This window comes from Desmodus rotundus, chromosome 8, assembly GCF_022682495.2.
Source record: "Desmodus rotundus isolate HL8 chromosome 8, HLdesRot8A.1, whole genome shotgun sequence".
NCBI lineage: Eukaryota > Metazoa > Chordata > Mammalia > Chiroptera > Phyllostomidae > Desmodus > Desmodus rotundus.
In genome coordinates, this window is record NC_071394.1 from 122,950,773 (window position 1) to 123,094,951 (window position 144,179).

Below are 144,179 nucleotides of genomic sequence, written 5' to 3' on the forward strand. Positions count from 1 at the left end.
TTAGTCCTCACAAAATCCCAAGGTGTGAAAAGGTTAGATTAGGAAGTTGTGCCTTAGTAACTAGCTCCAAGAGCACAGTGGTGAATAAGGGAGGTGAGTTTTGAGAGAAGGCTTTGCCCGGCTGGAGGAGTGTCGTGCAGCTCACCATGAGGGCGAGCACACTCACACTAGAGGAGGTTCACTGTGTCCCTTGAAAAGCATACACATACAGCCCGGCCTCCTGTTCCCATGCCTCTGAAAGTGATCGGAGCCTGGTTCTGCATCACAGCTCCTGAGGGTCTTCTTGCTCTAACGTGTCTCCTGAAGCAGTCATTAAGTCCTAGTTAAACTGAGCAGGAAAGGAAGGGAAATATTTTATTTTTTTAATTAACTGGATTATTCATGAGCACAAGCTATTTTTGCTGTAAGGACTCATTGTTTTAAAGAATTGCAAAGAGTAAGAGGTTTTGAACAAAGACGCTCTTTCATCGAGAAGGTGATGGATGTCGGTAACGTATCCTGCAGAAGAAAAGCTCTTTAACTCAGAAAACTTAGACAAGCAATGGGAGACATCTATCTTCCAAAAAAAATTAGGTCCACATATCTTGGGTCAGAATATGTATATGCTTTGTGTGCTTGTATATTATGAAAACTGTCATTTTTCCTTTTCCAACAATACTGAACACACAAATCCCGAGTCCTGAGTCCGTCTTCATTATTAAAGGCCTGTACACTGGTTGAAAAGGGCTCTGTGCAAACTTCTGACAAAAGGCACCATCCCTTAAAAAGCCCTCCGATCCTTTTCTAATGCGGGTAAGGGAGAAACTCAGTTCATCCCATCACAGGACCCAGAAAGATTCGGGGACAGAGTGGAGCAATCCGAGATTCTGGGGAGAAAGGCCCTACACGGGGCATCTAACTTGCATGAGGTCAATGTCTTTACCACCCACTGACAAGGCTGACTGCGCGCTTCCTCTGTGCATCACGGTGCCGCATTGGGAGCCGTGAGAAATGAAAGAACGTGAGTTTGTTCATAGGGAGCTCAAGGTCTCATTGGAGCCACGACATACTTGCTTGAAAAAAATAGCCCAAAACTGCCAGCAGAGAGAAGCAGCGTTCATGCCCAGCACTTCAGAGATACCCAGGGACTCTCAGAAGTGGCTGGTCTTGGAACCTTGATGGAGTAGTAGGAATCCGACGGGGCTTTTTAAGAAAGGGGTGGCTTCCATTAAGTTGCAGTAGAAAGAGTATTCCATTGTGTAGAACTGCTTAATTTGTTTTCTAATGAGATTCACAATAAAAATACCTCGACATTCATAAGTTAAGAAGAGAAAGAACAATGAGATCTAGAAGGTGCAGTGAACGAGGCCACTCTCGAAATGCAGTTTAAGTTAACACAACCTTTTTTGCAGCTCATTGGCAATGAGCCCTAGGAGCCACTTAACATTTTTATTTTATTCTACTTCTGGTAATATACACAGAAATAATATGAAATCTGAAAATCCGCACTTTGTTTATCACAGTATTGTTTACATTAGTGATACATTAGAGATCGCTTGACAATTGGGAGTGCTTAAGTAAATTTTGGTACAAACACTTCAGGGACCAGGATGCTATTTTTGTAATACAACTCACAAATAAATGTGAAAAATAAACATGGAAAAATGCTTTTGTTGTAATTGACAAGCATCAGTATATATATTTATATATAACTATATCCACACACACATACATACTAGTGTACATATATGTATATATTTGCATACATATATACACATGTATATATACATATATATTCCCAGATTTATTGTGATATAATTGACATATAACATTGCATAAGTTTAAGGCTTACAATGTGATGATTTGATACATTAATACATTTATATATTTATTATTACATCTGCCAAAGAACATAAATATGAACAATAAAATAGCATTTACAGGGGAAAATAGACACCAAAAAATATCAACAAACCAACCACAAACAAGGGAAGGATTTAGCCCCATTACATCAATAAAGTGACAAAACGGAGACCCAACCTGGGTCCCGAATAGGATGCAATGGAGGAAAAGACAGTGAGATTGCATGCTGCCCATGAACAGACTACCACGATGTGAGCTTTTCTCAGGAAGCTAAACCACGTGCATTCCAGTCCAGAATTTTAGCATGAGCCACTTTCTCCATTGAATTCGTAATCAACAGGGAAGGCTTCCATTTACTATAACGAACGGTACCAAGCAAGATTTTCTTTTGCCTCTGACTGTTTGGCTAACTTTTCTCCAATGAGCCATTTGATTTCAAAGCATTTGCAGTTTTCCCAGCTGGCTCTTAGGTCGTCTGGACTTGGTGTCCTGCCTTTTGAACTTCGATTGTGCTGCCTCTTCTCTCATCCCTAGACAGCTAGTGTTTTCCTTGGTTCTGTTTGAATGGCAGTCTGCTCCAGTTCCTGGGCTACACACCACAGTTGAAAGAGTTTGTCAGAGCTTCAGCCCGTCCACCTGTTGAGATCCGGGTGTTCGACTTCACTGCTGGCGTGGCCCGGTGTCTGATTTTTCCTGGACTGAGATCCCGCAGCTTTTAAATGTCATCACTATTTTCCCTGCCGCTGTGTTCAACCGTAGCACATGGAGGGACCTTCTGCCTTAATCTCACTTCTGATCCTTCAAAACACAGCTTCTTTCAAAGCCTTTTCATTCTATTTTCCAAATATACATATTAGCGAGAATTAATTTGTAGCACTTTAATTACTATTTAAAGAAATAGAGAGTTTTTTAACATTTTTTCTTTTCTTCACATAGTTTTATTTATTAATTTTTAGGCAGAGAGGAATGGAGAAAGAGAGGGAGAGAAACATCGATGTGTGAGAGATACATCAATTGGTTGCCTCCCGCACGCCCGCAACTGGGAACCCGGCCTGCAACCCAGGCACATGACCTGACTGGGATTTGAACCGGCAACCTTCCAGTTCACAGGCCAGTGCTCAATCCACTAAGCCACACCAGCTAGGGTGAGATGTTAATAAATATTTTAAATTGTGCATTCAAGGGTAATTGTTTTTATTTTATCCTGGGAGAGATTTTTTTTTTCCTGATTGCAAATCACTCATGTTCTGGTTTCTCTGCTGAGTCCAGGGTTGATGGTCCAACCCCACTCCTCCAGAAATCTTTCCAGTTGCCTTTCCCTTTGGGTGGGAATCTCTGTTCTATACTCCCAGGCATCCTCACACATATGTGGCATATGAATGAATAGCAGACAACACAGCCATAGTGATAATAGTAGATCTGCTGGGGGGGAAAAAAACCTATGAAACAAAATAACTATCATTATTTTTCCTATCACTGCCAGTAATTTATTGTGTTAAAAAAAGGACAATTATCATTCACTTTCATTTAAATGTCAGGGTTTTTTAATCATTTCCAGACTCTTCAGAAACTTCCTTATTATAGCAAATTGGGAAGAGGCACGTGGCAAGGATTTATGGGTATAAGGCTCAGCCTCTGGAGAATGAATATGTGCCTCGAAAACTGCACAAGACCATGAAAGCTACCTGGAGAAAGGGAAATCAGGAGGTGAGAAGGTGGGCCCAGCACACAGAAGAGGGCCATCCCTCAACACCAACACCTGTCTTATTTAAGGTGGGCTTTCAGGTATGTTATATCACTTAAGACCCTTAGTCCTACAAGTGGGATAGCATTGCTACCTCGGAGGAAAAATCAAGGATCAGAGACATGAGCGACTTTTCAAGGTCAAGTCTCCAGTGAGTGGCTGAGCTAGAATGTATTTTTGACTTAACAAATCTTTGTTAAACAAATCTTTTTTGCAATGCCGCACATTTAAGCACCTCAGATTTTATCCAAACCAGCACCAGAGTGCCTGCTTCCTGTGCTTCCCCCGTTCCCCCGAGGCCACCTGTCCTGTCAGCTGCAGGACAACCTCAGCCACAGCATTAACAGGACGCCCTTAGTGAGTTGTTGAGATTTCCAGAAAATGTTAAGAGAAAGTTGGGTATGCAATTTTACTGGTGAATAATGCAAATTATTTTCAAGTTAAATAAAAATGGATAAGTTAATGATGCATGTAATGCAATTAAATGTCCATACTTTTAAAAGACAAAGCAAACTCAAGGACACGTTGGGAGTTTAGAAGTTCATGTCAGGCTAAGCCCCCGAGAGCTTCCCTGAGAGCCCCTCCCCACCATCAGGGTTATTAAAGTTAAAAACTTTAAGAAATTGCTGATTGCTTAAAGAGTCTTTTTGTTATTGCAGAATAGATTCAATTTCTTTTTGCCAATCATGCTATCATTTCTTTGCAAGCAGAGACGAAGGAAGAGGTGAGGACCTAAGTGTTCCCTTGTGTACAGAAGCATCCAAATAAAAAGATGGTTTTACATATTCTGTGCTTCACATCACAGCCCCCTCCCGTTATTCTGTAATCTACTCACATGCCAATGTTTAACGTGGAAGTGAGCATCACTGCCTTCTAAAGTAGTTGGTTTGCTGTCAGTCACAAAGCAAGGACACAGTGTAATAGCAGGCCAATGGCAGGCTATCCCTTGAATGGAAGACTATTTAAAGAGTACGTCGTGTGTAAGAGCAACAGACCTTCAGCGGGGGGGGGGGAAATAGATGAAGGGTGGCCTAGAGTTTAGAGCTTAGCAAAAAAAAAAAAAGGCGGAACTTTGATTTTATTATACTTCTGAAATTTAGCATGACTCTCTAAGAGGATTGGAGTGCATTCAAAAGAGGCAGAGAGGGTTTAAAATTGACATCCAGTATTCTAAAATGATGTTGATTTGCTGTTGATCGAAGTCAACTCCTCAATCTGGCATGTAAGACCCTTTGCCTCATTTCTCCATGTTACATTATCAGCAGTAATTCTCGTTACTCTCAGTAATTTTCATTCCGAGGCTGCTGCCTGGTCTCTCAGGACATTAATATTTATGTGTTGTCGGTGCCCATACCATTGCTACTGGCATGAATTAGCAACTTAAGCACATCAAAAATAGATCCTTTCTTCCTATGGTGAGTATTATTGCCTTTGTGCTTGAAATTATAAATGGCAGCTTTAGTATAAGTGCTAAAATATTTCAGATACTGATGTCTGACAAAATCCTCATGCGAAAGTGAAACTAGGTTCCCAAGTGACTACGGTAAAAAAGAAATCCAAACCTCCGAAGTAGAGGAAGCATTTGTTCTGTTTGTTGATTTGATTTTTACTTACCTTCTATTTTATTTTAGAAAATCATGGACTTAAGAAATTAAATTGCTCTAAATGGCTGAAAGTAAAAAAGATACCTGTCTAATTAGTCTCGTTTTTTATACCAGAGTCCCACTGGCCAGAAGCAAAAATGTTCAATTCTGTTAGCTATTTCTATTTACATTGCTATTTCTAAAACTCTATTTACATTGCTGTTTGTGCAATTAGCCATTCAAATATTATTTATTGACTTATTACTATAGCGGATTAGAATTTAGCCTGAAAACATTCCTCTCCCCACCATCTTTGCTGTACATGGCAAATAGTACTAGAGTCAGAAGGGAAACTGACTCTTTCTGTCTTTCTATTTATTTTAGCCTTACATTGGAATAGTTTATCTGGGTAAAGGTTTCTAGGATGGAAATTATTTTTCTTCAGAATTTCGGGTGCATTGTCTTTTAGTTTTCCATACTACTGCCAAGAAGTCTGAAAACTTTTTATTGGTGATCTTTTGTAATTTACCTTTTGTTTTGCTTTGTTTGTTTTATCAATGAAGGCTTTACATGTTTGGACTTAGCTCATTCTGTTTTGAAATGTCATATTAACATGTCTTGGGGCGAAGCTTCCTTTTCTGTTCAATGTAGTAGGCAGGTCATGGGTCTTTTCAATCAGGAAATATGTAGTTATTTCTTTAACTCCTCCTCTATCTTTACCCTGTTCTGTCTAATAATTATACTATACTTTTTTCATCATCTGGATTGTTTTTATCAGTTTTGTTTCTCTTTCATCTTTGACTCCTTGCTTATGCTTCTAGAATTGCCCCAGTTTGATTTTGACAATTTCTATTATTTTTAATGTTCAAAGTTCAATAAACCAATAGCTCATTCTTTCTCTGATGCTCTTATAAAGATCATATATTTTTTTGTTTCATGGATGCAATATCCTCTCTTATTCCTTTGAGTGTATTAGAGAGAGTTTTTCTTGTCATCATCATCTTTACTGTCTTCTGCTCTCTTCGTGTTTTACGTTTCTTCTCAGTTCTTTTTTGATTGATTTATGTATTTGTTTAGCCTCTATCAAGTCAGAAGCTCTCTTATATGTCATGTGACTATGGTTGTTCTTGGATGTTCACATGTACTTTAAAAATGAGATACTAAATAGGTGATTTTAAGACTCTGCATGCCTAGCATGAATTCATCTATTGATGCAATTCATTGTAGAGCAATTGGGCTTTAAAAGGAAATATCAGTTTCTGTTGGTCTTTTTGTGCTGGGCCGGCCACCTCTACGAGAGAATCTTCTGACGTGCTGCCTGAAGTGCACCCTTGGCTGATCACAGTCTATGAAGACAGAAGGGAAGGTCAGGTCTTCACTCAGTGCCATCTCAGCCTTGTGTCTCACTCCCTTCTCCTCCGCTCCTAGTGGTCTTCAATCAGCAGACTCTCTTCATTTACCATCTCATTGTCCTGCTTTGAATGGGAGGTGAGAAGGTAGCGATGAATTGGCCATGTAGAGTGGGAGAGGACACTTGGAGATATAAGAACTCCATGTGTAAACTTTGAAGCAATCTCCCTGTTTCAGCTCCATGCACCACTTCCAACTTCTACAGCACCAGCTGCCTCTAAATTCTGAAACTTCATAAGGCTTCTCAGGTCAAATTCTCACCAGAAAGATCTTCCTCTGCAGACACTTAGTTTTTCTACTTAGCTTTCTCAGGTAGAGGGTCTCCATTCTCCCACCTGTATTCCGCCTCCCCAGACGGTGCTGAGCTCTCTAATGTACTCCTACTGCATTGCCTGTTACCTCTGCTCTCACTATTTGTATATTGTATTCGGTTTTGCATTGTATTATTTCAGTAGTTTATTTTACTTATAGATTTATTATTCTATTTTACTTTTAAATCAACTCTGAAATCCGCCAACAAGTTCAAATATTGAGCAAAATTTTAAATAAATAAGAAAACTGCCATAACCTAACCCACAAGCTCTGAACCACATCCCCACAATTCTGTGAAATGAAGGCGCCAACACATCTAATTCAAAGCTACATGATTTCAGCTCATTCTGGCAGTGAAACGCAGGCACAGCCTAGCCGACCCCAACCTGATTAACGCAGTAGAAGTACGGCACCATCATAACCATGTGAAACATGTACCGACTGCTTCGCGGCTGGCTTGCAATGGTAAGAAAGCGGATGTAAGAGGCTGGAGAAAGTGCAATCCCATGTTGCAGTGGACAACATTTCATAGATAGTAACCCGCAGTAACTCAGTATGGAGGTTGTGTGGGTAGTAAACTAAAAGCAATGGGGTGAATTAGGAAGGAATGAAAAGAAAGCTACGAACTGGTTAAAATAATTGGCTAGTTTGAAAGAGGAGAGGAGATAAATTGATTTCAGAAATTTGGACAATGTAGATTAGCATAGCTGACTGCATTTAGACTCGAAATGCAAAAGACAAAATCGAGCAAGTCCTCAGGCCCGTTAAAAATGAATCAGCTGGAATAGATCAAATTAAGGGTACGGCCTATGCTTCTAATATTAAAATATCTAAGTGAATTAAGATGCCTCAAAACAAAAATAAGAAGAAGGGTATAACCTTTCCAGAATAGCCCATCAGTTCCAAGCTAATCTAGTTTAAATCTAGAGAGATGTGAAAATTTAAAAAAAAAAAAAAAGGAAAGAGACACAAATTACATGAAAACTGTGTTCTCAAAGAAATCTCTGGCATGTGAAACTTGCTGGAATAAAATAGATAAGAAATCAATTACAGTTTTCAGAGAATTGTATTGTCCAATAAATCATGAGGCTGTACACAAAGGTGCTGTGACTCCTTGTGGGGTACCCACCCACAATAAGCAGAATGTGGGCGCAGAAAGCTGCAGGAAGAAAACTGTAAAACCTGTAACAGGGGTGTGTTCCCAAATGCCCACTCCAGAGATGGCCAAGGAGGAGAGGGGGTAAGGATGAGCCCTGCAGACTGGAGTGAACCAGGGACCACAAAGAACAGTGGACCAAGAAGCTCTTCCCAAGAAAAAAATTCAGGGCTAAAGCAAAGGAACATTCCCCACTCAGGGTTAAAGGAATTAATACCCAAAATATGTAACAAACTCATACAACTCAATAGCAAAGAAAAAAAACAAATAACTTTTTTAAAATGTTAAAAAGAATTAAATAGACACTTATACACATGGCCAACAGTGTATGAAAAGCTCAATATCACTGGTTATTAAGGAAATACAAATAAAAATCTCAATAAGATATCACCTCACACCTCACACCCAATAAGATACCACCTCACACCATGTCCTCTATTTAAAAAAAGAAAACCAGAGATACAAACGTTGGCGAGCATGTGGAAAGAACGGAAACTTTGTACACTATTCATAGGGATGCATATTGGTATAGGCCCCATGGAAAACAGTATGGAGGTTCCTGAAAAAAGAAACACAGAACTCCCTTATGATGCAACAAAGAACACACATATCCAAAAATATAGGTGTTCAAAGGAAATGAAATCAGGATCTTGGAGAGAAGTTTGCACTCCCGTTTTCATTTCAGCATTACTCATAGTAGGCAATATGAAAATGATCTAAATGTCCATTTACAGGTGAAAGGATGAAGGAGATATTATATATGTACATAATTATTCAGCTTTAGAAGTAAAGAAATCCTGAGATTTCTTATAACATAAATGATCTGGAGGACATCACGCTAAGAGAAATAAGCCAGACACAGAAAGACAAATATAGCATCATCGATTCATATGTGGAATCTTAAAAAAAGACAAAAGGCTGAACCCATAGCAACAGAGGAAAATGGTAGCAGGGGCTGACAGGTGGGGGGAGGGAAAGTGTTGGTCAGAGGGCACGAACTTGCAGTTACAGGATGAACGAGCCCTGGTGACCTCATGCCCAGCACGGTGACGACCACCAACGAGAATGTGTTGCACACTTGCTAAGAGGGCAGACCTCGAGGCTCTTGCGCGGGGGCACACACAAAAATGGTCGCTGTAGCTAACTGCACTGACTGTGGTAATCATTTCACAACGTATATCAAAACTTCACACACATAATTTTATATATATATATAAATACATATAATTTTTATTTGCCAGCCATATCTCAGCAAAGCTAGGGAAGGGGGAAGCTCATGACCCAGGAATTTCTGCAATGGAGTAAAGCAAAGTGGAAGGCTAGAAATTACTTTCCCAAGTTTTCTAGTCAGGGTTTGCTTTGGGTGCGCCTGGAGCCAGTGTGGGTAGAAAGAATACAAGGAGGCAGGTGGAGGCATTGGAAGGAGCTGGAGGAAGGAAATTGTTTTCTTGAATGTGAGAGGTATTATTGAATAAAAGAAGCCCAGTGGTAGGTGAGAAATCATATTCACAGCCAGGACAAGGCTGTAAATGGTCAGATAAGAGGCGGAGAGCGTAACTGAGACAGTAACATGCTCATGGGCAACATGTGGCTCACGTAACACGGAGAACGGGGGCGAGAGCACCTTACCTGTCTAGACACACTAACCTCAAACTCGTGATGCAGCTGTAGGCGCAAAATAGCCTCAAGAAAGGAGGGGGTGAGTTATTTGGGAGATATCAGAATTTCCCTTAACTTTATATCAAACATTTGGAATATTTACATTTAAAAATATTTTCCTCAAAATGCACTGTGAGAATCAAATATAGCAGAGAGAGTGCTAATTACTCCTAGCCCTGTCCTACAGAGAGATTCTGGGATCCTCACACAAAAACGAACTCTGACTGATTACATGGCTACATACCTTGTTCTCCATATGAATACAAACCCGTCTTTGTGATGGATGATGATGATTTTCAAAAATCAGTCATTCGACTCGGGACGTTCCTGTCAGTATGCAATGAACAGTTTCATCTACTTAGTACTTCACACTCATAGCCCTCTGGAGAGCAAACCTTTATTTACACTAACTATTTTAGTATACAATATCTACAATATATTAATCACGTAAAATTAGTAAAAAACACAGGCCGTCAGGTATGATTTCAGGCCCTACGTCATGGAGGCGTGATGCTCACACGGTAGTTTTCGGTGTTGCTTCAGGCATCCAGGTGCTATGACAACCAAGTCCCATCAGCGGTGTGTCACTGGCTGGCGTGCCTCTGTGTCATCTGACGTGGGAAAGCCACGAGCTGGCTGGGCTTCTCTTCCTAAGCGAGGCCAAGGAGAATGACAAAAGATCACAAACTTCCACTGTAAAAAAGTTTTCTTCGTGGACATGATTTAGCGGTATTACTTTGACATACAAATATACAAAGTACCACTCAGCCTGACAGGAAGTGCATTTCTCAGATGCGCCACATTGGGGGATGACACTGTCCTCGTAACGTTTCTACTTTTGAGAAAACAGGTTCGTTTAAGGCAGCCCTTCCTTCCACGGGGAATAAACTGAAGTCCACGGAGCTGTTACTGGCCTAAGGCCACAAAGTCACAGAAATAGAATTTAACTCTTTTGTTTGCAGTCCAATGCATTTTACTCCCAATTACATAGCCTCCTAGTGCAATTGTAGAGAAAATTCACTTAATTCCATCGATTCATTGTCTCTCCAGAAAATGGGGAAAAGCAAGCAAACTCAACTGCTACTGAGCTGTTGCCAAACAATTTGTTACTAAGAAAAAAAGGAAAATTTGATTTCGTCTCGCAGCATCCACTCTTCTGAGCCTTTGTATTGCATTTATTGAAATCTTAGCGTTCGTCTCAGAGTAATAAACACATTCCCTTTCATCTCTCTCTCCTTCGAGTTACTCCTGGTAATAAAAGGCTGAGCACTGAAAGCGGCTAAATTTAAAACCAACACAGAAGGAATTTTTTCAGGCAAACAGGTTCAGTTTATGAGCCAGAAAAGATATTTCTTTTCCAATTTGAACCAGATCTGTACTGAGACTATTCAAACTCATTTCTGTTACAGAGCTGAGGGGGAAAAAAAGTTTTCTTGTTGCTTTTCCTGAAGTTCAAAATTGAATTCTCTAAGTGAAAGGGTAAAAAAAAATTTCAATAAAACCTCTAAAATTGCTGGCAACCTGTTTTGCTTTACTGTAGGTGAAACCTGTAAAACCCCATTCCCTTCGGTGTCTCCTACCCTCTTGTCTCGGGACCACCACAAAGCAAACGGCCTTCATTTTCAGGTGCAGTAAGTGGACGAAAGACTCCGCCTTTGCAAAGGGTCACAGGTTTCCTTCCCCTGATGATGACTCGGGCACTTGCTGGAGTGCACTTACTTGTGCACAACAGGAGATGGAGCTCTTCACTAACACGAACGCACCGGGCCTCGGTGTTTTAGATCACTCTCTCGTCTGTGTCCCACAAAATTCAGATTCCCAGCACTCAGGGCCGCTGCGATTTCCCATGGTTATCAGTTATTTATGACGGGAAGTATCCAGTTCGGGGACTCAAAGCCCTTCCAGACTCAGGATCTACTACTCAAAATGATGAGAACCTGAAGCAGCTGAGTCTCAGGGGCTGTGAGATTCTGGGAAGGACAGGGCTTATTCCCCCAAAAGGAAGCAAATCCCAAATGACAGGGCAGGCTGCAGGCCACGTCTGCCTGGAGGTTATGGAGTTCCTGTGTGTGTGTGTGTGTGTGTGTGTGTGTGTGTGTACCTGGTAAAGGAAGGTCTCAGCCCTCCTTTCCTGTGCTCAATGAAGAGTTAATCTCACAGAAAATCTAGCACCGGAAGCTGAAGGCCCTTCACCCCGTCAGACTGCCCCACCCACACCCCTCCTACGTGGAAATAACGATACTGCCCTGGAGTCTTCCATTCTAATTTACCGACTCTGGGACGACCACATATGTTCTCTTCCCCCCACTTACCTCTTCTAAATACGGCCCTTTCCAACCAGTATTCCTGTTTCTCCTTGCTTTGTCCTAGATAGATGTTCTCCCATTCCCTTCCCTTTTGATTATTTGCAAATGGTAAGAAATACTTTTGGAAATGAAAACCCATCACAATTCATGGAAAGGAAGACAGAGAGCAGAATTCAGACACTACTCTTTCCGACTAGATACTAGAGGGACAAAAATTCGTTTCCACTGCTGAATGAGCGAGCTTGCTGGACTTCTGTTCCTCTACTCAGCCCATCAGGAATTGCTGAAATTAACCACCCATAGGTTGGAGGGTTATTCTCCTTAGGAACCACCTCCGCATCATCTTAACTGAAGCCTTTACAGTTCAAGGTGGATATTTGGGAGGTTCCCATGGGACACAGCACTGTGGTTATAGGGGGCCCTGGAGATGGCATTTATTAGCTCAGTCTCTATGTTTTACTCCCAGTGTGCTCACTCACTGATGAAGGAGCAGCCACAGCACACTAGTGAGGTTGTAAATGGGGGTGAGGGATGCAGCTCAGACCCTGTGCACGGCTTCTGGCCTTAGTTTTCTCAAATGCTAGTGAACCCCAGGTAGAGGGGTCAACCGTGTTTCTAGCCCTACATCCTCCAAGGAACAGTGCCCACCTACCACTAAGTTTGTGAGACCATGAAGCCGTCTTCTTTTTGCAGCCTCCAGGGGGGGCAGCGTGCTTTTTTCCTTTTCTTCTGGGTTACAGGGGCTCCCACAGGAGAGTTTTCTCTGCGTCCTGCTGAAACAATAAAACTAGGGGAAATGGCTCAATAGCTCCTCTATTCAGAAGCACCTAAAGTAACGGGGGCGGGGCGCCATTACTTTTAACCAAGACGAATTCCATGGAACACACTGCACCAGATATGGGGCATATACTTTCATGAAAGTACTCAGGAGGTAGATTATACAATCGAAACAGGGCTACAAGCTGACAGTGAAGCAGAGGCTACAGATACGTGGGCACGACACATGGGTGTACACAGGGCAGCGTGGCAAGGGAGGAGTGCTGGTGGTCCGGGTCAACAGAGGTCAGAGGGGATTCCAAAATGGGGGTTTAACTTGAATTTTTTATTTTTGGTTTCATGTCTAATTTTTATTCTGAAATGTAAAGCTCTTCTGAATTAAAGTACAGTTGACATACAAGGTTATATTAGTTTCAGGTGCAGAACATAGTGAGATTTCACATTTATGCACCTTACAAAGTGATCGCCACAAAAAGTCCACTATCCATCTGTCATGATACGAAGTTATTGTGATATTAACAGTCCTTACATTGTCCTTTACATCCCCATGACTACTTACATTGCACCTCCTAATCCCCTTAGCCTTTTTGTCCATACCCGTTTAACTTGAATTTTCAAGGGTGGAGAGGAGACCCTCGGACTGACAAGAGAGAAAGGAGAAACCCTAAGCAGACACGAGTGGAAGGCGTGTTGCAGACAGAGGCGGCAACAGAGAGGAAGCACAGAGCTTTGAAAGGAGCACTAAGGAGCAGGAGCTTGGTGCTGGTGGGGTGAGGAATACCTCTGAGGGTGGGGACGTCACAGAGGAGGGTTCTGGAGCGGGCCTGTTTTTGCTACACAGTGCTCACCCCAATCCTGTAATTGATAGCGACCTCATGAATGGGAGGCCTCCTCCCCAAATTTCTCCTAATGTGCGGAGAGGACAGAAGACAGCAGTGTCCTGGAGCTTTCTTGAGCACCCAAGATGCTTGGGGTCGCGAGGATAACATTTGAATTGGCGTTTTAAAGGGGAGCTCACGTGGCTGGGGCATATATTTTCAGAAAAGTGTTCCACATGTTTTCTAATTGTGGTGAATTTGTTACGGAAAGTTCTGCTTCATTAGATTCTGGGAATGATACAACAGATTTGATTTGGGATGAGCCAAAAATCAGAGTTTCTTTCATTGAACAACATGACGGGGTTTTCTGAAATTAATAATGCAGAGTACTCATTACGGATGTGCGTAACATAGCATTGGCCTATGAATGAGGTCATCAGTAATGACTTACAGGTGACATCCTAGTAGGCCGGTTGATAAGCACGCCCCTAATGGAGACTTGGCCAGTTAGGTTCAGGTTGGTGGCATTCACTGGTTCTATCAGAAAACAGCAATAACCACAACAAGGGTAAGATTGTATCTTGGTTTCAGTTCATTTAATTTATGTGGGGGAAAAAAAAAGAAAACAACAGTAAGTGGTGAACCTAAAAAGAAGCTTCAAAAGTCCTTCAATGGAGTAAATTTTAACATTATGCTCTTGAATCCCATTGAGATGTGCGGTATTTTCTGTTTAATCCTGACAAAAACAATGCTTACATTGTGTGACTCATTTAGAACTTAGAAGAAAAAAATGAGGTACCTTTTCTGAAAACATTTGTGCTCCTTTTTATATAAGGTAATCTATAGTTACTTCTTGTTTACATCAGCTGCAAAAAAAAACCCCATTTATTATTAAACACATCTAAATTAGCTTGGTGTTCCCTATACTTATGTTCTAGTATTGTACTTTTAGTAATTCTATTTAAACTTTAACAATATGACTGTGTAAGTATTTCTGTTAAAACTGAGTTTAAGATACTATTTTCTACTTTCTCTTTTTCTTAGAGGCAGTGATATTTTTGATCACTTCTAATGTAAGTATAGTCTGAAAGTTACTAGGAAAGCTACAGTCATTTCCACAGGAAGAATCAGTCCCATGGTTTCCCTTACCCATATAAACGCAGGGCTACGGGGCGCATATTGCTGGGGGAGTGATTTGTAAAGGACAGAGGGATGCCATGAAACTTCTTGGGCTTCCATCGAGGCTGCCATACAGCCAGATCCGCCATGAATAAGAAAGAAGATTAATTGGAAGCGCTTTCTGAAAGCAAAAATACCAATGGTATATGCAGTGAGAATAATAGCCCTTTGAAAGGAGTTTGGGGGCCTGGAAATTGATCAAGTCCAAGAATTTCATCTGATGTATGAGAAAATCGAAGTACCAGGGGGTTAAATGCCATTCCCAGTGTCACTCAGAGAGTCCACAGCCGAGCCAGAACTGGACTGCAGGAGAACATGGGTTTTTCGGTTTGTTTCTTTGCTTGTTTTGGGGTTTTGTTTTCAAATATCACCAATTACTGACCAAGCATTGGGGAATTCTGAAATAACAAAAATGTAAGGATTAACATAGCATTGGTTAGCTTCGGTCAACATCACATCCTGATTCATTTACATTGACACTAATCAGCACCAGAATGAGAATAAAAGTGGAGGTGCACTTCTTCAGTCTTGAAAATACGCTGCTCTGTAACTGAAGAGCATTCAGTCCTGCCTCTCTCCTCGCCTCACCAGGCCTGGCTAAGAAAGGCAGCGCCTACCAGCCCGAGTGCAGTCTACCCCGCTGTGTGCTCCAAAGTTAAAATGGAATGGAGAGGAGTCCGTGACTTACTAGGAATCGTAGTCCTCAATAAAAAGAAATTTTATAAAAATATTTGATCACTTAAGCCAAGAGCCTTGATCGATCCATATAGGCCAACATTATAACCTCCCATCTTTTCTAAGAAATATTTAAAAATTTCAGAAGAAAATAACTTCATGCCAAAGTGCTCCATGCTATTATTCATGATATTGAAAAATTAACAAGAATGAAAAACAAACTAAGTATTTCTAAGATACGGTAATTTGATAGAGTATTAGGCAAACAATAAAATTTATGTAACACAAAAAAATGAAATGTTCTTTGCTAAAAGTCAGAGAACAAAATAAAACAAATTAGTAAATGCTGCTTCTCTGAGTAACAAAGACTATAAAATTAAATTTGCTTCCAATTATTTTTGTAGGTCCCAATTTTTCTACGTAGAATAAACTTTATTTTATAATCCAGAATTTGCTCACTGAAAAAGTAGATGAAAGGAAACGATAGAGGCTTTTAAAGGAGACGGTGCAGAGCCGTGTGAAGAAGAAATATATGTGCAGTTATAAAAATGCTGTGCTTTTAATTTTACAGAGCCAGAGGACCTAGCTCGAAGCCATTTAAGCTCTCAGTACTACTGCTACTTGTGGAGTCTGCTCTCATTTTTAATTCATGGAGAAAATTGCATTTTTATGACTGTCAACTTCTCATTTTCTTTCTGCCACTTCACCCCTTCTATCGTCTTCCTGTTTTCCTCCGACTACATTTCTCCTAGGATTTTGAAACAAATTCTAACTGAAGTTTGGTTATAAACTCAAGGCGGTTGGACATTCCATTTTGAAAAGATTAAATATGGCTCTAGGAAGCCATTTATTCTGATCAAAATGATAAAAATGCAATAAAACCTTCCTCCCATTTGTTTTGAATTACATGATAGATCTGTTGGTTCTTATTTACGTCTAATAAAAAAGAAACCCCAGGAAACCAATTTCCTTCACCAAGATTATGTTTAGGTAATTAATATATCCAGATATCCAAAACTTATAATCCAACTCTTACAGATAATGTGCAACTGTCTTTATTTTCCATATTCCAAAGACTGTTCCTACTTCAGCCTAGCAGTAAAAATTCCACAGTATCTGTTTCTTGCGTCTGCAAAATAAATTACCCCCTCATTTTCTAAATTAAAAGCACAGAGAATTTGGTTAAGCCCGTCCTCTATCTGCCAGAATTCCGGACTTCATTTCATGCTTACAGTCACTCATTCTGAGTCAGGTAGTCCATTTCCCTGGGATTGTTTATATGTCTCCATTTTGTTCAGGTTACTAAATTTTCTTACACTGACGACCTAACTCTGCAAGGGAATGAATAGAGGTGTCAGTTTGATCCAGCTTCTTGAGTCCACAATAGAATTCCTAGAAGCTTTTTTTCCTCTCTTAGCATTTTTTACAAGTCACACAAATTCCCTGGTGAACTAAAGTGGCTGGGAATTGGATGTGATAGTGGTAGCTCCCTCCTTAGCATCCAAGAAATAGTTGCTTGTTTTAGGTCTACTGTTTTCCTTTTGAATGGCTCATTTTTCCTGTCCCAACTACCAGTGACATTACAAGGCTACATGTCTTCTTGCCCCTTTGTCTGTTCAATCTACCTTGTAAACAAGCATCACCCGACTCGGGCTGTTTTCTTATGAGAATTCTGATGCAAGGATGCGGTTCCTCTCTGAACCTATCACCTGACTGCTTCCCTTACCTTCGTCACTTTTCAACACCTCTCTAAAGTTGACAGTATCCTACTTGCCAGGACCAGGGCATAAATGGCTGTGATTTACCTTTCTAACCTTTGAACCTTTACCCTTTCTTTGTCTCTCCCAGATTAATCTCTCCCCCACTCCCTCCGATTTCCCTCTTGTCCTGGGAATTGTGAGTTATTGCATTGTGCGTACATGGCATCTTGATTCTTCTTCGTTCTTTTCACTTAATTTTTTACTTTCAAAGTGGGCCCAGTATAGTGGATTTTGACAATAGCCCCAGGAATTACGGAGTAGAAGAAATTTATCCTATTTCTCAGTTGCATTAACTGAGATTCCAGTGTGCAACCCAGGTTTCTGAATCAGGTACCATGGCCCTTCAGATGCTTGAGCAAGGCCAGTCATTAGGAAAATGGCAAAAATGCCAGAGTCAAGGAACTGATTGATTTCTATTCCTGCTCAGCATTAAAGTATGAACCTACTTTAGTACTACAACACATTATCTCTCTGTGACGTAGTTTTCTCACCTGTACAGTGAGGTTAATGCAAACACCTACACCATGTAGGAAGAACTGTTGAGCTCATATACATAAAACATTCAGAACTGTGGCTGGCACACTCCGTGCTACCTATTATTATTATATCCAAGTAAAAATAAAATCACGTCTTCCTTCTCAACATATATTCATTTACTGGTATGTTTTATGTCTTTAGCTATGCTATTATTTAAGTCTCATAAATCACTAAACTTAATCACCCATAACTTACTCATTTACACTTCATCTACCAATAAGATTTGTTGTCTTTTCTTTAAAACAACTTAACATCCATCCCCTTCTCTGTACCCCCACTGCCACTGTGTCAAATTAATAAATTTACATTACTATTGCTTTGAGAAATGTGAAGCCTTATGGGAGAAGGCTTACGATTCAATGGATATTAAATGGTAGTTTCACCCATAGACACACCACATACACCACCCACATTCAGAACAGCACTCCCCTGGGAAGCAGGAGAAAGCTGGACTGTGCTCAGAATGATCCATAGTGTCCATTCTCATGAAATCTAGATTTATTCCAGTCCAGGAACCGTGATGAGGCTCATCAATCTGTTCCATTACGCCTTACTCCATCAATGTCAGAAGAAATGGCGTGTCCATCAGGAGTGGCTCAATTATGTGCTGGTAACAAAACCCCCAAATCTTGGAGCCTTCTAAAACAAGGTTTTATTTCTTATTTCTTCTAGAAATTCACCATGGGTTGGTCACAGGTTTAACTCCAGACTATTCTTTTAATTTTCTTTAATACGCACTGGAGGATATACTTTTATTGATTTTAGATCAAAAGAAGGGGGAAAGAGAGAGAGAGAGAGAGAGAGAAACATCAATGTGAGAGAGGAACATCGATCAGTTGACTCCCCTACGCACGTCCAGGCTATTCTTAGTTAGGTACCTGAGCTAAGAGAGGTTCCTCCACTGAGAAAGTTGCAGATCACGGTGGAAGGAGGAAAACGCACTGGAACAGCTTTCACTGGCAATTAAACAATCCAGCCCACAAGTAACACTGTTCCATGCCTGACTGTAACCCATTGGCCAGAACTTTCACAATATCCCAAGAAACGCCAAGAGGGTAGAAATGCCATATCCGCCCATGTTATCGAAAGCAGAGACATGAACATTAGCCACCCCCACCACATTATTTAAGTGGGAAAATCTTGGCCCTGGAATGAGACATATTTCATCAGGTCGTGTCCCAAAATGAGGTTTACGTATAAACCCTTTGGATGAATGATGTGCAAATAGACCAGGATGAGAAATAGTCTCATAAAACTCACTAAAGAATCAGGTGAAAAATTTCTAAAGTCAGATCCATTTGATTCTCAGGAGGTGTTCTTTATCAGTCCATAGTGTTTTCAAGCAACATGTCCAGGCAGCCGCATGGACGGCAAGTATGTGAGAACCATCGGTGTACCACTATCTCAGTTGTCCCTTCCACTGTGTGTGACCTAGAAATCCACACTGCTTACCTGTGGTGTGGTACCACTTCTCTGTTAGGCTAAAAGAGTTACAGGCCTGACTTTTTCTACAATTTGTAATTACATGTTATTATAAACAACTACTATTACAAAAATCCCTGTTGTATTTTTATCGACCCTTCCTCACTCTTCCTTCAGTTTGAGCAACAAACCCCTAAACATCTTCTTCCTGCTGGTCTCTCCTCCAGGCTTCCCTCAGTATTGCCTCTGGTGTTATCTTTCTAAAACACAGCTGTAGTCTTATAACCTCCAAGCTAAATAACTTTCCATAATTCCCCATAAGCTTGAGGAAATCTTAATAAATTGTCCACTCGTCTCTCTCTCTCCACCTTCATAGTTCTGCCACCCACATGTAAATTCTACAGACAGAGGAGACCTATTATTCAACTTTTTCTTTCTCTGGTCTGTGATCCTGCTATGTGCTTTTGGTGGGCAATAGTATAAAGTTATTGTTATTTTAAGTTTCTAAGGTTGGAGTAGTTTCATGGACCACAATAGTACCTGGGGAACAAAGCACAGAATCAACCAAATCTCATTACTAGATCCCCTCACTTATATATTGGGAATATTAGTAATGTCTATTTCATAAGACTTTGTAAAATTTAAATGCCGTATACAGGGTTGGCAAAAGTAGGTTTACAGTTGTGAGGCCATGAAACACAGTTAGTTTATTCTTGGATTATGACTATTAGCTATCGTATGATTTTACATATGAACAACTGTAAACCTACTTTTGCCCCACTCTGAATATGAGACAAGCTGGCTGCGGCCTGGCACATAAAAGGTGCTTTGCCAACGTTAGATACCTTTTCCTCTTCCGCATTTTCCATTGCCTCAGATTAGTATTTATCATACCCTGTCACCACTTTCTAAATTAAGAAGAGCTATTTTATAGAGTACATATTTGAGAGCAGAGGTTCTATGAAAACATCGGCAGAAACTTAAAGACTCTTTCCTCCACTTTATCTGTTTACTAAGGTTTTGACATGATCGACAGTATGTCATTAACTTTAAAAAGCCAGCGGTAAACAGTGAAACACCATAGACCTCATCAACGCCACGTACTAAGGGCAGATAAACTTGCTGAACTCGAGATTTGGCCTTTGTTTACCTATGATATTTTTGCCATAATCAGCAATGAGTTTTTTGTTGTGATAACATATAATTTCAAACAATTCACATAAAGAAGGCCATGTACTGAAGAGTGCTTGTATTCAATAATTTTAAACAATGCTAACTGAAAGCAGGCATTATGGAGGACTTTACAAGATAATGTACGAGTATGTTTCTATAAGCCTTTCCTCCTAGTGTAGTTTGGTTTTTACATAACCATTCTGCTTTAGCACTTTCATATAACCATTCCGCAATAGTCTTTGTTCTAACTAATCTATTCATTATACTTTTTCAATTACACGCCTTTTTTGTTCTTTATGTAATGCATAATTGTGAAGACTGAAATTCTTAATTTGTTTTTCCACAGCATGATTTGTTGATGGGTAAAAATACAGAAATAAAACAAGTGACATGGGTAAATTCAAGAGAATTTGATGATTGAATGTGGAGAGAGGTTTTGGAGTGAAAGAAGATGCTGATTCCCAGGATCTAATTGGCCAAATAATTTGATGTCTTTGTTTTCTTTTCTTTAATATATTTTTTAAAGATTTTACTTGTTTTTAGAGAGAGGGGTAGGGAGAGAGAAAGAGAGGGAGAGAAACATCAATGTGTGGTTGCTTCTCATGCGCCTCCAACTAGACATCTGGCCTACAAACCAGGCATGCGCCCTGACTGAGTATTGAACCAGTGACCCCTTGGTTTGCAGGCTGGCACTCAATCCACAGAGCTACACTAGCCGGGGCCAATATCTTTGTTCTCTGATGAAAGAACCGATGACTGGCCTTGTTAAGGAAAGTGTGAGTCTGTGATAACAAGTGCCAGTGTTTCAGAGGTGGGTTATGTTATAAAGACCTTGCTTTGCATACGGAATAAAGGGGAAATTTAGGAAGAAGATAATAAGAGAGTAATTTGAAACCAAAAATGTTTATTTTTAATTAACAGAGTTGATAATAATGAAATTTCAACAGCAAAAAGTCCAAGAGAGGCAGGGTCACCAATGCCGGAGAGAAACTGTCAGGGCTTTAGGGATGCTCATGTGAAGTTCTGCGGTCCAACAGCAGGACCGCTCCATTTCACATCCTGTGATGACCTCTGTGATACGGCAACTTGGCTCAGCTAGAGTCCCCAGTTATTCGACTAAACACTAACCTAGGTGTTGCTGTGCACAATCATGCAGAGATAAAGTTCCTAATCAGTTAACCCAATAAGTAAGGTATACAGATGCTCCTTGACTTACAATGGACTTACATCCTGAGAAACCCATCATAACTTGAAAATATGAACGTGCTCACAATATCCAAACAATGCTGGCAACACAGTACACTGCAGAGCATCAGTTCTTTACTTCGTGATTGTGCGCCTGTCTGGGAGCTGTGGCTGAGTGCCAGGACCCAGCATCAATGAGAGAGTATCATACAGAATATCATCGCTGGCCCGGGAAAAGATCAACATTCAGAGTACAGCTTCTATTGAGTGCCTATTGCTTTCATACCATCAAAAGTTGAAAATTTGTAGGTCAAACTATTATAAGCGAAGGACTATCTGTACTATCCTGGATAATATGAGTGGGCCTGAGTGAATCAGTTGGAAGGCCTTAAAATGAGACTGGTCCTTCTCCACGGCACAGAAGGAATTCTACCTGTCGACAACAGCTTTGGGCCATGGAGTTCCACCCTATTTGAAATCTTACTTTCTTGACTATGTCTGTGGACAACAGCTTTGGTTTGGCCGGGGGGACTCACTTGGTCAGATCGCACGCTCACATAAACCAATTCCTTGTCTTAAGTATATAAATATATACTATGTATTATATAATTATGTTGTATCTAATTATGTAATGCATATGATTTGCAGACACATGACACACATACATGATACATATCGTACCAGTTCTGCTTCTCTGGTTGCACCTGACTGACATATATTCCCTCGAGTTCCTTGGTCCCCTTCATTTCCATCTTACTCTCATGGTGAAACCGAAATTCTAGTTTAATCCGACACTCAATAAATGTTATGACTTCATAAATCTAGAGCCTAAAAGATACCTGATGAGAAAGCTACGTAATCGGTGAGAGGTAACAAATAATAAAACAACACAGCTATTGGAGACCTACATATACTTTGTAAGCACAACTCAATCATTAAGGTTCTCTTCATATTGGAGAACTTAAAGTTACCTAAAACCATATTTATGGAATATTATTATGGGTGATTGATTATAAGGCTTAAAAATGTTTAGAAAAAAACAAAATTAAAATATTTAGAATTCCCCAAATTATCTTTCAGACAAGCTACTAGGTCTCCCTGGGCAGTGGCACCTCTGCTTGATTTATTCTCCCCCTTCACAATCACAGAAATCCACCTATTGGGCTCCGAGGAATAGCTTATCTAGTGGCCTTCCTCAGTCACTATTTAGAAGGCGAAGTAACATAAAATAATATATACAAAGGATCTGCATTTCTCTTTAATGAGAGAAGTTTAATCAGTCTTAATCAAGATGCTAAAATCATTCATGTTAATGTATGAATAACTGATAATGGGATCAGCATAAATCCAAATAAACGAATCTCTAAAGAGAGAATTTCAGAAATCAGCAATTAAGTCAACGTGTGGATGGATGAATAATGTGCAAAAAATTTTGCGGGTAGCAGAATGCCTCTCCACCCAGGAAATAATTATTAAGTCCGGTGAAAGTGAAGGCAGATATAAAATGATGTGAGACATATATATTCAAAGCCCCAGGCCCCTTCTCTGTTGACAATCCTACTTTCTCTTTTTCTACCCTGACTTATGATGAATGGTGCTTCTTTAGTGCAACCAGGCTGTGCTGACAGTGTTATACTGCTCTCCTGGGATCCTGAAGCAGCAGCTTTTGAATGCCCCCACCTTGCTCCTCATCCTTCGCCCTCAGTTTCCGAAACTGAGTCAGTCTTTACTCACGGAGCTCAGCCACGGCCCTGGCTTGTGTCCTGGCTTCAAATAACCTAGAAACCCAAGAACTCTACAAGCATGTCCTGAATTACTTGCCAAGACAAAGCACTTACAGTAAAATCTAGCTTTATCTAAATGATGCACAAGATTAGCCTGTTAGGAATTAATCCTCTATTGCTTAAACTTTATAAAACTTGAGACAACCAGCAAGCCTTTAAGTAGCTCAATTATGATGCAGCAAAAATGTGGCTGAAGTAACTTTCTTCCTTCAACCACTTTGTTCATTTGCCTACTCATGTGCTCTATTTAAGCCAGATTTTGCTTAATCTGTTTAATTCTCCCCTCTTTGTTGAACTAAAAATATGTCAGACTAGGCCCAGTAATTAGTATTCATTATGCTAAAGATATTGAAATGAACAAATCCTGTATAGAATATTTATATATACTTCACAAATTCATGTGCAAAGAGATTTTATTCTGATAGAGAACATTCTTGACTGTTTCAACCATTAAAAACCCACTCAAATATATTAAACTTTTCCATGAAATTTACAAAAAAATGGAGACACCTCACCACTTCCGGTTGGTTTTGTCAGTTTCACAAGCAAATGCACTGAGTATTGACTCATGATGAGAAGAAGAGATTCTGCACTCGAGAGCCCCCAGAGCACTGTGCATGGAGTCGCAGAACCATCAGGCTGGGAGAGGGCAACCTGGGTTCCCATCTTTGTTCTGTTTGAGGGGGAGGGAAATCAGAGAGCTTACCTTGCTTCCAGTTTTCTCTTCTACAAGACGAGGAGGTTTGAGAAATTAAGCTATGGGATTCTTTCCAGGTCTAACATTTCATGACATATGATTGAAAATTCACTAAAATAGAAAGAAAGAAAAAAAACCATGCTGCAAAAACAGTGACTTATCCAGCATTTTCCACACTCATAAATTATGTTCAGGGAACACTCCGAATATTGAGATGGATGTACTTCTCAATGTATTTCGGGCTCCTAATCCTTCCCAGGGAAAATGACTGCTCCATCATACATTATGTACTCAAAGAGGGAGCAAATGAAGCCTCTAAAATTGTCTCTGTCACACATAATAGAAATAACTGATTCCCTAGATGATGAAATCTCCTCTCTAGTTATTAAAACACTGCTCGATGCTATTTTTGATCTTTCAAAGTAATTGACACCTTTAATGTTCTTTCTTTAAAATAAAATTATAATACAACCATGTTTTAAAATAGATCAAATTGCATTGATGAAAAAAAAGACAAAAGTTCAAAAAATTTTTTAAAAATGTACAACTTATTGAAACTACTAGGCAAAAATGGTGTGACTTGAATGAACTCAATGAGGAAGCCAAGCATAAATATATTCTTCTTTTAGTTCATCTCAAGCAAAACAAAAAATGCTTCAAAGGTAAAAGATAGCTTCAGGTTTCAGCTCCAACAGGTAAAGAGCTTGGAAATCATTACTCTCATCCTTCAAACAAGAAAAAAAAATCCGGAAAATAATTCACTTTCGTCAGACCCATCAAAGAAGTGAAGTCACAGGACAAAGCATGACCCTGAAAACTAGAAAGGCAAAAGCAGAGAATCTCGGCTGAAACAGAGAAATCATGGCCAAATTTCAGCTTAAGTACCTCAAAAAAGCCCGAGCCATAAACTGGTAGGAAAGCTTAGATGGGATTTCCACACATTGCTGGAGGTTGAATGCGTGGGATCAAGAGTGAAAACTCCAGGGAACCTAGTCTTCATGGAGACCCCACACTTTCATGCATGTGCTTCCAGGGGCACTGCCCCCGCCTCACAATAAAGAGTTGAGAACAATCTCCTGGCGTTTCTGGCAAAAGTAAAAGTTACTGGTGCAGGTGGACACAGGTAACCAGGTTCTTAGTGATCGCACACAATGAATTGAACCGAACACATAGAGTTTATAACAGAAAGAGAGAGAACAGATTTATTAAGCCATAGCACACTCCACAGAATATGGGAGTGGGGCAACTCTGAGCAGAGATTAACCCTCAGTGGCTGGAGGGATTCTATTCTTATAGGTTGGATATGTCCTGGCTAGTTTCGACGGGCTTTTATTGTGCATGTACAAGTCGTTACATTACTTTTAAGCTACTGCACATGCGGTCTCCCATGATTTTCTTTGAGTGGCCACCGGGGGAGGGAGTCCCACAATGCTGATTTATTGCAACGCAATCATAATGAAGCAGGGGTCATGTAGCATCTTCTGCTCAGGTGCAGTCATCAGTCACCATGATTCAGCGCTTTTCCAGAAAGCTGGGACAACCGGTCTTAGAACAGGGTCTCTGTCCTGTATGGATGTCCTTTGTCTGAGCCAGGGGGCGACTCTGGAGATTTTCTCACTCCTGAGGAACCAGTCTTAGAACAGGGTTTCTGCTCTGTATCCATGTCCTTTGTCTTAGTCCTGGGGCACCACCAGAGTCTCCTCCCTCCTAACTACTTCCTGCCTCTTTGCCACTTTGAAATTTGCAGAGAGCATTTTCTGTAACAAAGGTCTACTCTCCAAGAGAAAAATCTTCACCAGATCCTTATCTGAAGTGTGTGTGTGGCGGGGGCGGGGGGGGCGGCGGGGGGAAGCGATTATCCAGCTCCAGTGGCCAAGAGTCTTTCCATCTCACTTAGGGTATTAAAGAAAGCTGAAACCCACCTGTGAAGCTCACAGTCCAGGGACACAGCTCTACTAGAAGATTGAGATTTGAATATAAGATTATAGAATAAATTCCACCTGTTTTATGTTAAAAACACATCAACAGGACTGAATAGATAAAAGTGGACCACAGCTGAAAGAGCTGCAAAACACAGATTTTATGTAAGGAGCTATTAGGGGAACCCAAAACAACAGAGGAGACAGAAACAAGGACACTACAGGAACCTGAAGCTTCCAGAGGCAACAGTTCCAGCAAACATTAAACATGGCAACAAGTAGCCTATCACACCTATTTACCTCATTTTCTATTACCCAGTACATTAATACTTCTAACTCCAAATGTGCTAGTGGTTCCCCACACTAACCAATTCTCTGACACCAACCAGGTTTCAGTTCTGACACTATCTACCTGGAGTTTGCACCTGATTCCCCAAGTTAGGGGCTCGGTTTCACAAGGCCCTCCCCACTTCAGATGCCAATCACAAGTTCAGGTTGTTACGAGTACTTCTGACCAACCGGTTATAAATCCGAGTCCCCTCAACCCCTTCCTTGGATTTGATAACTTGCTAGAATGGCTCAGGGAGACGCATTTACTGATTTATTATACAAGAATACAACTCAGGAACACCCAGATGGAAGAGATTCACAGGGCGAGGTATGGAGGCAGAGGCAAAGAGCTTCCATGCTCTCTCCAGGTAGGCCACTTTCCAGTCCCTTGTAGTCACCATCCCAGAAGCTCTTCAAACCCCATAGTTTTATGGAGGCTTCATCACCTTGGCATGATCTTCTGCCCCCTGCCCCTTCCTTGAAGACGAAGACTAAGATTGAAAGTTCAAAGCATCTGAAGTTAGCGTGGTCTTTCTGGTACCTAGCCCCCATCCTGAAACAATCCAAGAGCTCAACAGTTTCCTCATTAGAACAAAAGGCTCTCCTATCACTCAGGAAGTTCCAAGGGACATAGGAGCTCTGAGTCAGGAACTGGGGTCAAAGGCAAATATTAGGGGGGGAAATCAATACTCTTAGCATTTTCATTGCTTAGGAAGTTACAGAGGTTTTAGGTGGTTTGGCCAGGGCCGGGAGCCAAGATGAGGACCAATTATGTATTTATTATAAGTCACAATATCAAAATCAAGTTGAATTTTTGACAAAAAATGTTAAAAGGCAAAAAAAACTCAAAAAAAAACCCCAAGACCCCAGTCTGAAGAAATAAAGCAAGCTTTAGAACTAGAATCAGACATTACACAGATTTTGGAATTATCATATAGGGATATATAATCACTATGATTAATATACTAAGAACTTTAATGGAAAAAAAGTATACAATATGCAAGAATAGATGGGTGACATACTAGCGAAATGAAAACACTATAAAACACTCACAAAGAAATGCTAGCAATCAAAAACACTGTAACAAATTAAGAAGACCTTTGATGGGTTCATCTACAAACTAGACACAATCAAAGCAGGAATCAAAGATCTTGAAGATATGTCAATAGAAAATTCCCACACTAAACTGTAAAGAGAAATGAGTTATTTAAATCAGCAACGAAAACAAGCACCTCACCAGAACACACAGGAAATGTAGGGCAGCCCCGGCTGTGTGGCTCAGTTGTGTGGAGAGTCGCCCCGCCCACCGTAAAGGCTGCAAGTTTGATTCCCAGTCAGGGCGCACACTTAGGTTGTGGGTTTGATACCCGGTCAGGAGGAAACAAATTGATGTTTCTTTCTCACATCAATGTTTCTCTTTCTCTCTCTCTCTCTCTCTCTCTCTCTCTCTCTCGCTCTAAGATCAGCGAACATATCCTCAGGTGAGGATTAAAAAAATTTATTTTTAAACTGTGGGGCAATATCAAAAGATGTAACATATGCCTAATTGGAATATCAGAAGAAGAAGAAAAGAAACAAAAAAGATGTATTTGAAATAATAATAATAGTCAACATTTTCCAAAATGAGTGACAGACACCCAAATATAAATCCAGGAGGCTCAGAAACACCTAGCAGAAAAGACACAGAGAATTCCACTTATAGGCATATTATATTAAAATGGCAAGAAAAAGAAAAGCCTTAGAGCGTTGTGCAGTTCTCAGAAAAGTTTGGTAAATACGATGGTGACCTTGAGCCAAAGTCACCTGTCACAGGAGTCCCATGTCTTCCAGGAACAGGTTGCCTTTGTATCCCTGTCACGCTCAGTCTTTGGCTAAGAGCAGACCATGAAATGAGTGGCTTCCAGGTGACACAGGGATGAATTCCCAGACAAAGCAGCTGAGGTGACGGGTCAGTTACGTTCCCTGAAGCTAGAAACCTGGGAGGCCTGTTATCATGGCTGCCATACTCTGTCACAGTTGAAGTGTTAAACTGACTAAGAACGTACAATTCTAAAAATGTGGATAAATTATTCCTCGCAACATGCAAAGGAAAAAGATCACCAAACGAGAGAAAGCTATCTGCACCACACAGCTTCCGCCATACGTCTACCTACTGAGAGGCGAGTGCACCCACGCGTCCCGTGAGGGACATGTAACACCCACCATAGACCATAGTCTTCTCAGACACACACGTACCATTTACAAACACTGGCCATGTGTTAGTCCATAAATTAATCCACGGCACATTTGAAAGGACATATTATACAGATCACATTCTCTGGCGCCAGTACAAGTCAATTGGTAGTTAATAACTAGAGGATAAAATTTAAGAAGAATAGTTAAAACTTAAAGGCTCCTAAAGAACTCATGGGACAAAGAAGAAATTGTAAAGGAAACAAAGGCGAAGGTGTGAAGAAAACCAGGAAGTCTGTCACCAGAGAGTAGACGGGCTCTCCTCAAGCTCAGATAACTGAGATTCCCTACCTCCTGCTTTCGTTTTGCAGGCCCCAGCGTCCCCCGTTCTGCAGGGTCCCCGAGGACAGGCGGAGCCCATGTGTGAGAGTAGGGACAGGTGCACCTTCCCTGAGCAGATCGCACAGGACCTAGGTGTGGTGGACAAATCACTCTCTCTAGGATTCAAACCCCTACAACGCCTGGGGTCAAATCCTAACACCACGGCCCATATTTGGTGAATGAGGACAAATGATTAGAACGCATTGGGTCTCAACTTCCTCATTTGTAAATGGATTAATAACAGCTGTATCACTGCAATGCTGTTAGGCCAAAATTAGGGCCTTTCTGTGATAAGCAATATTAAGGAAACAATACTTGGTTTATTTAACGTATGATTTTCTTTCCCCACATTTGAATTCTCACTATTTGTCTATCAGGCTAGGTCCTTATTGACGTGTTCAGCTCAGCCTTGTACTGCAAGCTCATCTCAAGTTTAAAAAAGCTCTTGAGATTAGCTTGGTGACCCAGCCAACATTCATGCCCTAATTTCTCCTAATTCTCACTTAGCTGCGGGAGAAAGGTCTCAGCTTCATTATCTCTACCATCAAAAGATGTGGTTGTACAACGATAGAAATCGGAAACATAAACACTGAACAGATGGATGAACAAATGCTTTCTAAAAGTGTATTTGTAAGTGGGAACTGTGAGTGGATGTCATTAAGACTTTTCTCTCCACCTGACTGAAATTCAATTTTGAAGGTTCATACTCTTTGATCAAAACCCTCTTTAGTTCTTTCATACTTGGATAGCATAGGCAAATAGAATATATTGAGTGGTTTTCAAAGAGGAAATTCATTTTTTATGAACAGGTTGCTTGATATCAGCTCTCAAAAGTGCCTGAAGTTAGTGAAAACGCAGAGTGAGCCCCATTCTCTCAGCAACAGGACCTTATACAAATTCCTTTTTATTTGATTCTATGAGATTCCCGTGTGCACTGGGCTCTTAAGTACACTGGTTTAGATCAGAGTTTCTCGACCATGACGCTGTTGATGTTTGGGCCAGATAATTCTTTGCTGTGGGGAGGGGGCCTATGCATGGTAGGATGTTTAACAGCATCCCTGGCCCCTAACCTAGATGCCAGTAGCAGCCCTCCCCGTGACCCCCTTGTGACAGCCAAAAAATGTTTCCAGATGTTGCCAAATATCCCACGGAGGGCGACACTGACAGCTAAGGAGCACTTGTTTAGATTGATCCTCACCACGAGAGACATGCCACCTTCCTCAGAAGTTAAAGAGAAGTGAATGATGTACCATTAGCTCTGAAATCTGCCTACTGTTGAAATTGACGAGTGTTTAAGTTGTTACCTAAGCCTCGTCAGGAAACTCCCAGTCTAAACTGGCAAGTCCACCCTCTTCTGCTCAATTATCACAATGGGAATACTTAGTCTCTGACAGGAAGGCCCTGACTACGGATTGTACCGGTTCTGCACACTGCGTGCATGTATGTGACTGCGTGTGACACAGATGAAGGTTTGCATATCGTAATTTATATTCCTGAGCTCTGTACTACTGAGTTTTATTATGTCATCTGTCAAAAAATGGTCTAAAATTTCCCACTCTGATTATGTTCCTAAAAATAATTTCACGCAATGTTGTTCAACCCATCAGTAATCCAGAAAATTACAATGTTTTGCCTTGTGTACTACGTAATCCGAAAATAGTATTATGATATAATGGTATTTTTACATTTTGTTCACATACCTCTCCTTATACCTTCAATTTTTACCTTACTATTACACCCTGTTTTCGGTCTGTTTATAATGCTCAAGATATAATTCAATTTTTTGACCCACTAAGAGCCTGCCATTTAATAAGAAAGATTTACTTACTTACATGTGTTAGAATAGATACATTTTGCTTTACTTTGGTCATCTTTTTCCATTCAAGGAGTTTCTGAATTCTGACTGTTTTAGTGGGGAATTGATATACTTTCCTCTTATCATCTCTGTTTCAGAAGTTATAGTTTCTGTTTTTAATTCTACTAATAGTTATTCAAATCTTTCAATCAGTGTCTATCATTTTTTTCATTAGTTTAATTATCAGTTAATGAATTCTATTAAGCTTTGCATTACATATTTTGATTTTATAATGTTAGGTGCATATGGATTCAAAATTATAATGTATTTGTGGTGATTTTTTTCTTTTATGAATAAATGTCTCTCTCATGCTTAAAAATTCTTTCTACCTTAAAGACTTTGTCTCTATAGTTTTTGATTAGAAATGTTTTAACTGCTTGTCACTTCCAATTACTTTTCAGTATTTTTCCTTTAATTTTATGTGTATTAAGAAGTTGACTGTTTCAAAATTTACAATCTACGAGTCTTTAGCCTGTAATGGGAGAGTTTTATCCAGCTATATTTACTGCAAGTAGTTGTCCCTCCAAAAAGCTCTCCTCCCTTTGTCCAAGCCCTTTGCAATGTGAACGTGTGCCTTTTCCCATAAACAGAGAGAGAGAATCTATTTCCATACCCTTTCCTCTTGGTGGGTTTTGTGACTTTCTGCGCCCAACAGAATGCAGCGGGAGTGTTGGTGGGCCAGTTCAAAGCCTCAGTGGGCTTCAGTAGGCACGGCATGTTTTCACTCAATCTCCTGGAAATCTGACTCTGCCACCCGGCCAGAAGAGTCACCTGCCAGCCCTCCGCTTACTGCAGATGCGTGAACTGCACTGGCCCACCTGCAGCATCAGGAGCCCAATAATTGGTGTACTTTTTAAAAAATTTTATTATTTATTTTTAGAGAGAGGGAAAGGGAGGGAGAAAGAGAGGGAGAGAGACATCAATGTGTGATTGCCTCTTGTGCGCCCTCTACTGGGGACCTGGCCTGCAATCCTGGCATATGCCCTGGACTGGGAGTCGAACCGGCGACTCTTTGGTTCTCAGGCTGGCACTCAATCCACTAATAATTGGTGGTATTTTTAAGCCACTATTCTGAGGAAATGTTACACAACAATATCTACTTAACACACTGACATATTTGTAATGACTGATACAATGATATTTAAGGTTTTCTATCTGGCATTCTTTTATCTTTATCTTTATTTTTTTACTTCTTTTTCTCCTTCTATTTAATCGCTTTATTTTGTTTTACTTCTCTCATTTTCCTCTAGTGGTTTTGAAGTTGCAAATTGTATCTGTGTTATTCTTGTTACATTTACACTTTTAAAGTTCATTTATGATTTTTAAGTTCAAACCTAAAATTCCAAGTTATTCACACTTATTGTCCTTCCAAGCAACATAAGAACTTGATGCACTTTAACTGTGACCACTTCTCTTTTCACCATTTCTTCATCTTTTAGTTTCCTTTTCTTTGTAAAGGACCCCAGTTTAGTCATCCTGGCCATCATCATCATTAGCAGCAGTGGCAGCAGTCCAACGTTCTTTATATTTACCAGCGTGGTGACGGAGTTACTTGTTCTGTATTCTCCTATCGTGCTCCTTCCTTCTGAGCTCTATTTCTGAAACGAAAGGACACCTTACAGCAGCTCCTGTAGGGAGGCTCACAGGATGTTGCCCAGCCGTTGTAACGGGAGGAGAGAAATGGAAAATTCTATGTAAGTTCAACTTTCCACATAGCCAGAATTCCAATCCTAATGATTTTTTCCAATTTATCATCCATAAATAGCTCAGCATGGACCTCTAAAAAGTAAGGCCTCCTTCCGCTGTTGTTACTGTAACCTCAATTCTATGATCACACCCAGACTCAATGGTAAGTCCTTAATGCCATCAACTACCCAGTACTTAGGCAGTTGTAATTGTCTCACAAATGTCATTACCTTTTAGCTATTTTGAAAATCGGGATCCAAGTAGGATTCTGATATTGCAATTTGTTGCTCTTTTATATCTCTAAATATAAGTTTTCCACTTTTCCTAACACTTTGCCCTTGCAATTTATATTTGTGGAAAACACCATATAAATTAGTCATCAGTTTTATTTTTTAGCTTCCTTATGAATTTTCGCTTTTTTCCTGTTTTCAAAAAGAATTTACACAGGAATCACTGAAGGCTACGATCCAGCAACCACTGTTAAATTCAAAGCCTCCTTTTTGTAACACTATAGATTTGTCTACTTTTTAAAAGTAACACATGGTCAGGTTTTAAATCACTTAAACTGTTTCATTTTTAAATAAGCTTAGACAATACAGAAAGGTTGCAAAAATAGTGCAGAGTTCCCATGTATTCTTCACCCAGTTTCTCTAATGTTGTCACTATACATAGCCATAGTACGGTTATTAAAATCAGAAAAGGTATCATTGAAACAATTCTGTTAGCGAGACATCAAACCTTATGTGATTTTCACCAGTTTTCCACTAATATCACTTTCATGATCTTATCTAGGCTTAACAATGTTGTTATTTCCCTTTAGTATCCTTCAATTTATTGTTGTTGTTTTTTTAATAGGAAATGTCATTGTTTTCTTATGCCACTTACATTTTTTAGCATAAATAAAAATAAATAGATAAATAAAAAATAAATTTAGCATGTAACATTACGGAAGTTTAAGATGTATAGCACTTTTTATGATACATTTATTAATGCGAGAGCTGACGTGGCAATATCACATTACACAACTATGGTACAATATTATTTTCTATATTCATTGCACTGGGCATTGGATCTCTCTGGCTTATTTACTACAAGTTTGTGCCCTTAAACACCATCACTTTTATCCACCCTCATTTTCTGAGATCCATTTTACTCTCTTTTTTGCAGATTTAACTTTTCTAGATGCCACACTAAGTGATATCCACCAGTACTTGTCTGTCTCTGACTGAGTCTTCTCTTAGCATAACGAGCTCAAGGCCCATCCATGCAGTTGCAGGCAGGAGGAGACCCTTCTTTCACATGCCGAATGGGATCCCACTGCATATACACACATCCTCTTACCCCTTTACCCGTGGGTGGGCATGTGGGTCGCTCCCATGGCTTCACTGCTGTGAACAAAGCTGCGATAAACACGGGAGCACATGTGCCTGACCCAAACCCTGTCCTCATTTCCTTTGGACACACACCCAAGCATGGACTTGCTGGATCATATGCATCTATCTGTAATTTCTTGAGGACCCTCCATATCGTTTTCCTTACTATTGGGACCAATTTATGTTCCCACCAACAAAGTACAAGGATTCCCTTTTCACCACATCCTCAGCAACACCTGTTGTCTTTTGTCTTCTTGATGACATCCATTCTAACAAGTGTGAATATTAAGGAAAGTTTCTATGTGATAGTGTTGCAGAACAAAAGTATAAGTCATTCTTAATCATTTCTAATATTCTGGATAAAGGTAGAGTGATTCTTCCTAAATTTTATCAGCCAAGCATTTTACCTGCCTAATTCTAGATGTGAATCTTTTCACTAATTTTTCTAGTGCTTGATGAACCCTTTCATGCCAACATATTTTTATTCAATGGAGAAATTTTTTCAATTCTATTTGTGAATAATTTCGTGATTCTTGTGTGTGAGCCTCTTTTTCAGTAACCATTTTCCTACAGGTTGGATTTCTGCTATCACAGCTGCCAATTTCCATCATTAAGTCTCTCTGTCCTTTTTTTTCTGTGTTCTGTAAAAATCCCCCAATTTTGGCTTGCATGTCATTCATTCACTTTAAACTGATGTTCATTTAATTCTCTTTTAAGTTAAACTCAAGTTTAGAATAAAGCTCTTGCATTTTCCATTTTAAATAGTTTCCTCTATATTTAGCTCCATTTGCATTACAGACTAATCGGTCCCTGTAAAACTTTGTCTACTGCATGATGATTACACACTGGCTTAACATCTACTAACTTACATGATTGTCTCTGTAAGTGCAAAACGAGGATGTTTCGATTGTCCGCATTTTGCACAACAGCAGTCTGAGAAGCAGTGGGTAGGTAACTTGCTCAGAGTAACCCTGCTTGGGAGCACGAACTCGAGGGACACACTGAGTCAGTCCCACGTCAGAGACTGATCTCAGTATAATAACACTAAATTTCCAGACACTCTAAAATTCTCTCCTGGCTCTTAGAGTTTATCATTCTAGGTAAAATGCCCATGTCTTTAGAATCATGAGTCATGCCCAGTGTTCTGTTGTATTTTTTTAGATACATGTGGAATTTTAATACTTCACTGAGGACTTTTTCAGGCTTAATATTTGCAACACAGAGAAGGCATTCTCCGCCACTGGCTCCGTTCCCTGTCGGCTGGTTCCGAATGTACAGCACGTTTCTAGAACTAAAGAACACAGCGATTCATAGGACACATAACATGCCACTGTTTGGCTGTGTGAAGCTGAGGGGCCTTCTTCTACCCTCTTTTTTGTTTTTCTGCCACTCTAATGCAACAAGAAAAAATATGAAACACTGTAATCTCCCATGCACGCTACTTTGTATCTGGTTCCTGGAGATGGGCCGTCTCCCAACAAATGAGGAAGGCACACAGGAGGGGAGGGGAGGACAGAACGCTGCTGTTCTCTCAGCTTCCTGATCCACGCCAACCCTAAATTATAAACAAAGACAAGTCTGGAAGTATCTTCCCTATATTTTCATGTGAAGACAATTTAATACCAACTGGTTTTTTCCCTCAACATTCTAAACTTATGTTGACAATCTGTCTTCGTTTTTGCCACATTTGTTTTCATCAGTTCTGTGCCATCGGACTTTCAGAAATACTATAGCAAACATTATATGCCAGACACGAGTTAAAAATGCAATTTTATGACATTGCTCCACTTGTAAAATACAGGTTAGGAGAAGAAAAAGAAAGGTAGATGACAGTAGGCAGATGAAAGTAACCTCCATTTATATGTGAGCATACACTTTGGGTGCCTATGCTATGACTCTATACGTAGGAAATGAAAATGGATATGCAGATAAATAATATATATTTATGAAAATGAGCAGATGCACTTTTCTTTTTTCACAAATTGTTATCTTCCCATTGCTGGTCTCATTTGCAATGTATTTCTTTATATGGATGCTTTAAAAACAACTGCAGAGAAGCAGTCGAACCTCAAGGAACGAGAAGGCTGTAAATAAATTATTCTAGCTCTGAAGTTAGATAGGAAAGAGAAAGGTCATGTCAATTTTGAGGCAAGTTGAAATTAAAGCCTTAAAAACACTGTCTGTTGCAGGAAACGAAAAAGCAGCAGGACTACATTAAAGACTTAAAACAAGATATACCTTATAAAGGTCTGAATATTTCAAACAAACTGAAAATATTAGTGATGCATCAAGAAGTTATATACAGTCGGGATTTGATTTAATAAAGGCAATGATAGGGCGACAGGCACTACGGCAACAATTCCAAGGTGGAGAGCGGACCACCCTGCCCCTTACAGATGAGAACCTCAATCACATGGGAAGCATTTTTCCACCATGTACATTCACCGCCCCTTCCCACATCACCCCGCTCTTGCACAAAGTGCTGGTGGTTCCCGCCGAGCAGTGTGACGGCGACCCTTGGTGCCTCACCACAAGCCTCCTCCATCTCCCTCACTCTGGTGTCACCCTTCCAGTTTACAATGTCTCACCTGCTGTGCCCAATCTGTTACAATTTACATCATTTTTAAAACTTGGGACATTAAAATTTTTTTCTAGAAGTTTTGTTTATTTGAATCTAAGCTCTGTTAATTTAGTTAATAGTATGATATAAAAGTTAATTTCCTAGTTTTCATCATTGTACTCTGGTTATGCAAGATGTTAACCGTAGGGGAAGCCGGGTGAGGCAGGGATATGCAGGGACTCTAACTATACTTGCGACTTTTCTGTAAGTCTAAAGTTGGTTCAAAGTAAGAAGTATTTTTAATAGAGCAATATATCAAACTGGATAGCAATTTGGCACACATGATTAATGTTCTTTTAAAAGTGATAAAAATGTACTGACCCAAAGAAGACAGCGGGTGCTCAGTAGAAGTGTGAAATTCTTATTAATAACTCAATCCCATATGCAGGAGCCGTGCCTGGAGTGGAGGCCTATCATGTGATTTAGGAGCCTGAGCAAGCCTCAGCTAGTCACACACACAGTCTGCGCACAGGCGCGCTCGCACACGCATTCGTGCACACACACGGGTCCAGAGAGGACGGCAAGGTCCTTTTTAAAAGCTTCCACTTCGGGCATCAAATGACGGCTGTGGCTCTGGGACCCGCCGGGGCATCTGGGCCTCCACTCAGCTCATGAGGAGCGCCCCGCCGGCTCTGCAGACACTCAAGGCCCGGGCAAGGCTGACTTCTCCCGCCTCCTGCCACTCCGTGGGCCCTCGGAGAGAGAACCGGCTCATTTCTCTTAATCAGGAGCAGCGCCTTTCAAAAGAGCCTGACGGCACCAATTGATGAACTAAGTCAAGAGGGAGAAGCTAATCATGAAGGATGTGCCGGGTGCCTGTGTGTGCTATTTATAGAAACCTCAGCAGACAGGGAGAATACATTAGCATTATTCAGCTAAATCTACCCTGTGAGTCTTAATTCCTCTTAGTAGCAAATTCTCCCTAACTGCTCTTTATATTACGTTACAACCATCCATGCTGTATTTCTTTTACTTAAAATTGTTCCTTGAAAGAGGATTCCTTTTTCCTCCTCTAAAAAGCGTTGGTCTAGATTTCCACAGCGAGTCACGGGAGGAGGAGGAACTTCACACAAACGACACGGCGATAGAAGTCAAAGGTTCAGGGGAGTGTGTACCCGTTCCTCAGCAACGGGATCTCGTTACTTTTGCAACAATGTTACCTTGCAAAGGGCTGTCACAGAACACACTTGAACCACAGCCATTTGAAAAGGTAGATGCACAAAGGGAGATGGAGACTAAAAACATTAAGTCCATTATTTCAGGCCACATAAAGATTAAGTCTAAAAACTGTTAACGATAAAACCCAGACCCACCTTGTCTTGAATTATAGCAAATTAGTGGTGCCTTTCAATTCTCACTTCGTAAGACCTACGGCACAAAGCATTCTTGATTTAATCAGATATCCATCCTGTGCTTAAATTTCCATAATGATCGAATGAATTAATTAGAACAGTTTGTTTGCCTGGATCAGGGTGTGCACTGTGATTGGTGGACATGTTTCCAATGTCTTTTTGAAGCTATGGTTTCTTCTTCCATATTTTGTCTCCGTTTTTATTGTCGATGTATTTATTGAAGAAACCAGCTTGATGTCCTATAAAATGTACCAAGGTCAGCATTCTGCTTATTGCACAGCGGTGATGTTATGTAAAACCTTACTACTAAAGTGGTGCTTGGAGTTAGAATTTTCATTACAAGTGGATTTGAATATTTTTCGGAAGTGCTTCATTGGCGGTATCGTGTATTTTCATTAGGAGATTTTAGCACTTCTTTTGCCAGGATCCCTTGTCCACTATGGATTGCTAAATGTTGATACACTAATTCTGTTATTCTCTCTTCATTTATTAGCTGGATCACTTGTAAGGAGGTCCAGGACCCACTACCCTGAAATATGGCACCTTAGCACACTGAATATGGAGTACTGGCTTACTTGAGTTTAAGAGAAAGTGCCCAGTAGGAGGGTCACTCTGACCTCCTCCCCTCTCCCCCTTCTCTCCTGAAACAGGCCATAAATTCTGCATGTGAGAAGCGCCATCCCTAAAGAGGAAAGGAGCATCCTCGTCACTGAAGGCAAAGGGATGCCCAGAGGAATCCTAACAAACAGAACTTGCTTACGTTTTCCCCAGTTTTCTACACTGACCTCGTATGCTCTAACCCACCTTATTTCTACAGGTCTGCCCTCTCTTTTCACACCTAGCAAAAAAAAAAACCCACTCAGATCTGTTTCTCTGGGTCTTCATTTCCTTATGAAGGCTCCCGTGTGACGTAAAAGTTAACATTAAGTTAGTATGCATGTAAGAAATACAAAATGGATTCACAGTGACACGGTCGACTATGAACCAGAAGTAAAAAGATTCTCTTAACCACATGAATGCATCCCATACTCCCATCCTAGTGTGTGTGCTGTCCTGGTATGCAGATCGGGAAATGTGTGTGTGTGCCTGCTTACACGTATGTGTCTACATGTATTAAAATTTTCATACTGATATTTTCAACTCAAATTCAGAACTATAGCATTTTTTATTTAACTTCAGAGATTCACAGCTATCTTTTCTTGAGAATGTCAATCCCTATTTGCAACAAAGCAACTTTCATTATTCATTTTCTTTATTGAGTAACACATGCATACGGGTCTCAGAATAGCAATCCAACCTCAACACTGGCCATTGATTACTAAAAACAATTTATCTGCAGGTCTATTTTCCTACGGATTGAAGGGGTTCAGAATATTCCACTGTGCCATAAAAAATTATTTCTGAGCTGAAGGCATTTCAGGAATAAGCTTTTTTCTTGAACTCCCTTAACTGCCTAAAAGCGGATCTTCCCAAAAGAACTCAGTTGCTATAAGTGCTTTCCCTGGGAGCAAGCAGACACTGGAAACTACGAGTCAACACCTCACCCAACCAGACATTGTCACAAAGTATCATGTAGCTGATCTATTCTTCTAAGGGCCCACTTAGCTTTTCTTAAAAGTTACTTGTTTTCCCATAAATGACTTTTCTTCCCCTGCCCTTCCTCTATTAAGAAGTCATTTCATTTCCCATAAACACCCTTCTCTTTTCCTTCCCCTGTTAAGACAGTATGTAGGCCCCGAATTCTAACCACCTGGTTGAGTCACATTTTTGTAAACTCCCATATACAAGAGTTAATTTTTTTCTTTTGTCTTACTAATCTTTTATAAATTTAATTCACAGGTGAGAAATTGATGAGAAATTGTATCTCAGTGCAGTTTTCATTTGCGTTTCTTTTATTGAAAGTGAAATTAAACACCTTTTTATATAGTTCAGAGCCATTTGTAGTCCTTTGCGTGTATACAAATTATCTTTATATAACTCTAGCCCATGTTTCTTCAAGACTGTACATATTTTTATCTTTAATTTTGAAGCTCTACTTTTCAGTTGGTTGGCTACTCAGTTTAATATTTTTTATATTAAAAACAGTGTTTTGTGTAATTTGATGACAAAGATTCCCTGCTTGGCCAGGTTCCTCTGAACTTTTCAACTAGGCCTACTTTTGTGGTTCCTCTCTGCATTATCCAACTTTAGCAAAATCCTGCTAACTCATTTTAACCAGAACCCCCACTTTCATATCTGCTCACCCTTGATATTTACTATCAAATAGGGCTCCTCACCCTCCACCATCACCCAGGTGAAGTCTGATCACTCTGGCCTGCCTTCAGCAGGAATCCAGGTAAGCCAAAGTCCCCTTACTCCTGATGTTTTCTCTTAGTAATTTTCTTTTTCTTTTTCTTTCTTTATTTTTTATTGTTGTTCAGTTACAATTGTCTGCATTTTCTCCCCATCCCTCCACCCCATCCCAGCCAATCCCACCTCCCTCCCCCACGTCTACCCTCCCCCTTGATTTTGTCCTTGTGTCCTTTATAGTAGCTCCTGTAAACCCCTCTCCCCACTATCCCCTCCCCACTCCCCTCTGGCTATTGTTAGATTGTTCTTAATTTCAATGTCTCTGGTTATATTTTGTTTGCTTTTTTCTTTTGTTGATTATGTTCCAGTTAAAGGTGAGATCTCTTAGTAATTTTCTATCCATGGACCTCAACTCTACTCCTGGGCGATAAATTCTCACTGGCGCATGCTGTATTCAAAGTTGGCTCCAGTCTCTCCCCTGTACTGCAAGCCACCTACTGCCGTGACCCCCTGCAACAGGTCTGCCTCACCACCTTACCAAGGTCATGAGTACTTTCTTCTTTAACAGTCACAGAGATTCTTCTCATCTTGTCTTTTTTCCTTGCTTCTGCTACTTTCTGTCATGCAAAATTTTAATTTACTTTTGTGTAATCAAGTTTACCAATCTTTTCACCTAATGCTTCTGAATTTTGAGTCAATTAAGGAAGTGATAATATTTGTTTTTCAATATTGTTACTCAGTTACTCTAACAACACTAGTTAAAAAATCCATCATTTTGCCCACAAATGCTGCCTTTGATTTATACAAAATTTCCATAGGCCACGTGATCGATGTCTGGATATTCTGTTCTGCTCATTTACCCATGAGTCAAAGTTTTAGTATTGCACAAACTCAGATTTTACAAAATAGTTTAATACCTAATAGAACAATACTTCATACCCTGCTCATTTTTCTTTTTCAGGATTCTCTGGGTTTTCTTGTTGACTTTATGTATCAAATGAATTTTACAGTCAAACTGTCTAACTCCAATAATGAAAACAAAAGTCTGACGATATTTTTTGCATCACATTTCTAAGTCAAAATATAGAGAACAAACACATTGTGACACTGAATTTTCCTATTAAGGTAATGCTTTTTCTTCCTACATATTCAAGTTTAATTTTAGGATATACGTAAGTACTTTATAGTTTTCATTAGGGTTTAAAATTTGTTATTAAATTTAACTTCTCATAAATTGTGTTTCTAGCCATTTTATTATCTAAGTGATTTTTGTTTGCTTGTATATATTTGAAAATTTGATATGTTAATTTAAAAATCTGTTATTTTTTAAGATTATATTGATTTATTTTTAGACAGAGGGGAAGGGAAGGAGAAAGAGAGGAGAGAAACATCAATGTGTGGTTGCCTCTCATGTGCTCCCTACTGGGGACCTGGCCCAAAACCCAGGTGTGTGCCCTGACTGGGAATCAAACCAGTGACCCTTTGGTTCACAGGCCAGCACTCAATCCACTGAGCAACACCAGCCAGGGTTAAAAATCTGTTATTTTAAATTGTCTTATGTTTTAGTAGTCTATTTTAGTGCTTAATTTAATTAAATTGGTCCTTACTTTAAAAAATAAGTTTTAAATATTCCTTCTATTACTATATTTTGGAATAGTTTAAAAAACAATGAAATTATCTGATTTTTAGAATTCCACTGTGAATCTAGTTAGACTTAAAACAGAATGAGAGGTCCAAGACAGACATCCATGAATCCATTGTGAATTGATTTTCAGTAAGATGCTACGGAAATTCAATGTGGAAAGAATGGTATTTTCAGCTAATGGTACTTGGGTACTGGACGTCACATGCCACAGAATGAATCTGGATCCCTACCTCATAACATACATAAAAATTAACTAAAAATGGAGAACATACCAAAATGTAATTCCCAAAACTATAAAACTTTTAGAAGACAGAGTAGGAAAAATATTTATAAATCATATATCTGATAAGGGTCTTGTATCCTGAATATAGAAAGAAATTTTACAACTCAATAATAAGAGACAACCCAACTAAAGAATGAGCCACAGATCCAACCAGACATTCATCCGAAGAAGATGAGCAAACGGAGCAAAGAAGATGCTACATCTTTATCATCAATCAGGGAAGTACAAATCAAAACCACAATGAAACAATGCTTCATCCCCCCGGGATGGTGGGCTTGGCGAGGTTATGGAGAAATCAGAACCCTCACACCCTGCTGGTGTAAAATGATATAGGCACTGTGGAAAATAATCTGGAAGTTTCTCAAAGAGTTCAGCAGGATTACCCTTTGACAAGGTAATTTCACTAGAAGTGGACACCCAAGAGGACTGAAAACCTATGCCCACACAAGAGCTTGCACACAATGTTCATAGCAGCATTATTCACAATAGTCAACAGACAAAAATAATCCAGCGTAAAGCGACTGAAGAATATATAAGCGAAATGTGTCATAAACATACAAGGGAATATTCCTCATTCACAAAAAGGAATAAAGTACTGACACATGCTCCAACATGAAAAAACCAGTAAAACACTATGCTAAGTGAAAAAAGGCAGTCACAAATCAACATAAATGATATGATTCCATTCACATGAAACGTCCAGAATAGGGAAAATTAGAGCAACAAGAAGTAGATTAATGCTTTCTTAGGGCTGTGGGGGGAAGTGAGCTGGCAGATTATGGCTCGAGAATATGGAGTTTCCTTATGAGGTGATAAAAATGTACTGAAAATGGCTGTGGTGATTACATGTCTATTGATATACTAAAAACCACTGAGTTTTACACTTACATGAGTGAACTGAATGGTATGTGAATTATATCTCAATAGTGCTGTTACCTCAGCCCCCTAAAATTTATTTTCACGTTATCTATAGTTCAGACATTTTAATAATACACTTTCCCAAATGTTGCCATGTTATTTTGATTGAAATTTAACATATTTTTTACATGTTCCCATGTCTTACTTCATACTTCTGGATGCTTAGAATAGCTTGCTTTCTTTTTCTAATAATGAGCTGCCTAGGAACTTAGTTTGAGTTTTCTCAATCAAAGAGTTTTCTCTATCTGTGGCCCTTAGCTGTTTCTATATTGAAAATACCAAATTAGAGTAACTCAGAGAACTTTCACCTTTTTCTGATGAGACTCGGCCCTACATTTAATCAGTTTCTCTAGTGGATTAATAACCATTTCGCTTTGTAAACAAATCTTTTATTCCATCCAAAAGGTTTGAGGAAATTCCTTTTTTTTTACCCAAAGATGTCATTTACCTCAGGCAGATAAAGGCTATATCCATACATTTTACCAGGTTTTTAAGAAGCTACAAAATGCCCCTTTGGCATTTTCCCATTGAATGCATGTCTTGATCCTGTCTCAAGAAATCAAGGAACTTTCTGTTTTGCTTTTGAACATAGTAAAAAGTCATGAGGAAAAAACTAAGTAGATAAAAATTCACAGAAGAGTATGGTCTGATTAAAGACAGGGAGGTATTTATTGAGCTTCTGGCTCTTGCTTCATTCCCTCAAGCCCCTCTGTAATCAGAGAGCCCCTCGCTTCCCCGGTGCTTCCATTCTCTCCCTCAAAGGTTATCACATTCAGGCACTGAGGCGTAGGTAGTATGATAAGCTCTGCACACCCCTCTTTCTCAACAAGAGTTTTATGTAACTACAGGAAACCATAAAAATGTTTATTCCTACTTTGCTGGTGATGTGAAAAGTAGAAAATGTGTGTGGTCTCCGTACGTATTGTGAATTTGACCTGGGCTGTTTCGTCGAGGGCCTCAGGGAGGTCATCATAAAAGATGAATCATATTTAAGGTACACACACAGCTGCAGGTTTCTGCGTGAAAACAGAAATGCCTAATGATAGGGGGGGGTCAAGGTCTCCTTATGTATGATCTTCCACTAGTCCTGCTGTAGTAGCTTGAGAACCTAGGTCGTGGTGTTTGTAGGCATGAGTAGGAACGGGAAGGTTAAAGGTGGGCAGGGGAGAAACAGCCAGAGGACCTATCACTGCGGGCGCACATTCTGCAACCTTACCTTCCTTCCTTAACGTTTCCACTACCCTTGGTATAAGGCGTCTGTCCCCTAACCCAAAGCAGCCATGTTATTCCAGGAAAACATTCCTCTCTGGGGGTCTCCAAAAATTGTACCCCTCCTTTGACTATACTTTTAACCTACTGACATGCTCAGAATGGTTGTGGACAGAAATGGAGAGCAATAGGTAGCACACGATTGTTCACGTTCCAGAGAAAGTGCTAGAGGCATGGCCACTGACTACTCCAGAGCCGCGGTCGTGCTGTCTAGCTTAGAGAAGTGAGACTTTTGATATAAACTCCAACGTGTCCTGGATACATGTCAAGTCTTTACAGAACAAACTGTGGACATGTATGTCAACCATCCTTCTACAAGACAGGGCACAGGAGCTGGATGTAGAATCCCACAGAACCATATTAGGCCAAGTGCCAAATTTCTGTTAGGAGTACATAGTTTTTAAATCAGTGTTCCTCTATCAAAATCAATTCACAAAACCTAACATTCATGGATAGACCAAAGTACTGTAATACTATCCAGTACCTCTAAAAATAAAATAAAATAACATGAGATACCATAACAGAGAATAAAAATTTTATTCTAAAATAAGTTGAAATTCAGATCTGGTGGCAACCTTAGGAGTGGGTAGATGAGCAATCAGGTACCTGTTTTCACCTGATTTATACATCTTTGTGTGGATGGCATGCACTGCTCCTTAGGGAAACATTACAGAAAACCCTGAAAGCCTCCTACTTAAAATTTAACACTTGTAAACAGTGTCTTATCCAGAAGGTCACCATCTGCAATTAACCATCATGTTAAAAGCCCAGAGGAAATGAAATGCTAAGTATGACATTTTTTGGAGCATGCCTTCAGTTTATTAAATTACAGGAAATAAGCATTCTCATTTTTCATTCATTTTTAGTTATTCTCTTTCTTCTGAAAGCTTCAGAATTAATATATTACTGACACTTAATATTTTTTTATTGTTATTCAGTTACAATTGTCTGCATTTTCTCCCCATCCCTCCACCCCATCCCAGCCACTTAATATTTTTGAACCAAAGTATTCTTTTCTTAACATCTGTATTTGGAAAACCCGAATCTGCATCCTTCTGGCCTAGCAGCTACATAAAGAATTGAAAAGGATGGGTAAAAGAAGAATATTGAATTCCTGGTAGAGGAATAATTAATTGCTCAGATGATAAGATATAAAATTTTATGCTAGCTCACACTATACATGAAAATAAATATCGGAGCAGCAATAGTAAAATCTATGACATTGTAAAATAAAACTATATTTAAGACATTAGGTTAGGACTAAATTCATTTGAAAGTTTTCTTTAAAAAGAAAATATCAACTTCTTATTCTGGTTCTGGTCAAGGTAAATCACTGGGCTCACATGGCCCCTCACAGTGTAAACAGTTTAAAATACTCAAAATGTATGATGCAACTATTTGAAGTCATTGGAGAGCAAAAAGCACAGGACTCCGATCCCTGAGAGAAAGGGAACACAGGAGATGAATTCCACATTCACCCTGGTGCTCTTTCCTGGGGAGCTTTTCAAATCTCAGCACAGGGGAATGATTTTCAAGCCCAGAACAGTAGCCTTGAGATCGGACAGAGGACTTGAGAACAGATCAGACTTAGGGGCTGAAGTGGCAGCTGGGATTTCTATGACAAGGTTCAAGATAGGAAGGAGATACGCAGAGAAAGAGCCTCATAAATCTGATAGGAGTGTCCTTGAGTTGTTGACCAAATATTTACACATACATAGATGTGTAAAGCAGGATTCTGTAGGCTAAGCAAAGAAGGTCTTCTGAGGGTCTGGGCGGTGGATGGTGTTATGGAATAGAGATTCCAAAAGGCACACAGGTCCCTATACTTTAGAATTAGCACCAGGAAGAGTGGAAAGCTCTAAGTGAATACTCTGAACATTCCATTAAAACTTCACAAAGGTTGTACTTTAAGAATAGAGCTACTCTGGCCCAAGAATAAAGGAAATGAAAACCCTACTCTTATTCTAGTAAAATCTAAAACCGAGCCTTGACAAGATCAAGCTAAGCCACCAGAAAAGTATCTGTCTTCCAGACCGAAACTCAGTACTTTAAAAGAACAAAAAAATAGACTCTCAACAGCGTACTGAAAATGTCAAGCATACAATTAGTATGAATTTATCCATATAAAAACCTGAGTAAGGGGACCCATGACCAAAAGGAGAAACTACAGTAAATAGAAAAAGAGCTAAAACATCAAAGAGGTTATAATTAGTAGTTAGATTGGGACTTTCAAATAACCATCAAACTATGATCAAAGACTTAAGGCAAAAGGTGGATAAAAGAAATAAGCTTTCAGGCCATGAAAAGGCATGAATACACGCTGCTACGTGAAAGAAGCCAGCTGAACATGCTTGCTGTCCCTTGTAGGACTCCAATTACATGACATTCTGGAAAAGGCAAAACAATAGGGTGAGTAGGGTGATAGGCGGTTTCCAGGAACTCAGGGGGAGGCAGGGGTGAGTAACTGGAGCACAGGATTTTTAGGGCAGTAAGAATATTCTGTGCGATATTGCCATGGTGGCTGCAAGATATCATAGATTTGACAAAACCCGTAAAATATTACAGCACAAAGAGTAAACCTTAATGTATGCAAATTAAAAACACAGTTTAGGACACTTTTACCAAATCAATAGTTTTCTAAGTGTAGGGACAGATTCCTAGTACTTGCAGCTCTGTTGTCTCCCCGGGGACCACCCCAGAAAAGATGTTCAGCGCTGTTAGCACGATGATTTTGAGAGAAATACCAAAGGCAAAATGAATGGAACGTCAAATCCAAAGGCTATACAGGATTAAGAAGAGATAGCCCAACATTCAATCTCTTTTCCACCTTTCGCCACATTATTTATTAATAAGGAACAATGAAAAGACACAGTGGCCTTTTCTCCCACTTAATGATTTCCCTAATAATCTGAGTGGGAGTTAGCATCCAGACCCACTGCCCAGTCCTTGTCCAGTAGAGTTTCAACTGGAAATTAACTGTCCATATGCATTGGCTTGGTGTAACTTCCCTTTTTACTGAGATAAATATATTCTGGAAAACAGATCGGAGGCAGAGAGACACACGTGGGACTGATGTAACAGACTGAATCAGCTCATTAAGAGAATTACATTTACTGTGTTCCTGGGCTCTCATACCCGTCCCCGTCCTCAGTTGGGTGTACGTCAGCCGGAATGATGGTCCTTAAGATTAAATACATATGCTCGAAGAGTAGCCAAAAGCATACGCCTACCCATCTTGAAAGACAATGACCATTCATTGACACTGACTACAAAATTTAGTACTGTCTGGTCGTTACAGCCCAAAGAGAAGTCTAAAATTTACTGGAGTGTTGAAATGAAACATTTACTTTGCCAACACATTTATAAATCCAGAGGAAGTATTATTTGCCAGGCTTGAGTTTTTATTTGTGTCATGGTTTAAAAACACCATCTCCCTCATTTCCCCACTTAGTACAGCTTAGTATGTGAGAAGTGAGAACGATACTGGTAGGAGAAAAAAGGTCATAGATATAAAAAGCGCAAGTCACCATTTGACTGATTATTTATAAAAATTGTAATGAAAGAAGAGAGTGGAAAGGAAGGGAATGGAACAGAGTGCAGTGCAGCAGAAGAGGAGAGAATAAAACTCCCAGACATCAAACACATAGCGGGTCACTTGCACGAACTTCCTGAAGCTACGTTAGGGTATATATGTACCCTGAATTACTATACAAAAATAATATCTTACTGTGAGTCATGATCCAAAAATTCAAAACTCACTGTTCCTAAAAACAACTACATTTTCAGATTCTGTCCAATCATTTGGGGAACGATATTTGGGATGATTACCAGGTAAATGTGAAAGTATCAGGAAGTCACTTCATAATTAGTAACATTAGAAATGATAAGAATAAACCCTGGCTGGTGTAGCTCAGTGGATTGAGCACTGGCCTGCAAACCAAAGGGTCGCTGGTTCAATTCCCAGTCAGGGCACATGCCTGGGTTGTGGGCCAGGTCCCCAGGAGGCGGTACGCGAGGGGCAAACACACACCGATGTTTCTCTACCTCTCTTTGTCCTTCCCTTCCCTTTTCTCTAAAAATAAACAAATAATTTTTTTAAAAAAGAAACGATAAGAATAACTATATATAACAGTTTGTATATGTGAGAAAAGAAAAGGCTTTGTAAAATATTTAGCACAACAGTGCATATAAACCCCTTCTTTATGGGGAAAGCGTTTTTGTTGTTGCTTGGTGCTTTCCCAGACACTAACAACAGAGCTTCAGCTTTACCCTGTACCTTTGCCGCGGGCCACGTGTGCTCGATGCACCACTCCAGCGAACTCACAGCCAGTGCTGAGAACACTGGCACTACGCAGATGAGACACGCGAAACACAGACTTGGAATAAATCTCATTAACATGAACATATCCAATAGGGCAGATCACACAGTTTTGCTTCCGGTGAGCAGAAAATGTTTGATTTCAATTGTCAGGGGAGAACTGGCTATTTCAGAAATCCGCACAGAATAATACTGAGGGTGTGGTGTTATCATTTGAAACTTCCGTTCACAAAAGCCCTCACTTTGGAATAGACGCACAGAATTCACTATGTGTGGGTGGTGACACAGGAGTACGAGACACACGTCACAGCTTCTGCCATCTCCCATTTCCTCACCAGAAACTGTTCTAGCCCTGAACCTAGTGGCTGGAAGAATAGTCTTTCTCCTGGAGAGGCTATATCTACTCCAGCATGTTTGTACCCTGCTCTTTTTTGGTTCACATGAACATACCTGCCTCTGGCTTCATGCCCTATGGCAGGGGTCCCCAACCTCCAGGCCAAGGACCAGTACCATCCAGGCCTGTTAGGAACTGGGCTGCTCAGCAGGAGGTAAGCTTGAATGTAAAGTGCTTGAATTATCCTGAAACCAACCCCCCCCCCCCAGGTCTGTGGAATAATTGCCTTTCACAAAACCAGCCCCTGGTGCCATAAAGGTGGGGATGGCTGCTCTAAGTTGTTAGCACAGAGATTTCTCAGACCTTGCTTATCTCAGGGTTACACACTGCTGCTCTCGAACAGAACCTCACTGGTCTCCAGGGCTGGCTGCCATCTCTCTGGCCAAGGATCAGTCAGTGTGCTTGTCTAACTGACCAACAGCGTGGTGTTTTAAAAGGCATTTGGTGGCAAGGCTTGTCCTGCTTGCAGTCGGAACAAAGCCCAGATCTTAGTCAAGTACAAATACGTGGATTCCACCGGTCTTCTTGCTAGGTGAGCTTTTAGATAATCACCATTGTTCTCATCACTTCATGGGACCATAAAACACAGTTCTGTGTTAGTTATTTAAGCACAGAAGAGGTCTGGGGGATGACCGACACCATCACGGACTACTGGGAAAAGACCTGGGCAGGCAGAAGATGGGAGGGAATATTGCCGAAGGCAGTGACTTCTGGCCTTGCTTTGAACCACTAATTTAACGGACATATCCTATATACTTACAGGAATAATACAGGTTCCCACCAGGCCCCAAAGGCAAGGCCGTATAAATGTGAATGATACTGGGGACCTCCATTCAAGGAATACGCATTCCACATGAAGAGATGAGACAAATGCATAACTATGCAAAGCGCTCGGTTGAAAATGCTACACCAGCGAGGAGATCTGCCAGCTGAGTGTTGGTTTCTTAGCGCTGCCGGTGGCCCCGAAGAGCAAAAGCATTTCAGCACATGAGAATAGGGAGTATTTTAACTCTTTTTAAGTAAGACTATTTATTTCCATTAGAAAGGAAGACAGGTGAAAGATTCGATTTATTTATTTATTTTCCCATTAAGCCAACCTGTTGGGAAATTAATCAGAGGAAGACAACGTGGCATTTTAAAGCACATATCTTTCCAGGGGCCGACTCATTACTAGAGAGTGGACTTATCAGTCCTTGGGGCTTCATTAGCAGAGACCTTGGTCTACCTTCAAAGGCAGTTTCTCAGAGAACAAGAACTGTCAGTAGAATAGTACTATTTAAAGCCCCCAGAAGAATCCACCTTTACACAGCTGTCACCCTTTCACCTTCTCAGGTACCAGGAAACGGCTGGTGTGACCAGAGGTTGAAGATAAATACTGGACAAGAAAACGGGAATTCTTCCTCAGCAGAGATAGAGGCAGACTCCCTAAAATGCCCCCAGCGGGGCCGGCTCACTGTTGAGAGAGGGGAAAAGATAAAATAGGGTTAAGAGTCCGAGTGTCTGCAGCATAATACGCTGGTGATGGGATAATTTTAGGGCTGACAATTGAGTTTCCCTTTTGTTAAATTCTGAGTGGAATCTAGCTTCCACTTTGAAAGTCTCCAAAGAGCCTCTGAGAAACGGCCCATCGCTGCCTTAGACTAGAAAACACTACCAGTCTGTCACACTGGCAGGGCACCCAGGGATGCCGTAGCCAGCTGGGAGAAATGAGGGCTGGAGCCAATGAGGGCATCCAGTGGGCGATGTACACACAAGGAAGTGATTTAGGATGCAAAGCCTCTCCTTTCACCTCTTGAATAGTAGACTGGAAAACCTACATGTAATACATCAGGAAGAAAAACCCCATTAACCCTAATGCGTTTCCAACAAAAAAGGGAAGAATGGAAGTAGCCAAATATTTTTCTCCTCTTTGAGACATCTCTATATAACTGGGGTCATCATGCATCATTTATATTCATGCTTCACAACATGCTTTGTTTTAAGTACATTTACGTTGTGCTGAAGGCTATGGGGTAACATACACATTCATCAGGCTAAGTGAGAACGTCTCCCCTGTGTTGGCTCCACACCGTGTGGAGTGTGACTGGGGGTGGCGGGAGATGCCGGATCTCATCCACACATGAACCTAACATTTCAGGCCAGTTTCGCAGGCCCTGAACACCTCTGAGGGCCCCCAAAGCACTCTTACTAAGATTAAGAAACCCTCCTTCTATTAGATTTCTTAGATTTCAACACATTTCGTTGTGAATAAGTTTTGTGATTTATATAACAGAAACTACTGTTTGTCAAATTTATTTTAATTAAAAAATGTTTTTCTTACACTACAGGCAGAAAAATCCAGGTCCCTTGGTATCCATCCTGCCAAAGCTTAGGTGGGATTACTTTTCACAAATTAATTCTCAATTCTAGGTAAATAGCCCCCCCGAATGTTGTCCTAAACAGGTTTATATGAATTTTTTACAAGTTTGGGCAAAATGTTAGATTTTAGAGTTCATTGAATGTTCCTGTTTACATACATAAAAATGAAGTATATGTGAAATGTATACAGACACACACAAAGGTGTGTCCAGAAAGCATCCATCCATGTAACATGAAAAATAGAGACATTTATTGAAGAAGATACAAGATACAAGAAACATTGTACGTAGGACAATGATGCCTCAGTCCCCTTCAAAGCAGGCCCTGGGCCCTCACACAGTTCCCATCGCCACCAGCTGCCCAGATGTATTTTTCTGAATCTCATAGATGCTCTGAAGCCTCTTCCCTCTCTAAGGTGCTTTAAGTTTTGCGAAAAGCCAGAAGAGGCAGTGCGCCAAATCTGGGCTGAAGGGAGGCTGAATCACCTGGGAGATTTGATGTTTCGCCACAAAACCGTACCTGAGACACAATGCGTGAGTAGACACATTATTGTGATGAAGCTGCCAATCACCAGCTGCCCATAGCTGTGGCCTTCTGAATCATGCGAATAGTTTCCATGGAGGAATGTTCAAGCGCAACACAAAATTTGATGTGGATTCGTTGTTCTACACGCTCAGTCATTCTGGATGCCATGGCCACACAGTACACATGCTCACTCAGTGGTGTCTACTGTCCTCACTGACTAGTACAGTGAAGTCATCATAGTTTACACATGCGCACTCCAGTCCACTCTCCTCGGCTGTCAGGTTACATCAACATCGTGCAAACCATTCTCGTTATATTAACAATGGTTGGACTTTTTCCGGACAGACCTAGGGGTATGTGTGTGTGTGTGTGTATACACATTCATATATACATGAATGATATGTATATCAACATAGCAATACTCTGCTATACTTTACAAATTTTAAAAGAAATTTACCCCTCTTTCATCTAATAATTTAAGTCATCAGGGCTTTTATGAGACATTTTTACCCCATTGTCTTCAAAGCCATATCTCTCTTTCTCTCTCTCTCTCTCCCTCTAACAATACCAGCTGTCTGTGCTCAGAGGCTTCTCTTCATGCCGTGTGTGCAGCCCCGAGGACATCCTACCTCCCATTCATCCCCCTGCCCTGTCATCAGAGGTGAGACCTCCGTGCTGGCAGAGCTGTCCCCCCCCCAAGCAGCAGGGCACTAGCGCCAGGTTCATCCTGAACTACAAAAGCAAAATGACCAATTCAATGACCCCAGCAGCAGAGGCAGTGCATTTTGCTTGTCATGCTTATTAGGTAAGTGTCCCCGCCTTACGGCCAGGGGCAGAATCCAAAGTGCATCCTGAGGGTGGGTTCGGTGCTCCGCCTGCACATTCACTCCAGAGAAGATGACGGGGAGGAAGGAACTGCTTGCTCTGCTGTAATTCCTGGCTTAGTTGGCACCTGCTTTTCACAGACAGAGCCAATATCAGAGATGATTCTCTGAATTAACAGGATTCCAGGAAACAGTCATTCTGACTGGATAGCGTGTTGAAGTAGTACTTAGCACAAACATGGGATTAAGATGTTAACTAACCATACAGCACAGCAGAAACCGATCCAGAAAAATGAAATGGCCCCTGCTAAGAAAGCACACAGCTGTGAGGCACAGACTCGGAGCCAACACCCGGGACACACACACACACAGATGTCACCTCCTCTTCTTTCCTTTCCTCCTGCTTCTCACTCACACCCACCAGCTGGGGGATCTTGAAAACAGATGCCATGTGGGTAGAAGGGGCTCAGGCTGTTTGTTGGAATGTTTTTGTTTTGCTTTTTGATGTATATTTGTTTTCTTTAATGTACCCCAGAACTTCTCCAGAAATGATTTATCTCCAATATCTATTTAATTATTATTCCTTTAGATAATTTAAAGGGAAGGGGGTCAGCATGCTTAAGTTGGTACTGGGCACGATGATAGAGTGACTTTTTAGATCATCAGGACAGACAGAAAAATAATAAGATGAAAATGAAGCAGGGTGCAGCCAAGAGGAGGGCCCCAAGAAGGGATTTGTAATGGGGTCCAGGACTCGGGGTGTCCAGGAAATATTAGAAAAATGTATATAGGATGTCCTCACCCCTACAGGCCTGAGCCAGGGGGGATGGGACACATGGAACAGGGCCATTCAGAGCTGTTTTGGGTAGCAAGAGCTTTGCAGCTAACCCCTGGCACAGTCATTTAACATATCTATAACCTTTAACTGGTTTCATAGATATGTTAAATAGCTGTGGCCCTGCTTTGAGCCAGGGAGATGGGAGTGACTTCTACCCAAGATGGGTCTAGGAAGCAACTCCCCCTGGTTACAGAGCCTGCGTGAGAGCTTGGAGATGATTGGCTCCACGCCATGGGGCCACACCTGCCCAGACTTACTATGGCAGCCCAGTAAAGCTGGAAGAATACAGGGATGCTGGCAGGTGTAGCTGACTGTAGGAGGAGTCGGAAATAGGGCTGCAAAGGAAGCTGGGTGCTGGGATTTAAACCTAGGCCCGGCAGCCATAGGGAGAGAGACCATGCGGCTCTGAAGTAAAGAAGAGACCACGCAGCTCCATAGTAGTAGAGGAGGGCCACAAGGTTTTGGGGGAGAAGGAGGAGACCACGCGGCTCCAAAGTAAATGGGGAAAAGGACCACGCGGTTCTGAAGGAGAGTAAAGAGGACCACGAGGTTTTGGAGTGCTTCTTCTTGCCACGCGGCTTAGGCAGCAGGAGAGACTTTGCAGCCATAGAGAAAGGGGAGAGAGGACTCTTGCTGGTGGGCCATGAGAAGGTGCCACACGGCTTTGGATTAACTGGAGGTTGCAGCAGCCACACAGCTGATAGTGCCGGGAGCCTGAATCACGGACTTCTACATCTTTTCCTGAGACACGGTACCCCGGACTGGGCACAGGGAGAGGGAAGGACTGTGCATCTGTGGGTATTCTAGAGGACTTTAGTATCTTATTGAATACATTAGGTCATTATTCTAAGTTTGTGTAACTTTTAAATAAACAATTCCTTTCCTTTTCACCAGTCTCTGGCATTGAGAGACGTCTTTCCTCTGGTGGCGGGCATTGCGAACCTAGCAGGTGGGCGTGGGGGGAAGGAACCTCCAGAGAGAGAAAGGGGGAATCCTTTCTGTAATAATTTATCGTGAAGGAACCACCCCCCCCCCTCTTGCTCTGTAACAAAAACAGTTAGAAAAGGAAAGTAAAAAGTAAAAAAAAAATAAGGAATGGCAAAAACAAGAGTGAAGAGAGGATGAAATATTCTTCAGGTATGTAAACTGTGTCAGCATTTCCCTGGCACCACGGGAGTGAGATTTACTTTTACTGTCACGTAATACACAGCATGCTGCCTCCTGGCGACCTCAGTCAGAATCCCACTCTGCAGGACCGGGCTACGGACTGATCCGCCAGCTCTTCCCGTCCCCACTCCCCGCACACCCCGACAGAGATGACGTCTGTCGGCTCCCCTCCGCTAGACTGCCGTGGAGAGCTATGCTTTGACAATCTGGACTATGCTGACTGGCTCTTACGGGTTGAATTGTGAACCCCCCACCCCAAATTTATAAGTTCCAACCCCCAGTGCCCAGAACATGGCCTTAGTTGGAAACAGGGTCCCTACAGAGGTAATCAAGTTAAAATACAGTCATTAGGGTGGGCTGTCATCCAGTATGACTAGTGTCCTAAGGAGAAGGGGATATTTGAAGGCCGACACGCACACAGAGAGGATGCCATGTGAAGACGAAGACACAGACTGGGGTGATAGCTGTGCAGCCATGAATCGCCGAAATTGTCATCCAACCACCGGGTGCGAGGTAAGAGGCACACACCGGGTCCTCTCTCACAGTCCTAAGAACAGACAGACTCTGATGGCCCTGGTGTCACCCAGATTTGTGAGACAGAAAGTTTCTGTTGTGTAAGCCACCCAGTCTGTGGTGTTCTATCATGGCAGCCCTGGCAAACGAACACACTGGCCTTACTCTCCCCGTATCTTCCGGGACTCACCTCTATCAGTTAGAAACACAGTAGAAACTAGGATAAATGACTTTAAGGAGATGTCAAAGGGCCCTCATTGACCAACATTCCTAATGTGATATCTTGATACTCCAGAGAATAAACATGAAACTGTTGGAAATGTTATCAATCTGGCAAAAAAAAGAAAAAGCACATGACACTAGCCATGTGAGGTATGAAACAAAGCTCACAGTTTTACTTAGTATGAACCAGGGTAAGCCGCAGATTGCCATCCAGATACACAATGCTGTCCGAGAAAGTCTATATATAATGCCACTGCGTATTGAGACCTCCGGCAGCCACAGTCGAAGTGCGCTACGCCACATGCGCCCGGAACCACACGTCAACATTGCTGCAGCGACAAGTTTTAAACTATACCTGCCCTGAGAGGGTATGAAAATACAACCACACATAACTGCATGGCTTGCACAGATAAGCAAGTAAGTACCCACCTACTGAACGTTCAACAGGGTTGTAATGTAACTGGATTTGGGACCATGAAGCTCCTTATCCCGATCACTATCACACGGTGCACAAGACTGCATTTTGGAAAAGCATGCTTTTGCTTCCTTTTAAACGTATAGCCCTCATAAAATAAACTGCCTCTGTCTGACACTGAAGAGACTTGACTGGCACTCACAGTATGGGGGATGAGGTTCGAAACAGTTTAACCTGATTTCCAAAAGGAATGCTATCCTAGCAGACATGAGAAATTTGATATTTATTACAGTTATGTGCAAGGATAAAATAGACATCATTTATTGAACACTTACTATGTACCAGTCATTGGATTTTGCATATATTATTTTATTTAATCCTCATAAAGCCAGAATATATTTTTCTCTACTTACCTAATTTTGATGTAACAATTATATTTAAAATACATGAATAGATTGAGTTTTATTTTCAGAATTTTGAAATAATAGTTCAGTAGTGTTGTCCTCCTTTCATGTTAACCCAAATATGTGTAGCTGTGATATTTGGAAGTCAAAGCCAGATAATACACATGATTTTCAGATATCCACGTATATTCAAAAGCCATCTGATTAATAGGGCCAGCATAATTTTATAATTTATAAAATCCCATGGAGCTGTATATTTTTGTGTGTACTTTTCTGCATGTTGGCTATTTTTAATTTAAAAAATTTAAATTACACATGTTTGAAATAAGAGTGATGAAGGAAAACTGTTAATCAAAACCAAAACTGACTAGCTCTTTATGCCCCCTAAAAGAGGTGCAAACAACATACAAATCCATACCACTTCCCTCTCTGCAAGAAGGCCTCATTCAAAACTTCCGCCCCGACTAGCCCCTTGCCTCACAAAGTACGCACTAATGAGCATTACATGGTCCAAGTTAGGGCTTGACACGTAGGAAGAGATGGAAAGGTAAATTTTCGTGTAAAGTGAGAAAACTTAAGTTATATGAGAAATTCTTCTATTTGTTCACTCCCCTATCCTTGGTTTGCGTCCTTGCCACACTGGTTTTGATCTTAGCCCTGTGGATGTGACATCTGCCCTATCCAAGCAGAAAGTTTGAATGCAGGGTGTGGCTTGACTGGTACCTCTTATACTTAGCTCCCACCAAGACCACTGCCTGCCTCAGAGAATAGCTATTCCTTCAGCCTGGGCTCCAGAATGAGAAGATGTGTATAGTCCCGCTAACTGACCATGCTCCTTAGAGTCCTAGTGCTAACTGACCATGCTCCTTAGAGTCCTAGCGCTAACTGACCATGCTCCTTAGAGTCCTAGCGCTAACTGACCATGCTCCTTAGAGTCCTAGCGCTAACTGACCATGCTCCTTAGAGTCCTAGCGCTAACTGACCATGCTCCTTAGAGTCCTAGCGCTAACTGACCATGCTCCTTAGAGTCCTAGCGCTAACTGACCATGCTCCTTAGAGTCCTAGCGCTAACTGACCATGCTCCTTAGAGTCCTAGCGCTAACTGACCATGCTCCTTAGAGTCCTAGCTGACCATTAACTCTCAGATAACGTGAGCAATGAAGAAAGAGGGAGGCTGAGAAGCCACTGAGATTTTAGAGGATGTTCTTACGCAGTACCAGGAATTCACAGGACAGAACAGTACAAGCAGAAGAGGAGTATCTCTATTCTTACATCCGATGGCAAGTAACAGACTTTAAAGGAAACCAAGGAAACCAGTTGTTAATAAATGTCTCTATTCTACAAAGCATCCAGGTGAAAATGGGGGCACTGAGACTTCTGCAAAGAAACACTCACAGCTAAAATAGCAAGAAAAAATAAAGGAGAAATATAAGAATCAATATCTGTTTACAAGGGACTTTCTTTTTTAAAAACATATCATTCATAATTCTTTCTGGGAAGGAAATGATTTACAGTGCCTATAATGTCAGACCTCAACCAGATCTCCTAATAAACAGTCTACTGCGGTAATTGGGTTTGGTAACAGGGGAACATAACTTTAAAATGTTTTTAATAGTATGTACTTGGACATCCAGATTGCTAATTATAAATAAACTTGAAATTTATAGAGCTCTGAGCCATCGCTGGATGGAGAACGGAAAGCAGCTGCACGGATGCTGCCCCTCTGTGGGACTGCGGGAGAATAAACACGGAGAAAGCGTGTATTCAGACCGAGTCCCCCGGCAACAATGCTCCACACGTATCACTGGTGCTGTCTGCCCCTGCGAAGCAAACCCTGACCCAGGGAAGGAAACAGGTTCTAGAAGATATGTCTGAGAGCTTGAGGTCCCTTCAGGAAAGAATGTGGTGTTTATGCTGCTGTCTTGTTTTGTTCTTCTTATAGTTGGGCAAAATGTGCTGTTAGATAAGATATTTAAAGAACATGAGTCTGTCTTGACAATTTAACCCTTGGAATAGGAAATTACAGGTTTTACCTTGTGCCAGGCACTATGCTAAGTCTTCAACGGTCTGTTTGAATAATAGAGAACACCGCAGTTATAGACTGAATACTTGTGTGCCTTCAGAATTCATATGCTGTGATCCTAGTTCCCAATAGATGGTATTAGGAGGTGAGGCCTCTGACAGGTGATTACGTCATAAGGGTGCAGAATTGGGGAGTGGGAGTAGTGTCTTATAAAAGAGACCCCAGAGAGCTCCTTCACCCCTCCCACCATGTGAGGACTCAGCGAAAAGCAGGAAGCTTTCAGTCTGGGGGCAGGCTCTCACCAGAACCCTACCATGGGGGCACACTCTGGATTCCCGCCCTCCAGGACTGCGAGAAATAAATTCCTGTTGTTCATAACCACCTAGTCTGCGGAACTCTGTTACAGCAGCCCGAACTGATGAAGCCGACGGGGCAACAGGCAATTTCAACCTCGCCATGACAGAAATTAGCATAGGTTACCATGAAAAAGAAGGATTCACTTAATCCTTAATCTTCTAAAAAAATTTTTAATCAATAGTCCCTCTCAAAAAAAAATCATTAGTCCCCTTCATAGAGTCCTGGGATTAATGAATAGTTTGGTTAACTAACATTTATTTAATTGCATTACCTTTCTTAGTCTATAAACTCTCAGAAGAATTTATTGGGGTGACATTGGTTCTTACGGTCATATAGGTTTCAGCTATACATTTCTATGATACATGATCTGTATGGGAAAAGAATCTTTGAAGAGTTCTACATTCTCTAGTACATACATCCATTTCAAAGGGATGATAAATAAAATGTTTTATAAAGAAAAAATGTGATAAATATACCACTTATTTAAGTATTCAGTTCATAAGGATGTGAATAATTTGCTTTTCTTCAAAATTTAGTGGCTTTGGCACAAAGCAGACAGAAATAATATGTACTTTCACACATTTTTATGCATGCTACAGGATCCTACAATATTGCTTCCAATATAATCCTACCTTATGTCCTTCTGCAAGGCTTCCTTTAAAATATATAATTATCTCCAGGGATGGGCACTTTTTTACCACAGGACAGACTGTATTTTATAACTTCTGAGGGGAAAGGTGGTTACACGTGAACAGAGCTCTTGTTTTTTCAGTTAGGGAAATGGCCCTCTGTGTCTAACACTGTGGATGTGCCCTCGTCAAAAGTCCAGCAGTGCGAGTTAATATATTAAGAGGTCTGAGGTGGGCACAGACCCATATATATCCAGTACTTCAAGATTTAGTAATGGATTTAAATACATTTCTAGTAAGTACCTTTTGGAGTCTAAATGTGAGTACCTCTTCTGAAAAACATCGGCAACTGAGATTTCCATTTAGGGAGGACGTGGAGAAAAAGACCTTCCTCTTTGGGAAGAAGTCTGAACGGAATCCTGCAGTTCTCCTTATTCATCCTTCACTGTGGCACCTGCTCATCACCTACGTCGGCAAGTAGAGTTCTGTAAATACAGCGCCTGCAGTGAGGGGTAATGAGCAGTGTTTTTCCTGGAAGGAGTGATGGACATTTGCCATCCGTACGGCTCTCCACTGACTAGCCATTCTATTTTTTTCTGAGGCTCTGTAATTCAGGTATTTTTTACCAAGTGCGTGGTATACTCTCTGAGTTTACATGTACCAACAATCCAAGATTTCTGCAGGGAAAAAATGAGATACAAATAGTAATAATAAGAAATCTTAGTGGTATATCCATAAAGTGGAATATTATTCAGCAATAAAAAGGAATGAAGTACTAACACTTTACAACATTGACAAATATAGGAATATAGGAGGCCTTTCCACATGGCATGGGAATGTAGTCCAGCTCCCACTCAGGAAGGCCAGTAGAAAGCTAGGTCTGGCACACAGGACCCACACCCACAGATAGGTTCTCCCGTGGGGAATCAGGCCTGCATTGTACCTGGGCCGCTTTGAGACTTGCTTTTTGTTAAAACTCCCTCACCCTGAATTGAGGCAGCAAACATTTACTGCGTATCTTTAAAGTAACTTCCTAAAATCTGTGCTAAACCTTCTAAGGAGAAGTGCAACCAGTTCAACCACTTTTCCCTTTGCATTTGCAAATATCCTTCTTTTTTAATGTAATTAACAACAACCTCTCCTTTGTTTTCTATAAAATGTAACCACTTAAAGTGAACCTGTGCATAGTAAATGAGGACCATCCTCAATGTACTGTGCCCAGAAAAGCAATAAAAGCCTGTCCAAGCAAGGGATCTGGCCCGCCCCCCCTTTCACTGAGAGAGCTGCCGTGCCATCCCTTTTCCTCCCCAGGATTTCTGTAGTCCATGTGAATTTGCCTCGTCTCATCCATAATGCCGCAGACACTGCGGGCCAGTGTCCGCATCAGACAAATGTCAAAAACATAATACTAAGTGAAAGAAGTCAGTTACAACATACCACCTTTGAATAAGTCCATTTATATAAAATGACCAGAATAGGTAAATCTATAGGGACAGAAAATAGACAATGGTCGCTTAGGGGGGGTGTGGCTGGAGAATGACTGCTACTACGTCCAAGGTTTCTTTTTGAAATGCTGAAAATATTCTAACGTCGGTGGCTGCACAACACTGTGAGTATACCAAATACGACTGAGTTGTGCGTTTTAAATACGTGAATTTCACGGAGTCTGTAAGTTACATTTAAATAAACTTTAAAAATAAAGTCTAGCCTATCATTAAACTAAAAGTATATTTAAAATTATAAAATTTGATAATGAATTTTAAAAGTCATTTACTATTTGGAATAGAGTGTAACCAATCACAAATAATATTCACCTATGTTTTAAAACATTTATAGAACCCTATTATTTGTACCCACAAAGGAAGCGTGCTTTTCTACCCCTGGGTCAGATTAGATACCCAATTTAATCCTGGCTAAGGCTAGTGGTTTGACTCATTAGCCTGCTTCTACCCAACATGCTTTTCATTCAACAGTCTGAAGGGTCACCTGAGCCATTCCCAAACTTAAATTTCCCTGGGAGTATCTCTGAAGGAAAAAGTTGGATAAAGGAACTTGCAGAATAGTAATTTTCCCAACCTGTTTCTGCCTCATCCTCTTCACTTGGATATGAACACGTTTACATGGGCACAGTAATGCAAACGTCATTTAATCCAGTACTTTTTTTCCTCATATTGTGTCATGGGGGAGGAGAATGACACAGGTGGGAGTTTTAAGAAAACTAAATCCTTATATTCCAAGGAAGAAAATTAACATCTACATATAAAATTTAAATGTTAAAAATTGAAGAAAATCGTGTTTTCTAAAAACATGGATTCCTAAAAGAAGTGGCTTTGGGGCATCTGGAATCATGGCTTTGGAGAAATGATATAAGGGATTACTATTTCAAAATTATGTGAATGAAAATTAAAATCAATTTAATAAATAGGTTATTTTTCTTAATAACTATGTCTTGCTATCTGTTTGCTGCAGAACTTTACTTACTTATCATTACCTCAGTAAACTGTCACCTGACTGGGTTTAGGGTTGGTAACTGAGCTATGGTTATTACATGCAGTATGAGTAGGGCCATTCCAAAACTAACAGAGATGAGTGTACGCAATACTAACTAGCACAATTATTTTCCCCATGTAGCTTGTTTGCTACTTGTCTTGTTTTGTAAAATAATGTTTACATGAGGGTATTGTCAGTTCCGGTTGGAGAAAGACAAATGTCTATTTCCCCCGTTGCACAGTTACATATGGTGAGAGGTAGCTGGCCCCTGAATTCAGGGTTTTCTGGGGGTTGACCCCCTCACAGACTGAAGCCACGAAGGACTCTGCCTGACCTGCTCCTCCATTCCCTGCGCTTACTATCTCAAACGTGCCTTCTCCCCTCCTTTCTAATTCAGCTTCTTTGGGGAAGTGTGAGGGTTAGCTTTTGAATCAAAATCCCTTACCTTGTCACTGATGACTTAGTAAAAACAAAATATTAACTGCCTTGCATATGCCCTCTCCTGCCTCCGCCCTTTCCCTCTCCTTCGTGCCATTTGCATTGTCTACATTTGAAGTGGGGTGATAGTTTGCACTGCCATATCAAGATACCGGAGGCTTAGACAACAGAAATGTATTCCCACAGTTCTGGAGGCCAGAAGTTCAAGATCGGGGTGCCAGTGTGGTTGGGTTCTGGTGAGACTTCCCTTCCTCGCTTGCAGACAACTATCTAGAAACTTCTTTTTTGTGACCACTAGCTATTTGTAAGAGAATACGAAACTATTTCTATTTAAATTCCTTTGTAATGTCTATTCAAGTAAAACTGCTAAAAATGTAAGGGCACAATGGGTCACCGTTAGCATATTTTTCATTTCAGGATTTGTAGCTGTCTTCAATGGTGATTTAGGATGAGATTTTTTTTGAAGCAAAAAAAGTTCTCTTTTTACAGATCTTCTATCTTTTATATATTATATGGATTTTCAACCATAATACATAACTGAATTCAACAAGATAAATGAACTCTAGAGACTTTTACCTCAGTTATTCTAATGTATATGGGAACTTCGTGATTGTTTTCAATTGGACAGAAAGTAAACAAGATAATAACTGAGCTAACCAACTTATTCAAAGTCTAGGTAAATCTGAATCAGAAAAGAAACTATTTAGAACACCCAAATTCAAACTCAAAATATCAAACTATTTTATTGTATCTCCTTAATGACTGGTTCTTATCTAGGAATGTATATTTTTAAATCAAATCAACAATACCCAAGTAAACTTGTAAAAAATATATATATAGGGGTCCTTTGTAAACCTCTTAGGATTTATAAGAGAACATTGAAGTATTTCACGAAAAATAAATTCAAGCATTACATAAAAACATACTTCTTAGAGGATTTTTTATTTTTATGCCTCAATCTCTCAGTCAGTAAAATCTAACCATAGTAACTCTGTCTTAACTCACCTTTCTGGTGACATTCGAAAGAAAAGGCTCCAATATAAACGAAGTTTTGTTGTAAACATTAATTATGAAATTATAGACATTTTTGTTACTTTCCTCCCTCATTTCTAGCCATATCTGCCCCCACAAAAAAATAAAACTGTTTTCAAAAGAATGATATTTACTTTGAATGGCCAGACATGGCTGGCTGTTTCTTTGCTTTTAATATTCTTGTTTACAGTTTAAGTTCTCTATTTTTTGCTGATTACATGAAACATGTAAATTTATGCTGATTTTCCTATTCAGGTTAAATGAAAATTTGCCAACTATTATCCGAACTCAGGTAAATTCTCATTTCTATTTTCTCTTTAAATAGTCTCTGTTAATTTTAAAAATCTACACTCCTTTCTTTCCTCTCCTCAATAAACCTTCTGCCAACAGGGTAGAGAGGGAATTTTTTTTTATTGAATTCAACCAGAAAACTGTAATTGTGTTCCCTTGACATCGTGGAATATGAATTCTTTAGAAATGTAGTTTTATTGATTTCAGTAACTTAGGGAGACAAACCAAAGTTAGCAAAATACTTCCGGGGAGATAACCTACTGTTTTGTCAACCAAAGAAGAATTTTTTTTTCTTTTTTAATATCAGCTTTCTTGAAATGTTATGCAATCCTCTTAAGAGCACAATTCCAGCTTCCAAAAACCAAATTTAAAAGCTTATGTTAAGGTGTGCTGATACGTTGAAACTGGACAGATCATTATTTTTCACCTTATACCTGGCTAAAAATTTGAAGTAGTGACCATAAACCATCAGCATGTGTCATTGAAATACTAATTTTCAGGCTCTAAGTGTAAGTATGATATGGTATATAGAGGAAGAAGTATTAGAGTAGAAAAATTCTAAGGTTTAAAGGCATTTAAATAAATTTTGCTTTTTCTTTGTCATCTTTACTCATAATAGCAAAGTGATAGAATTTTGCGTTGTGAGAAAATGGAAGTATAATAGGAGTAAAAATTGCTAAATCAATTTTCAGCAGCCAATCTAATTCAGGTATGTTATTTTTCTCCTTAAGAGGGAAAATAGTAATTTTCCATGACTACTTCATTTTATTCTTTTTCAGACACACAGTTTTAGTCAATATATCAAATACCACTTAAATTACTGCTATTGCATCTGATTTTTAAATTTTATTTTTAACAATGGGACCTTAAACTTGTATAAAGCTTTACCGATTTAGAAACAATTTCAACTCTAATTATCTCATTGGAACCATGAAGAATCCCTATGATAAACTCAGTTGCAAAATTGTTCATCGCATTTCAAAAAGGAGAATTCTTTAAATTACAGAATTCATTGGATCTTGTAAAACATGATCCCAAAACTGAACTGAATGGAAGGGGCCAGGGTCTGAAATTGAGTTAAAAAAAGATAAGACTAATGCAGAAAATGAGATGAGGGGAAGCAGATGAGTGGCCCGGCAATCAGTGGACTCCATGAGGATCCAGGTCCAACACTAGGGTGTTCCCACAACAGGCCATCTAGCAGAGAGTAAGGAAGCTACCTGTAAAGACACAGACAGGTGGCTGCCATCCAGAGATAGATGAGGACAGTGGCACATCAGTGGAACCAGGATTTAATACCCCAAATTACTCCATCCTTGGGGAGAAAAGATTCAAGGACTGCGATGCTCTGAAAACACATAGATAATTCAGGCAAATGACTGGGTTCCTGAAGCTGGGATATAAGGACTCAGTGAATTTGCTACAGAAGATTTTTAATGGTCTACCTGTCAGCAGACTCTTAACACTTCAAATCCAACCTCCTTGTGGATCATTCTCAAATGCAAATCTGATTGAGAGCCTTTAATGGTTCCTCACAAACATGTTATCATCCCCCCCCTCCAAAAAAAAACCCCTTTAAAATGGGATGTTTTTCTGTCTTGCTCATTTCTCATTTTCTGCCATGGCACTTTATATTCTACTATCATTTCATATTTTAGAATCTTTTTGTTATTCATTCCACCTGCCAGGAAAATCCTTTGCTTCCTTTTCTGTATGACTATCTCTATTTTCTGTCCTAAAACCATGGTTCTTAAAAAATTTACCCAACAAATACTTATTGAACACCTACTAATAGCACTGTATTAGAATCTGAGGATATAGAGATAAATAAATAAGGCCTTTGAGTCCTAGAATTTCATAGCAAAGTGGAAGGGGAGATGCTTGTAGGTATAGCTGAGCCATTACAATTCAACAAAATAGTGGTACTATTGTTAAAGAATATTTTTAAAAGAAACTATAATCATCAGTTTCATTTGGATATACAATGAACATGTATCAAAGACTGTATTTGACTTACTAATTACTGAGGGAACCAATAAGATGGTATTGAATCAAGTCAATTCTTGATTCAAATGAGAATACCAAAAAAAAGAAATGATAGACACATATATACCTGAAAAGATGCATTTGTATTTCTGAAATAAATTTGTAAATACATGAGAATAAAGCAATAGTCAACTGAACTCCACCAGATACAATTAATTTGCATTTCTATGGACAAGGCTCATTTGCATGATCAGTTTTCTACATTTTTCTAAAGTTGTGAAGTAGCTCAAAGATAATGAAAAGGGTAGATAATTCTGATGGGTGCATTAGACAAGACAGAAAATGATGTTTTCTTGCCATATCAAAGTTTTCCACAAATCCTCTTGACAGAAGAGAGTTGAGGCTTATGCGTGAGTGATGGTCATGCTGATTGTGTATGTAAATTTGCCTACAGTTAGAGGAACTAGGAGGAAAAGTTCAAAAAATATTTGATGCCTTGATTTTTAATGTGAATTGAACTTTTCCAGGCTAATGTGAGAATGAGGAACATGAACTCTGTTAAGAATGTGAAACAGTTATGAGCAAGAGGTTCAAGGTGGTAAAAATTAATGGGTCTCAAGGATGTTTCCTTGTGAGCACTGGGGAATAATGCCCTCGGTCTTTCTGAGCTTAACAATACACTGATGAAAAGAATTCTTTCTGAATGACTTCAGGCAAGCACAGTCAATGGCCCTTTCTTCTTAGTTTGGTGGTTCTCAAAGTGTGGTCCAGGAACAGCAATATCAGCATCATCTGGGAGCTTATTAAAAGTGAAAATTCTTGGGTCTTACCCCAGACCTACTGAATCAGACATTCTGGAAGGTGTGGTGGGGTGGTGCTGGTAATCTGTTTTCTAACATGCCCTCCAGGAAATTCTACATTTTCTTGAGTTTAAGATCTACTGTCTTCAAGGTGTGGGTAGCTACTACAAGACCTGCAATAATTTATCTGCACATCTGTTCCTTTATTGTTTCCTCTAGACTATGAGAACACATACTGTATCTTTCCTCAATTCCCAGGTCAAGCCCACGGTGGGTATGGTATGACAAAGGTTCACTGAATGGCTGAGCAAATGACTTGCACAAGTAAGAAACCTGACACAGGAACATAGGATCCAGAGTCTGCGGGACCCACAGAAGAGCTCATTTGAATATTGGATGAGAATGCCTCAAGGCCTCCAATGAGAGAAGATTGCACTTACACGTACGGGAGGAGAGGTGCTAGATTCTGGCTCCCCCTAGGAAGCAGAGCCTGAAGTAAGGATTCACATGAAGGTAATTTATATTGAAAAGTGATCTCAAGGAAGTGAAATGGGATACAGGGAGGAACTAAAGAAGGAAGGAGGAAAGATTCTTGAATTGGTCTTGCCTCCTGAATAGGCAATTGGAGTTCAATCCTGCCAACAACCTTGGGGAACCCACAGAACACACTTCCAAATTGTCCACCAGAAGAGTGGAAGAAGAAGAACTTAACCACTTCCTCACGTCCTTTGCTCCAGGTTTACCTCATGGGTTGTAAACTCCCTCAAAATTCCAAGCTATGCTTGCAAAAATGGGCACCTTCAATGTCTCAGAGAAACCCTCAGACAGAAAGCCAGCGGTCCTGGATGCCAACCAAGGGGCTGTCAGTTTACACTGTTAGGTAGCTGGTTGCGGCAGCAATGGCTACAATAAAAGGAGGGACACAAGAAGCGCTGAGTCTGTAGTCATTTTATCATAGGCCAGAATCTTCCAAAGTTAAGATCATCCCACTTTCTCCACCTCCAAGAGGAAACATTTGGCCCGTCCTAGAAAGAAGATCTGATTTAACAGGAGATCCAGCAGATGCCTTCAAGAGTCAGAGGAGAAGGTAGTGCGGAGGCTGAGTGGGCTTGGTGCATATCAGCTCTGGAATCCACAGCCTGGCATTCCATCTTTGCCACTCACTGGTTACACATTCTTGAGAAAGTATTGTTTTCCACAGTCCTCAGACTATTCACACCAAACTGCAGTAATTACCTACTTACCATTCTTAAGCAAGTTAGGAGATGGAAATAATATAATGTTTATAAAAAGCATTAAAACGAAACCAACCAAATTAACAAAATAGCTAGTTATTATTAAGCTTTTGTTATATGCCGGTCACTATAATCAGTGTTTTATAATCCTTAAAACTGAATGTAACTAGGTTGTGTCAACCCCGTCTTACAAACGAGGAAACTGAGGCACAGTGAGATCAGGTAAGAAATGCGCACACCCGTGCGTGCACACACACACCCAGCAAGTGACCAAGTAGATAATGGAACAAAGCTACCAGGCTCCCAAGCAAAGTGTTTTTATAGCAATCACTTTCAAACGTTTTTCAACACTCTCAGTTTGTGTGACAAACTATTCACATAAAATAAGGCAGCACGAGGAGGCAGAATGGCCATCGCTCCCTGCTGCAAAGTGACTCACTGCAGGTCTCTCCATCCAGGCTTCTTATACAACACTGGCTTGCGGGTAACAATCAAAAGGGATGAAGCAGTAAAAGTGGTCGATCTGTGGGGTCTACAACTTGGGGGGAAAGTGGTATGACTGTAGTGTATCTGGATCTGCCCAGCTGCTTTAAAAGCACATGTCCCACAGCCAGCGCCACTGAAGGCAGGCCTCCCGTGCACAGTTCCTTTGCTCCTTTGCAGTCTGGCATCTCCATGCCTCTCTGCACCTCCTGATTTTCTTCTCATAGTCTCCTGTGTGACTTCATTTCTTACTTCCCCACTTGTGGCCTTGCCTCACCTTTCCAACCAGAACCTCGGCATAACTTTTTAACCTTCTTTCTATCAGTTTCTTGTTATGCTTCCAATTCCCATTCTACCTTCAGCATTTTACACTAGATAACTACCTCACCAATTCTAACATAGTCTCCAGGACCACCAGTCTCAGCTTAGCACCTTGTTGGGAAAGAGGATATCTCATTGGATTGGTCACCTGGATAAAACACAGATTTGATAGGGAAAATAGAGTCTGATATCACACCGTTTTTCTTGGGATATGGTCTGGGACCTAAGAAATTTTTTATTGAAATGTACGGCACCCGATTATTGGCAATTCGATGGATGAACCTCATCCACATGTTTTAAAGGTTTTTACGAGAGCATCTAAGGATGCAATTTCTCTTTGGATCATTCAAGTATGTAGTTCTGGCCTGGAAATGTGATAAATGCTATGTCTATTTTGGATCTAAGGGTAACTAGGTGGTGATGAGGATGGTGACAGGGACTGTCAAACTGTCACAACAATTCACACCTATGATCTCTCTTTGAGAAAAGGAAACAGTCCATGGGAAAGACCTAGACATTGGTTTCCTATCAGCCTTCAGCACTTCGCCAGAGCGGCAGTCACGCCCAGCAAATGTTAATGGTCTCACATTTCTGCCCGCGGTACCTTCTGCGTATTCAGGCTTCAGCAAATGAGTAAACATATTTGGGAGGATGAAAGCCAGGTTTCTCAGTAGTAGCGAAGGGAATGACAGAAAAGAAAAAAGGAGAGACTGGAATATATCCCGAGACGGTGTTGAGTGGAGATTAATGTAATCAGCATGAACACAAGGTTTATTACTGATATAGGCGTTTGCTAGCTCTGTTGCTGAGTGGATCTAGAAGTAGTGTCACACCTGTCAGCAGTGAGTATACCTCGTATCAGGGCTCCTTGGATAAAAGGCTGATTGTAGGACTACAGCAGGAAGAGCAAACGATGAACCTGAGACATGTTGATGAGCCAGTGCATACTAAATCAATCAATCAATCAATCAATCATCATGGAAACATGCCAAAAAAAGAAAGAGGGGAGCTAGATCTAAATTTGAATAATTTGAACATCAAAATCAATAAAAATAGTAATGGATTATAGCCCATTGCATAGGATAATAACCCATGAGTTCATATTGAGATAGATAGATAGGTAGATAGAAAGAAAGAAAGATAGATAAAGAGAAAGAGGACAATCTTGCTATTCAGGAGACTGCTGAGTAAACATGGATGAAATGATGGGTTTGGGAAATTATGGGCAGTAAATCTAGCCGGCGAGCGTGTGACGACAAAATCTTCACATACTGTCATGACTGTCACGACAGAGTGGCCACCCACGAATTTTCGATGTGATGCACCGAGAGGTGAGATGATCCCTTCTGGGATATTTCTGCCACAAAGATACAACCTGAATCCAAGCATGAGGGGATGCCAGACAAACTCACACTAAGGGGCAGTCAGAGCCATCAAGTTCAAAAAGACAAGGAAAGGCTGGAGACCTAACCGTTCCAGATGAAGGGGGATTAAAGAGACTTCAGTGTGAAATGTATGATCCTGAAGTAGGTCTTGATTTTTTTTAAAGTTATAAAAGATAATCAATGTTAGTACAATCAATGAAATTTGACTACAAACTATGGATTAGATAGTATTATCGTATTAACGTTAAATTTCCCGATTTTGATCACTGTCCTGTGTTAAAGAATACATATATGTTATATCAGAGAATGCCCCTGTGATTAGGGAATGCACACTGAAATATTTAGGGGCAAAACAGGGCCATGTTTCCAACTCAATCTCGTATTTCAGAAAACTGATGAGAGAATGTAAACAATTTCTGAAGCTGTGTAAAAAGTATATACACGATTTCCTTCTACCATTTTGCAATTTTGCTATAACTTTGAAATTGTATTACAAATGAACAAACAAAATATTTCCATGACTTGAAAGTAGATAGTTCCCTGTGAAAGAAGAAAAAATAAATAGCTTTGAAATGGGAAGAACGTGGTAATGGGAAAGCAAAGGAGAAATTAACATTTCTTTACTACCATAGTAACAGAGCCCTTTGCAGCACAGATATGACCAAAGGGTTATAAACCTCTACCGAAGGTAAGAAGCATTTCTGGAACTTCAAAACCCAGTCTTCAAATGTGTCACTTCATAGGGAAACTGTAAGTCCTTTAAAAGCAGCAGGGTTGGGGTTCTTTTCCCCCCCAGATATGTGAGAGTTCTTGTGCTCAGTATTTCCATTGAGATGAGCACTAGATCAAACCTAACTGGTCTCTGGAAGTTATAATTGGGGAAGCCTTATCTTTGCCTTGAGTTAATGGGTACACTCATTTAGCACAGCTGATGGGGCTGGGGGCAGTACTGAAGGATGGTCAGCAGACCCCCTCCATAAATACAGCTTTTGTGCCAGAATTCTTCTCTTTGCTTCTTAGGTTCTTTAAAATTTTGTAATAATTTGATTCCTTTTTTCTGGTTAAGTGAAAGGGGGCTAAGATTACCGAATACTACTTGCTATAGGCATACACAGTTACAATGCTTCATTTGATCTTCACAAGACTACTGAGAACTAATTATCATTGTCCTATTTCACAGATAAAGAAACCAAGGTTCCATGGTGGGGTGACTTCCCAATAGTCACACATAAAATAAATGGCCACCCACCCACCTGCAGAACGCCTGCTCTTTCCACCCCACTGCCCTGCCTCTGCATGAGGTTGTGCTGCTTCTGGAGAGTGAATCAGGTTACATCTGCCTCAGGACCACCTACTTCGTTAGCAGAGAGAGTTGGAGGGCGATGAGAAGGTGCTGGACGTGTGAGCGCTAGGAAGGCCTAGAAGTGGTAACGGGAGAGAACCAAAGTTATAAATAAAAGTTCCCTTCTGTTTCCATTTCATCAGCCATCTCGGTTTTCTTCCCACCCGCTTTAAATGTTTTAATCACCCAGTTGCTCATTCCTTTTGTTTTTATGCTTTGAAATACTATTATGGATCTGAGAAGCAGAGTGGAAATCTTTGTTCTTAGTAAATATACATTTGGCAACTGCCCAGCTGGGAAGTAAGCCCGTGAAAGCAGCTATTAGAGCAGCCCACAGTGAATGGGCTTCACGGGATGTTAGTCCCAGGGTCCCTGGGCTTGGATTTGAACATAGGGAATAAAGAGTATCTCTCAACATACTTCATACCCATGTACACACACACACACACACACACACACGATGAAGATACCATACAGAAACTGACAGATCACAAACTCTACAGTTTGACAGAAATACATCCAAGTCTTAGCTTCTTCCTTCATAGTTGTTGAGGCCCTGGGGAAATGACAGCCACTTCAAAGATTTCAGTCAGGAGTCAAGAAGCAAGAGTCACGATGTCACAAATTCCTCAGAACGGTGACGCCGCGGGCTTCTCTTTTGTCAAACAGGAGTGAAATATCACCCCTGCTCTGTCAAAGGTTCTTATGATACTCAAGTCAAATAATGGATATTAAAGTGCTTCAGATACACATTAAATCCCATACAAATTGAAGGGTTGTTTTCCCCATTGTCAATAAATCACTGGACGCCGAGCAAAAGGTCAACCTCTATAAATATGAAATAATTCACAGTGGTTCTCTGGAATGTAATCATTCTCCCATTAGACTAATCCCACAGGCAAGAACCTTGTCTGGCACATCGTAGGCATTGAACAAATAATAAACATGCCTGGACACAGAATTGGAAGTAGAGGCCAAAATATTTTACCATACTGTGTTGTTTCCTCAGAGTCACCTTGAAACACCAGCCCCGACACAGCACCTGGCACGACACTCCGGCAGTGACTGATTTTATGTGTCAACTTGGCTGGGCCACAGTGCCCAGATATTCGGTCTAACATTATTCCGGACGTTTCTGTGAAGGTGTTTCTCGGATAGGATTAACATTTAAATCTGTAGACTTTGAGTTTGAAGCAGATTACCTTCCATAAGGTGGCGGGAGGGGGGGCAGGGGGGCGGGGGGGGGCCTCCGTTAGGCAGCCTGGCCTCTCCTGAGCATGAAGGACATCCGCCAGCAGACTGCCTTTGGGCTGGAACTGCAACTCTCCTCTGGCTTCCAGCCTGCTGGCTTTCCCTGCAGAGTTTGGGCTCACCAAGCCTCCCAATCACGGGAGCCTGCTCTTGAAAATAAATCTTTCTTTCTATAAATACACATCGCATTGATTCTGCTTCGCTGGAGAGCCCCCACTAACACAATTATCAATATTCAATAGATATTAAGGTGTTTAATACCAAAGTGAATTAAATCATCAAATTATTTCACTCTAAAAGAATCACTTTTTTCCCAAATAAAAATTACTTCCAAAATGTTTCCATATTCATTTATCCATTCCTTCCCAAATATTTATTGACTCTCTTCTCATTTAATTGTTGACTAGAGGCAGAAAAAAACAAAAACTCTGCATAAAGCAAATAGAGGGCCACACCCCAATTTAGTGATGGTGAGAATCCAATATGCTGACATATTACAAATGTAAAAGTTACAGAAAATTAATCTAATTTTGTGGGACTGCTTCTATTGTAGCAAATATTGCTTGTTGACTATAGGAACCTTAAGGAAATTTCTGTCTCTCTGGAAATGCTGGACTTAGAAAATGGAACTGAAGTAGAATTCATTTATGCTGCATCTAATGTCAAAAAATGGCAGTGAAATCCTGAAAGGAACATGAAATTGCTGTACCTTCTAAAGTGTCTATGAATAAAATAGGTGAGGAGAAAGAGAGAGATTCAATTTAACACTGAGAGTAATTTTCACCTTTCCTTCCTGGGAAAACATGTGAAAGGTCATGTGTTGTCATGGAAACACTAAAATAAGAAATCTGTTCTCAAATGCTTGTAGTTAGGTGCAAGGTTGTCAAATATAGGCTGTTTGTATGTGTCTCTTACAGAGCAGAAAAACACTGGTAATGCTCCGGTACGTAATCACCCCTGTATTTATTCCAAATCTTCCCTCGGTTTGTGTTTTGTGTGCATGACTTCCCAAAGGTATTTCCTTTTATTTTCTTTCACAGAGTTTACAAAAGGCATCTAGCCCAAACCTTTGTAATGTCACTGGGTTAAAATCTAAAGTATAGGCTTTAAAGCTTAAAGGTCCTTTAAGAGAATTTAATACAAAGCAAGAGGCCTGTTCAAACTCATGAACCCATGCTCACAAACACAAAACACGTGAAGCAACAGTTGTAATGGCTGAGCTGTAAAAGCCATGGAGCTTAGGGTAAGACACCCCTGAATTTCAGTCCTGGTTCTTCCCTTTCGTTCTACTGAGTGAGTGACCTTGGGCAACATACTTAACTCCTCTCTTACTTCTTTTCTAATATATAAAATGAAACTAATTGACTCACTTTTTATAGAATTATTGAATAGATACTAAATAATAGAGACCCCCAAAGTACAGATATTCGTTATTATTATCTCCTTCCAATTACTCACATTAGTGAATAGGACGAGAGCTGGGACAACTGAACTTGACCTTTAATTTCCAGATCCCTTCTATTACTTTTGAGCCTCGCGGCTATACACCTTCTGACCATTGTAGATCATTGACACCAGTTCCCATCAGAAGCCTACAACTCTTTCCCTGACCTTTAAGGATCTCTATAACCTACCCAGATGCTGCCTCGCCATCTTGAATTGCATGCTACCAATCAATCTCGAGCCGCTAAGCGTTAAAGCTGGAAGAGACTCAGGTACCCTCATTTCATGGATGGGAAAGTAGAGTGTTCGGTTCAAGATCCAACTGCTAGTGAGGGACAGAGCCCAATGTCCCAACTTCTGATTCAGAGCTCCCGACTTCGCGACTCACAAACACTGACCCCAAAAAGCAAGAATGCATTGCCCCTTCCATACACTGTGTGAACTTCCAGTGCTCTGTCTTTGCCTTGGAGAGAGCCATTTTCTTCCAACTTGGATACCAGTGTGAGTATATGAAATCTTCCTAAGGGTTATAGCATCAGGAATATTTTAAAGAGTAATTTCTACTTCCTCAACATCCTGATCTTCTTTTTCTCAAAAGTGAGCTTCCTGAGAACCTACCTTTCTTTCACTTTACAAAAGAAACTTGTTTCCTTAAATCATCCCAGTACTTACTATGGTGCCTTATCCCAGAATGAGAAAAAAATTTACCCAGGCAAACTATAATTATTAGTGAAGATGCTCCAAACTTTTCTTTGTCTTAAGCATATTTATAGTAAAAGAGAACAATGGTGTTTAAAAACAGTAGCTGATGTCAGGTTGTTCTAAAATTGGATACATGATAAATAAAAGGTAAAAAGAATGACATTTTAGTGACTTTACCTCTTCCATCCCCGACGATTATCCAAAAATTTATCAGCTTTGAGGCAGAGCCCTATGAGACGAAAACAGAGAAAGTGCGGTTAAGAAATGCTGAATGCTAAGAATTTTGTATCTCAAATTAAAATGCATAAAAGTTTTGCAGCTATGCCTAACATATCCTTAGAACACGCAATTGGCTGAAAACCACCTTTAAACAGTCAAAGTCATATACCTTTGCTTCTCTTAAAAGCAATTACAGTGTAGTGTTTTTTCAGAACTGCAAAATTTTCCAAGGCGCACTGTATAGAATCTACCTACAACAAGGACCGCGGTGCTCCACCCAGACCCTCCGGTCAGACAGAACACTCACATCCACGCTGCAGATGGATTGTAGCAGGCTCTTTCCCTCTCCTTCCCTCCCCCTCCTCATATCCTTCCCCTCCCCATGCTTCCAGACTGCAACTAATTAATTCATTGGCTACTGTTGTCCAGGAGATTGATTGTTAATTGTATTATTCATGCAACTTTGCTGTATAGCACAAGAAATGAATCACTTTTCAGTTTCAACTGCCAGTAAGACAGACTTTGCAGACTAAAAGGCTTTTAAAAATAATTCCCATTTAATGGTAAGCGGGGAAAGATAGCTGCCAAAAGAGAGCAGAGAAGCAATACAGACGCATGAGTAGAAAAACAGCCTCCAGAATCCACTACCAGGGTAAATGGGGCCACACTCAGGCTTCTGATTCTGGCCAATGTAAAATAGCAAGGTCCAGATTTATCCTCTTGCCTGAAACAACCCAAAAATTGAAAAAATATATGAAGCAAGAGTTTTAAGACACTGGACAAAAGGAGGACAAAGGAGAACACAGGGTTAATCTGGAACACAGGAGCGCTGGAAGGGTGTCTACGGGGAGGGAGTCAGAGGGGAAATGCCTTGACCATTCTGGTCTTTGAGTGGCCAGAAGAAACTGTCATTGGATATTTGGGTGCCGAGGAGAAAAGTCTAGAGCTCACTATCCCCACAGAAGTCATTTGACTCTGGAGGGTTCTTTCACTTTGAAGGCTGGCTTATTATGGTCAACATTTAGGTCATTACTACACTCTCTGCAACAGCAGCAGTATTATGTCTTTAAGCCCAGAAAAAAAAAAACCTCAGAAAAAGAAAAAGAAGCCATACAGGAAACCTGCACAATAAGCAGTATATAAGCAAAAACTGTCCTAATAATAAATATCCTGAAGCAGAAACAGGACAGAAAAGAACTCAGAAGTTCCAAGCTAAGAGGTTCCAGTTCAAGATGTCAACAGAGAAGGCTCTTGAATGTACCTCCTCCCCAGGACACACTGAATTTACAGCAACATATGGAACAATTTCCTCTGAAAAAAGTCCAAAAGTAGCTGAGCAACCCCTACACACCAGGCAAATGGGAAAGTCCCATACAAAGAGCAGAAGAGGCTGAGACAATGATCTCACCATAAACCTTCACCCCAGCACAGTGGCCCCCAATCTGAAAGGAACTCACAACTCAGAGCTTCTCACTGAGAAGTGAAGGATTTGAACCCCAGATCTGGTACCCCAGCTTGTAAAACCTACACCTGTGAAATGGCCAGCTCTGAAAGCCCAGGGGGCTTGCATCCAGGAGACCCATAAGGCTATAGTGAGCCTAGAAACAGCTCTTGAAAGGGCTCATGTGACCTCACCTGGCCACATCCCAGGGCCCAGCCCAGAGGCAGCAGACTCAAATGGCTATTTTCTGTAAAAGAAAGACTCTACTTATCTCAAAAGCTTCAGCCTGAGAAGCGGGCATGTCATTTAATATTCATCTAGGGGCCAACTGAAATACTCTTCAAAGACCGTGGGGGCAAGCGGGTGCCACGCTCTCACTCTGCCTCAAGGGGCTTGTGCGCACACCTGGCACGCCGGTTTTGCAGCTGCCGAAGTGGGGACGCCCTGTGACTGCCTGGCTCTGGAGAGATGTAGTCTAAGCTGTCTTAGACTGAGACTAAATCTGGTGTAGCAAAGATCTAGTCTAGGATGGCACGAGCATTATGCCCTTCAGGGCAACATTTGCTAGTTAGGACCTATGGGTTAGTACTGAGTAACAGGCAATTAACCCAATACAAAGCTGTCATAGTTTGTTACACGTGTATTCATAGCAAGCTCTGTGTGTTCATCACTAAAGGATACTCAGCGATTCTTAACATGTCTTATTGTTGCCTTCTGAAAATTGTTGTGTTAAAATTATTATTGTAGTTGGCAACTTGGCTATATGGTCTAACTGAAAACTAAAGTCAAGAGTCTGATGCCCAGAGTGAGCGAACAAAGAATTAAGTGTCACAAAACAAAAAAAAACAACAATGTTTTGGTGAACTCCAAGTAACATCACTGAAAACTTGAGACTCGTTCTTTTCTACTTGACTTTATTCCATTCTCACATTCTAAAGTTGGACTTGATCTCAGTAGTGTTGTCTCACTGAAACCCCTCATACCAGTGGTGGCTCCATCGCTGCTCTGCAGTCATTTCAGACCTGGCAGGAAGTTCCCTTTATGATGTCTTCCAGTGTTCATTGACCATTTGCCTTTCTTACCTTCCTGTCATTCGTGTGCCTAGATGTCATTCTGCATCATCATGTGGTGTATGTTTCCTTTATCTTGTGCTCATCCATGTGGAATTCCACTTCCTCATATCAGAGCTGGCACCACAATCAGCTGTCAGGTTTTTACACCTGAATTTGTTGAAATTCGATCTTTAGAGTATTTTCTTCAAAAATGCTACTGCTCTCTTTCTGTTCCTACTTGCCATTCCCTTAATTTAGACAATGAGACAGATGCCCTGCAAGAATCACTCTCTGTTGACACTGTGCACATTCTCAGTGGTCACCACAAAATGTACTTGTGCTGTTATAGTAAAGAGCACTCTTTTAGCCTTAAGACTCGTTTTAAATTTTGAAAATAAAAGGGCAATTCCCAAGCTGCATATTACGGAGTAGGACCTGACTCCTTGAAATGTGTTTTACACTTGATCTTAGCCAAAAGGCTGAGACAGAGGAAGCAAGCACATACAATGGGTAAAGATAGTTTATTCAATAAGTGGTGTTGGGAAAATTGGACAGATACATGCAAAAAAATGAAACTAAACCACCTTCTTATACCACACACAAGAATAAATTCAAAATGAATTAAAGACTTAAATGTTAGACAATAAATCATGAAAATCCTAGAAGAAAACATAAGCAGCAAAATCTTGGACATTGCTCATAGAAATTTTTTATTAGATATATTTCCCCAGGCAAGGGAAACAAAAGAAAAAAATAAACAAATGGGACTACATCAAACCAAAAATGTTTTTGCGCAGCAAAGGAAACCACCAACAAAATAAAAAGACAACCCACAGAATGACAGAACATATTCACCGATACATCTGATAAGGGGTTAATATACAAAAATTTTAAAGAAATTACAAACTCAACCCCAAAAATCAAACAACCCAATTTAAAAAAATGGGCAAAGGACCTGAATAGACACTTCTTCAAAGAAGACATAAAGATGGCCAACAGACATATGGAAAGATGCTCCACATCACTAATCATCAGAGAAATGCACATTAAAACCACAATGAGATACCATCTCACACCTGTCAGAATGGCCATCATCAATAAATCAACAAACAACAAGTGCTGGTGAGGATGTGGAGAAAGGGGAATCCTCGTGCACTGTTGGTGGGAATGCAGAGTGGGGCAGCCACTGTGGAAAGCAGTATGGAGGAGATACCTCAAAAAACTAAAAATGGATCTTCCTTTTGACCCAGTGACCCCACTTCTGAAAATATATCCAAAGGAACCCAAAACACTAATCTAAAAGAACATAAGCACCGCTATGTTCTTTGCAGCATGATTTACAATCACTACACATGGAAGCAGCCCAAGTGCCCATCAGTAGATGAGTGGATAAAACAACGATGGGACATTTACACAATGGAATTCTAGTTGGCCACAAAAAAGAAAATTTGATCCTTTGCAACAGCATCAATAGACCTACAGAACATTATGCTAAGTAAAATAAGCCAGTCAGAGAAAGACAAATACTCATATGAGGAATCTAATGAACACACTGACCTAATAAGCAAAACACAGACAGACTCATAGATGGAGAGCAGATGACAGCTAGTGTGGGGGGTGGAGGTAAGGGGGTGGAGGGATTCAGCAAAAAGGAAAAAGGACTCACGGTCATGGACAACAGTGTGGTGACTGCTGTGGGGAGGAGGGGATAAGGGGACTAAATGGTAATGGAAAAATACAATAAAGACTAAATTAAAAAAAAAAAACACCAAAAAGAAAAAAGAAAAGTTTTTTACAATCAGCCTTACTAAAAAGTATTTCCTTTACCCTAAAACCATTGAGCTATTTTTCAGAAGTTTTTTTAAATGGCACCAGTATCTTATACTCTATAAGAAAATGGGAAAGCATCTCTAGGGGTGATGAACATTAGAACCCAAATACACTGAAGGATTATCACTACAACATCAAGGATAAGTTATTGAGATCAGACTCATCCCTGTTGCTTCGGGGATGATGGATGAAGGTGAAAAAGGGGTCATCTAAAAATAGGTAGATGAATAGACCCTAAAAATTTAAAAAACAGAGAATATCAATGTTGAATTTTGGTTTTACTAACATCATGATTTGCTTTCTCATTAAATTTTCATTAAAATACTATGGTTAGATGTTCTTAATTTTTTGTAACAATTTTTTTAGTCTATTTAAGCCTATTGACCACTTTCTCAGAATAAAGTTTTTTTAATATATAAAATAAAATACATAGGATTACCAAGGAAAACAGTTATCAAAATACTCAAAAACCAAATCACTGAAGTAGTAATGTTACCTTTTATTGATAAATAATAACACCTAGTAGCAGATCTAATAACCTAATTACAAGTGGTATTGAACATAAATGTTACTTTGAGATATTTTTAACAACTGCAATAAGCTATGAAAATATCGGTCATTTTTATGGGACACCGCTAATACTGCTATGGTTTTTGTTTATATTCACAAAGAAAAGAAATGGCAGATTTCAGTTTGAAGTTAAAGAAAATAAAGATTTTTTTTTCAACTAAATTCACAGATCTCCTGAATTCTATTTCATGTAGGGAGTTTCCTTGTCCTGTACAGTTTCTGAACATTTCTATATAGTCGTCTACAGATTTAGGTGTTAGTCATTCAACAGATCATTACCGAGGGCACACTAATCACCTTAAATTAAGTTAGGGGCTCAGTAAACAACGTGGTACTATCTCAAAGAAGCTTACAGTCTAATAGAGGAAAACATTTCATAAGTTACCACAACTAAACATTGGAGATTCTCTACAGAAAAAAATCCAGTACAGAGAAAGCACAAATGAGGGGGGTCAAAGAGGCCAAGTCCCATAAGCAGAGGTGTGTCGTCACCAGGAGGGCTTATGGGTTACGGGTGGGAAAGAACTCTCCAGGCAGAGGGAATCTTATGACCAAAAATACTACATATAAAACAGTTCTAAAAGAGTTGGTCATTTGATGTGGCTTGAGATCTAGTTTGAGGATCTTTTACCCAAATTACATGGTATTCACTGCCTATGAAGATGCTTAAACATATCCAAATTCATTAGAGAAACTATTTATTCCAAAATTAATATTTAAGTATCAGTCAATTCCACACAAGTGTTTGGACTTTTAGCATTATTTGCTGAAGGAATGAAGGAATGAAGGAATAGTGTGTATCTGAACCCTATGGTGGCTCGGGGAATACTTAACAGGTCTTATAAGAACCACCAGGTGGCAGGTATGCAGTCCAAGAACTGCTGTTAACCAAAAGCAAACCTTAGATGATGAAATGTATAATAGCTGTTGTTTTCTTGATTCTTACTGTCTGAGTTCATTCAAGTCAAATGAATTTTGTGAGGAGATGAACTGAAGAATATTTTTAGCCCTTTGTCCTAGAAAAATAACTGTTTATTGAATTGGTTTATGAAATTGAATTTGAAAATGGCAGTAACAAATACTCTTCTCTCAGCAAAGAAAAAAAATAACAAAAGGAGGATTTTTGAGGCTAAGTCATAACTCTATAGGGATTTCTCCTCCTCAGTCTCCAAAATCAGTAAGAGGAGGATTGCAATCACAAGAAGTCATTATATTGTCACATATTATTTGAAGAAATAAAGTATGTGAGACTGATGCCTTTCTATTTGTTACAGGGAAATTAAACCTCAGGTCACTGGAGGACAGGTCTCCGTCTACCAGCAGGAAGAAGCTGTCTGAAGCACAGCAACCCTGACCACGTACAGGACGACTCCACAAGCCCTTGCTCTGCCTGGATGCCTTAAGTGGGACACTGAGAAAAAGAGAGGTCACCCAAAGGAGACAATCCAGAAAAGAAACAGGTCACGCAGGGAACACCTTCAGGAAATGAAGATGCTCCGTGGGAACACATGACAGGAGCCACTGAAGGCTCGCACGGGAGACTCAGGCCACTTCTGCTCAGAATTAGGACGACTGAGTTACAGAGAGATAGATGGGATTCTGCTTTTAAAAGGGAAGGATTTTTTTTCATAACTGGGACAGACGACCTAAGGGAACTCTGAGGTCCTCCTCAGTGGACTGTTGCAGGAGAGGCTCAAGTGTGAGGACGAGCATTAAAACCCAGACAGTCCGCCTCTGGAGATTAAACTCTCAGAGAGAAGCAGCAGCCCGGGGAAACGCCCTGCACAGGCCGGGATCAGCGCACCTGTCCAACCAACAGTTCTTTTTGTGCGTGCTTTTCCTTGTGTTACTACTTAGGTTTGATTGTGTAGCCTCGTTTTTACTTCAGAAAATAAATCTAACTCTATTTACCCACATCACTGTTTTATACATGCTTGTAATAAAAATTATAATACTCAATATTCACAAATTTACTTTTCAGTCATCAAATACACTAGTATGTATTTATCTCATTTATTTAACTAATACTCATGGTGACCTAAGCATAATTCTTGACCCATAGGTACTCAGCAAGTCTTCATGAGACATCAACAATTACCCCTATTTTATACAAACTGAGTCTCAGTGTGTAAGTCCCCACAGTTTATGAATTGCAGAAATAGGAGTTTAATTTATAATTTCTCGATCTTTTTCCTGTATTTCTTTTTGCAATGGTGCATTAGCACAGGTGAAAAAAATCACACCTATACATAAATACAAAAAAAAAAGGTATATATGTGTGTGTGCGTGTGAGAGAGAAAGAGAGGGAGAGGCCTCCAAAAAAATCCAAACATATAGAGAAGTAGTCCCAATTTGACAGGACTGAGAAAGTTCCTGATGACGAGTTTTGCTACTCATCAGAGAAGAACCATTTAGTTTCACAGAAGAGCGTACTGTTGCTCCTACCAACGCTATGTGAATATAAATGTTTCCTATACACACACATACAGATGTTTCCCAGTTAGTAAGCTGTTACACAGTGGTGAACTAGCTCAGCATCGGCTAGGACTGATGTGATACACGGAAGAAACTCTACAGAGAGTATGCAGAGCAGCGTTAAAGTCACAGACAAGGGTAAGGTTAATTAACACTATTCTTAGAAATGTCAAGCAATCAGCAAGAACAGTATTAAATTGGGGTCACTGGGAGTTCCCCCTGTGCTCAGCATGCTGAGTAGACCATTATATTATTCATAATAATCTGTGCCAGCCTATAATGGTTTATGTATTTATAGGCTATCCAGTGAAGTTTACAAATTCAGGTTTAATTCAAACTCAGCCTTTCCTTTGTTTGGAGAATTTACTTGAAGCATTCATTATGGGCCAGACATTATGTAGAGGGCTTCACATGTATGATTTCACTTAATAACTCAATATATATCTAATTGTAAACTCCATTTTTCAGAGAAGACAAACCGCAGGCACTGGGTCCCAAGGCGAGGCAGGTTTTGAACCCAGGCACTCTGAGTCCTGAGCCATCTAACGCTGCATGCTCAGACTAAGCACCATGGCGAGGCACCGTTCAGGTGCAGGGAAGCACAAGCCTTGGGGGTCTGGGTGAGACAGCCCTGCCCTAAGAGAAGGAAATGAGTTCCATATGCAGGCTGGCCCCAGGGAGCATTTCTGGGGAAGAGTGGCACAATTAAAGCCCAGAGGAATGGGGTGCGGTCAGGGTTGTTTCTGAGCCAGTACGATCACAGGGAAAGTGGCACAAACAGACATCAGGAACCACAGACGGAACACGATAGGGCCCCCAAGGTGGGCTGGGTGGTGGGAGGGGAGACTCCCAGACTAGAATGCCTAAGTCCACAGAAGCCCGTTCCTCGCCCATTCATGAAGGCTCCCCTGCCCTGGCCCTGGCACACGACTCACTTCAGCTAGTCTATGTCCTCCAAGGACAGTGTTGTCCATAGTCAAACAGAAGTAAACGGCAAAGGTTATAATTTAGCATGCAAAATTTCATGAACATCTTCAGTGGACAGGCATATTTCATTACCAATAAAGAAATTATATGCACGTTTCATCCTCTCCCTCTCATTCTCCCCTCCCTCTCTCTCTCCCTCTCTCCTCTCTCTCTCTCTCTCTCTCTCTCTTTCCCTCACACACACACACACACACACACACACACACACACACACACACCCCACTCCCAAATACACATCTTCCTAGGATGCTTTCATATGAGCCTGGACACCCCCTCATCCAGCCTCCACGGGGTGGACAAGGGGACTGACACACGCCGTGGTCCTGACAGTGAGGAGGTAGCCTGCTGAGGGAACAGCCCTGAGAGATGACCAAGATTAAAATGCTGAGTCAGACAGGAAATCTCTGAGGCAGCATATAAATGAAGCTGACTTCCACCTGTGATTTTTAAGGAAAATACTGGAGCATGCGCAGACCCTGGTCGCTCCCTTGTACATGCTCCCATTGCATTTGCTCAGGCACCTATACAAGCCCACTGAGAATTCCAGGGGTCTTAAAGCCTGAGGGCCGTCTTCGGAGGAAAGAAGCCCTCTAGTGGCCATGAAGCCACTTTTATTTTATTTTTATTTTTTTACAAAAACCAATTTATATGCATTTATTCATTTCATTTTACTTTCAAATTAATTGTTTTGCCAGGGACTCGCAAGGAGTGAAGGCAGCTGCATATGAAACGCACAGGAGAAAGCACAGGTACTCTTGAGGTCGTCGGTACAAATTCTCGTCGTAGCAATACTCATTATACAATGGTGCTCAGATACTCCAGGCAGGTAAATCCTTTGGGGAAATACAAATCAAGGGTGAGCAAAAGTACAGCAGAACACTAGCTCAAGGTCGTATGGTGCCAAGCGCAACTTTCTCGGCACACACCTCCTTCTGGACCTGGGACCTGGGACCTGGGAGTCCATGTTTTCTGCCTCATACTCACTCAGCACGTTTCACTGAGTTACTCTTCTGCTTCAGCCACTTATTGGGGGGATAAAGATATAATAGCATAAAACAGACAGGACTCCTGCGCTTGTGGATTTTACATTCCAATCAAGGTGAAGAAAATAAACATTAAAGAAAAACTTTCATTTTAGATGGTGGTTGAGTTCTATTACAAAAATACAAAAAGGTACTTAGCTAAGAGAAAGAGCCACTTTAGATACTGTGATTGGTGGAAATCTCCTAGAGAAAGTCATATTGGGGCTAAGAACTAAATGCTGTGAAATACTTGACCGTTTAAGTGATCTGGAGTTGGGGACATGCTTTGCATGTTGCAGAAGCAGCCAGGGGGCCAGTGTGGGGGAGTATAATGAGAAAAAGCATGACGAAAGATAAAAAATTCAATTGGTCCATGTTATGTGGGAACTTCTAGAATGTAGCAAGAAGTTTTTAATCAACTTCTGAACAAACTGAAAAGCAACTGGAGAATTTTAAGCAGGAGTGGCATCTGCTTAAAAGTTTACCCTGGTGCCATGTGGGAAATGGATGGTTGCGGGGAGAGGACGTGAAGCAGAAAACCCACTTAGGAGGTCATTCGTGGAAATGTCAAGTGCTCAGCATGCAATATTACATTGAGGTCACTGGGAGTTTCTGATGTATTCAGCACACTGAATGACCCACTATGATATTCCTATTTTTCCCTAAAAACCAAATGTCTAAGAGTTTATATATTCTCAGGGTATTCCAATAGGTTTACTGAGGCTAATTCTCTTCTTGTTTTTGCTGTTATTGCCATTGTTGACCCTTTGCCCGAACTTCTTTTTTGTTGACAGAGTTCCCAGTGTGAGAAAACCAGGAACCAGCGTTTAACTCTCAGGTCAACTGCCATTTGCCAGGGGACCTTGAGAAGCTCTCTGAGCCACTTGGGGTCATAATCTTGTTTCCAAGAATGAGTGGGGACAGCATAGGATCATTGGGCTCTGAAATTATATCATTGTTCATATAACCAAAGTAATTATAGCTTGGTCACAATTAGCTTTGTCATTTATTATTCAGAAGGGAAAATTAATCGACCATGAGCCCAGTGACCTCATTATTGGTTATATATTTGTGCTGGCTTTAAATAATAGTTTCATTTCATTTATTGTACTATAATTCTCTAAAAATATCCAGCTTGTTTGGTTTTTACTCCTGCCTTCATAATGTATTTCATGAAAGCAAGATCCTTCTCCATTTTTTTAACCTGTCGTGTCCAGCCTTTAGAAAGTACTTGGAATTCAGCAGATGTTCCATAAACACTAGTTGAATGGATGCATCAATGAATCATTTCCCACATTCGTGGAAATTCCTCTGCACTAAGAGGCACGGAAACTCAACAGACTGACCTACAACCAAGTTTTGTTTATATATTGCTACAGACAAGTACTTTTCATGGTTTTCAACGTCATGAACTCCTTTGTTTACTTAAAATCTTCCATAAAAATATGAAAAGCATATGAAAACCTGGCTCTTGTTGAAGAAGGGATGGAAAGCCCCAAGTTTTGCCCAATGCCTTTGTTCTCTAACTCCTTCACAAGCAACCACCGAGGTATCTCCATAAATAGTTTGAAAACTGCTGAGAACCCTGACTACCATGCTCTTCCTTATTCACAGAAGCTAGAGTTGACTAAACCTCAGTAACTTGCCAACCACCCCATTCAACAGCTGCGTTTTTGCTGATCAACTCCAGGGAAAGAAATCCATACCCTGTAATATTTAAATATCTCTGTTAGAAAGTACTGCCTTTATCTGGTAAAAATCTGTCTCCCTGGACTGCATTCAATCCTCATGAATCTCAATCCGCTGGTTTCCTTTTGCACATGACAAACTTGAATCCATTGGAAGGAAGCTATGTCTCAGGGCTTCCCTGTCCAGAATGAATATTGCCCAGTTTTTTGTTTGCTCGAGTTAATATTGATTCACTGTCATCAAGGTCTCCCAAATTTGCATAGTCAAAACTTTTCCTCTCTTCTTTGGGCACAATTTGACAAGCACTGGGGAAGGAATAGTACCCTGATTAAAACACAATGATCCCGGCAAGTATTCTCCGCTCAGACTAGACAAGGTCATCGGCTCCCACTTTTCTGTTCACAATAATTTTGTTAATGCCAAGTGATATCCATTGAGTGTTGAGGCGTGTATGTCATGCTGGGATTTGCCCACAGGCTTTGCTCATTCCGTTGCCACTACCTACTCGGGGATGACTTGCTCTCCAGCACGGGCTGCACTGTCCAGGAAACTGCTTCACCTTTTATTGTCTCTGACACAACAACATTTTAAGATGTTTACTGTAATCATTATTGTGCAACAAACATGAAGGAAGTAATATAGATTTCAAAATATCTCAAAAAGTCCCTGAAGGCACTATCTCTGGATTAGAGCGAAGGGTGGGCGAACCATCTTACTGAGTATCTCCTAGTCTCCTTGCCCACATAGATGCTCTGAGGATTATCTCTCAAAAGAGCTTAAGCTTAGGATGGACATGAGCAGGGATGGAAATGCCGCTCCATTACAAACTAGCGACGATGCTGGCAAATAGCAACATCATGAGGTCGTCATTTCCTCATTCCTAAAATGAAAACACCATGTTGTATGATCACTATGGAGAATAGTTTCCCTAATGGTTTAGCATAAATTAAGCAGAGGTGTGTCCCTAAGTCTTTTTCTAGGGATTACTTACATCAATCTAGTCTAGGGATGAACATTTGTTTCATAGGACTGTACAGAAAATATATTATGCAGAGTGGTAACACAACTTAATGGACTGAGAGGCTCAGTCTGTGGTGCCTTCATGAAAAAACCTTACCCAATTAAACATCGCAGGTAGGTCCCATGACCAAGGTTTACTTTTCCTGTTAAGAACAAAGAGTCCTTGTTGCTCCAAATCCTGATGAGATAACACCAAATTGTTTATGAAAACTGGGCCAATGACTCGAATATTTTAAAATGATTTTTTTTCATTTACTCATGTTCTGCACATCAAAGAAATGAGGGCGGCAGCTAGCAGCCAGAGGCCATACTAATTGCCTTGAGTTTTTAGCCTAACAGTATCATCTGTTCTATTGTATAAGTAACTATAACCCCATTATCTACCTCCCTTCTGTACCTTCGTGGGAATATTTTGGGGGGGGAGGGTCCAAATGTTATATAGCTGGTGGATATTGGAACAGAGATTCAAGTGTACATTTTGAAAGCAGAAGGAGTTACAGTAAATAAATGAACATATATGATGCCAGTCCAGAAAGTATTCAGCCACGTACTATGAAAAATAGAGACATTTATTGAAGAAGACACAAGATATACAAGAAATATTGTACACAGGACAAGGATGCCTCAGCCCCCTTCAAAGTAGACACCATGGGACCACACACGTTTCCCCCAACTGCAGCACGATGTGCCTTCTGCTCTGGTAGAAGAAGCCATGGAAGGAATTTTGCCATGACAAGTTTCATGCCAAGATGCTGCATCAAAATCTTGAAAAACAGTAGTTTTGGGAATCCCCAGATCAGCTTCTAGTTCTCACACTGTCAGTCACTGATCTTTGTTGATTGCAGCCCACACAGGTTCAACATTCTCAGGTGTTCTGCTTGCTGCAGGCCTTCCAGAATGAGGATAACTTTCAACAGATTCTTGACCATCTTGAAGCATTGTGTCACCCTTTTATTTGCACTGCACTCGTTGCATCATCCCCAAAAGTCTTCTGAATCATATGAACAGTTTCCATGGAGGAATGCTCAAGCTTAACACAAAATGTGATGCAGATTCGTTGCTCTACTAGCTCAGTCATTTGGAATGTGAGGGCCACACAGTACACATGCTCACTCAATGGCATCTACCATCCCCACTGACTAGTTCCATGAAGTTGTCATTGTTTACACATGCCCATTCCAGTCCACTCTCCTTGGCTGCCAGGTTACATGGATGTCATGCAAACAGTTCTCGTTATATTAATAATGGGTGGATTTTTTCTCGACAGACCTCAATATACCTCTAAAAAGAAAGATAAATACTTGAAAAGAAAAGGAGTCACAGAAGAACTAAGGAAAGTGGGACATTAAGTACTCTTTTGTTTAGTTGAGATTTTAACTTCTATAAGAGGTAAGGTCAACTCATGTTGATAATGAAAAGCTGATTTCATCATTACCAGCACTTCTCCCATTCCCACTGCCTACGCATTCTTTTCCCATCTGGCACCGTCTCATTCATATTTCTACAATAAACTCAATTGCCACATTTTCTGTAAATTCACGGGAGGTATTTACTCTCTTCTCTGAGGTCCTGCATACTCAATCCATACATCTACTATGTCATTTCGCTGCTATTTTTAGAATCTATAACTCTCTGTCTCTTTCTTCATTAGACCATGAGACCTCCAAAGGCAAGAATCATGTCCCACCATTCTTCATTCCTCCAAATTCTACCACTATCATTGGAACATAGTGGATGTTTGGTACACGATTTGGGGGTAAAGGATGGAAAAAAATAACCTTGTTTCTGTATGGATATCTCAACATTTTACTTCTTCCATAGTTAGTATAACTAACAACAATCTTCTCCAAGGTCTTCAAGTAAATTAGGTAATTTGGGGGTTCTTCCTAGTAACTTTAATGCCAGAGCTTTCTATATATCCTTCTGGATGTTGTCAATTACCTGCTCATTGGGATTACATTATTTCTTTCTAGGCATCCAAATTCTTGATATGCCTAATGTCACCTATACCCAGTTATAACAAGTCAGTAGCAAATGAACATTGACTTTCTAAAACCTATGCAAATGGTTTTCTCTTACAGAAATTCTCTTAAACATTTTCTTAAATATTATATTCTCTTTTTCAATCACCAAGAGAACACTTCACAAGCATACTTTTCTTGGCCTAGATTTATTAAACTCTGATGTTAGTAGCATTTCCCTGTGCCAATCTATAAGCAGGTCAAGTGAAGGAACTCCACCTACGCCCCATTTCAATGTCCGTCCGGTTTGCTCCTTTCCAAGCACAGAAGTTCGCACCTGGTGGACCCTCATGCTATAGGGCTTGCATGATTGGACCAGGTGATTCTACTTGTCTCTTGACCTATTTGTCCCGCTTTGAGTAAATCTGCTGAAAAGGTCTCCACTCCTATCTCACACTCAAATTTTCCAATGTCATAGTTTATAATTTTGAACCAGGCCACTTAAACTCCAGCCTAAATTGGTTACATAAATCCTTTACACAATTTTGACTCATCTATAATTAATCATCATAATGAAATTGTTAAATTCCATTTATTTCTAATACCATAAATCTTTCATACCACATAATTTATGGTATGATTACATGATTAGCTGAGTAGCATAATTAGCACGTTCCTGAGACCTGCAGCACGACCTTGGATTGGATTCTGCTAGTCCTCCTTCCCTCATTATCAGTGGCTGCAACAGGAGATTAGAAAAGCTGCTGCTCACACATAAATCTTTTCCTTACGGCTCTTTCTCCTGAGAGCCATCTGCCCCGGGAGTGTCTCTCCTAATGTGCTTTCTAGTTTCCCCCATTTTTAAAAAAATTTTTTGACTCTCAGGTTTAAGTTCAGTAAAGTAAAATGATAAGTATTAATTTAAACACACACATTTCACAAAATATTTTTATATATGCATAGTATATGGAATAACCCCATGTAAGAGCCTACTCTACAGTCAGTGCAAGCTGCTGGTTCTTTACAAGGCTAGCCTAGAACTATCACACTTTCATTCTCAATGCATTCTACTGGCCAAAGCCAGGGCGAACTTCATGGGCATATGATCTCTGCAGTTGTACAGGGCTCCAAGCTTTAAAAAAAAGGCTCAGTGCTTGGTTTAATGCTCTACTATCACCACCTTGACATTTTTAATAATGTTTGAACAAAGGGCCCCACGTTTTCATTTTGCACTGGGCCGCACAAATTATGGATGTGCTCTTGGTCAAAACCAGCCACAAAGTCATCCCAGATTCTAGAGAAGGGGAGATAGGAGATAGAGGCAGGCTACTTCTTGATGGGTAGAGAGCATATATGGTCAGGATGGGAAGGATCTGGAGACCACCGTATCTGTGATTTACTAATAAAGAAACTGAGAGAAGGGAAGGGAACCGAGTCATGCAGCTGGTCATTCATGTCACAGATCCAGCTCCAGTACCCACTAGAACCACTGTGCTTAGTCCAGAGCACACTGGGGACACAATCATGAAATCGACAGAGCTCCTGCTCTTGTACAGTCACTGGAACCATTACCAAGGTGAGAGTTCACTTGGACACAGTGTATTTCCTTTCAATATCAGCACCCAGTTTAGTTCCCTGGGTTGGCATCTTCCTTGCCAACTCTGATTGTTCAGACTCCAGTGCCTAAAACCAGCCATTTGTCCTCCATCCCTCCTGGGCCAGGTTATGAGCTTTCTCCACTCCTAGTTAGGAACAATGAACTTGGAAGAGGAGGAAGACAGTATTAGGGCCAGGCAGGGGAAGATCTAACACAAGTCAGGGCAGGTCCACAGGTTAAAAAAGAAAGAAAGGTCAAAAGATGAGATCCTCAACCACAAGACTGAAGATGAGATTCAACAGGGAAAGGAAACGAGAAATGATTAGCACAGGGTTAGCTTCCAAATTTGAAATCTTAGAAATGTAGCAGTTGAGAGATTTATTGCTGGGTAACCAATGGTTTGATAGACTGAGGAATCATAAAGATATACGGGAAATAGATGGCCACACTTTGATTTTCAATTATTTTCTCATACATGAACTTTTTGTTGTTTCCAATTTTGCACTGTTGCCGACGATGCTACCATGCATTTTAGGAGCCCGTGCATTTTAGGGTGAAAGTCCAGCGCCCGGGCCCTCCACCCATCCAGACGGCCTCTCTCTAATTCTGCCTGTGCTAAGTTACCCACCAGCTCAGTGGCACAGGGCAAGATGCCTGCCCTCTGCTGGCTTGTTTTTCTCATGTGCAAAACTGTGGAACCAATAGTTCCTGGGTCATCAAGTTTGGGGCTGAATTAAATGGGACTTTTAGTGCTCAGAGTCTGAAACATTGTAAGTACTCAACAAATATCAACTGTTTTTAAGTCTTTGTATGTCTATTCCAACATAATTTACAAGTTAAAATAATTCTACCTTTGTAATTACCAAGTTGAACTTTGAAAGATACTTCAAATTGACCTTAAAATTTCTCAGCATGCCTGTTTCTTCACCTCCATTTCAATTTATCAAACCACTTAACTTTTCCTGAATCTGATTAGCGATTTATTGTAATCGTAAGTAATCCATGTTAATTTGAATATATTTTTTACATTTTAGTGTGTTTGAATATATTTATACTTTACTCATTGTTTGTCTTTATTTTTGTTTTATGACTTCTGCTTATTCTTCTATTTGGTTGTTCTTTGCTATCTTAGGAAACTGGAAAATAAATACCAAAAGCACACATATGCAAAAAGCCTTTCTTTCAAATGTTTTCTTTCAAACCCAGAAAAGTTTGTCCTCTATCTCTTGTCTTCATATATATACAGAGTGGTTTTTTTCTTTAGGTTTTTGATTTTTTTATGTGACAAAAATCTTTCTTCTGTTGATAGTCTGTTATGAGTCTTTTTTTTCCCCTGCCTTTAGGTTTTCAATCATTCCAGCCCTTAGGGTATTACTGATGAATGAGGAGGAGCAGAAAGTGTGTGCAGAAGTGACTACTTCGGGTAGAACCTGGACCACAGACACCTCTGAAGACAGGAGGCGTGAGCTGCGAACAACAGGGCGCAGAGGCAGACAGGAAACAAGAGATGTGAAGACCCCAAAGATCTGCTGTGTCTGAGCCCTAGAAAAGTACTAGTATGGCTGAGCAAAGTGTCTGTGGGGAGGAATGGGCAGAGACTAGCTCTAAGGGAAACCTTCGTCACCACAGGTTTTGTACCTGTTCTACCTCCGCGGCCTCTGTTACAAGTGACCCCACGTGAGATACGAACTCAGGGACCCACTAGCACAGAGAGTGTTGTCTGAGGCACGAATAAAATTAGATTAGCAACTGGGGGCAGGGGAAGGGTAAAGCAGAGTTTGCTGATTCTTCAAAATGAGATAATTTTTTTCTATCCAAAGCGAAAGTCCTGACCCAGAAAACGAGTGATGATTTGCCACAGCAAATAACCCTACCAGAAATTACCTAGAGAGAGGAAAGGAAGAGGCTGCACACAATGGCATACACAGAAAATTCTCCAAAACAACAAATGCCTTGTGGAAGTACTACACAAAACAGTACTGCCGTATCTGGCCGTGTACAATGCACACCCATGTCTTTGTGACCATTGTACACGGGATTACTGCACCCACGGTATGTAGTCATTATATCTACGTATAATGTGCAACCTTATTTTCCAAAAAAATTTGGGCAAAAAAGTGCTCATCATACATGGCAAAATACAGGTAACTGAGTAACTCCAAGAAATATAAAAACCGTAACTTCCTCGATGAAAAGGTAAATGGCATGATTGTATGGCGGTAACCACTCTGGAGACTGTGGATATGCATGACTTACGTGTGTGAGGCATGTGAGCATGTGTGTGTGAGAGAAAGTGTGTGTGTGTTTTGAAGAAATTTCAGAATAATTATCACACGGTCTCATGGACTTGTTCTCTAGCTTCCGAATTCCATCTGCACAGACAGGCTCTCGGCGACGCACAGCTGGTGCTGCTGCCCCGGAGCTGCACTCCTGGAATGAGCTGGTTTAATTGAGGTTCGCCCGCTGTGTGCAAGAGTCCTGCTCATCCCCTCAGCGAAAGGCATCCGTACCACACTTCGGGTTTTAAAGCAGAGCACGTCCTCCGAGAGCAGCTGCTAAACGACAGCCTAAACACCAACCAGTGCGAGGAGTGCTGAGCCCCTGCGGGAGGCTGCCTGGGGAGTGGTTCGCTGCGCTGTTTAAAGGAAGTTTCCTGGGACCCAGCAACAGCAGCGTTGGCTCAGACTCCCATGCCTCTGGGTCAGGGCCACTCCTTCTGATTACACCTGTGTGAGCCTAATCTTTGGCGCCCTGTCAAACACAAACATGGAGCTCGGGGAGGTGGACAGTCGCGAGGGATTGCATTCAATTTGTGATGACCAACACACAGCATCCCTGGACCATTCCTGAGCTCTCAACAGCCCCTTCCACCCCAGTCTGCGACTCTCTCAGACAGTGCTGATTAAACACTAGTCTGGCTCTGCAGTGTCTACCACGTGGACCAGTCACTTTCCAGTATCGGGGACTTTTTTCATATAATTTGCAACATATTTGATAAACTTTTTATATTATTACAATCATAGTCCAGTCCCTGCTTCCCAAAGTTATACCCAAGTTGCCTAAGTAGAGATTGGGTGGTTCCAAATCCGCCTTCTCACACACACACACACTTTTTGATAGTGTCTTGTATATTTCTAGAAGTGACTCTTTTTATTGCTTATGTTTGGGTTTTATCATGACAGTTCTGAGAGGGCCACTTCAATTCTGAGGTTTCGGGAACATCTGATGTTACATAACATGGAGACCGTGTGCTCCGTGTGGAGGTAGAGGCCTGACTCATGGAGTCACAGTCCCGGGCAGACCTGTGCTGGAGGGCAGTCCAGGGGACGGGATGGACTTTTCAAGGTATTTACATAAAGTGGTTCAAAACCGCACATCAGTACATGTTCATCACAGTAGAGGAAAGGAGCCAGAGCCAGAATGACAAAAGGAGCAGAACATCAGGACCGAACACGGAGGGAGGGCAGGAATTAGGAAACGTGAGAGGAAGAAGCCCAGAAGTTGAATTTAAGATGGACAGGCCCGATGTGCTGAGGACAGAGCTGCGACCAACATACCGCCATGAAAGGACTTCCTTATCTGTGTGTTTTGGCTTGCTTACCTAGGGTACAGGTCGGCCAGGTTATGAGGAACACACAGAAACACACAGCAGGGGTTGCCCTAAAAACCAAGGATATCGTTCGGCCCTAAGAAAAAAGGAAATCCTGCCACTTGGGAAAACACGGACAGACCTTGAGGGCGTTCTGCTAAGTGAAATAAGTCAGCCAGAGAAAGACAAATACTGTGTGACCTCACTATACATGGAGTTTAAGAAAGCCAGACTCACAGAATCAGAGAGTAGCATGGTGGTTCCCAGGGGCTGGGAGGTGGGAGATGCTGACCAAAGGGAATAAACACTCAGCTGTAAGAGGAGTAAGTTCAGGGGATCTAAGGTACAGCATGTTTATCGCAGTTAATAATGCTGTATTGTATCATTGAGAGTTGCTAAGACAACGGATCTTAAATGCTCTCACCACAAAAAAGGAATGGTGATTGTGTGATGTGAAGGAGGTGTTAGCTAGTGCTATGAGGGTGATCACTTCGCCGCAGTACATAAGTGTATCAAATCAACACGTTGTTCACCTTAAACTGACACAATGTTATATGTCGATTATATTGCAAGGTTTTCTCAGCCCCTGTGGTTAGAATGGGTCACATGGCCCTACCAGTGCCGGTCTAAATCCCTGACCTGGTTCTGTTGGCAAGCGGTAGGGGGCTTTAGGAATATGAGGTCAAGGCTATCAGAAGCTTATTTCCCTGCTGCTCTTGGAAGACATGTGCTACTGAATAAGCAAAAGAGATCCTACAGAATGAAGAACAGAAATGAAAGGCAAAAAAAGGAGAAAGAACAACAGTAGCATTCCAATCCTGGTCCAGGGAAGATCAGGTCCTACCTTAGACCATCTGCAACCTTCCAGGCAAAAACTGACTTTTTTACTTTTGTTGTTGTTGTTGTTGCTTGGGTTTTCCTGAAAGTAGAGTCTGAGGCACAGGCCCCCAGTGGTTTAATCAAGGCGTGGTCCCAGGGAGCAGGAGTACAGGACAGGAGGGGGAGCAGGAAGGAGAGAATGGTGATGCTAGGGTGCACTGGATGTAGTTGATAAACTGTTTTCCTACTTGGATCATGAATTAATAATTTTAATGCTGCTATGCTTTTGTACGGGAACTGAACAATTAAGTTAATCAATGGTAGGTACTAGGGTCCAGGTTTCTTACTGTTGGAGTGGGAATTTATAGGTAAGCAGAGAAAGAGGCAAGAATATTTATGGCAAGAGTTAGACTTGAAGACAGTATAAACTCATGTTTAACTTAATAGAGACACATACGGTTATATGGATAGTTACAGTTACGAGTATATACACAGGTTAGTATGCATACGTGTATTTCCTTCTGTCTGCCCAGCACAGCTGGTACCAAGATCTTGGTTTCTGATACTATCCGCCAATAAAAGGAACCAGTGCTCCATGGAGAGGTGACTGATTCTTGAAATGGGGCAGGAAGACCACAGAATCAGCCTGGAGCCGTTTACAGGGCCGGAAGGAACAAAGTCCTGTTGACAAAGCAAGCACGGTGATGGGGCTCCGTCAAAGGAGCCCGGGAGGGGACTGAAAGAGCTCGCAGTGTCCACAGCTGGAACAGGGTGAGCACAAATCCATTCTGCTATAAATGACTGAATGCATAAATAAATGAGAGAGAAGAGACAAAGAATTATGAATAATTTATATAAATATTCTGCTCTTAAGAAGGTGGGTGTAACTTTCACTCTGTAAGCATGGGCTGCACATAGTGAATTTCCGCCGAAGAGTACAGTACGGAACGGGTGAGGGGGGCGGCGAGCGGGTCATTTTATAGTGGAAAAGAGAAACCTGGCCAACGCTACTGCAGCTACATGGTCAAGGTCAGTACCAACCGTGACCAGTCATGGTTGGCAGACGTAGGTTCACAGTTGTGGGTACACAAGACAGAGTCGATTCTTGTATTATGATTTATTAATTATCATATTATTTTACATACAAACAACTGTACAACTATTTTGCCCACCCCTGCATGAAGAGACAAAAACGTTATCACTGTGATCTTCCCCAAAGCCCATAAACCCGGGCCGATGACCAGGAAAACATCACAGGAGTCCCAACTGACAGACACCCTACAAAATACCTGACAAGGGCTCCTCAAACCTGTCGAGGTTGTTTTTGCCTGTTTTAAAAAAGAAAACCTGAAAAGTTGTCACAACCAAGAGAAGCCTAAGAAGACATGGCAGCTTCACGTTCCTGCCAGGCACCCTGGGACAGAAAGAGGACATTAGGCAAGAACTAAAGACATCTAAATAAAGTCTGGGCATTACTTAACGATAGTGAATCAACACGGGCTCAGTAATTGTAACAAATGTGCTATTCTAACGTAAGACGTCAATCACAGAGGAAAGTGGGTGTGAGTGTATTGGAACACTCTGTGCTATCTTTGCAATTTTCTGTAACTATAAAACCATTCTAAAATTAAAAGTTTATTTTTTTAAAAATTTAAATGCATAATACACATGAAAGAACACTCATCCCCTGCAAAAGCTAACCAAGAACAAAAAGCTTTTAGGCTTATATTAATATAAGTAAACAGACTTTAAGGAAAAGCATTACTAGAGATCAAAAGGAAGACTATAATGATTCAACTCACCAGAAAAATGTAACGATTCTAAATGTGTGTTCATCTAGTAACATATTTCAATGTAAAGAGAAAGGGAAAAATTGCTGGAAGCACAAAGAACTAGGCAACTACAGAGTCACACTGGGAGATTAAAACACCGTTCTCCCAGTCATTCGGGAAAAGGAGAACCAAAAAGGATTCACTAAGGACACAGTCTATTTAAACAATATGGCTTTTGGATAAGACAATTAATTCACTGTTGTGCGATACAACCCAGGAACTACAGAATGTACTGTCCTTGGTCCAACAAACAAAATGCCAATATTTCTCCCAAGTTATAATCACAACCAAACTGCTCCCTTACTTTTCCAAATGCTCCTGCTGCTGGGGTGGGGAAAGCAACTCCCACTCCTCCCCACATACACACTGTTTAAATCAGACCCTCTTCTGTGGCCTAAGAATACTCTCTTGTGTATATGAACATCACAGCCCTTTCGAAATATCGTTTTGAGATGTGCCTTTCGCATTGGAATGTAATTTCTTATATATATTGGATCAAATAGTATCAAATCAATTTTATAATTATAACAGTAGTAAACAATATTAAGCCCTTACTTATTTAGTTCTATGAAATAGAAATAGTTATTTTATTCTAAGACTTAAGTAATACATTTCTTTAAAGTTATCAACACAATGCCTGAGTATTTAAGCTTTCGATTGAGTAGAACTATTATGACATTACTCACTATATAGACAGCTCCCTGTGCTGGCCGGGCGGGGAGGGGGGTGAAGTCGTAGAAGTCTAGCCCAGGCGTGGGGTGAGTGTTGGGGTCCTGAAGCCCAGGCAAGTGGGACGTGGTATTTACCCAGGACAGTCTGAGAGTGCAGTCAGGGGGAGAAACACCAGGGCTGAAGCATCCTCAGGTTTGTATCTGGACAGCGTTCAATGCCACTCTGAAGATATGATAAGAGGGAAGACAAATCAGAGAACAGTCTGTGAGCGGGCAGGCTGGAGTGAGGAAGGTTCGGTGCACGGTTCCACACAGGTGCTGCGATGGGGAGAGGGCCAGCATCCCCTTCCACTGTGTGCTCCTTGTAGTCACGGGGAGCACAGATGCTCCCCTCCTGCAGGTCCATCCTGGGGGCCACCGTGAGTGAATTATAAAGGAAAAAAAGCCTCTCTGTGTCAATATAGACCCAGAACTTCCAAAATGTTCTGCTTGACTCACATCCCTATGCAACCGTCTTCATGGAAGAGCTCAGAGCCAGCTGCCAGAGAGGACAAGGAAAAGGACTGGGGGTAGACACTGGACATAAAACCCTCTGTTCCTGGGTCTCCCTGAAGGTCAGCGACAAGGAGACAAAGGACAGAATGAGAGCAGTCACCCCATTATTCTTTACAACGGTCACATCCACCAGTGGCAGCGGCCTGTTAGCCGCTCTTCTTTCCTCACATAGCAGCCGTTTGACATGAACGCTAAACGTTCTTTCTCCGGCTCCAGGCATCTGTCGCCTTTCGTGTCCAACGTGGCTTCCTGTGTGTCAGCCAGAGGGCCACTTAGTGTCACTGGGATGTCCAGCTACGGTATTTTCTTCAAAGTGCTGGGCAATGCTTCCTCTTGTGCCCCATCCACCGGGGATGAGGCATGAGAGAAACTGTTTGTGGGCGTGTGTGTGTTGCAGAGGGATTAGACCATAAGAAGATAAAACTGTTCACACTGTTTCAGAGCAGCCTCAGTGCTCCCTTTACTTGGTGGCTGACAATCACTAAATGGAAGAGTAAGGAACTGAACACAGGTCTGTTGAAATCCATGTCTGTGCTGAACCGTGTGTTAAAATTTTAGATTACCAATATGCTTAAAATATCATGTTAGTACTGTTTGTAGAGCTTCTGAGTTTGTACAAATGAGCCAATGCTGGAGCTTAGCATTAATGGCTTTTTATCCACTGAGTCTGAATTTCTTAGCTTATTTTTGTGAAAGGGGCTCTGTGTGTGGCTCCTTTCCCACCTGCTCTCTGTGTTTTATACGCCCTTCAGGCACCCGGTATATTCTGATCCAGCGACGTAGTACTGCAGAGTGCTGACGCCTGACTCCTCCTGGCTCCTTTGGTGCTAGCCTGCAACCGCGAGACAGTGCAATTGCTCACCCTCTGCGCCCCTTTATGTCAGTGACGGCCACCCGGTGATGTCCTAAAAGTCCTTCACTCACAGAGCTGTTCTGAGAGTAACCTGAGTCAAGATGGGTAGGAGGTTTAGAACAGCGCCGGGCAGACAGTAAGTGCCATGCAGATGTCTGTTGTCGTCGTCGTAGTTTATTACATTGCTGCTATAATTTTTCACTTTTACCTATGCAAATCCGCTTATTCCCCATGCATATGCAAAGTGCCTCTTCCCTCGTGCTGCCCTGATCACATCTGCTAGATGAGATATGATCTTTCCTGCCTTAAAACTTCCATAAAACCTTAGACTTTTATTTAGCACCAAAGTATTTACTTTGCAAATTATAAGGAGTGCATGGACACCTCTCTTGAAATTGCTTAGGGAAAACTTTTTATTTTTAACATGCTTCGAAAAGTTTCTACAGATCGGGATTACATTCTACTTGTGTGGTGGAAGGCTTCGTTAGTGAAAGAGTGGTGCATGGACCGGGGAGCATGCACATCACCCGAGACCAGTCAGAAGCGCAGAAACCCCGGCCCCTCCCCAGCCCTACCGCACCAGGGTCTGCACTGCACAGGGTCCTCAGCACACTGCACGCTGAAGCACTGGCGTAAAGCTTTAGTACCTGGCGGAGATGAACTGGATTCAGTTATGTGGTTTGGGGAAAAATAGGAGCTATGTCTTAATGAAAGCTCCATAATATTAAGAAACTTCTTTTAATATGTAACAAAGCTGAAATGTGAACTCAAGTCTCTGAATTCAAAATCTTAACCATTAATCTATGTATTCTTGACTATATGTCACTGCTTACCTATTGGAACAGTATGATGTTTATGATGTTGATGTCAAAAAAGGGACTTAAGTCCCAAGTTCATTACATACTAGTGTGAATATAGGAAACCCATAGTTGCAGGAGTTCCCAGGTGATTAAGGATGCCTGGAGGGTGATTTTGATGGTTTTGGGTCAGTGACTGTTGTATGTCAAGTTTACACAGGGAAAAGCAATAGAGAACAAGCTGGAGAAAGGTCAAAGGTAAACCCACTGCCGGTCTCCAAAAGTAAATGCATTAACTACTAAAGGCTGGACAAGTATTTACTTTCAAGTGTACAAAGGAACAGATTTCTTTTGGGATATTTTGTTTGAGAAAAAAATTATTTTAATTTACTGTTTACTAAAACTTACTAATTTTAATTTCTTGCATTTTTAAGTCTTAGTTTTTCTTCTGATTTTTAAAAATGGTGCTGAACTCTATAGATTTAAATAATGTTTGTTCCTTACATCATGTTTCTGAAGTTGGCTCTGCTAGGAGGAAGAACAAAGAAATTACTCGATGTTTCCTAATTTTAATGCTCCGAGTGAACACTCTTAACACTCCAGTACACAGAAACATAAAAAGAAGCTGGCAAAGAACACAGTTCTCTCCCAAGTGGAGTCTGATGCCTTTGAGAAAGTGCTTATGCTAATCCAGGGCATAGCCACGGCTTAGGGGGTGACAGAGAAGGAGATTTTTGGAGGAATCTCTGGGGTACGTATACAAGGGAAGACCCCCCAAAACCTGGAATTTATTTATAAAAAATGAGTATTTATTCTTGCATGTTAAAACTTCAGTCACCTTCAAAGTACTTTCCATTTGATGTAATACATCTATCAAGATGTTTTTTCCACTGCCCAAAACAGTTTTTGAACTCATCAATTTTGATGCCTTTTAGTGCTTCTGCCTTTTTTTATTTCATCTCTTCCACATCGGCAAAACCTTTCCCTTTGAGGACTTTTTTCATCCAGGGAAACAACAAAAAAAGTTGCTGGGGGTGAGACTGAGTGAATAGAGAGGGTGGGGTGTGGGGGTCATGCCATTTTTGGCCAAAAACTGCTGAATACTCAGCATGGTGTGGGTGGGTGCATTCATAAATTATCCATCATGAAATGGGCAAATGTGTTGAAAGAGTCTTACAAAAAAATTCACTGAAGCCAAACACAGCCTCTCACAACAACGCCAGCTGGAACACTGATGCAGATGGGTTCCTAGAACACTCACCCAGTGGGGGAAGCCTGTACTACAAGGGGCCCACCCTCCAGAAGATAATTCCGGTTTTTTATGGATGCCTACCTCATACTTGTCTGGCAAAAAAGAATCACATTTTGGCCTCCGGGTGCCTACCGCAGGCTGTGTCCTTATACTGACTGCACAGACAGGGGAGGCAGAGCAAACCCATTCATATGCACCTCGGCCCAGGCCCTTTGCCTGGTCCGTATTGTGAATGGGGGACATGCAATACAGAAAAAAAGCATCACTTTTTATTTTAAAGCTGGATATGACTAGAAATCATGCAGACCCACCTTCTCATTTACCCAATGAGGGAAAGGAGGCCAAGAGATTCATGATGGTCACTGGCTTATCGTGACTCAGCACTGCCTGCGAGGCTGGCACCCAAGGAAATCTGAGCTACAGCTGGGAGGGTTCTCTCTGGGGCCATACAAGAACCTGGGAGTCCTCCAAGGAGTCCCCCAAATGAGAAAAGGCTGATTTCTCCTCATTCCATCACAGTTATTGCTGATATCCTATTTGTAAAAGGTTCTGGGGTCTCCTGAAACTATCAAATATGCTGTAATAGAACTAAATCCAGACATGGGAATCTCCCCAATGCTGGAGCCCCCAGATCAAGGGAAGCCTTGATATGCACCGCACACTTTTCTGGGGGCAGCTGGGTCTGGGGCCCCACGTCTGCCCCGTGCTCAGGCTCCCAGATCCACCCTCCCCCCAGACTGGGCAGAAATGCCTCCTCTCTCATGGCCCATGCCCCTTTGTCTTTACATTTCCCCTACGAGCGGGATTTGAGCCAATCCCTCCCCTGGAGAGACTGCTCCATGAGTTTAGACTTGCGCAAATAGGCAGAATGATAAACATTCACCAGCTTCTCTCTTATACTCTGAAAAAACCCATGAGGAAGGAAAATTAAGGATCTAGCAACCTCCCTGAAACAGGAGTGGGAAAATATAGGAAACATATACACAGAGGTCCAATTTGGCATGGTTCTTTACAGCAGAAAAGTAGCTACAGACAGAGTATGAACACTTGGTAAATTGTATTCTTCATTTTTCCATGTTGACGGTAGAATGACTCTAATATTGGGTTTGAAATCCAAATGGGTTTTTCAATTTCCCTTTATACATGTCTAATTGGAGCAAAAGGCTTTAACCGATCAAATAATAACAAATTCTGTATCTCTGTGCTATGTACCTTGGAGTGAATACATAAATTAACCATTTTTACACCAGGATTCAATATCTTGTGTCTGCCTGTCTTATTTGAGAAACATTTCAACTCAAAGCAATGTGGATAATTAAACACTTATTTATTTATAAATATATTTTATTGTCTTACTGTTGACATTTAGCAGCTAGCTGCATTTTAAAAGAAATTGTGGGTATTGCCATTTATTTAATAACAGAATCAAAGAACCACGGAGGGAGTTACAGAGAAGACACATGATGTGTTGGGGAAGCAACTGCTCCCTTGTGGGCGAACCACTAAAGACCATGAGTCAACGAGCTGCGGGAAAGTTGAGAGTTTGCTATTAATGCTTTTCTGGGCACTAAATTTGCATGTAATATAAACATTCTATCTGTAGCATACGATTGCTGGAGGTGCTACGAGCCACTTGAATGGCAAACCGTTAATATATTACTTTCCATCCTTCTGTTTCACTCATTTGCTAGTTGTTGGAAAAGTTTAATTGCTCTAATGTTCTTTTAAATAATTAAAATGCTTGTTTGCTGCATTCCCCCCTTGATATAAAAAATGGCTGAAAATAATTCATCTTGAAGTTGAGTAATAGCCATGGCTTTGTGTTACAGGAACATAACTAGCCTGAAAAATGTTTTAAATGCCCTCTCCATCAAGTTCAAATGGTAAATGAGACTTTTTATTGGTGCGGGGCAAAGATGCTCTGCTAATACACACTCTGCTGTCCAATTTATTCCCTTCTAAGAATAGCATCAGTTGTTTCAATCTGAGATTCTTAGAAGTTCAGCTATCATTCTTGAACCAAAGCTTTTACTAAGAATCAACTCTCCTTGGCAAACATAACAAACACTGAGTAAAGCCCTGGAGAGCAGGGAAGCCAGCTGACTCACCGTGGCATCATCTCGGAGGGGGAGGGTCGTCACGGTGGAGATTGAATGAGTCCCAGCAAAATGACCAAGACTGCTTTCCTTGAAACACAGCACCTGACAGCTCACTGGGGATCTGGACGCTCGTCAGAGATGTGCTCATAGACCTGAGTTGTCTCTACACAGGCCATCGTATTGCTTGTCATCTCCTAAAGGATTTTTCTTCTCAAATCACTTTTGTCAACAAATTACCGTTACCACTTCCTTTCTACCTAGAATCTATCTTTCCAGGGATGTTGGGAGAATGAAACTCATTCATTTACCTATCGTTCATTAATTCAAAGTTATTACTGAGTGCCCACTCTGTGCCAGGCATTGTTCTAGGTGCTTGGAGTATAGCAGTCAACAAAGGCCCACCCCACTCTGGTGCTTACACTGAGGGGCTCAAAATGACAGCACAAATGGACCCGAGGTACCGTATGTCTAGGTATTTAACAGTTAGACATCAAGTTAACAAGTGCCTGAATGACACGCAATTTTATCTTCCTACCCTAAAAAAAGTATGCCTGTATGATATTCAGGTTCAAATTTCGAATTCTCAGACTCCTTGAAATTCCCCACTAGAATGTGGTATTGTGAAGTGTGGAGCCAGCCCCCAGCCTCTGGCCCCCAACAGAAGCCTTCTCTCCCCTCACCCTTCATTCTCTCCACCCTTCTTCCCTACAAAGGGCTTCCTGCAACTTGTATGGAATCCTCTAAGAATTCTCTAAGCCTGTGCAAGATTGGTGGACATTTTCTGAAAATAACTCTTGAGCCCAGGGGTGCACTTGGAAAGAGGCCCATGCAGACCCTGGAAGCAAGCTCAGGGTCACTCAAGAGAGGAATCCCAAGATTCTTAGTATTCCCAGTGGTCTAGAAAGGGGTTTAGCTCTCTGGGTGATCAGACCCCTCCTTTCCCCCACCAGGGGTCAGCATTTCCAGCCTTCTCCTGTAACTCCAGTACTCAGCCTGACTGGGTACCCATGAGGGCAAACCAACTAACAAAGAGTGTCTCCTACTCTCAGGGACCCTCCTAACCCATCTTGTAGACTTAGCCTTTTCTTCCCTGTCAGTGAAAACATCTGAGACTTCCTTCCCATATGTTTTTCTTTGTCTAATTTCTTAAGGTAGAAATTTAGGCTGTTGATTTCAGATCTTTTATAATATAAGCTGTCATGACTAGGATTATACCCTGCCCCCAAAATTCATATATTGAAGTTCTAACCCCCAGTACCTTAGAATGTGATCTTATTTGGAACTCAGTTCTTTGAGTTGCAATTAGTTAAGTTCCTATAGATCATTCTGGAGTAGGGTGGGCCCCTAACCCAATATGATGGCGACTTTGTAAACAGGAAAACTTGCACACACACAGGAAAAAATGTCATGTGAACACAAAGACAACCATGTACACGCCAACAAGAGGAGCCTGGAACAGATCCCTCCCATACAGCCCTCAGAAAGAAACCACCTCGCCAACACCATGATTTTATACTTCTGGCTTTCAGAACAGTGAGCCAATAAATTCCTGTTATTTAAGCCACTTGGTTTGCAGTGTTTTGTTATGGTAACCTTAGCAAACTAGAACATTTTATTGCTGTCAATTTCCCTCTCAAGTACTGCACTAGCTGTATCTCACAAATTTTGCTATCTGGCAATTTCATTGTTGTTCCATCAAAATATTTTCTGGCCCTTGAGATTTTCCTCTTTGATACTTGGATTATTTAGAAACACACCATTTAATTACCAAATATTAGGAGATTTTCATTAACATTCTGTTGTTGAATGATTAGTTCCATTAAAGTTAGAACCAATTATTCAAATTTTTAAAGATTTGGTTTATGATGGAAGATATGATGTAACTCTTTGTAAATGTTCCATTTAAACTTGAAAAGAATGAGTACTCTGTTCTTTTGGGGTGGAGTATTCTAAAAGTCTCAATTAGATCCAAGATAGTTAATGCTGTGTCTTTTACCTCCTTGCTGATTCCCTCTCTATTTGTCCTAGTGCTTATTTAGAAAATGCGGCGACCTCTCCAGCTCTAATTGTGAATCTGATCAGCCCATTCTGTCTTCCAGTTCTATCAGCTTTTGCTTCACAAATTGTGAAGTACTCTTACAAGGTACAAACACATTTAGAAATGTTACATCTTTCTGGAGAACTGGCTCTTTTCTCATTTATTTCTGTGACTTTTCTAAGCTCTGAAGTTGACATTGGGTGATATTAATATAGCTATTCCAGCTTTTTAATCATTAGCATATGCATGGTATATCTTTTCTGTCCTCTTACTCTTAACCTCCTTAAATTATTATGTTTAGAGTGGGTTTCTTATAGACAGCACAGATTCGGCAGAGATTGAAACGCCAGTGTAATTGTTCAGTTCCTAGTACGCACCAGGCACTGTCTAGATGCTGCAGATATGCGTAAAGATTACACTCTTCTCTATGAAGTCTAAGTGGAGAAAATTTACTTTTTAGTTCAGTACATTAAATTTGCATCCTGAAATCTTAACTCCACGGGGTTACAATATATTCGTAATGTCTAACATCTGTCTGCCCTGGAAGGTGAGCTTGGTGGCCTGAGCGGTGCACTTTTTCTTCAGGGCAAGATTACAAAGGAGACTCGGGGACGACTGCCGGCATTAAAAAGTAGGTTAAGCGTTGACAATTAGCTTTTTCTGCCTGGATCTGTCAGCCACGCGATTTTCTGCAGAAGTCAAATCCTGTCCAAAGCACCTTTCTTCTGAACGACTTTTCTTTATGTCAGTCCACTCTGACCACCAGTTTTCTGAGTGTAACTGTTAGCACACAACACCATTCCATGGGTCAGTTTCCAAAATTACAGCTTGTATTGTGATGATTACAACTCAAGAGGGTTGTTTCCTGGTTCCTTAACACTGTCAGTCTGCAAATCACTATGTAGTAAAGGCCAGTTCTGTGGAGGTTCCTGCAGATGGCTAATTTCTTAAGGAGCCTTGTCTTTATTTTTATGTAGTAACACTTCCCCAGCCTCATCCTAGACACCAGAATCCATTTGATCGGCAAAAGAAAAGTCAGGCTTCACTCCACTTACACCAAAGCCTCAGACTTCAGACTCTAAGGTCAAAGTGGTAACAGAGGATAAATGAAGCAGGATGAACCATAGGAGGAGGTTCCAGAAGTGAGTGACGAGGCCAAGGCCCAGTGAGGACTGATTATGGAGGACTGGTAATGAGCTATAGAGAATGAGGGATAATTTCAAAGATGGTGAAGCATGGTGGGAGGACATGAACTTTTGACTGATGTAAAAGTCCAAGTTCAAAGAGCTGTGGTCAAGCAAGAAATGAGGGATTCATCATTGGAGATGACCAGAGAGATATAGATTCCCAACTTTTCAAGAGGCTCAAAAGGGCAACCAACTAAGGACAAAGACTCAAAGAGATAATATAAGTCTCTAGTCAGTAGACTGAGTTTGTGTTGCCAGTTGGATTCACTAGGAAGCAAAGATTAGCACCCAGGAATTTTATTCAGGATACTCATGAAAGCAGTATCTGTGGAAGGGGAAGGAAGGAGGCAAAATTAAGGACAGAGAAGGTGGACTATGATGCAGTGTCAGCTAGGTTCTCAGCTGAGATTACAAGGAATCCTCTCAGTGTTGCGGTTGCGGCCTTTATAGACTTGCTCATACCTAAGTACTGTCATTAGATATGGGCCGGTCCAAGAGAGAGGAATAAATCTGGCCCAGGCAGCTCTTTTCACTTTAGGTATTTCCCAAAGAAGGGTAACAGCCAAGAGCTGTCTGTGGGAAGCACTTCCAGGAGCTGGGAAAATAAGTCCTTCAGTCCAGAAGTACAAGCTGGGTGTCCACTATACTCTATCCCTTGCTGAAGTCAAATCCAATTCTTAAAATAAATTCTGGGGGACGCTAATGGAGGATTCCAGTGGTCTTCTCTTCTCTAGTAAGATCGGAAGAAGTTTCATAGGTCAAGTACCCCTCGCCTTCTGATATATATGTCAAAGGACAGTGAGCAAAGAGTGAGAAAGGGGATCCTTATGCTTCCAATAATCACGCTGTACACACCTGCCTGAATTAGACACCGGGGCAACACAAAGTCCTGTAAAAGTATGGTAGCAGGAGAGAGAAGTATAAGTTGTGATAATTATAGGCCGAGGTCTATGCACATATTATATTAATATTACCTAAATTAATCCTCATAGTATCACAAACTGGGAAATGTTATTAATCCTATTAATTAATTAATAAAGAAGCTGAGGCTGACTGAATAGGTACTACCTAGTGGTACAAGCAGCAGGATAGAGGGGCACAGGCTATTAGAAATTAGACGGTATTTGGTACGTGTTGACATCTCAAGTTCTTGTTCACCCAGTCCATTTGTATTCTTCTTGGTGTTAATGGCAGTCATAACTATATTTCAGATCTCCCAAAATGAACTGTAGGTCTTGGTCACAGGAGCTAAAGGGACCCTCTCTGCCTGTCGCACCTGCTGGCCTGGCTGATCTGAGATCTCATCAACTCCCATCAGTGTGCCCACAGTATCTTGGCCGGAGTACTTTAAACGTTTCCCATGAATGGTGTTGCAAAGGCTTCTTTTTTTTTCTTTGCTTCCCTCAGGACATCTTTGTAGAATCAGATATCTTTGGCTTTTCTCCAGCCATAATACATCTACCTAGTCTTCCCACTGTGTCATATTCAAGGTCACAGCCTGTGTCTTTGGGTTTTTGCTAAACAGCAATGCAAAAAGCTAGCTGATAAAAGACTTTTCTCTGTACAGCTGACTGTAACTGGGGTTGAGCACACAGAGAAGGGAGGAAATACTTTTAGGGAAAAATAGTTTGGGGTTGAAGGAAGAGAATTTAGAAATGCTGAGAGACAAAATAACATGCCACATTTGGTAAGTATGGCTAGAAAAATAAAATGTAAGTGGTTTTTATGGCAAGGCGCATGGAAAAAAGTACACTACGCTCATATCATTAAAAAAGTATGTAGGCAATATTAAGGAGTTCAGACCTTCTCCTAAAGACCATGGGAAAGTTTTGAAGTATTTTAGGCCGAAAGTCACACTGGCCGAAAGAAACATGGAGTCTCTAGAATGGTCACCTGTCCTACCAGCCCATTCTTCCCACTCTACCTGCCTTTGAACACTAATCTCAAATTTCCCTAAGTAGAGATCATCTAGGAAGCTCCCTCTCCTATTTCCCTATCACCTGAGAGGACAGATAAGAGCAGTACTGAGAATTACTCATGAGAGGAACAGTGCTGACCAGCCCTGACCCAGGCACGCTCCTCAGCTAACATCTTGCAGCAGGCATCCATAAACAGATAGAATTACTGTTTTATAATTCTTCTAATCAGCTGCTCAAGGGCAGAGCGCCCAGACTTCCCTCTCAGCCAGCTGCCAGCTAATCAGTTTATTTTTTAAAAAGTATAAACAAGAGTTATTGCACCTGATAGCCTGATTTTTGCCTTTTCTCCTCTCTCTATTCTCTTATCAATCCTGATTTTGACTTGGTTTCTCATTCAAACTCCAACTGACCTCCTCAAATGTGAGCAAATAATTCCCATGCAAATAGCTAAGCAACAGGCAAAATAGCCCTTTGATAGCCCAAATACACATTAGAATGGTACTGTAAGTACATTTGTAATGTATTAACTAAAGCTGCTGACTCCAAGTAAACACATCTTAGTTAGCATGGTATTTTTCTCCCAACATCCTCCCACCATCTTCATCTGAAGAAGAAACTTCATTTAAGAAAACAACTGACTTAAGTCTCTCCAATTTGTGATTTCTTTAACTCATCAGGATTTTGCTTACTATTACATTTCATAGTTCATAGTTCATAGTTCATATTTAGGAGAGGTATTACAATCGATTAGAAAAAAAATACAAATTTGGAATTTAAATCTTAGCTCTTCTAATTTATAAGTTTGTGAAGGTACTTGGAGGGAAAACTGAAATAAGCAATGTAAACTCTTTGAAAATATGGTTGACACTTACTTTTGTCCTCTGTCCTTTTCAGAATGTCTCATCTGTTAAACGCACCACCTGTTTACATACAATTTATGCACGTTCCTAGGAAGGATGGGACAACTTTGTAAGCTCTCATGTGCTATACAACCCTCAGTATTTAATGCCCCAAGCAGAAAAGTAATGAATCCATTTAATGTGGAGAATAATCACAAGCTTACATGGTTACACAGGGGAAGATGGGAAGTCAAATATGCCATGTTGCTATGATACCAGCTGTTCCAATACTCTGATTAATAGAATAAGAGAGCAAGTGATAAACATGTTATTTTAACATTAAAATACTGAAGTGCTGGAAGGAAGACTAGGGTACTGTCTTTCACCTCATTACTTAAAATTAGATTGTTAAGCACCCTATCAATAGAACTCTGATGTAGTTTAGTGTTATTAGTGCTGATGCAAGTCTTTAAGTATCTTTAATTATTTGGATGTTCCTTTAAAAACCAATTAAGAGGTCAATATTTTCTAAAGCAATTCTTTCAAGTCTAGTACATAAAACTAGAGGGTAACAACATCATTAGAAAGAATGCTTTGTAGGTTGAAAATTCAAAGAAAATTAAGAAGATCAGAATTTTAAAACTTGACGGTCCTTAAAGATATGCTTAGTCTTGTACCATCATTTTATAGGCGAAGAAACTGAATCCCAGAAAGTTTAGTGACTTATATAAAGTCATAAAACATGAAAGCAGAAGCAGAGGTTTCCTGATAGTTATTTAAATGGTCAGTAGGGAAAAAAAGCAAATAAACAAGGTTCAGAAATTAGCCATTTGGAGCAGAAATTCAATTGGATCCTACTTTCAGGGTGATAAGGAGCTAAGGAAATTATTGCCATGGATCGAATTTTTAAAAAGTCACAGACAACAGTATGTGATCACCAGAGGGAAAGTGGGTGGGGGAGGTGGAAGAGGCTGGAGGGGAGATAAATGGTGATGGAAGGGGACTTGAGGTGGTGAATACATAATACAGTGTGCAGAGGCTGTGTTATAGAATTGTACGCCTGGAACCTATATAATTTTACTAACCATTGTCATCCCAATACATTTAATCAAAAAATAAAGTAAAATACATGGACTTTTATAACAAAAAGGTCTAAAAATGTTGGCTATGCCATAATGCTCAGAACTTTCTAGAGTATGTGAACTTTTAAAGAAAGTCCTAAAGCCCTACTTCTGCCCAGTCTCTTCTCCAGCTTTCCCTCCTCATACTTAACCAGAACCCTAAAGTCAGTACAAGTCATGCTCAGACATATTTCTATATCTCTATGATGTACAAATCCAGAGGCTTAACAACTTACATAAATGGCATTCTAATGCATCCCTCCATTTATAGCTTCCTTTCCACCCTCAACTTTAAGTTTAAAGACTTATCCATGACCATTGAAAAATATCTAGTTCATTCAGACCTCAGATTGAATTAACCTTACAACTAACAGATAACTGGGGTTATTTCCTACTTCTGTACTCTCTCTGCTACAATGAATGTTCCTGTATTTGTCTTCTGGGGTACATTTTTTCTTGGGTTAATGTGTAAGAGTTTTTCAGATTAGACATAGCCACTAAGAAACACTATTGTTAGGGTGAAAGATGTTCTTTAACATTACTAATAGGCTCAATGGCCCTCCAAAGAAAGGGCACCAGTTTACATTTCCAAAATAATAGTGTTATTTCCCTACATTCTCCTCATTATATGACATAATAGGCTAAATAATGGATTTCCAAAGATGTCCACATCCGAATCCCTGGAACCTGTGAGGATGCTACCTTATAACTACAAAAGGTATTTGCAGGTTCAGCTTTCAGATGGGGAGATAACCCTGCATTTTTCATGTTGGTTCAACATCATCATAAGAGTCCTCATAAGAGGGAGTAGGGAGAGTCGGAGAAGATGTGAAGAGTGAATCAGGGGTCAGAGAGACAGAGATCTGAAGATCCTCTGATTCTATGTTGCTTGCTTTTAAGAAGGAGAAAGGGGCCACTAGCCAAGGAATACAGGCCATCTAGAAAATGGAAAAGACAAGGAGCAGACAAGGAGGCCCCCTTGAGCCTCCAGATGGAACCCAATACCTTCACTTCCACCCAGTAAGACTGATCTCAGGCTTCCGTCTTCCAGAACTGTAAAATCATGCATCTGTGTTAAGCCACTAAGTTTTTGGTAATGTGTTACAGCAGCAATAGAAAACTAATGCAATCCAGATGCTACCACATGCATCTTCTCAAAGCATGATGAATAGCTTTCATATTTGGTTCAAAGCCTCAGAGATTGCCAATCACCTATAAATAAAGATAATACTCCTTAGATTGGAATGTAAGACCTCTACAGTATGGTCCCAATCTTCTTCTCAATCACGATGTACATAATTACTCCGTTTCTTACATGAAATTCACTTGCACAAACCCATTTCTCTGCTAATAGAAATTTATCCACCTTAAATATTCCTTATTTCCTTTCCCATAATCGCACACACGAATTCCACACGTTGTACCTCAACCTACCTCCACAAAGACTGTGACTGACTCCCTTTAGCTGAGGATAATCTCTTGCATCTCTGAACTTTAATATGTTCCAAGGGTCCCCTTCTTAAAATACCTTTTATTTTTGTTCTACCTTACAGTATCTACTTCAGAACATAAGCTTTCTGACGGAAGAGGCTCTGTCATGTCCATGTCTAATTCTCTTGCAATACGTGATATTTACTAAGTTCTCACAATAAATCAATAAATACAGTCACGGCTACCCCACATCTGCTTTATTGCTCATTGAAACAGAAATATCTTCTCTGTAGGGTCCCAGAGGAAGTAGAATCTATCCAGCTCCTTCTGCTATCACTAATCCCCCTTCTCAGTGGCAAACACAGTGAGTGATTTCTCTGAATGTACACAAAGGGCCACCTGAGATGCATTGTTGATTGAACGAGGACAGCAAAAACCTTGCTCAGAGCATGTTCACAATGAATTGGTGCATTTCATTGCATTTTGTCATAAAAATACCATTGTACTGTGTAATTTGCATATTAAGTTAGGGATCTATTTGTACATCACAAGGTAAGCAACAAGTATGCTGATTAACAATTGCTCTGTCTTGGACAAGGACATCAGGTGAACCGGGCTGGGTTTATAAAACAGACCTGTGACAGGTGGGTATGGGTATGCTTGAGTTGGAAAACCAGTTTCTGGCTCCTCATCCAAAAGGGACAGATGTATGACACTCGTTGCCAAAGACCAATCAAAGATCGGAGAGCCCCAAATCAAAGCTTCGGGGAGCTGCAACAGCGTTTGAAATAAGTAAGGTGTAGGAACAAATTATTCTAGTTATGAGGGGATCTGGCTGTGTCTACTGCCTTTCACCAATCCTCAGTGTGACTTGGTCCTCATGAATCATATTACTATGGACACGCACAGACTCACTCACCCTGCCAGAGCTCTGCAGTTCGTCACCCATGAAATGCAAAACAGACTCATCCACCCTTGGCAACGTGGTATGTTCTCTTGAAGTGCAATCCAAGGAAGCTTCAACTTTCTGCCTGGTACTTTATCCCCTTCTCTTCTCATCTCAGGAAATGGTATTTTCAATGAATACATGCTTATTGCCTCTTTGTAGAGGTCTGAGATTACTTTTCCCCAAACATCTACTATCTGACAATCACTTTGCAAGGGACTTTGGTTTGTCCCCATTATACAGATGGAAAACAACTCAGAGAGCTGAATTCATGGCTTGGCAGGTGGTAACCAGCAGGGCTACCACCTGAGTCTGGGCTGGTCGGTATAGTCCCCTAACCTCAGTTTGCTGTGGGACACGCTGACGCCTCTCTGCCCTGACTGTGAGCTCTGATGAGCCCTGCTTCCTGGAGGTGAAATCAGACTTGATCAAACTTTTCACGTAGGGTTGTCATATTTAGCAAATTAAAATACAGGAGAGTTAACAAATAAATTTTTAGTATAAGTATGTCCCTAAGCAATATTTGTGTTTGGTATTTTATCCAGCAAAACTGTTTTAAGGAGGACTTTTATTAAAGCACCCAGGTTCTGTATTCCTAGGAGACACCCTTATTCTCCCTTTCGAAAGAGCTACAAAAAGTACTCCTGCAAATGTACTCATTTGGGGGAATGACCATATATGAATGATTTGAGTCACCAGTTAGTACTTGACAGGAAACTTTTTATGCATAGTATTCAACAAATATATGTTAGATAAATTTCCTAAAGTTAAGCCAGGTTTAACCTTATTTATATATTGTGGTAAAAGTAATTACGAGAATGTCTGACCAGCATGATTATATATTAGACGTGGATACAAAACAAAACTAAATAGAAATCAAAATAAAAGGAAAGAAAAGGGTGAAGGCGACAATGCATTTGGAACAATGAATCCAAAAATCTGAACCAGGCAGACATTGGCTGTGTATCGGTAACAGGGAAGCGTCTAATGCAAGCACAACCTCTTCTGAGCGTCGCTGCTGTTTCCTATCCTAGAAATGTTCCTACCTGTGAGTAGCAAATATTCCAGCATCTCCTCCTTCCCCCACTTCCAGGGCTGCAGGCTCAGTCTAATGGGGCTCAGGGACAAGCCTGACCTGGGAAGAAATCTCAGACGCCTGGTTCCGTCTTCTGGTGGTTTAGGTTCACCCCAGGAAGCTGCTAGCCTAGATCTACTGGACACTGTATCCAGCTTTGACATCATGGCAGGCATTCATGGCACCCTGAGTGAGACACTGTGATTTATGCTCAACTGTCCCAGGGAGGACCAGATCTTGCCTGGACCCCATGGGTAGCCCCTATGCCCATGTTTCAGTTGCCAACCCAACATCACCATACTCCCTTCTTCCGTACTCCCCATTTCCTTACACTAGTTACTAATCACAACGTTTGTCACCCCTGTTGGGTGACCACTCTTTAGCACTCTTTGAGGTTGCTCCATCTGCATCTGTTTGGGCCTCCTTTACCATTTTAGTGCACAAACATCCCCTTCAATGCCCTTTTGCTTCCAGGAGGACAGTCCTCAGGATTTTGTGCCTCATTTGTCCACACCAAGAAAAACCAGTGTCTAAAAACATGTATTCCCCTTACGTGGGCAGCCTAGCAAGTATAAGAATCTATAAACCTAATCTCTCTTTCCTTGGGATTTCTGTGTAGCATAGCTTCTTTGTGGCATAGCTTACATTCCAGAATTCCCCTGCCATATCTAAGAACTACCCTCTGTAAGACTTTGCTTGGTTTCCTTCCCTCTTTGCTCCCCCACTACTTTACTGGTTTCCTCTGGAAGCACTTCCTTAATGAATCATTTGCACATGCACCCTTCCTTGGGTTCTCCTCCTAAGGAATCCAACCTGAGGCACCTCACTTCTGCCATACTTGGACTGTCACCTGTCACCTTCTTGGCATGGAGCAGGACAAGTCTAGAATCCCCTGGCACTGACTTGCCCAAGTAGGTAGGTTTAGTTACAAAACAAGGGTTTTTTCCCCTTCTGCTGCTGGGGTTTGATAGGCCAGAGATACGAGAGCACTTTCTAACCCACAGCCTGGGCTCTCCTCTTTCACCAGGAGACACAGCAGGCCTTGCAAGGCCATTCTAATTTCCATGGCAGAAGCGAGCTCTTCCCTGGTGGGATGCTGAGCTTTTGACTGAGCTGTGTCAGTATCAGAGGTGTGCTATTGACTCTGCTCTTTGAAATTTGTGCTCGGGACAATGATCAACTACTTGTCATTTTACCACTCATGTTTATAATAAGATACCTGAATTTTATTATTCTTCAATTTTAAGTTGTTCAGACTTTTAGGGGGGAAAAGGAAAACAGTTCATTGTCCTGCTAATGGGCTTGATTCTCAAAGAATTGTAACACTTTATTTTTCACAAATAGTTGTGCTCTATGGCAGTGAAATCGTAAGACAGCAGGGTTGGAGAAGCAACGATTCTCTTCAATAAGAAGCTAGAAAAAGGGGGGTGTGACAAACAAGACTTGATCAAGAAAGGCAAAGAGGAAAAGCACCCAAAAGCTGTGTGACATTCAGAGAAGCAGAACTTCTCTCTGGAGGTAACGTCTGTCATTTGTGCGGTGTCATTTCTCTCTAAATCTTTCCCGAACAGAAACAGGGTTGTTTCCTCCTCTGTGCCCCCACCCCCCACTGCTGGAGCTGCTGGGAGCAACTGATTGCAAGTGATGTTTTCCAATGCTAACCTGGGCTGGCACTGAGGGCTGGCACCGCCTTATCTGTCTCTTTATTTCTAGTGCCAGGGAGCAAACCATGCTCACAATGATTTTATACACATATAAAACAAGGTGTTATTATTGCCATCAAAATATTACAGACTAAGGGGGGTTGGGGAACTGGATAAAAAAGTGAAAGGATTAAGCAAAAATAAGAAGAAGAAGGAGGAGGAGGAGGAGGAGGGTCGGGGGGAGGAAGAGGAGAGGAGAAGAAGAAGAAGAACTTACAGACACCGACAACAGTATGGTGATTACCAGAGGGAAAGGGTGGTAGAGCAAGGTGGAAGAGGGTAGAGGGGGGATAAATGGTGATAGAAGGAGGTTTGACTTGAGGTGGTGAACACACAATACAATATATAGATGATGTATTCTAGGATTGTATACCTGAAACCTATATAATTTTATTAACTGATGGTACCCCAATACATTTAATAAAAAAATAAAAATTCTCTAGAGACTTCCTCTTTGATCCCTGGATTGTTTGGAGATTTTCCTCTTTTTTATTAGCATCTGGTTTAATTGCTTTGTGGTCAGAGAACACACTCTGTATGGGGAAAAATGTTACAGACTAAGGACAGAATGGGAAGAATGAAACAGATTAAATAATTGAGTCCAAAGGATACATAAAGATGAGAAGTGTTCTCCCTTTAGGCTTCCTCCCGCTTCTCTTCATGAGATTAGACACATCCACATTGTGAAAGGAATATGGGCTGAAAAAGTAATTGTACTATGAAGGATGATCATTCAGCACCAGTTAAATCACTCTTTCAGTGTGTAATTGTCTGTAAGCATAATGAGAAAATTACTTTTTCACAGAGAAATTGCTTTTCTGGAAAACTCACGGTAAAGAATATAAATAACTGTCCTTCTCAGGATGCTTGTGGGCACAATGGGAAAATTATCTCTGGAAGGCAGAACATAGTAGGGCAAGAACGCACACCCACTGATATTGGTGATGTGCTAAGGATGGCCCCAGGACCACAGGGAGAGAAAGGCAGTTGAGGGAGACAGAAGGTAGCATCAAAGATGTGTCCATCCAAATGGATGAACTCCACAGACAGCACTGAGCTAAAGCAGCAGACACAAGAATGTATCATGATTCCACTTAAGTAAAACACAAATGCAGACAAAGTCAACCCCTTCTATTCAAAGTCACTATAACCGTTGTACTTTTACGGACAGATAAGGAATGGATGAGAGGAAAGCCCTGTGGTGGCAATATTATGTTTCTTGGTCTGGGTTCTGGTTGCATGGATTTGTTCTGTTTGTGAAATTTCAGCATGTTACACATTAACAGTTCCTTTTTTGTAGGTATCTTATTCTTCATTTTAAAAATGGAGGCCAGCTGTGGATTAAGAGAAGTTCCTTTCCTCCTTCCCAAATAAACGAGGAGAGTTATTCCTCATTTCACAAATTTCAGAGTGTTACGGAGAACCATTATCCCAATGGTGGGCTTTCAAGGAGTTCAGGGTTGAAGCTAATATTGAAGCTCCCGGGATTGCCTTCTGGAGAAAAGGTCCACCAATACCTCTTTCTCCCTTTGTCCTTCCTGTAGGTTGTAACACCGTATTAGCTGGGACAACACTGGGGCAGAACTTACGGCTCTGGAAGATAAGACCACCGGAGAATCACAATGTCTGATGATCCCTTCTTCTCATTGTTCACATTGGCGTGGTGAGAGCCAGGGATGGTTCTAGCACATTTCATCAAACCTAAGATGTGCCTCTCCCAAAGTACATATATGCACATAAAGATATTTCTGGATCTTTCTTAGACAGCCTGAGCCCTGCTGTCTGATATCTCGTTCCATTTTATGCTTGGATTCAAATTCTTCCTTGTATGTCCCTGACTCTTAACTCCAATTAGTTTCCTATGTAAAGCTTGTCAATACCCTCCTCTGTTCGCTGGTAACCTGGGCTCACTGATTTTCACGCTCTTCTCCCTGGCCACACCCCTCCAGATCCTGCATAATTTTCTTCTTCTTCTTAGAGCCTCACCAATTCCATCTTGAAATGATCCCACAGACTGTGGGAGAAACTTTGACTTATTTTCTCAATTTGTCACTGTATTAGTCTGCTTGATTTGCAAAACAGATACCACAAATTAGATGGCTTAAACAACAAAAATTTATTTTCTCAAACTTCTGGAAGCTAAAAGTCCAAGTTCCAGGTTCCGTCAAGCTTGGTTTTTGATGAGGGATCTCTTCCTGGCTTGCAGGTGGCCACCTTCTGCCTATGTCTTCACCTGTCCTTCTCTCTGTACACACACAGAGAGACAGAAAGCTCTAGGCTCCTCCTCTTCTTACAAGGATATTAGTCCTATCAGATTAGAGCTCCACCCTTATAACCTCACTGAGCCTGAATTATCTCCATAAAGGCCCTATCTCCAAATTTAGTCACACTGGGGCTCCAAAATATGAATTTTGGAAGACCACAATTTAGTTCATAGTAGTAACATCATCACTTTTTAAAAATTTCACATTTTGCAGTCACATGATGCATCAGTATGCTTTATCTCTGCTCGTGGGAAATCATTTTGGAAGATACAAGACTGCTAGCCTTAGAGCCATTAATGGGATTTAAACTCAGTGCAGCCTGAGGAATGTGTTTTCAATATTATCATCAACTTCAAAATAATTGTACAGCAATGACTCTATCATTAGCTGCCAAACTTCACACAAACAACAATCTGTAGTTATAGCCTCAGGTACTTTTACGTCCAAACTTGTGGCATTAAAGGGGTTTGCTCTCTCTTTGCTCCCTTCCAGTTGTGCACAGGGGCAAGGTCAGTGAAGGTGCTCTCAGGGGTGACAGCGATGCCAGGCCGGTGCCAGGAGACCCTGGGCAATTGCTATGTCTGACAACAACTGAACAAACCCTGGGACCACCCTGTGCCTGGCTTTAGGGGACACTATGTGCCTGAACTTTCACCACAGAGAGCAAAGGAGAGCTCCATGCACTAGATGCCCCTAGCTCTGCTTCTTAGCAGAATCAGAGGTGGTCCAGTCCCAGCAGCTCAGAGATGCACCAAGCACCCCCCATCCCCTTCACTTATACTCTGGCTGTGGATCAGGGCTCAGCCTTGCGCATGCAGGCAGGACCAGTCACTCAGGATGAAGCAGGACTGAATCATCATTGCGTTTTCTCTGAACAGCATATTCTGGTGACATAATAATCATTTCCTTATTTTCACTTTGTAGTCTTCTGTTCTTATGCCTTAATATACACCAAATTCTGGAACTGTAGAAAGTGTCTGGGACACCAAAAGTGACAGTCGAATGTTGTCCAAAATTCAGGCCCTCCTCCAACTCCTTCATTACTTTTGCCTGAGTCATGTCACTAGTAAGATTACTTTGTCTTTAAGTCAATTAATTCTTACATAAATTAATTGATCTTACAGGGAACTACTGTATCATTAATCTAAATGGAAAACCAGCATCCCATCCCATTATCAAGTAGACGATAATTGGAGAAATGCACATGATAAAAAGAGAAACAGCATTAGTGAGTCTAAATCCAACGGCCAACGGGAGGCTTTGAAGATCAATGTCAATTTGATTTAAAAGAAAACAAAGTGTCAGGATATCTGAGTCTAGCAGCCATTCTCCTTGCTGCAGTCAGAATGACCAAAAGAGACTAAAAATGAAAAAGCTCTACTCAATACAATGCTTTTAATGCCATGCTAAATCCTAAGTTATCACTTGTCCCAATTTTATGCATCCCCTCATTCACTTACTAATCATGTGTATCTCAGTTTCTTAACTGTAAAATGGGTTTTACATTAAATGAGGTGGTATATAGTGCAAAGGCCCTTCCAGGGGCTTAGTTATCACTATTATTAGTGTCACTAGTGTTATTATTTTCATTTTTACTATTAACCCCCAAATATTTATTAGGTGCTTACTATGGGCAAAGCACACCTGACATACAACAAAATACCTTTGATTCATATCCCAATACTTAAGAAACGATGAGCTAGACCAACCTCTATTTTAAGGATTAAGTCGCTAAGATCCAGAGGAAGAGACAGAGTTTACTTAAGGCTGTATGGCTATTATTTCTTATGTCTAGCATCCTTGACTCCAAGTAGGGCTGACCGTGCTAGAACTCCAAGTAGCTAAAACCACTCCCGGATCAGCACAGAGGATTAGGAAACGTTTGCATCTGGTCTCAGTCTTGCTCAAGGCCTCCAGGCTTGTATTTACTGCTGGTTCAAAATGACTTATGTGCGATCTCTACAGAACAGCATCTTCTGTCCTCAAACCCCTGTCTCAAGATCACAGCAAAGCAGGGCAAACGGCAGAAGCAGAAGAAAAGTAATGTGTTCCACTGAGAACTCGTAAAGAGAAAACACTGTCATCTTTTAAATGAACTATTAATGACTGAATTCTCTGTATTAATGAACTAGACATCTGGGGCATATAAATGTGGATGAGACTGGATTCCAGCCTCTGCAGAATCTGTATGCTAACTGAGAAGCTACTGTTAATTAATGGCTAATCTAATGAGAGGTGGGTAAGAAAACTACAAAAGATTTACACAAAATACATCACACAGTGTGCATTTGTACATTTAATCCTACCACTTGAATGCCACAGATGTCTTTGGGATTCTAATGAAAGCATTTCCGGGATCCCTCTTCCCAGAAATGCAGACACGTGTACAATAACACACATATACAGTATTTAAGGTCAGGACCTCACTGGAGCCTAGATTCCCAACCTCTGCCTCGGTATAAAAGCTGGATGTTTGGACTCAGCAGTTGCAATCGCCTTACATTTGAATATCCGTAGTCAAGTTAGCTGGCAAGAATAGCAAGTATAAATAGATAGCCATACCAGAGACCTAAAGATATTAAATCTGTACCAGGGATTAGAAGAAAATTAAGAGGTAAAATGGGCAAAAAAGAAGGAAAGTGATAAAATAAATTGGGATACATGGATAAAGTTAAACAGGCAGTCATAAAAATATGAAAATACTGGGAAAATAAGCATGTACAGAAGAATATTTCTGTGAAGAATATTTTCTTTATTTTCTGAATAAAGAAAAGTACATGTATATTTTATAAATATAATAGCATATTTATACGTGTATATTAAATTTGCCTAAGAAATTTATTCAAGGATACGCAAAAAGTTTCACAGCAGTTACTATAACAAAGAGACAAGGGGCAGAACACTTAGTCAATACATTTTTCACCTTTCGTTTTTGTATGTTTGAATTTTTATCAAGGGTGTGCTGCATCTGAGACAAAGAGAGACAAAACGGACATTATAATTGTGCCTGATACACACAAGCTCTTATTTAAGCCACTGCAACACCAACAACTGTTCATTAGGACACCCTACAATTTGAGCATTTCAAATTTTCCCAGAAGCAGACCTTCAGCCAAGGAATTAGAAGCAAGTGCTTTATTAAGAAAGTGCCTACCAGGAGAAATCAGCAAGACAGTAGGACCGTCAAGATAGAGAAAGGGAGTAAGCAAAGCAAGAAGCAGTTCCAGGCAAACTTCTAGGCTCAGCTCAATCCCACAGGGAGCTTAGAGTGTAAGTCACAACTCAGAGTGCCCTGCACGGAGGCAAAGACTTTGGCCTTCGGCCTTCCACAGTGGAGGGCTATACAGGACCCCTGTTGCCTAGAGTGTGTTGGGGCTATAAATCTCCCAGACACTTCTGGCTCTCTGTACCTGTCAGGTGACTTCAGTGTCCCAGGGCAGTGTCCCTGCAGTGTCTCTGCAGGCTGGAGGTATTGCTGTTGGCAACGAAGCCCACAGAAGCTGGGGGTGTGGGCGCAGAGAGGATTAAAGGGACCTCAGGGGCGCTAGACAACGACACACCCTCACTCAACAGGCTGGAGCTTCAACGCATTCGTCAGACACTTCCTGGCAGTCTAGACCTGGGCTCTCCAACACGGTAGCCACCAGCCACACGCGGCCACCGAGCATTGGAAAAGTGCCTCGTTCAAAAAGAGGTACACTGTAAGTATGAAATAAATACTGACTCCGAAGACTTAGTAAGAAAAAAGAATGTACGTCTCACTAATAATCTTTTTATACTGATTGCATGTTGAAATGATAACACTTACTATGCATTACAGAATAAATAAGATACATTACCAAAAGTAATTTTACCTGTTTCCCTTTACGTTTTTCATGTGGCCTCTAGAACATTTTAAATTACATCTGTGGCTCATATTAAATTTGTATTAAGCAGCACTTGTTGAGAATGGCTGATACTGTGCTAGTTGTTGAGGATACCAAAGTGACCAAGAGAGACTTGGCCTCTGTCCCCACAATGTGGACGGTCCAGCAGTGAGGCAGACAGCAGTAAGATGGTCCCGTTTATTTTAAGTGTGGTGATGGAAGTAAGAGTAGGCAACTGAGAGGGACTCACCTCGGAGAGGCTGGCTGGGAAAGGCTGCCTCCGAAGAAATGTCTCTCAGGCTCAAACGCTGAGACAGGGAGTGAAACACGAAAATGTGTTCAAGGGAGGTGTGGGGGGCAGGGTTTGAAATGTCTTAAGGGTGTTCCAGGCTAGAAGGACATCAGATGGCAGGGAAAAGCATCTGTGAATTGCTTAGCTATTTGGTTATATTAGTGTAAAGTGGTCTTAAGCCCCCGAAAGTGGTGAAAATAACATAAAATTTCCCTCGACTACGGACAACTAACTTGGTACACACAGTTGACCTTTATGGAAAAAATGGTCACATTTGAAAGGTAACAGAGAAAACAATTTTTTTCTTTCCTTGAATGACAATCAGACTTTCACTTCAGCCAATAACGCCCGAACTACTTGGAAAACTAAAGTTTAAGGAAAGAAGACAAAACATGCATGTGCACACTAAGATGAAAAAATGCAAATTACTAGAATTTCCCTTAAATATATCCACAACAGCTTGTTTATTTTCTACTTGGTGATTTTGATGTGATTTTTTTAACTTGACATTAAAAACATGCAACAACTTTTAAGAATTTTTAGGGCAAAAGATTATTAAAGTGAGATAAAGTCAAAACAAATGCTTTTTTAAATGTCTAATACTGAAGTGATTAAGACATATTCCTTACTATATAAAAATGTGCTCCACGAAATAGAACTTTGGCATAGTCCATTATATTTTTGATAGCATGTAAATATTTAACATAAAATTATCAAAGCTGACTCATTTTATAATAGAATACTTTGGTTTCTTCATATCGTTTTATTCAATATAGTAACCTGAAATTGTTTTAAAAACCTAGCTTATTTCATATTTCAGTTGAAAAATATGTGCAAATATCAAGTTATTGGTTTAAAATTTTCGTTTATCCTCAAAAATTGCTATAACTTCTGAATTAATATTTTGTAGCAAACTTAGGATTAAAATCCTAAGGAAAAGGGAAATTCTTCAAAACAATACTTTTTTCTGAATGACAGACAGGTAAGCAGATCTCTCATAATAGCGTACGGGAATCTGACACATGTAAAGATGGTTTCAGTGAGAACAGTTTACTATTGTGATATGTAGGACATTTTCTTCAATAAACATGTACTGGTTGAGGCCCTTGTTAGTTACTGTAACTACAAACGCGACTCCCTCCCTGTGATCCACGACCTTCATAGGATGCCAGAGGACTACTCAGCAGGACCCGGTGTGGCAAGTGTTCGAACAGAGATGCCTCTGGAATTCTGGAGGAAAAAGTTCAAAACCATGACTCTCCCTGAAAGAAGGGAGTCAGAGATTCACTCAATGAGGTGCTATTTGACCTGGACCACGAAGGAAGAATAAGGACTTTATAAGTACAAGCCAAAGGAAAACATTTCGGGCAGAGAGAATCCTATGAAAAAAGCCATAGGACTGAAATTGTCTAGGAGTCATTACATTTGGAGTGTGACAACTAGTTGTGTGTGTTTACAGCCTTAGCATATGGAAGGTGGCCTTGGACTGAAATGCTGCAGAGAAGAGTTTGGAATTTATTCTTCATCTCTTATTTCTTTTACATTTTAAAATGTGTGTGCGGGTTTTAATGCATGGTCTCCAATTCCGTTAGCAAAGGGGTAAATAAGAAGTAGCCAAGCTTCATAATTTTTAGACTTCTCTAATCATGTCCTCCATCCTCAGGAATTTACAAACTGTGTTATTTTTGTTCTCTCTACTTTTCATTAGGATGATTATTGATTTATGAGCCACCATAACGTGGTGGCTCTTTGGGGCATGCGGAATCAACTCTGCAAATGGACCAGTTTCTGCCTTTAAATTGAGACCTCCTATCCTAAACTCAGGTAGAGGAATTCTTCATACTTGGCAAATGAGTCTCTCTGAAGGGCTGAGTTAGTATTATCCTTATTATGTCAAGTGGAAGTAATCCAGCATGTTGGACTTCCTTAAAGGTCCCTTGTTTACTGGGTAGCTCTGGCACCAGGAAACAATAGGATGGGATTATTCAGGAACCTTGGATAACGGTGCTAACTCCCACCTGAACTGCAGAGAAGGAGAACAAGACTCCTGATCACTATTTCCATAAGTCGCCCGTGAATGGACCTTTCAGCAACCTAGGGGAAGCGATTTCTCGCGTAGGTAAGAGGTGAGCAGTCTTTTGGAGCGGGACAGGATGCCTGGGTCCTTCTCTGCATTTTCTTCTCCTTGTCATGACCACACACCACTAACAAACACTTTTTAAGACATTTCACTTCTTAGCAAAAAAGAGGCTCACATGGTAGAAATAGAAATGAGCTTATAACCAGAACATCTCGATTGCTGTCTTTGCATCCCTACTTAACTAGCTATGATGGCACCAAGAAAAAGATCAGTTAATGTTCCAAAATATGCTTCCTCTATAAAACAAGGAGCAATGTTTCCTACCTTAAGGGTCATTGAAAGGAATGAGGTAAAACAGTTATTTGTAAATCATGCAGCTCTTAATAAATGCAAGATCTTGCCACTACTCATTAATATTGCAGTTCCAAAAGGGTCAGGCATAAAATACAATTATGCTGATATCACCATTCTAACACTGCCATCAATTAAAGTATCTATATGTTCAAGGAATATGAAGTACACAGTGTTTCTGTACATCACGTGTGTGCCCTCAGTAGAAGAATAGTCAGGTAAAAAAAATGAGAGACATTCTCCAAGGTCAAAGCATCATCTCATCTGTTCTTAGTTATGTAGGAAGGGATGCTCAATCTCATTAGTCATCAGGTAAATGCAAATTAGATCAATATTTATGTATTGTTCAATTTCGCAACTCCCTTGAACTTAGGCCCCTCAGCTTCTCTCGGGAATTCGGCTACAGAGAGAAAAGTAAAAGTTCTGGCTTGCTTCTCTACGGAGGGTTTCACAGGGGCAAGAACAGCCGTCCACATGGGGAACGCTACAGTTGCCCAACAATGCCTGTAACCGTGAGGGCAAAAGTCTCTAATTATTGGGTTTATATTAGGAAGCCCAATTGCATGCAAATATAAGCCACTTTCTGAATTGGCTTTATCAGCTGAAAAAAGAAAGTGTCATTTTGATCTCTATACACCTGACTCCTTTCTATTTACTAATGAGTGTCATTTGAGGCTCCTGTCAAACCCAAAGTCCTAGCATTGGGCTGTGGATCTTGAAAGACAATGAGTGTCATCTGTGAAGCAAAGGAACAGTAGACAGTAAGACTTTTTGTGGAGCTAGCCTGTGGGTTTCTGATCTGGATGGCCTGCAGGGCTCACGTTGCATATGGCCCGTGGTTTATCTCACACAGTCTAGGTAGGAGCTCTAAGTTAGCTTTAGTTAAGTGCTGGCCTTGGTCAGTCACTGCAGCTTATGAATGCTTTGTCCTGTGGCGAGCAGCTAGATTGGGACACATGTAAAACACAACCCGCTCAGTTCTTAAACAAATGTTTGCAGGGCTGAGTGGGAGGACTTTACCCAAGGGTAAATCGGCCAGGCAAGGGTCTTAGGCTGCAGCTGCTGATGCAGCTGGACCATGAACCAGAGGGTGACGGCTTCATCTGGTATTATAGGGGTGCTGGAGGAGGGTTTAGATTACTTTAGGGATTGGTGAGCCTGACAATACTGCTGCTTTCAAGTCATTAGACACCTTGGGTTTGGCACCACAGAGAGAACTGTGGCTGGAGTCTATGTGACTTGTCCATGGGTTCAAAGAAACTGCTCACCAGAAGTATTCATGGCGACTTTGCATTAGCATGCTTTTAAAAATGCCTTTAGATTTCAGACACCCAAGCTGAGATGTCACCCACAGGAAGATAGTTGTTTTGTTTTGTTTTTTTTTCAATCAGGACCCTCTTCTTGAGACAAGAGAAAAAACATTTTAAGGAAATTCTTGCAGACAAAAGAAATCTGCATAATTTCAAAAGCTTATACTTGAAACAATAAGATCAATCAAGAAATTAAGCAATAACAAGTGCTTTGAAAATCATACTTTACTCTTGTGACAAAAAAGGGATAGAATGATTAAGCTGGAAGAAGAGAATGCTATTCTTAAAAGATTGATTGATAGACTGAAATAGTAAAAAGAGAAGTGCCTTGGTGTAACTACTTTTCACGAGGAAATTAGAAGAAAAACGAGCAGTCCTAGATGTCCAGAGGTTTTAAGCAGTGACCAGAGCCCAGAGGGATTTCATTGAGCTGGGAGACAACGACCAAAGCAGAGTGAACTGTCTCCACCGGAGGGAAACAGGATCTGAGACCCTAAGGAGACGTGGCCTCAAAAAGCTGCTGATGGAAGGACTATAGTAACATCAACTCTGGAATCTCTCTTGATTGGGCAGCTCTGCCAGGTGGTTACAGAAAGTCTGGACAGACTTGAGAGGACAAGAGCTGGAAGATTAGCACAAAATCTAACACACATGGTGAGCTTTAAAGTGGCAGGGCCATTGTAAGGACTGTGTGTGCCCTTAGGTGCACTCATACCCACAACCGCCTCCCCAAGTCAGACAAGAGCAGTCTGTGGCCCCCACTGGCATTTTGCTACCCGGGGGTTAGCAGAAACACAACAGTCTGTACACCCTCTCAAGTTCTGCTTTTCTTTTAACTGAAACATATTTCTAGCCTCACAGAAGAAAAATACCTCCTTGCTCATGATAAAAATGACGCCAGACTTTAGGCAGTAAAAGTTCACTTGTTCTTAAAAGACGATGAATAATAAAAGTTCTATAACTGAGAGTCTGTGATCATAAACCAGCAAGTAGGCCCTCTTTGCAAGGACTTAAGAGATTCAGAGAAATTGGTATTGATCTACTCAGAAAAACAAACTTGATTTGGGCTTTAACAAAACACGAAATAAACATGTTTATAGAATAAAAGCACTGATGATATCAGCAAAGATTTTCACAATCTGTAAGAGTCTGAACAGAAGATTTGCCAACTTCTTTCATTTCTGCTTGAAATTAATGTCGGCCATCTTTTAAATAAAGCAAAATTCATCTTCACAGCACAGGAAAAGTAACTGGGTCTTCCCACCTCCACCTTCACCCACCTGCTCTGCACTGCCCTTCCAAGTGCCCAGGTAATTTTCTTTGGCTAAACTTATAAAGCCATTCATTTAGTCTTTCGTTCATTCATCAACATTAGTGAGCATCTTCTCCATTATAGGGCACAGGAAGGTCCACTAGGGTATCTACTGAGGGAGGGAGCAAGGAAACAAAGATTGTACTACGATCTCTAGGGAGTCCACAGATAGGCCGAGGTTCCTAGAAACTTAATTAGTTGGGCTACAGCCAGAGTTGCAATTTCTGCCAAACGCTGGGTGTTTGTCTTTTGAGTAATCCTCATGCCCTGAGCATTGGCTACTGTTTGTTCCCTGGTGCCCACATGAAACAAACGGTATTAATGGGGAGTAACATTTTCTCCTTCGACTACCCCTCTGTCTCATCTTTTGCAAAAATGGTGATAATCTACTTAAGGCAGACAGACACAGACATGCGCAGGACACAGAGCAACCTGCCAGGATAATCTTCTCCTTGTTCAGGGCACAACTACTGAGCAATCTTGTTCCAACGAGGGTGCAGGAATTACTACACAGGCAGAAGAGGCTCCCTGGGCCTGCATGGGTCCAACACAACAGGCTTGCCCCTGGGCTTTGCCAGAGGCATCGTTTCCAGGTTGGTGCTAACGTTTCCTTGCATCAGTGCTGAACCCCTTACCCTGACCTGTCCCTCGTACCCACCTGTCTCAGACCTTTCTGCTTCCCTGTGGGCTTGCCTCTTCCTTCATCACACCTGACACCATGCACTCCCCTCCTGCCTCTGACCTCAGGCCTTTCCTGGCCAGGCCTCTATCCTGGGCAAAATCTCTCAGGGTCCTCTCAGGTTTCTGGGGCCCTCCCTCTCAGCATAGCCCCCTATAGAAATGATTGGAAATTGGGACAGCAGCACAATTGACTAGATAGAATTGATTTCCTATTCCTATAGAAATAACCTGAAAAATAAATAACTTATAAAAGAAAAAATTACTTCTTTGGGGGACAACAAAAATTACCCACAGCGCCATATGATTCAGAAGTCACTTCCAAATCTAAAATAGTTGACAAGCACAAAGGCACGTGGGTTGTTGTCCTGATGTTTTCCACAGATGTATTTAAACTAGTAAATTATGTTCATCTTTATAAAAGATTCTGCCAAATTATAGAGCAGTCAAAGCACTGATGGTAAGATTTATCCGAGGTAATAAGGTGGTAGTAATTTTTGAGAGCTTGTGTTTACTATTGATACGAAGAAACCTGATGTTTACCCAGAAATCTCTCCACGTGGTTACGATGCACTCGCTTTGAGACCGTATGCCATGATGACTGGGACAGGCATTGGAGGCAGTCTGCCCGCCAGAGGCAACATCAGCCGCAGAGCTAGACTTGCCCTCCCATGTCAGATGTCATGCCTTGCCCACACCAGAACTTCGCGACCTTACACAGCTCCTTAGCCTCGCTGATATTTCGATGTCTTATCACAGTGAGTCAAGAGTACATACCTGACCAAATTGTTGATAAAATGGCCCGAATACAACCTAGTTAAACGTGACTACGGGGAGACTCTGGAGTTTAAAGATCTGCCTTCGTGCAACTGTATGCACATAACTGTGAAGAAATATTCAGTAAGAATATATGAAGCAAGCAATGGGCCAGCACGAAGCCCTATTGGATGTGGACCGTTTGGGCCCCAGGACTAAAAGAGCGGAGCCCGGATGATGAAACAAAAGAACAGAGGGAGGCCTAGACCAGAAACAGGACAAACGTATTCCTTGTAACACCCTGCCAAGGCTGCTTGTCCTAATGTAGTGCAAAACCAGACCACTATTCTGTGTTCAAGTCTCTGTGAACAATGCAGCTACGTATCTACCAAGACTTCCACCATCTTCATAAAATCGTTGTTTTAAAGCTACTCCTTTAAACCACAGAACTCCGATCCCTTCTTTCTCCACAGTCACTCCATTTGTAATTATTATATGTTGTTCGCTTGTCTATTAACTGTTTTCCTGACAAGGCTGTAAATTCTGTAATGGTAGGAACCGTGGCTGTGTCACTCACCACTCTATATCCAGCACATAAAATAGGTAGAGCCCCCAACTAATGTTATTTACATAAATAAAGACCTAACTCGTAGCAAAGATTAGGATTTGGTGATTTAACATAGAAATAAAGATAACATATATGTTTTGCAAGCAGGTTTCCCTGAAGCAAACACTAGTGGTACTATGACTCCAGGACGAATATATTCATAGAAGTGAATGTTGGTAACTGGTTTGGTGAATTCATTGGTAGTCAATGGAAATCCAGCACAACTCATCAGTGGGTTTTATTTTAATATATCCCTTTTGGTTACATTGCAAACCCCATGCTAACCACTAGTCACTATCTGCATGCACATGACCCGGTTTGGTCTAGGTGACGGACAGTCACATCAATGAGACCACATGCTTCTTGGCTCTTGAATTATTTGTCAATTTCTGGTGTGAGAAAAGCTCTCAAAGACTAAAAAAATAGGTGCTTGTTATTTGGTACAAAGCCCAATAACATCTTGGGCTTTGAATCTTGGGTTTAAATGCTGGCTCGTCTACTAAATAGCGGTGTAATCATGGACAATTATCTTCTCTGAACCGTGATTTCCACATTTGTAAGATAAAAGTAAAATCAGTATGACTTCACAGAAATGCTGTGAGAAATAAATAAAACAATGCCTATAAAGTCCTTAACCTGATAACTGGCACATGCAATAAATATATCAGCTACTTATTTATTATCAGTTGTAGTTCTGATCACATGTAACCTAAGTTAAGTGCAGTATTCTTCTTTAAAATTTTTCTTTTAATTAATATTCAATCATCAAACATTTATTGAGGAACTACTAAGTGCCAAGCACAATCCCAGATGTAGAAAATATTGTCACTAGAGCACAGTCAGAACACTCTTCCACAGGTGAATTAATGAAGTTGGCAATGAAGTGTAACAGGTGAAATCTCATTCAAAGCTATTCCAAAATAGGAGCCATTTTAATTAAGCCTTATGGTATCTTCAGATTATTTCATCTCAACTTTCTAAACCAAAGAAACTTCAAAAATGTGTTAAGTGTTTAAGCAGTATACTGTGCTTAAATTTGGAGAAATCTATAAAAAGGGAACTTGTTTGATAAATTCTCATTATTTCATCATGCAGTCTCTTTCTCTTTTATTTCAGTGATTTTTTTTTCTTTTGGTCATTTTGAAAATTTTCCTATGTGGTCTAGCTGCTACATAGTCTTTTAGACTTTTACTATATAGAAAGAAGCATAGAAAAGATAGACATGGAAAATAAATGGAATAAACAACCTTACAATATCCATTGGCCATTTCTTTTCTGTTTTGAATAGCAAAGCACTCTGGGTAATTAGAAATCACAAGCCAACTTCTCCCATGTTTTGCCCTCAGACAAACATACATCAAGTCTCTACTCCATACCAGGCACTGCGCCAGTACCTGACAAGGATGAATGACTCCTTTCTCCAAGAAGGCAGTTGGAGAGAACAGCTTAAAAAACAGGCTCTGGAATCAGACTGGCCAGTCGGATTCCAGTCACTCAGTAACTGCAACAGGAGAAAGCTCCTCATGCAGACCAGCCATGGACTTCAGGATCAGGCAAACCCAAGTTCAAATTCCAAAATTAACTTACTGGTTGTGTGACCTTGAGTAGATACTTAATATCTCTGAGCCTCAGTTTCCTCACCTGTAAGTCAGGATCAAGAATCTTTTTTCAAAAGTTTTAAGGACAAAATGCAACAGAAATCTGTACTGTGTTTAGTTCAGTCCTTAGGTCATGTAAAGTATGTAATAAATGCAATGCTCATTCCCTTACCTGCCTGTCCTTTTCCTCCATGTGTACTTCTGGAATCAAAAAGGATAATTGGGAGACAAAATATGAACCTCAGTCATTAGTTTTCAATGTGTTACTCTTTTCAAAGTGTAGAATGTAGTCCTATAAGTAAAAACCACAGACCTAAGCCAAGAACTTACAATCAAATTTCTGGTAGTTATTGATGGTCAGTAACTTAAGATTTTATCAGCACCAGAGATTTAATGCCTCAAAAAAGCAAAAGGATGGCAAGTTTTCTACTGTTCTGAAAAATGGCATGTAGCATTTGCTATAGCAAGAGTTGAATGTTACTTTCAACCAGATCAAATTGTTCACCATCTGTTCACGAAAAGATAAAAACCCTTCTTCCTGTATAATAGATCAACCAGGATTTAAAGAAAAAGAGCTTGTCTCAAACGTGAGCATCAAATCGTGTTTACGTGACCTAAAAATGCACACGGGGAATAAAAAGAGATCAGTCAGTGAAACAAATGCCTCTCCAAAACATTTCATTTGCGTTTCATGGAAGAATGTAGAGCCACAGGGAAAAAATATATTTAATAGACTTCCACAGAGCTCAAGTAAGCTTCTATTTTAAGCCTCCAATTCACAAAGTTCTATTTTTTCCTTTTCAATATTCAAAATCATTTCAGGTGTTAATGACTTTTGTACTAAGCACAAAGGATGAAATTTCTGTATAATATTTATATACAATTAAGTAATCGATCATACTTAGAAACAGCCAAGATGCCTCTCTCCTCCTGTCTTCCCTGGGACCAAGGAAAGAGGAAAATACAAAGTAGGAAACGAAGCAAGATCTTTGACAAGCTTAGAATGCAGCCACGCCATCTATGATGAACATGAACTTCACAATGCCCTAACATTAGATCTGGGAAAGCAAAAGCTGAGAGGAGGATGCATTGACTAGAGCTGGCAAAGGAAGCAGAAGCTTCACCAAGCAGAGGGAAGGATCCTGTCTGCTACTGCAGATTGACGAGGCGGAAAGCTGCCCCAGGACTACGTAACATATGCCAGGTGCTGAAGTGTGAAGGAAAGGGGAGAAGGGAGGAAGCAGGAGGAGACGGTGGGTGTCAGGGCTGTGCAGGTGCTTTAGAGAAATGAACACGATGCAGCTCCTGAAGAATGCCTGTGGCTTGAGGGCTTACCATATGAAAGCCAGGAAGCTCTTCTCGGAGCTCAGGGCAAATGAATTATTTACATCAAAAACAGTACACCACGACACCTGATGGATAAACACATTTCATAAAATCATCTAAATAAAAAAATAAACATGGCCTCTGTGAAATGAGACCTCAAAGAAGATATATAAGATTTCAAAACAGAGACTACAAAGCAAAAGAATGAAATTAAAAGTAAAAGGGCATACTGAAGTCCGTGTCTGGGTGTGGGTTTTGTTTTGCTTTGTTTTGTTTTTGCTTAATCCTTTCACCTTTTTTGCCCAGTCCCCCAACTTCCCCTCTCTGACCAATCTGTTCTCAGTACCTGTGAGTCTGTTTCTATTTTGTTTATTTTGCTCAACAGCATGGTGGTTGCCAGAGGGAAAGGTGAGTGAGGGCAGGCGGAAGTGGGCAGGGGAATAAATGCTGGTGGAAAGAGACTTGACTTTGGGTGGTGAGTGCAGAATGCAGTAAGGATGACGCATTATGGAGTTGTACACTTGGAACCTGTACAGTGTTATTAACCAATGTCGCCCCAATAAATTCAGTTAAAAAATAAAATAAAGTCTTCAGCAAATGATATTTCATATTTAATTGTACAATGTAGGTATGGTTTTAAATAAACAAATTTAAGCAAAGTATTAAAAAACAAGTAAAAGGTCAGGAGCCATTGGCAGCGGGATGGCAAAATCATTTTCAAAACCCACCAAATGTCTTCAGAAAAAAAGACAAAACAAATGCAAAGCAAAGATAAAGCTCAGAGAACCCAAAAGAATCTATAACCTATAAGAATTAACAAATAAATTTAGTAAAATCATTTTGATGCCTAACTTACAACAAACATAAAAATTAACACCAGAGAGCTCACTGACCTAAATATGAAAGGTACAATAGTAATGGTTTTAGACAAAAATTATGAGACTATACTCATGACTTTAGGATTGTTTTCTTGGAAATGGAAACAAAAAGCACTTACCGAAAAAGGAAAATATAATAATTAGATTACATTAAAATAAAGAACTTTTGTTTATTAAACTACTATTAAGAGATTGGAAAGGAAACCCAAAGAGTGGGAGAAGGTGTTTGGAATAGACTCACCCCACAAAGAACTCATATATATGCTGCAAACAAGTTAAAGGTCCACAATCCAAAAAAGGTAAGAGACTTGAACTGACATTTACGAAAGAGAATATCAAAAATACCAATAAGCATGTGAAAGAGTGTTAAATTTCATTAGTTACATTAAAAGTGCAAATTAAATCCATAATTTATATCACTATACACCCACTAGATTTATATCTAAAATTCCAAGGCTTGGCAATACTATAGTGTAACCAGTCACTACAGGTAGAATTATAATTGGCACAATCACATTGAAAAATTATTTATTGATATCTACTAAACACTGCATATATGTCCCTGAATTCAATTCCTGTGTTTAAAATCAACATTATTCAGCAAGAATATATGCTAGGATATTATTCAGTATAGCCCCAAACATCTCCAATGACCCAAATATTATCAATAGTAAAATAATAAATCAATTATGATATATTCCTTCAAACATTATACAAAAATAGTGCCCCATGCAACAACATAGATCTCATATACATAATCTTGACTGAAAGAACAAACACATATGAGGTCTGTCAGGAAAAAGTCCAGCCATTGTTAATGTAACGAGAACAGTCTGTGCAACATGCATATAACCTGGCAGCCAAGGAGAGTGGACTGGAATGTGCATGTGTGAACAATGACGACTTCACTGCACTAGTCAGTGGGGCCGGTAGACACTCTTGAGTGAGCATGTGTACTACATGGCCATCACGTTAAAAATGACTGAGTAGAGCAACGAATCTGCATCAAATTTTGCATTAAGCTTGAGCATTCCTCTGTGGAAACTATTCAGATGATTCAGAAGGCCACAGCTATGGGCAACTGGTGATTGGCAGCTTCATCATGACAATGTGCCTGCTCATGCATCATGTCTCGTGCAGAGTTTTTTATCACCCAGGTGACTCAGCCCCGCTACAGCCCAGATTTGGTACCCTGCAAATTCTGGGTTTTTGCAAAACTAAAATCACCTTTGACAAGATCAGTCACATTCAGGGTGGTATGGCTATAGACTAAAATCACCTTTGAAAAAGAAAACATTTCAGACCATCAGTGAGATTCAAGAAAATATGACGGGGCAGCTGCAAATATGACAGAAGAACTGTGTGAGGTCCCAAGGTGCCTACTTTGAAGGGGACTGAAGCATCACTATACTACGTACACAGTTTCTTGTATATTATATCCTCAATAAATATCTCTCTTTTGCATATTGCATGGCTGGATACTTTCTGGACAGACCTCATACGATTCCACTTACACTAAGTCCACAAACAGGCAGAATGAATTTATGATGTTAATGTGTAATCAAAGCTATGGGGTTGAAGGAACACAATCTATATTCCTTTGTAAGTGGTTGTGGAATACACATGGTGAATTGCTTCTTTGGGGAGACGAGCGCCTCACTTCTCTTGCTGCCTAAAGGATCTAGTTTAGAGCTTAGGTACTTCGGGATTAGCTCGTGGAATATAAATTCACCAAAAAAACTTAAAGTGAGATCACCTCTGTGCAGCCCATGGAGAGATGACTTAAGGTTTTCTTTTCTTGGTAATTGATAAAGGTGAAGATTCGGAGACCAGATCCTGAGAAAAATGTCTAGAGTGTCCTGTCAATCCATCTATGTAGATCTTCTAGAATTATGAGAGTTATATGCACATGGAGTATTTATTTTTCTATAGTTTTTACTCCTCTACTACTTCTTTATGAGCATTTTTTTCTATCAGTGACCAAGTAGTAGTTATCTAAGTCTTCCCTCCAGTACCTGCCACAGCACTTACTTGATTCTTAGCAGTCATGGGTTTGAGTTAATCCTCAAAACCTCCAGTGCACCAGGAATCCAGAAAGTATCTGGTTTTTGTGGGGGCAGGGAGGGTTCACATAAAAACTTCTAAGAGACAGAGGTCCCCATCCCCAGTCATATCTATATTCTTCAGACATTCATTTGCAACAGACTTTTGCTTCCAATTTCCTGTGCTTTATGTGACAGCTGCACACACAGCAGCCCAGAGACCATGAGGGGAGAGGGAAGCATCCATTACCTCCTGCTTATGCTCATTACCATCATTATCCTTCTGCACTTGAGCGTGAGTGGCAATCATAGCTTGTCAAAAAGCATGAAAAATCCCCTATTTCCTTTCATACCACTGGTTTCTTGTGATTCACTGTGTCACTTACTAAGTTAGTGGCATCTGGGTCTGCGCTGCCATAAAATGTAGTTGGTTATACCCCTCGTCCTTTTGGACTGAACATATTTGTTTGTGTACTTATTTGTGAATGTTCTGTATGTGTGTGTGTAAGTACTTATATTAGTATGCATCAGTCAGAAAGTGAGAGCAGCCATAAGAACTCTGAAAATCAGGAAATAAGCACCAAAATAAAAAAAGGCAGTATGTACTAGATCAAAGCAGAAATAAGCACAGTTGCCCTAAAGAGATAAAATGACCAAGGCCAGTGAGAGCGAACACAGAAATACATCTACGTGTGAACACTGAGAAGAACAAAAAATTCAGGGAGCCAAACGCTGTCAGTGTCCATCCAGCCCTCTCTAAGGCAAGTGGGTGCCATTATGAAATGATGACAAAATTGAGCCTGCTGGGCACCAAGTACCTCAATCACAGAGACCATAACGCTTACACCATGCTAACCAAAGAAACTTCAACCACAAAGCAGTTTTCCCAGGTACCTCCACACCAGGAAAAAAGATGCCCTGGACTAAGGACATTAGGAGCTCCTACACTGCACATGCGGCACACACGGGTACATACACACACCCACACGCACACAGAATAAGATGGCATGCCAGTATGTATACCTAGGCCCTGGGTATGCATGTGTGTTTCCTTGGTGGATATTTCTGGTAGTCACTGCTCCAGAAGTCAGGTTGATTCTGAGGAATGAAAAGCCTATGGACAAGTAGACATGCACCAAAAGGCCAGAGAGGTAAGAGATATGCGTTTATTGCTAAAACAGTGATTGAAGCAACGGTGTAAGGATTTCAAGATGAATAGATAAGAAAGAGAGGAGAAATAGAGAGGTAAAATAGAGAGGTTAGAGAAGTCAAGGGGTTAGATGAGGTCAAAGGGCAGAGGACGTGAAAGAAACCCAATGAGCAGAAAGAACTGGAAACTGGAAACTCTAAATTTATGATTTTGAGGTAAAGGAGCAGATTCTAGCGATTGTGAGGTGCAGGATGTGACTGTGGAAGATCATTGAATATAAACTGAAGATGTTTGAGTCATTCATTCAGACATCTGACATCTAGGATCATAGCAGGAAGAGAGCTAGACAGGGAGACTGAATTAGATGCCAAATTCTTCAAAAATGGAAGGCCAAATATGTTACCCACATAGCACTTAGTCTTCACCATTCGTTCATGCTTTTTGCATTTACTGAACATCATCCCTAATCCACACTGCCCTTAACATTTTCATAGAGAATACAGATATTTCCCCCAGAATATGAATTCCTTTAGTTATAGCCTCTCTACAATGTACGTTTATTCTGAATGTAATACATATAATTCAATGCCTAAATTTGTACATGTTTATTGAATGAATAAAGGAAACATTATAATCATGAGATCATTCTAGAATGTCATCCAGGAAATTTATTGAATTTTTTTCTAGTAGTATTAAAAGAACCAGGAGAGAAAGAGAGAGAGAGGCAATAAAGAATTCAAGAAAGAACAGTCATTTCTTAAAGTGGGGAAATATATTGGTCAGCATGGAAGTCATTGGTGATGTGGATGAGCACATCATTGGTGGACTCATCAGGGCAAAAACGTGAGCCCTCTGGGTTGGGGTGTAAGTGAAAAGGGCTGAAAAGAGGTCACTTTCCCAGGTACTCTGACAGGGATAGGGTAGTGGCTGTAGGATTTTCCTAAGAATTTTGAATTTTTAATGCTATGACAAATGACGTTTTTTTTAATTTCACTTTTAGGTTGCTAGAACAAAGAAATACAGTTGATTTTGTATGTTGATCTTACCTCCTGCAAGCTTACTAAACCTACTCATTTGTTCTAGTAGGTTTTTAGCAGATCCTGTAGGATTTTCTGTAAGACAATTAGGCTTCCTCCAAATAAAAATTACTTTACTTCTCCCTTTCAAATCTGGATACCTTCCATTTAATTGTTATTGCAAATTGCACAAGCAGGAGTCTCCAGTACAACGCTGTATAAAGTGGTGAAAGGAGGCATTCCGCTTTGTTCTTTGTCCTGGAAGTAAAGCCTTAAGTCTCCCACCACTAAATACAATGTTGCTAGAGACATTTTCAGCTCCATCTGCTTTTAAGATTTTCACCTTAACATTGGTTTTAAGGAATTAAAACAAGAGGTAACTTAGTGCAGTTTTCTTGATTTGGAGGTTATTTGAGATGTTGTGTGTTTATGGTATCCATCAAATTTTGGAAAAAATGGCAATTATTTCTTCAGTAATTTTTTTCTACTGCTTCCTCCCCAACCCTCAGAACTCCAATCAAATGCATTTAAGTCTACTTGAAGTTTTCCCTCAGCTCACTGGTCAGTCCCTGTTCGGATTTTTGTTTGCTTGTTTTGTTTTGTTTTGTTTTTAGTCTTTTTTCCCTCTGCTTCATTTTGGGAGGTTTATCTTCAGTTTCACTAACACTGTCTCCTGCAAAGTCTAATCTGCTATTTTCCCCATTCAGTGCATTTCTCATCCCAGGCACTGTATTTCTTGGGACTGGAAATTTGACATTGTCTCTTTCATATCTTCCCTCTCTCTCTTTAACAATTTCAATCATTTCTCCACCTTCCTGAACACAGTAAATATTGTAAGTGTTTGAATGTACTAGTTAATGTATTTCAATCAATGGTGTCATTTCTGCATCCATTTTTATAGATTAATTTTCTCATTATGAGTTATTTTTTTTCTCCTTCTTGCCATTCCTGGTAATTTTTTATTGGATACCAGACACTATAAATTTTACTTTTACTGGGTGCTAGACATTTTTGTATTCCTGTAAATCTTCTTACTCTTTGTTCAGGGGCACTGTTATATGAAAACAGTTTGATCCTTCAAAACGCACTTTCAAGCATTGTTATCCAGGGTCAGAGTGGCCTTTATTCTGGGGCTAATTTTTCAGCAGTACTGAGGAAATGGCTTTCTGAGTACCCTAGCTCCATGAAGGGTAAGCCTCCTGGGTGGGAACATGAACCACTCTGGCCCTGTGTGAGCTCCTGAGATTTTTCCTTCTGCTTCTTTCAGATGGCTTTTCCTTGACTTTGCGCACTTTCCTTACGTCCATGCACTGATCAGCAGTCAGTGGAAGACTCAAGGGCGTCCCTGTGATTTGCTTCTCTTTCCCTTCTGCAAACTCTAGATACTTTGTCCTCATTAGACTCCAAATGCAAATGATAAGTGAAGGGTTCATTGTATCCCCTCAGTCCAAAAGATTTCTGCTCTCCATGTTGATTTCCTCTCTGGGAACGGTGACCTGGAAACTGTCCAGCCAATAAGCTAAGTCAATCACAGGGCTCCCCTCATTTATTTCCCAGCCTCACTGAATCAACAATCACTGTCTTGCTCCGCCTGGCATCCATTCAGTGGCAGAGAGTGCCTAAAAACACTACTTTGTATGTTTTTGAACAACTTTTGGTTGCTTCAGGCAGGAAGAGTAAATACAAATACTATCTTTTGATTTACTAAAAGTAGAAGTTTAAATAGGGCGTTTTAAAATTATTTTATTTTAAGGTGTTTTTTCCATTTCATTAATGTTTCAGAACTGATATACCATTACAGTTTAGCTTAATAGGAAGGTTTCTGTTGGTTTGAATGACACCTCACATCAAGTCATCCTTGACCCATTTTGTGTAGTGAAGGCAAGTGCAGAGTCTCAAATAGGGGTGGCTGCGCCTTGGCTTCCCTCCTCCACCCCAGCCCCCACTGAACTCTGCATTACTGCTCTCCCATCTCATGGAGTATATGCAGGAAATCATTACGAGTTTTTGAGGACAAAGGGGCTATCTATCACAAAGCCATCTATCGGCTTTGGTCGACTGCTCCCTCTGTGTTTAGCACTGTGCCAGACTTTGTTAGATCCAGAAACAACTGACCTATTCCCTCTACGCTGGGGCCTGATACTCTAGCAAGGATGTTAAACTAGCCTGGGAGGAAAAACAATTCAATGGTAATCCCGAATGCTGCACGTAAGTCTAATAGCAGTTAATAAAAGGTAGCACATAGGCTGAGCAATGTGAGCAAATGGGTGTTGGTAGTAGCTTGATCTTGCAGACAAATGGATAGAAAAACCAGGCTTATAGCAGGAGATAAAGGAGGTGTGAGCAAGTCGGAGGGAGGTGTACACACACCTCACTTACTGGGCCCATGGCAAGGCCTGCCCCAGGATGAGGCTGAGGGCCTGTCCTGGAGAGCATGCAATGAGGAGGAAACACACTCCTCTGAGGTCAGCCATGTGCCAGCATGAGAAGTCAGATCACCATTCTTCTAGCCTAGCTTTCACTGGCACCATCCCCACCAAGAACTTGTCAGGAGATAGAAGCAATGACCTTCCCACACCTAGCACGCCCTTGCACATGCACTGCAGTGGGTGCAGGTGGCACTCTCCCCGAATCCGGTCACCTGGCCTGGGCACACGTTGCCAGGAGGGCGAGTGTTGGCTGATACTGGCTCCCAGCTGTCCCTTTCTCAGGAGAATTTGCCCGGTTGACTGGTCAGAACTGCCTTCCCAGGGGCTTGCACCCATAGCCTTGGCCTCTGCCCCTGGCAGCCAGAGGCCAAAGACTAACTAGGGGTACCAAAGTCAGGCCCTTTGTCTCGGGATGAGTCTACTCAGGGTACATTTTGTGCTCCAGGCTCCCTAAGGGATCAGTCTGAAGCTGGTCTCTAGCCAAGACTACACCCTTGCTCAGTTCCTTCTCCTGCCCGATTCTGCTTCACCCTTTCCCTTACTGATTTCTTCTCCAAGGTTTCTCCCAACAAATCATTTGCAAATGAGTCTCCTTATCAGTCTATTCTTCTAGAAAGCCCAACCTAAGACATTTACAGATGCACATTTTACACTTGATCTTAGCTAAAAGGCCGAGAAGCAATCAGATACACATTTTAAAAACAATGTGAAAACTGAGAATTACAGTACTACATCCTGACCTTTTAAATATTATTATAGTCAAATTATGGCTGATGGGATTCAAATCAGCCCTTCCTCATCACTCAAAGACAAGGCCTGAGGCTCCTGGTAAAATCATTCCTGACTGTCAGCTTCATTTGCTTGTCAAATTTCCAAATCTATTTCTGTATCCTGTAAGTTTGGGCCCAGTTTGCAGACATCCTCCCATTAGCTGTGACATCTTCATTAGGGTTGTCGCTTGGGTTACTAACCTACTTTAGCCTCAGATTTTCTATTTTTGTTTTCTTGAAAAGTTTTTTATTCTAATTTTTATTGTTATACAGTTACAGTTGTACCCATTTTTCCCCATTCAGATTTTCTATTTTTAAATATCTCTTTGAATATCTAAACCTTATCCTAGATCAGAAGTCTCGATCACCTAGGCAAAAAAAGTTTTCGAATCTTTTTATTTCCCCTCAAGCCTTAGTCTGGGTCTCTCACTGCTCCTTCTCCTCCCTCCTAGGGCTCAGCTGCAGCCTCAGTGCACTGCCTGTGAACAAAGGGACCCTGTGTCCTGGCAGAGACAGGCTGGAGTCCTCAGCCTTACTGGCCTGGACACCACTGGCTGGTTATGCCAACACTTAGAATTAGAGCCTCAGTTTTAAATTGGGTTGATGGCCCTGTGATCCCCTCCCATCCCCTGCCATGGCACATTATTAGAATTCAAAGCTCTGGTACCACAGACTCTCTGAAAACAGCCCTCTTGCTCAGGGAGTATCAGTGGACAATCAGAACCCAGGCCCCAGCAAGAAAAGGCTCCACTTGATCTTGCAGTGAACAGTTGCTATATTTTGAGCCAGCATTCCCCCTTGGGACTATACGATTTTTTCCATCTGACTCTTTGGTTCCTGGCCTTGCATTCTTCATTCTCTACATTCTTTTGTGCCCACCCTTCCAATCCTCCCTGGAAATGACAAGCGCCTGTAGAAGTAGAGGGAACTGATTCATTTCTTTGCCCTTATCTTCATTATTTGTTTTCTTTTTCTTCTCTTTGGCCCACTCACAAAATCCCCCGCCCTCACCCTCGGAAGCTGCCAGCAGAGTGCCTACAACTTACACTTTCCTGATTGGAGATGCAGTGGCTCCCCCAAATTATCCTTTATTAATTTTTTTAAGTTTTGTCTCAAAGATTTAAAAAATTTGAAAATCAGGGAAGGAAATTTAGACTATGATTTTAAACTATAGTATTTAGGATTACAAGCTCTGGAACGAAATGGCCAGTGACCCACGCCAACTCTCTCATATCCCATCTCAGGGCCTCAGCTTCCTCATCTGAAAAATGGGTATAATGCTAGACCCTTATTCTAAGGGTTTTGCATAGATAGATGGATATATTACATGTAAACCATTTAAAATACGAGCCAGAAATGAAAAGTAAGCCCTCATGAATTATATATAAAGCTATTTTTATTGTGACTTTCATGTTTTTCAGAGCTATGCATGTAGTAATTGCTCAAAAACTAATCTCCCCTCTTTCCTTCCTTGCCATCTCCCTTTAGAAATTCATTTGACAATAAAGTATGAGTACATGTTCTGTCCAAAGCAACCTGCTTGAGTTTAGGAATTAAGAGGCGAATAAAAAGGCAGGCCTGACCCTTGTCCTCGAACAGCCCTGGCAGGGAGGAATGGGGGGCAGATGTGAAAGAGATCTTTTCACACAATGAGATCAATGGCTAAAGAGTGATTTTCAATTAATTCAAAGAAACAACAGCCTACCCTCCGGAAAGCCTTCATCACGGAGCCAGAGGGAAAAAGGAAATCATCCAATGGGATCCTGGGCTCTATCTTTCCCAGAATGAAATGCAAATCTACCATTGTTAATTTCAAGGATGTTATAACAGATAGAACCAAAGGTAGCAGAACCTGTTCAAAGTTTTAGTTATTCAAACTCAGAGTACAGTTGGCCTCCCAAGTTAAATAACTCACTGGCTCTGCTTATTCCTGAGTCCTCATTCCATAACTATTCATTTTTTAATTTGTGTGCAAAGCACAGGAGGGCAGGAAGAACAGCTGTTCCCTCCAACAGGAGCCCTCAAAGACAAACAGATCAGGTGACACCAGGAACCAGCCACCCTTCTCCAGGGAGGGAAGGAAGTCTGCCCATAGCTACCTTGGAGGAGGGAGAGGCTCAGCTGGTGTGTCCAAGGTAACTAGTACAGGATGCCTCCAGGGGGACAGGCTGCATGGAGAGCAGACCTCTGAATAAAGAAATTATGCCTCATAAATTAGGACAGCGCTCTTAAATCTGAAAATGAGGACTGGTAGGGAAGATACGTTGAGTCTTAACAGAGTGTTTTTGTTTTCTAAGACCAGAAGAATCCTCTCAGTTTAAACCCCTCCCCCTTAAGGAAAATTACCTTTCTGTGGAATCGCACGGAAGAAACAAACTAGGTTCACATGCAGGAAGCAGGCTGCCTGTGGCACACACATCTAGAACCAGTAGGTCCCCACGCTTGCCAGCCCAGGGCTCTGGGTCCCACTGCCTTCTGAAAAGCTGCTTTTCTCAACTCCTGCAGCAGATTCCAGCTGGATTATCTCTAAGGCAAACATTTAGATAACCCACAAATGATAATCCGTAAGTCGAGAAGAAAGGAGTGGCAAAAGGTTAGTCTCATTAAAAACAAATAAACAAGCAAGGAAAATATAACCAGAGACATTGAAATTCAGAACAAACTGACAATAACCAGAGGGGAGGTCAGAGAGGATAATGGAGGGAAAAGGGGGAAGCATTTTCAGGAACATGTATATAATAGGACACATGGACAAAACCAAAGCGGGGTAGGATCAAGGGTGGCGAGTGGGGATGGCTGGGGTGGTGGAGAGTAGGGGGCGGGTGGAATAAGACAACTGTACTTAAACAACAATAAAAAAAAAATGTGGGAAAAAAAGAAGTTAAAAAAAATAAAAGATCTTTTATTTAACTAAGCTTCAACAAAGCATTTTTACTTTCTTTAAATATTAGCTCCCTCATGCAACTGAAATAGAAATTGATAGGCAAAGCATAGAGTCACAGCACCATTTCAGGGCCTGAGCTAATATGAGAAGGAAGATTTATCTGAGCCAATGGTGTAACCCCTGTCCTTAGTTTCCATTGCAGAAAGAGACAAGAGGAAAAAAGACTCAAGTTGTTTACTTTGCAGATCAGAGCCAAGACTGACTTTAGATCAGATGCTTACAAGTGACCCGCCCTGGGAACTACTTTCTGGGGGCCATGGCTAAGATAAAACACAGAAATGTTGTTTTTTTTCTTTCGGGGTCATTTTTTCAAATTTTCAGAAGAAACAGAAAATTATTGTTTGATATTAATGATTTTTCTGTTATAAATTTCCTTTAAATATTGACAATTTATACCATAATCAGCACTATCATGAGTAGAAATGGTGTCTTCTTTTGAGTAAATTGCCATATTTGGTTATGTTGAATTTAATCTCTTGGTATTTCACGTTATACCTCAGAGGGACCCCTTTTGAACGCGTAGTCCTCCATGGCATAGACTGCACGTACACAAAGCCAGCCCCCGCGATCCCATGTACACAGAGTTATATTGTCAGGGATGTTTATCATAGGATTGTGTGTAACAGAAAGAAAGAACACTTTAATGTCCATCAAAAAGGAATGTTTAATTACAATAAATTATTCATTTCAACTGAAAAGAATGAGTGATATATATTTCACTGACATAGAAATGCCTCCTAGTCGCGCTGCTAAGTAAACATGCTGGCTCTGAAAATAGAGATACTACACGGCTCTTTTCTAGGAACAAACAGAGAGACATGTCCATCGGTGAAGTGCAAGACAAGGAAATGGATGGACACATATAACAATTCACAGGGTTATCCATGAAAGGAGAAAGATTAGGATTTATTCTATACAGCAGAATCACTGACCTTAAGAATACGATTCAACAGTAAATACTTTAAAGGAAAAAAGTAGCATGTAAAACTTCCAGATAATTGGGAAGAATAGGTCTGGAAAATCTGAGCAAGTAACAGCAGAGAAAAAGCAAGATGCATTTAAAACAAAAAGCATAGAAGTAGATAATAAGAAAAAAAACTAAAGATTTTGGGAGACTGAGATTTTTCAACTGAGGAAATCAACACCCATTACTTGTAATTTAGATAAGCAGAGAAGTTAGAGATAAATACCTGGCAAAAATAAATCCATTTAAACAGACGAGTATTTAGATGAATAAAGTGCAACTCAAAGCAAAGATATTAAATGGGAAAAAGAATTATTTCACAATGAAAAATCTCTAAGACAGTCATAGATGTCATCAAGTTTTATGTACTACATAGCATGCCACTGAAATATATAAAGCAAAATTATCAGAAATACAAGAAAAATTTTAACAGTAGCAGGATATTTCATGCAGCTCCCTAGATTTCTGATATATCAAACAAATACCTATAAAGACAGACATACAACAAAATAATCACAAAGAGAATGCTCCCTCGGAAACTGCATAATGCGATGACTGAGAATGAGTTCTGTAGCCACATGGCCCACGGTGGAAATTAGGCTCTACCACTTAGTGGGTGTGTGACCTGCTAAACATTTATCTGCTACTCAGGAAAAGTCA

The 144,179-nt window shown here is 40.8% G+C and overlaps 1 long non-coding RNA gene and 1 other non-coding gene across 2 annotated transcripts; one reads left to right on the plus strand and one right to left on the minus strand.

Annotated features, from left to right (window-relative positions):
* Nucleotides 1–17,845: 17,845 nt before the first annotated feature.
* On the minus strand, nt 17,846–74,526 carry LOC128781466 (uncharacterized). Its single transcript, XR_008427447.1, has 3 exons — nt 74,475–74,526; nt 24,029–24,130; nt 17,846–18,507 (listed from the first exon to the last, which is right to left on the minus strand). It is a non-coding gene; the product is annotated as an uncharacterized lncRNA (long non-coding RNA).
* Nucleotides 74,527–100,643: 26,117 nt separating this feature from the next.
* On the plus strand, nt 100,644–100,773 carry LOC112310030 (small nucleolar RNA SNORA51). Its single transcript, XR_002975345.2, has one exon. It is a non-coding gene; the product is annotated as a small nucleolar RNA SNORA51 (small nucleolar RNA).
* The last annotated feature ends 43,406 nt before the right edge of the window (nt 100,774–144,179 follow it).